The sequence below is a fragment of the Triturus cristatus genome, chromosome 8 (assembly GCF_964204655.1).
Source record: "Triturus cristatus chromosome 8, aTriCri1.1, whole genome shotgun sequence".
Classification (NCBI taxonomy): domain Eukaryota; kingdom Metazoa; phylum Chordata; class Amphibia; order Caudata; family Salamandridae; genus Triturus; species Triturus cristatus.
In genome coordinates this window covers 1,158,120,444-1,158,264,622 of record NC_140591.1, presented here as the reverse complement: position 1 = coordinate 1,158,264,622, position 144,179 = coordinate 1,158,120,444, and positions in this window count along the sequence as shown.

Genomic DNA, 144,179 nt, shown 5'->3' with positions numbered 1-144,179 from the left:
TACCCCTCCGCTATCCAACACTTTCTCTACTGTTGCACTCACTGGAGTGGTGAATAGTAATTTTTACCACTCTGCTACCAACACTTTACCTACTGTTGCACTCACTGGAGTAGGATTAGTTATTTTTCACCCCTCTGCAATCCAACACTTTCCCTACTGTTGTACTCACTGGAGTGGGAATAGTAATTTTTACCCTTCCTCTATCCAACACTTTCCTTACTGTTACAATCACTGCAGTGGGAATAGTCATTTTTAACCCTCCACTATTCTACACTTTCCCTACTGCTGCACTCACTGGAGTGGGAATAGTCAGTTTTTAACCCTCCGCTATCCAATACTTCACCTGCTGTTGTACTCACTGGAGTGGGAATAATAATCTTAACCCCCAGCAATCCAACACTTTCCCTACTGTTGCACTCACTGGAGTGGGAATACTAATTTTTACCCCTCCGCTATCCAAAACTTTTCTTACTGTTACAATCAATGCAGTGGGAATAGTCATTTTTACCCCTCCTCTATCCAACACTGTCCCTACTGTTGAACTCACTGGAGTGGGATTAGTACTTTTTACCCCTCTGCTATCCAACACTTTCCCAAGTGTTGCACTCACTGGAGAGTGAATAGTAATTTTTACCCCTCCGCTATCCAACACTTTCTCTACTGTTGCACTCACTTGTGTGGGAATAGTCATTTTTACCCCTCCTCTACCCAACACTTTCCCTACTGTTGCAGTCACTGGAGTGGGCATTGTAATTTTTACCCCTCCGTTTTCCAAAAATGTCCCTACTCGTGCACTCATTGGAGTGGGATTAGTAATTTTTACCCCTCAGCTCTCCAACACTTTCGCTACTGTTGCACTCACTGGAGTGGGATTAGTAATTTGTACCCCTCCGCTATCCAACACTTTCTCTACTGTTGCACTCACTGGAGTGGTGAATAGTAATTTTTACCACTCTGCTACCAACACTTTACCTACTGTTGCACTCACTGAAGTAGGATTAGTTAATTTTCACCCCTCTGCAATACAACACTTTCCCTACTGTTGTACTCACTGGAGTGGGAATAGTAATTTTTACCCTTCCTCTATCCAACACTTTCCTTACTGTTACAATCACTGCAGTGGGAATAGTCATTTTTAACCCTCCACTATTCAACACTTTCCCTACTGCTGCACTCACTGGAGTGGGAATAGTCAGTTTTTAACCCTCCGCTATCCAATACTTCACCTGCTGTTGTACTCACTGGAGTGGGAATAATAATCTTAACCCCCAGCAATCCAACACTTTCCCTACTGTTGCACTCACTGGAGTGGGAATACTAATTTTTACCCCTCCGCTATCCAAAACTTTTCTTACTGTTACAATCAATGCAGTGGGAATAGTCATTGTTACCCCTCCTCTATCCAACACAGTCCCTACTGTTGAACTCACTGGAGTGGGATTAGTAATTTTTACCCCTCTGCTATCCAACACTTTCCCAAGTGTTGCACTCACGGGAGAGTGAATAGTAATTTTTACCCCTCCGCTATCCAACACTTTCTCTACTGTTGCACTCACTTGTGTGGGAATAATAATTTTTACCCCTCCGCTGTCCAACACTTTCCCTACTGTTGCACTCACTGGAGTGTGAATAGTAATTTTTACCCCTCCACCATCCAACACTTTCTCTACTGTTGCACTCACTTGTGTGGGAATAGTCATTTTTACCCCTCCTCTACCCAACACTTTCCCTACTGTTGCAGTCACTGGAGTGGGCATTGTAATTTTTACCCCTCCGTTTTCCAACAATGTCCCTACTCTTGCACTCATTGGAGTGGGATTAGTAATTTTTACCCCTCAGCTATCCAACACTTTCCCTACTGTTGCACTCACTGGACTGGGATTAGTTATTTTTACCCCTCCGCTATCCATCACATTCCCTACTGTTGGACGCACTGGAGTGGGACTATTAATTTTTAACCCTCCGCTATCCATCACATTCCCTACTGTTGCACTCACTGGAGTGGGAATAGTATTTGTTACCCCTCCGCTATCCAACACTTTCCTTACTGTTACAATCACTGCAGTGGAAATAGTCATTTTTACCCCTCCGCTATCAAACACTTTCCCTACTGTTGCACGGACTGGTGTAGGAATAGACATTTTTAACCCTTCACTATCCAACACTTTCCCTACTGTTGGACTCACTGGAGTGGGAATCGTCATTTTTACCCCTCCACTATTCAACACTGTCCTTACTGTTACAATCAATGCAGTGGGAATAGTCATTTTTACCCCTCCGCTATATAACACTTTCCCTACAGTTGCACGCACTGGCGTGGGAATAGTCACTTTTACCCCTCCACTATCCAACACTTTCCCTACTATTGCACTTACTAGAGTGGGAATAATAATCTTAACCCCCCAGCGATCCAACTCTTTCCCTAGTGTTGCACTCACTGGAGTGGGATTAGTATTTTTACCCCTCCGCTATCCAACACCTTCCCTACTGTTCCACTCACTGGAGTGTGAATACTAATTTGTACCCCTCCGCTATCCAACACTTTCTCTACTGTTCCACTCTCTGGAGTTGGATTAGTAATGTTTACCCCTCCACTACCCAATACTTTTCCTACTGTTGCACTCACTGGAGTGCAAATAGTAATTTTTATCCCTCCGCCATCCAACACCTTCTCTACTCTTGCACTCATTGGAGTGGGATTGGTCATTTTTATCACTCGGCTATCCATCACTTTCCCTATTGTTGCAGTCACTGGAGTGAGAATATTAATTTTTTGCCCTCAGCTATCCAACACTTTCCCTACTGTTGCACTCACTGGAGTGGGATTAGTAATTTGTACCCCTCCGCTATCCAACACTGTCTCTACTGTTGCCCTCACTGGAGTGGTGAATAGTAATTTTTACCACTCCGCTACCAACACTTTACCTTCTGTTGCACTCACTAGAGTAGGATTAGTTAATTTTCACCCCTCTGCAATCCAACACTTTCCCTACTGTTGTACTCACTGGAGTGGGAATAGTAATTTTTACCCTTCCTCTATTCAACACTTTCCTTACTGTTAAAATCACTGCAGTGGGAATAGTCATTTTTAACCCTCCACTATTCAACACTTTCCCTACTGCTGCACTCACTGGAGTGGGAATAGTCAGTTTTTCACCCTCCGCTATCCAATACTTCACCTGCTGTTGTACTCACTGGAGTGGGAATAATAATCTTAACCCCCAGCGATCCAACACTTTCCCTACTGTTGCTCTCACTGGAGTGGGATTAGTATTTTTACCCCTCCGCTATCCAACACCTTCCCTACTGTTCCACTCACTGGAGTGTGAATACTAATTTGTACCCCTCCGCTATCCAACACTTTCTCTACTGTTCCGCTCTCTGGAGTTGGATTAGTAATGTTTACCCCTCCACTACCCAACACTTTCCCTACTGTTGCACTCACTGGAGTGCAAATAGTAATTTTTATCCCTCCGCCATCCAACACCTTCTCTACTCTTGCGCTCATTGGAGTGGGATTGGTCATTTTTATCACTCGGCTATCCATCACTTTCCCTATTGTTGCAGTCACTGGAGTGAGAATATTAATTTTTTGCCCTCAGCTCTCCAACACTTTCCCTACTGTTGCACTCACTGGAGTGGGATTAGTAATTTGTACCCCTCCGCTATCCAACACTTTCTCTACTGTTGCACTCACTGGAGTGGTGAATAGTAATTTTTACCACTCTGCTACCAACACTTTACCTACTGTTGCACTCACTGGAGTAGGATTAGTTAATTTTCACCCCTCTGCAATCCAACACTTTCCCTACTGTTGTACTCACTGGAGTGGGAATAGTAATTTTCACCCCTCCGCTATCCAAAACTTTTCTTACTGTTACAATCAATGCAGTGGGAATAGTCATTTTTACCCCTCCTCTATCCAACACTGTCCCTACTGTTGAACTCACTGGAGTGGGATTAGTAATTTTTACCCCTCTGCTATCCAACACTTTCCCAAGTGTTGCACTCACTGGAGAGTGAATAGTAATTTTTACCCCTCCGCTATCCAACACTTTCTCTACTGTTGCACTCACTTGTGTGGGAATAGTCATTTTTACCCCTCCTCTACCCAACACTTTCCCTACTGTTGCAGTCACTGGAGTGGGCATTGTAATTTTTACCCCTCCGTTTTCCAAAAATGTCCCTACTCGTGCACTCATTGGAGTGGGATTAGTAATTTTTACCCCTCAGCTCTCCAACACTTTCCCTACTGTTGCACTCACTGGAGTGGGATTAGTAATTTGTACCCCTCCGCTATCCAACACTTTCTCTACTGTTGCACTCACTGGAGTGGTGAATAGTAATTTTTACCACTCTGCTACCAACACTTTACCTACTGTTGCACTCACTGGAGTAGGATTAGTTAATTTTCACCCCTCTGCAATACAACACTTTCCCTACTGTTGTACTCACTGGAGTGGGAATAGTAATTTTTACCCTTCCTCTATCCAACACTTTCCTTACTGTTACAATCACTGCAGTGGGAATAGTCATTTTTAACCCTCCACTATTCAACACTTTCCCTACTGCTGCACTCACTGGAGTGGGAATAGTCAGTTTTTAACCCTCCGCTATCCAATACTTCACCTGCTGTTGTACTCACTGGAGTGGGAATAATAATCTTAACCCCCAGCAAACCAACACTTTCCCTACTGTTGCACTCACTGGAGTGGGAATACTAATTTTTACCCCTCCGCTATCCAAAACTTTTCTTACTGTTACAATCAATGCAGTGGGAATAGTCATTGTTACCCCTCCTCTGTCCAACACAGTCCCTACTGTTGAACTCACTGGAGTGGGATTAGTAATTTTTACCCCTCTGCTATCCAACACTTTCCCAAGTGTTGCACTCACGGGAGAGTGAATAGTAATTTTTACCCCTCCGCTATCCAACACTTTCTCTACTGTTGCACTCACTTGTGTGGGAATAATAATTTTTACCCCTCCGCTGTCCAACACTTTCCCTACTGTTGCACTCACTGGAGTGTGAATAGTAATTTTTACCCCTCCACCATCCAACACTTTCTCTACTGTTGCACTCACTTGTGTGGGAATAGTCATTTTTACCCCTCCTCTACCCAACACTTTCCCTACTGTTGCAGTCACTGGAGTGGGCATTGTAATTTTTACCCCTCCGTTTTCCAACAATGTCCCTACTCTTGCACTCATTGGAGTGGGATTAGTAATTTTTACCCCTCAGCTATCCAACACTTTCCCTACTGTTACACTCACTGGACTGGGATTAGTTATTTTTACCCCTCCGCTATCCATCACATTCCCTACTGTTGGACGCACTGGAGTGGGACTATTAATTTTTAACCCTCCGCTATCCATCACATTCCCTACTGTTGCACTCACTGGAGTGGGAATAGTATTTGTTACCCCTCCGCTATCCAACACTTTCCTTACTGTTACAATCACTGCAGTGGAAATAGTCATTTTTACCCCTCCGCTATCAAACACTTTCCCTACTGTTGCACGGACTGGTGTAGGAATAGACATTTTTAACCCTTCACTATCCAACACTTTCCCTACTGTTGGACTCACTGGAGTGGGAATTGTCATTTTTATCCCTCCACTATTCAACACTGTCCTTACTGTTACAATCAATGCAGTGGGAATAGTCATTTTTACCCCTCCGCTATATAACACTTTCCCTACAGTTGCACGCACTGGCGTGGGAATAGTCACTTTTACCCCTCCACTATCCAACACTTTCCCTACTATTGCACTTACTAGAGTGGGAATAATAATCTTAACCCCCCAGCGATCCAACTCTTCCCCTAGTGTTGCACTCACTGGAGTGGGATTAGTATTTTTACCCCTCCGCTATCCAACACCTTCCCTACTGTTCCACTCACTGGAGTGTGAATACTAATTTGTACCCCTCCGCTATCCAACACTTTCTCTACTGTTCCACTCTCTGGAGTTGGATTAGTAATGTTTACCCCTCCACTACCCAACACTTTTCCTACTGTTGCACTCACTGGAGTGCAAATAGTAATTTTTATCCCTCCGCCATCCAACACCTTCTCTACTCTTGCACTCATTGGAGTGGGATTGGTCATTTTTATCACTCGGATATCCATCACTTTCCCTATTGTTGCAGTCACTGGAGTGAGAATATTAATTTTTTGCCCTCAGCTATCCAACACTTTCCCTACTGTTGCACTCACTGGAGTGGGATTAGTAATTTGTACCCCTCCGCTATCCAACACTGTCTCTACTGTTGCACTCACTGGAGTGGTGAATAGTAATTTTTACCACTCCGCTACCAACACTTTACCTTCTGTTGCACTCACTAGAGTAGGATTAGTTAATTTTCACCCCTCTGCAATCCAACACTTTCCCTACTGTTGTACTCACTGGAGTGGGAATAGTAATTTTTACCCTTCCTCTATTCAACACTTTCCTTACTGTTACAATCACTGCAGTGGGAATAGTCATTTTTAACCCTCCACTATTCAACACTTTCCCTACTGCTGCACTCACTGGAGTGGGAATAGTCAGTTTTTCACCCTCCGCTATCCAATACTTCACCTGCTGTTGTACTCACTGGAGTGGGAATAATAATCTTAACCCCCAGCGATCCAACTCTTTCCCTACTGTTGCTCTCACTGGAGTGGGATTAGTATTTTTACCCCTCCGCTATCCAACACCTTCCCTACTGTTCCACTCACTGGAGTGTGAATACTAATTTGTACCCCTCCTCTATCCAACACTTTCTCTACTGTTCCACTCTCTGGAGTTGGATTAGTAATGTTTACCCCTCCACTACCCAACACTTTCCCTACTGTTGCACTCACTGGAGTGCAAACAGTAATTTTTATCCCTCCGCCATCCAACACCTTCTCTACTCTTGCACTCATTGGAGTGGGATTGGTCATTTTTATCACTCGGCTATCCATCACTTTCCCTATTGTTGCAGTCACTGGAGTGAGAATGTTAATTTTTTGCCCTCAGCTATTCAACACTTTCCCTACTGTTGCACTCACTGGAGTGGGATTAGTAATTTGTACCCCTCCGCTATCCAACACTTTCTCTACTGTTGCACTCACTGGAGTGGTGAATAGTAATTTTTACCACTCCGCTACCAACACTTTACCTACTGTTGCACTCACTGGAGTGGGAATAGTAATTTTTACCCTTCCTCTATCCAACACTTTCCTTACTGTTACAATCACTGCAGTGGGAATAGTCATTTTTAACCCTCCACTATTCAACACTTTCCCTACTGCTGCACTCACTGGAGTGGGAATAGTCAGTTTTTAACCCTCCGCTATCCAATACTTCACCTGCTATTGTACTCACTGGAGTTGGAATAATAATCTTAACCCCCAGCAATCCAACACTTTCCCTACTGTTACACTCACTGGAGTGGGAATAATAATTTTTACCCCTCCGCTATCCAAAACTTTTCTTACTGTTACAATCAATGCAGTGGGAATAGTCATTTTTACCCCTCCTCTATCCAACACTGTCCCTACTGTTGAACTCACTGGAGTGGGATTAGTAATTTTTACCCCTCTGCTATCCAACACTTTCCCAAGTGTTGCACTCACTGGAGAGTGAATAGTAATTTTTACCCCTCCGCTATCCAACACTTTCTCTGCTGTTGCACTCACTTGCGTTGGAATAGTCATTTTTACCCCTCCTCTACCCAACACTTTCCCTACTCTTGCAGTCACTGGAGTGGGCATTGTAATTTTTACCCCTCCGTTTTCCAACAATGTCCCTACTCTTGCACTCATTGGAGTGGGATTAACGATTTTTACCCCTCAGCTATCCAACACTTTTCCTACTGTTGCACTCACTGGACTGGGATTAGTTATTTTTACCCCTCCGCTATCCATCACATTCCCTACTGTTGGACGCACTGGAGTGGGACTATTAATTTTTAACCCTTCACTATCCAACACTTTCCCTACTGTTGGACTCACTGGAGTGGGAATCGTCATTTTTACCCCTCCACTATTCAACACTGTCCTTACTGTTACAATCAATGCAGTGGGAATAGTCATTTTTACCCCTCCGCTATATAACACTTTCCCTACAGTTCCACGCACTGGCGTGGGAATAGTCACTTTTAACCCTTCACTATCCAACACTTTCCCTACTGTTGCACTCACTGGAGTGGGAATCGTAATTTTTACCCCTCCACTATCCAACACTTTCCCTACTATTGCACTTACTAGAGTGGGAATAATAATCTTAACCCCCCAGCGATCCAACTCTTTCCCTAGTGTTGCACTCACTGGAGTGGGATTAGTATTTTTACCCCTCCGCTATATAACACCTTCCCTACTGTTCCACTCACTTGAGTGTGAATACTAATTTGTACCCCTCCGCTATCCAACACTTTCTCTACTGTTCCACGCTCTGGAGTTGGATTAGTAATGTTTACCCCTCCACTACCCAACACTTTCCCTACTGTTGCACTCACTGGAGTGCAAATAGTAATTTTTATCCCTCCGCCATCCAACACCTTCTCTACTCTTGCACTCATTGGAGTGGGATTGGTCATTTTTATCACTCAGCTATCCATCACTTTCCCTATTGTTGCAGTCACTGGAGTGAGAATATTAATTTTTTGCCCTCAGATATCCAACACTTTCCCTACTGTTGCACTCACTGGAGTGGGATTAGTAATTTGTACCCCTCCGCTATCCAACACTTTCTCTACTGTTGCACTCACTGGAGTGGTGAATAGTAATTTTTACCACTCGGCTACCAACACTTTACCTACTGTTGCACTCACTGCAGTAGGATTAGTTAATTTTCACCCCTCTGCAATCCAACACTTTCCCTACTGTTGTACTCACTGGAGTGGGAATAGTAATTTTTACCCTTCCTCTATCCAACACTTTCCTTACTGTTACAATCACTGCAGTGGGAATAGTCATTTTTAACCCTCCACTATTCAACACTTTCCCTACTGCTGCACTCACTGGAGTGGGAATAGTCAGTTTTTAACCCTCCGCTATCCAATACTTCACCTGCTGTTGTACCCACTGGAGTGGGAATAATAATCTTAACCCCCAGCGATCCAACACTTTCCCTACTGTTGCACTCACTGGAGTGGGATTAGTATTTTTACCCCTCCGCTATCCAACACCTTCCCTACTGTTCCACTCACTGGAGTGTGAATACTAATTTGTACCCCTCCGCTATCCAACACTTTCTCTACTGTTCCACTCTCTGGAGTTGGATTAGTAATGTTTACCCCTCCACTACCCAACACTTCCCCTACTGTTGCACTCACTGGAGTGCAAATAGTAATTTTTATCCCTCCGCCATCCAACACCTTCTCCACTCTTGCACTCATTGGAGTGGGATTGGTCATTTTTATCACTCGGCTATCCAATACTTCACCTGCTGTTGTACTCACTGGAGTGGGAATAATAATCTTAACCCCCAGCAATCCAACACTTTCCCTACTGTTGCACTCACTGGAGTGGGAATACTAATTTTTACCCCTCCGCTATCCAAAACTTTTCTTACTGTTACAATCAATGCAGTGGGAATAGTCATTTTTACCCCTCCTCTATCCAACACTGTCCCTACTGTTGAACTCACTGGAGTGGGATTAGTAATTTTTACCCCTCTGCTATCCAACACTTTCCCAAGTGTTGCACTCACTGGAGAGTGAATAGTAATTTTTACCCCTCCGCTATCCAACACTTTCTCTACTGTTGCACTCACTTGTGTGGGAATAGTCATTTTTACCCCTCCTCTACCCAACACTTTCCCTACTGTTGCAGTCACTGGAGTGGGCATTGTAATTTTTACCCCTCCGTTTTCCAAAAATGTCCCTACTCGTGCACTCATTGGAGTGGGATTAGTAATTTTTACCCCTCAGCTCTCCAACACTTTCCCTACTGTTGCACTCACTGGAGTGGGATTAGTAATTTGTACCCCTCCGCTATCCAACACTTTCTCTACTGTTGCACTCACTGGAGTGGTGAATAGTAATTTTTACCACTCTGCTACCAACACTTTACCTACTGTTGCACTCACTGGAGTAGGATTAGTTAATTTTCACCCCTCTGCAATCCAACACTTTCCCTACTGTTGTACTCACTGGAGTGGGAATAGTAATTTTTACCCTTCCTCTATCCAACACTTTCCTTACTGTTACAATCACTGCAGTGGGAATAGTCATTTTTAACCCTCCACTATTCAACACTTTCCCTACTGCTGCACTCACTGGAGTGGGAATAGTCCGTTTTTAACCCTCCGCTATCCAATACTTCACCTGCTGTTGTACTCACTGGAGTGGGAATAATAATCTTAACCCCCAGCAATCCAACACTTTCTCTACTGTTGCACTCACTGGAGTGGGAATACTAATTTTTACCCCTCCGCTATCCAAAACTTTTCTTACTGTTACAATCAATGCAGTGGGAATAGTCATTTTTACCCCTCCTCTATCCAACACAGTCCCTACTGTTGAACTCACTGGAGTGGGAATAGTAATTTTTACCCCTCTGCTATCCAACACTTTCCCAAGTGTTGCACTCACTGGAGAGTGAATAGTAATTTTTACCCCTCCGCTATCCAACACTTTCTCTACTGTTGCACTCACTTTTGTGGGAATAATAATTTTTACCCCTCCGCTGTCCAACACTTTCTCTACTGTTGCACTCACTTGTGTGGGAATAGTCATTTTTACCCCTCCTCTACCCAACACTTTCCCTACTGTTGCAGTCACTGGAGTGGGCATTGTAATTTTTACCCCTCCGTTTTCCAACAATGTCCCTTCTCTTGCACTCATTGGAGTGGGATTAGTAATTTTTACCCCTCAGCTATCCAACACTTTCCCTACTGTTGCACTCACTGGACTGGGATTAGTTATTTTTACCCCTCCGCTATCCATCACATTCCCTACTGTTGGACGCACTGGAGTGGGACTATTAATTTTTAACCCTCCGCTATCCATCACATTCCCTACTGTTGCACTCACTGGAGTGGGAATAGTATTTGTTACCCCTCCGCTATCCAACACTTTCCTTACTGTTACAATCACTGCAATGGAAATAGTCATTTTTACCCCTCCGCTATCAAACACTTTCCCTACTGTTGCACGGACTGGTGTAGGAATAGACATTTTTAACCCTTCACTATCCAACACTTTCCCTACTGTTGGACTCACTGGAGTGGGAATCATCATTTTTACCCCTCCACTATTCAACACTGTCCTTACTGTTACAATCAATGCAGTGGGAATAGTCATTTTTACCCCTCCGCTATATAACACTTTCCCTACAGTTGCACGCACTGGCGTGGGAATAGTCACTTTTACCCCTCCACTATCCAACACTTTCCCTACTATTGCACTTACTAGAGTGGGAATAATAATCTTAACCCCCCAGCGATCCAACTCTTTCCCTAGTGTTGCACTCACTGGAGTGGGATTAGTATTTTTACCCCTCCGCTATCCAACACCTTCCCTACTGTTCCACTCACTGGAGTGTGAATACTAATTTGTACCCCTCCGCTATCCAACACTTTCCCTACTGTTCCACTCTCTGGAGTTGGATTAGTAATGTTTACCCCTCCACTACCCAACACTTTCCCTACTGTTGCACTCACTGGAGTGCAAATAGTAATTTTTATCCCTCCGCCATCCAACACCTTCTCCACTCTTGCACTCATTGGAGTGGGATTGGCCATTTTTATCACTCGGCTATCCATCACTTTCCCTATTGTTGCAGTCATTGGAGTGAGAATATTAATTTTTTGCCCTCAGCTATCCAACACTTTCCCTACTGTTGCACTCACTGGAGTGGGATTAGTAATTTGTACCCCTCCGCTATCCAACACTTTTTCTACTGTTGCACTCACTGGAGTGGTGAATAGCAATTTTTACCACTAGGCTACCAACACTTTACCTACTGTTGCACTCACTGGAGTAGGATTAGTTAATTTTCACCCCTCTGCAATCCAACACTTTCCCTACTGTTGTACTCACTGGAGTGGGAATAGTAATTTTTACCCTTCCTCTATCCAACACTTTCCTTACTGTTACAATCACTGCAGTGGGAATAGTCATTTTTAACCCTCCACTATTCAACACTTTCCCTACTGCTGCACTCACTGGAGTGGGAATAGTCAGTTTTTACCCCTCCGCTATCCAATACTTCACCTGCTGTTGTACTCACTGGAGTGGGAATAATAATCTTAACCCCCAGCAAACCAACACTTTCCCTACTGTTGCACTCACTGGAGTGGGATTAATATTTTTACCCCTCCGCTATCCAACACCTTCCCTACTGTTCCACTCACTGGAGTGTGAATACTAATTTGTACCCCTCCGCTATCCAACACTTTCTCTACTGTTCCACTCTCTGTAGTTGGATTAGTAATGTTTACCCCTCCACTACCCAACACTTTCCCTACTGTTGCACTCACTGGAGTGCAAATAGTAATTTTTATCCCTCCGCCATCCAACACCTTCTCTACTCTTGCACTCATTGGAGTGGGATTGGTCATTTTTATCACTCGGCTATCCATAACTTTCCCTATTGTTGCAGTCACTGGAGTGAGAATATTAATTTTTTGCCCTCAGCTCTCCAACACTTTCCCTACTGTTGCACTCACTGGAGTGGGATTAGTAATGTGTACCCCTCCGCTATCCAACACTTTCTCTACTGTTGCACTCACTGGAGTGGTGAATAGTAATTTTTACCACTCTGCTACCAACACTTTACCTACTGTTGCACTCACTGGAGTAGGATTAGTTAATTTTCACCCCTCTGCAATCCAACACTTTCCCTACTGTTGTACTCACTGGAGTGGGAATAGTAATTTTTACCCTTCCTCTATCCAACACTTTCCTTACTGTTACAATCACTGCAGTGGGAATAGTCATTTTTAACCCTCCACTATTCAACACCTTCCCTACTGCTGCACTCACTGGAGTGGGAATAGTCAGTTTTTAACCCTCCGCTATCCAATACTTCACCTGCTGTTGTACTCACTGGAGTGGGAATAATAATCTTAACCCCCAGCGATCCAACCTTTTCCCTACTGTTGCACTCACTGGAGTGGGATTAGTATTTTTACCCCTCCGCTATCCAACACCTTCCCTACTGTTCCACTCACTGGAGTGTGAATACTAATTTGTACCCCTCCGCTATCCAACACTTTCTCTACTGTTCCACTCTCTGGAGTTGGATTAGTAATGTTTACCCCTCCACTACCCAACACTTTCCCTACTGTTGCACTCACTGGAGTGCAAATAGTAATTTTTATCCCTCCGCCATCCAACACCTTCTCTACTCTTGCACTCATTGGAGTGGGATTGGTCATTTTTATCACTCGGCTATCCATCACTTTCCCTATTGTTGCAGTCACTGGAGTGAGAATATTAATTTTTTGCCCTCAGCTATCCAACACTTTCCCTACTGTTGCAATCACTGGAGTGGGATTAGTAATTTGTACCCCTCCGCTATCCAACACTTTCTCTACTGTTGCACTCACTGGAGTGGTGAATAGTAATTTTTACCACTCCGCTACCAACACTTTACCTACTGTTGCACTCACTGGAGTAGGATTAGTTAATTTTCACCCCTCTGCAATCCAACACTTTCCCTACTGTTGTACTCACTGGAGTGGGAATAGTAATTTTTACCCTTCCTCTATCCAACACTTTCCTTACTGTTACAATCACTGCAGTGGGAATAGTAATTTTTAACCCTCCACTATTCAACACTTTCCCTACTGCTGCACTCACTGGAGTGGGAATAGTCAGTTTTTAACCCTCCGCTATCCAATACTTCACCTGCTGTTGTACTCACTGGAGTGGGAATAATAATCTTAACCCCCAGCGATCCAACACTTTCCCTACTGTTGCACTCACTGGAGTGGGAATACTAATTTTTACCCCTCCGCTATCCAAAACTGTTCTTACTGTTACAATCAATGCAGTGGGAATAGTCATTTTTACCCCTCCTCTATCCAACACTGTCCCTACTGTTGAACTCACTGGAGTGGGATTAGTAATTTTTACCCCTCTGCTATCCAACACTTTCCCAAGTGTTGCACTCACTGGAGAGTGAATAGTAATTTTTACCCCTCCGCTATCCAACACTTTCTCTACTGTTGCACTCACTTGTGTGGGAATAATAATTTTTACCCCTCCGCTGTCCAACACTTTCCCTACTGTTGCACTCACTGGAGTGCGATTAGTAATTTTTACCCCTCCACCATCCAACACTTTCTCTACTGTTGCACTCACTTGTGTGGGAATAGTCATTTTTACCCCTCCTCTACCCAACACTTTCCCTACTGTTGCAGTCACTGGAGTGGGCATTGTAATTTTTACCCCTCCGTTTTCCAACAATGTCCCTACTCTTGCACTCATTGGAGTGGGATTAGTAATTTTTACCCCTCAGCTATCCAACACTTTCCCTACTGTTGCACTCATTGGACTGGGATTAGTTATTTTTACCCCTCAGCTATCCATCACATTCCCTACTGTTCCACTCACTGGAGTGTGAATACTAATTTGTACCCCTCCGCTATCCAACACTTTCTCTACTGTTCCACTCTCTGGAGTTGGATTAGTAATGTTTACCCCTCCACTACCCAACACTTTCCCTACTGTTGCACTCACTGGAGTGCAAATAGTAATTTTTATCCCTCCGCCATCCAACACCTTCTCTACTCTTGCACTCATTGGAGTGGGATTGGTCATTTTTATCACTCGGCTATCCATCACTTTCTCTACTGTTGCACTCACTGGAGTGGTGAATAGTAATTTTTACCACTCCGCTACCAACACTTTACCTACTGTTGCACTCACTGGAGTAGGATTAGTTAATTTTCACCCCTCTGCAATCCAACACTTTCCCTACTGTTGTACTCACTGGAGTGGGAATAGTAATTTTTACCCTTCCTCTATCCAACACTTTCCTTACTGTTACAATCACTGCAGTGGGAATAGTCATTTTTAACCCTCCACTATTCAACACTTTCCCTACTGCTGCACTCACTGGAGTGGGAATAGTCAGTTTTTAACCCTCCGCTATCCAATACTTCACCTGCTGTTGTACTCACTGGAGTGGGGATAATAATCTTAACCCCCAGCGATCCAACACTTTCCCTACTGTTGCACTCACTGGAGTGGGATTAGTATTTTTACCCCTCCGCTATCCAACACCTTCCCTACTGTTCCACTCACTGGAGTGTGAATACTAATTTGTACCCCTCCGCTATCCAACACTTTCTCTACTGTTCCACTCTCTGGAGTTGGATTAGTAATGTTTACCCCTCCACTACCCAACACTTTCCCTACTGTTGCACTCACTGGAGTGCAAATAGTAATTTTTATCCCTCCGCCATCCAACACCTTCTCTACTCTTGCACTCATTGGAGTGGGATTGGTCATTTTTATCACTCGGCTATCCATCACTTTCTCTACTGTTGCACTCACTGGAGTGGTGAATAGTAATTTTTACCACTCCGCTACCAACACTTTACCTACTGTTGCACTCACTGGAGTAGGATTAGTTAATTTTCACCCCTCTGCAATCCAACACTTTCCCTACTGTTGTACTCACTGGAGTGGGAATAGTAATTTTTACCCTTCCTCTATCCAACACTTTCCTTACTGTTACAATCACTGCAGTGGGAATAGTCATTTTTAACCCTCCACTATTCAACACTTTCCCTACTTCTGCACTCACTGGAGTGGGAATAGTCAGTTTTTAACCCTCCGCTATCCAATACTTCACCTGCTGTTGTACTCACTGGAGTGGGAATAATAATCTTAACCCCCAGCGATCCAACACTGTCCCTACTGTTGAACTCACTGGAGTGGGATTAGTAATTTTTACCCCTCTGCTATCCAACACTTTCCCAAGTGTTGCACTCACTGGAGAGTGAATAGTAATTTTTACCCCTCCGCTATCCAACACTTTCTCTACTGTTGCACTCACTTGTGTGGGAATAATAATTTTTTCCCCTCCGCTGTCCAACACTTTCCCTACTGTTGCACTCACTGGAGTGTGAATAGTAATTTTTACCCCTCCACCATCCAACACTTTCTCTACTGTTGCACTCACTTGTGTGGGAATAGTCATTTTTACCCCTCCTCTACCCAACACTTTCCCTACTGTTGCAGTCACTGGAGTGGGCATTGTAATTTTTACCCCTCCGTTTTCCAACAATGTCCCTACTCTTGCACTCATTGGAGTGGGATTAGTAATTTTTACCCCTCAGCTATCCAACACTTTCCCTACTGTTGCACTCACTGGACTGAGATTCGTTATTTTTACCCCTCTGCTATACATCACATTCCCTACTGTTCCACTCACTGGAGTGTGAATACTAATTTGTACCCCTCCGCTATCCAACACTTTCTCTACTGTTCCACTCTCTGGAGTTGGATTAGTAATGTTTACCCCTCCACTACCCAACACTTTCCCTACTGTTGCACTCACTGGAGTGCAAATAGTAATTTTTATCCCTCCGCCATCCAACACCTTCTCTACTCTTGCACTCATTGGAGTGGGATTGGTCATTTTTATCACTCAGCTATCTATCACTTTCCCTATTGTTGCAGTCACTGGAGTGAGAATATTAATTTTTTGCCCTCAGCTATCCAACACTTTCCCTACTGTTGCACTCACTGGAGTGGGATTAGTAATTTGTACCCCTCCGCTATCCAACACTTTCTCTACTGTTGCACTCACTGGAGTGGTGAATAGTAATTTTTACCACTCGGCTACCAACACTTTACCTACTGTTGCACTCACTGGAGTAGGATTAGTTAATTTTCACCCCTCTGCAATCCAGCACTTTCCCTACTGTTGTACTCACTGGAGTGGGAATAGTAATTGTTACCCTTCCTCTATCCAACACTTTCCTTACTGTTACAATCACTGCAGTGGGAATAGTCATTTTTAACCCTCCACTATTCAACACTTTCCCTACTGCTGCACTCACTGGAGTGGGAATAGTCAGTTTTTAACCCTCCGCTATCCAATACTTCACCTGTTGTTGTACTCACTGGAGTGGGAATAATAATCTTAACCCCCAGCGATCCAACACTTTCCCTACTGTTGCACTCACTGGAGTGGGATTAGTATTTTTACCCCTCCGCTATCCAACACCTTTCCTACTGTTCCACTCACTGGAGTGTGAATACTAATTTGTACCCCTCCGCTATCCAACACTTTCTCTACTGTTCCACTCTCTGGAGTTGGATTAGTAATGTTTACCCCTCCACTACCCAACACTTTCCCTACTGTTGCACTCACTGGAGTGCAAATAGTAATTTTTATCCCTCCGCCATCCAACACCTTCTCTACTCTTGCACTCATTGGAGTGGGATTGGTCATTTTTATCACTCGGCTATCCATCACTTTCCCTATTGTTGCAGTCACTGGAGTGAGAATATTAATTTTTTGCCCTCAGCTCTCCAACACTTTCCCTACTGTTGCACTCACTGGAGTGGGATTAGTAATTTGTACCCCTCCGCTATCCAACACTTTCTCTACTGTTGCACTCACTGGAGTGGTGAATAGTAATTTTTACCACTCTGCTACCAACACTTTACCTACTGTTGCACTCACTGGAGTAGGATTAGTTAATTTTCACCCCTCTGCAATCCAACACTTTCCCTACTGTTGTACTCACTGGAGTGGGAATAGTAATTTTTACCCTTCCTCTATCCAACACTTTCCTTACTGTTACAATCACTGCAGTGGGAATAGTCATTTTTAACCCTCCACTATTCAACACTTTCCCTACTGCTGTACTCACTGGAGTGGGAATAGTCAGTTTTTAACCCTCTGCTATCCAATACTTCACCTGCTGTTGTACTCACTGGAGTGGGAATAATAATCTTAACCCCCAGCGATCCAACTTTTTCCCTACTATTGCACTCACTGGAGTGGGATTAGTATTTTTACCCCTCCGCTATCCAACACCTTCCCTACTGTTCCACTCACTGGAGTGTGAATACTAATTTGTACCCCTCCGCTATCCAACACTTTCTCTACTGTTCCACTCTCTGGAGTTGGATTAGTAATGTTTACCCCTCCACTACCCAACACTTTCCCTACTGTTGCACTCACTGGAGTGCAAATAGTAATTTTTATCCCTCCGCCATCCAACACCTTCTCTACTCTTGCACTCATTGGAGTGGGATTGGTCATTTTTATCACTCGGCTATCCATCACTTTCCCTATTGTTGCAGTCACTGGAGTGAGAATATTAATTTTTTGCATTCAGCTATCCAACACTTTCCCTACTGTTGCAATCACTGGAGTGGGATTAGTAATTTGTACCCCTCCGCTATCCAACACTTTCTCTACTGTTGCACTCACTGGAGTGGTGAATAGTAATTTTTACCACTCCGCTACCAACACTTTACCTACTGTTGCACTCACTGGAGTAGGATTAGTTAATTTTCACCCCTCTGCAATCCAACACTTTCCCTACTGTTGTACTCACTGGAGTGGGAATAGTAATTTTTACCCTTCCTCTATCCAACACTTTCCTTACTGTTACAATCACTGCAGTGGGAATAGTCATTTTTAACCCTCCACTATTCAACTCTTTCCCTACTGCTGCACTCACTGGAGTGGGAACAGTCAGTTTTTAACCCTCCGCTATCCAATACTTCACCTGCTTTTGTACTCACTGGAGTGGGAGTAATAATCTTAACCCCCAGCGATCCAACACTTTCCCTACTGTTGCACTCACTGGAGTGGGAATACTAATTTTTACCCCTCCGCTATCCAAAACTGTTCTTACTGTTACAATCAATGCAGTGGGAATAGTCATTTTTACCCCTCCTCTATCCAACACTGTCCCTACTGTTGAACTCACTGGAGTGGGATTAATAATTTTTACCCCTCTGCTATCCAACACTTTTCCAAGTGTTGCACTCACTGGAGAGTGAATAGTAATTTTTACCCCTCCGCTATCCAACACTTTCTCTACTGTTGCACTCACTTGTTTGGGAATAATAATTTTTACCCCTCCGCTGTCCAACACTTTCCCTACTGTTGCACTCACTGGAGTGTGAATAGTAATTTTTACCCCTCCACCATCGAACACTTTCTCTACTGTTGCACTCACTTGTGTGGGAATAGTCATTTTTACCCCTCCTCTACCCAACACTTTCCCTACTGTTGCAGTCACTGGAGTGGGCATTGTAATTTTTACCCCTCCGTTTTCCAACAATGTCCCTACTCTTGCACTCATTGGAGTGGGATTAGTAATTTTTACCCCTCAGCTATCCAACACTTTCCCTACTGTTGCACTCACTGGACTGGGATTAGTTATTTTTACCCCTCCGCTATCCATCACATTCCCTACTGTTCCACTCACTGGAGTGTGTATACTAATTTGTACCCCTCCGCTATCCAACACTTTCTCTACTGTTCCACTCTCTGGAGTTGGATTAGTAATGTTTACCCCTCCACTACCCAACACTTTCCCTACTGTTGCACTCACTGGAGTGCAAATAGTAATTTTTATCCCTCCGCCATCCAACACCTTCTCGACTCTTGCACTCATTGGAGTGGGATTGGTCATTTTTATCACTCGGCTATCCATCACTTTCCCTATTGTTGCAGTCACTGGAGTGAGAATATTAATTTTTTGCCCTCAGCTATCCAACACTTTCCCTACTGTTGCACTCACTGGAGTGGGATTAGTAATTTGTACCCCTCCGCTATCCAACACTTTCTCTACTGTTGCACTCACTGGAGTGGTGAATAGTAATTTTTACCACTCCGATACCAACACTTTACCTACTGTTGCACTCACTGGAGTAGGATTAGTTAATTTTCACCCCTCTGCAATCCAACACTTTCCCTACTGTTGTACTCACTGGAGTGGGAATAGTAATTTTTACCCTTCCTCTATCCAACACTTTCCTTACTGTTACAATCACTGCAGTGGGAATAGTCATTTTTAACCCTCCACTATTCAACACTTTCCCTACTGCTGCACTCACTGGAGTGGGAATAGTCAGTTTTTAACCCTCCGCTATCCAATACTTCACCTGCTGTTGTACTCACTGGAGTGGGAATAATAATCTTAACCCCCAGCGATCCAACACTTTTCCTACTGTTGCACTCACTGGAGTGGGATTAGTATTTTACCCCTCCGCTATCCAACACCTTCCCTACTGTTCCACTCACTGGAGTGTGAATACTAATTTGTACCCCTCCGCTATCCAACACTTTCTCTACTGTTCCACTCTCTGGAGTTGGATTAGTAATGTTTACCCCTCCACTACCCAACACTATCCAAAACTTTTCTTACTGTTACAATCAATGCAGTGGGAATAGTCATTTTTACCCCTCCTCTATCCAACACTGTCCCTACTGTTGAACTCACTGGAGTGGGATGAGTAATTTTTACCCCTCTGCTATTCAACACTTTCCCAAGTGTTGCACTCACTGGAGAGTGAATAGTAATTTTTACCCCTCCGCTATCCAACACTTTCTCTACTGTTGCACTCACTTGTGTGGGAATAATAGTTGTTACCCCTCCGCTGTCCAACACTTTCCCTACTGTTGCACTCACTGGAGTGTGAATAGTAATTTTTACCCCTCCACCATCCAACACTTTCTCTACTGTTGCACTCACTTGTGTGGGAATAGTTATTTTTACCCCTCCTCTACCCAACACTTTCCCTACTGTTGCAGTCACTGGAGTGGGCATTGTAATTTTTACCCCTCCGTTTTCCAACAATGTCCCTACTCTTGCACTCATTGGAGTGGGATTAGTAATTTTTACCCCTCAGCTATCCAACACTTTCCCTACTGTTGCACTCACTGGACTGGGATTAGTTATTTTTACCCCTCCGCTATCAAACACTTTCCCTACTGTTGCACGGACTGGTGTAGGAATAGACATTTTTAACCCTTCACTATCCAACACTTTCCCTACTGTTGGACTCACTGGAGTGGGAATCGTCATTTTTACCCCTCCACTATTCAACACTGTCCTTACTGTTACAATCAATGCAGTGGGAATAGTCATGTTTACCCTTCTGCTATCCAACAATTTCATTACTGTTGCACTGACTGAAGTGGGAAAAGTAATTTTTACCCCTACGCTATCCAACACTTCCCCTTCTGTTGCACTCACTGGAGTGGGAATAGTAATTATTACCCCTCCACTATCCAACACTTTCCCTACTGTTACACTCACTGGAGTGGGAATATTAATTCTTACCCATCTGCTATCCAACACTTTCCTTACTTTTACAATCAATGCAGTTGGAATAGTGATTTTTACCCCTCTGCTATATAACACTTTCCCTACTGTTGCACAGACTGGTGTGGGAATAGTCACTTTTAACCCTTCACTATCCAACACTTTCACTACTGTTGCACTCACTGGAGTGGGAATAGTCATTTTTACCCCTCCACCATCCAACACTTTCTCTACTGTTGCACTCACTTGTGTGGGAATAGTCATTTTTACCCCTCCTCTACCCAACACTTTCCCTACTGTTGCAGTCACTGGAGTGGGCATTGTAATTTTTACACCTCCGTTTTCCAACAATGTCCCTACTCTTGCACTCATTGGAGTGGGATTAGTAATTTTTACCCCTCCGCTATCCATCACATTCCCTACTGTTGGACACACTGAAGTGGGACTATTAATTTTTAACCCTCCGTTATCCATCACATTCCCTACTGTTGCACTCACTGGAGTGGGAATAGTATTTGTTACCCCTCCGCTATTCAACACTTTCCTTACTGTTACAATCACTGCAGTGGGAATAGTCATTTTTACCCCTCTGCTATCAAACACTTTCCCTACTGTTGCACGGACTGGTGTAGGAATTGGCATTTTTAACCCTTCACTATCCAACACTTTCCCTACTGTTGCACTCACTGGACTGGGATTAGTTATTTTTACCCCTCCGCTATCCATCACATTCCCTACTGTTGGACACACTGAAGTGGGACTATTAATTTTTAACCCTCCGCTATCCATCACATTCCCTACTGTTGCACTCACTGGAGTGGGAATAGTATTTGTTACCCCTCCGCTATCCAACACTTTCCTTACTGTTACAATCACTGCAGTGGGAATAGTCATTTTTACCCCTCTGCTATCAAACACTTTCCCTACTGTTGCACGGACTGGTGTAGGAATAGGCATTTTTAACCCTTCACTATCCAACACTTTCCCTACTGTTGGACTCACTGGAGTGGGAATCGTCATTTTCACCCCTCCACTATTCAACACTGTCCTTACTGTTACAATCAATGCAGTGGGAATAGTCATGTTTACCCTTCTGCTATCCAACAATGTCATTACTGTTGCACTGACTGAAGTGGGAAAAGTAATTTTTACCCGTACGCTATCCAACACTTCCCCTTCTGTTGCACTCACTGGAGGGGGAATAGTAATTTTGACCCCTCCACTATCCAACACTTTCCCTACTGTTACACACACTGGAGTGTGAATATTAATTCTTACCCATCTGCTATCCAACACTTTCCTTACTTTTACAATAAATGCAGTTGGAATAGTGATTTTTACCCCTCTGCTATATAACACTTTCCCTACTGTTGCACGGACTGGTGTGGGAATAGTCACTTTTAACCCTTCACTATCCAACACTTTCCCTACTGTTGCACTCACTGGAGTGGGAATCGTCATTTTTACCCCTCCACTATCCAACACTTTCCCTACTATTGCACTTACTAGAGTGGGAATAATAATCTTAACCCCCCAGCGATCCAACTCTCTCCCTAGTGTTGCACTCACTGGAGTGGGATTAGTATTTTTACCCCTCCGCTATCCATCACATTCCCTACTGTTGGACACACTGAAGTGGGACTATTAATTTTTAACCCTCCGCTATCCATCACATTCCCTACTGTTGCACTCACTGGAGTGGGAAGAGTATTTGTTACCCCCCCGCTATCCAACACTTTCCTTACTGTTACAATCACTGCAGTGGGAATAGTCATTTTTACCCCTCTGCTATCAAACACTTTCCCTACTGTTGCACGGACTGGTGTAGGAATAGGCATTTTTAACCCTTCACTATCCAACACTTTCCCTACTGTTGGACTCACTGGAGCGGGAATCGTCATTTTCACCCCTCCACTATTCAACACTGTCCTTACTGTTACAATCAATGCAGTGGGAATAGTCATGTTTACCCTTCTGCTATCCAACAATGTCATTACTGTTGCACTGACTGAAGTGGGAAAAGTAATTTTTACCCGTACGCTATCCAACACTTCCCCTTCTGTTGCACTCACTGGAGGGGGAATAGTAATTTTGACCCTTCCACTATCCAACACTTTCCCTACTGTTACACACACTGGAGTGTGAATATTAATTCTTACCCATCTGCTATCCAACACTTTCCTTACTTTTACAATCAATGCAGTTGGAATAGTGATTTTTACCCCTCCACTATCCAACACTTTCCCTACTATTGCACTTACTAGAGTGGGAATAATAATCTTAACCCCCCAGCGATCCAACTCTCTCCCTAGTGTTGCACTCACTGGAGTGGGATTAGTATTTTTACCCCTCCGCTATCCAACACCTTCCCTACTGTAACACTCACTGGAGTGTGAATACTAATTTGTACCCCTCCGCTATCCAACACTTTCTCTACTGTTCCACTCTCTGGAGTTGGATTAGTAATGTTTACCCCTCCACTACCCAACACTTTCCCTACTGTTGCACTCACTGGAGTGCAAACAGTAATTTTTATCCCTCCGCCACCCAACACCTTCTCTACTCTTGCACTCATTGGAGTGGGATTGGTCATTTTTATCACTCGGCTATCCATCACTTTCCCTATTGTTGCAGTCACTGGAGTGAGAATATTAATTTTTTGCCCTCAGCTATCCAACACTTTCCCTACTGTTGCACTCACTGGAGTGGGGTTAGTAATTTGTACCCCTCCTATATCCTACACTTTCTCTACTGTTGCACTCACTGGAGTGGTGAATAGTAATTTTTACCACTCGGCTACCAACACTTTACCTACTGTTGCACTCACTGGAGTAGGATTAGTTAATTTTCACCCCTCTGCAATCCAACACTTTCCCTACTGTTGTACTCACTGGAGTGGGAATAGTAATTTTTACCCTTCCTCTATCCAACACTTTCCTTACTGTTACAATCACTGCAGTGGGAATAGTCATTTTTAACCCTCCACTATTCAACATTTTCCCTACTGCTGCACTCACTGGAGTGGGAATAGTCAGTTTTTAACCCTCCGCTATCCAATACTTCACCTGCTGTTGTACTCACTAGAGTGGGAATAATAATCTTAACCCCCAGCGATCCAACACTTTCACTACTGTTGCACTCACTGGAGTGGGAATACTAATTTTTACCCCTCCGCTATCCAAAACTTTTCTTACTGTTACAATCAATGCAGTGGGAATAGTCATTTTTACCCCTCCTCTATCCAACACTGTCCCTACTGTTGAACTCACTGGAGTCGGATTAGTAATTTTTACCCCTCTGCTATCCAACACTTTCCCAAGTGTTGCACTCACTGGAGAGTGAATAGTAATTTTTACCCCTCCGCTATCCAACACTTTCTCTACTGTTGCACTCACTTGTGTGGGAATAATAATTTTTACCCCTCCGCTGTCCAACACTTTCCCTACTGTTGCACTCACTTGTGTGGGAATAGTCATTTTTACCCCTCCTCTACCCAACACTTTCCCTACTGTTGCAGTCACTGGAGTAGGCATTGTAATTTTTACCCCTCCGTTTTCCAACAATGTCCCTTCTATTGCACTCATTGGAGTGGGATTAGTAATTTTTACCCCTCAGCTATCCAACACTTTCACTACTGTTGCACTCACTGGACTGGGATTACTTATTTTTACCCCTCCGCTATCCATCACATTCCCTACTGTTGGACGCACTGGAGTGGGACTATTAATTTTTAACCCTCCGCTATCCATCACATTCCCTACTGTTGCACTCACTGGAGTGGGAATAGTATTTGTTATCCCTCCGCTATCCAACACTTTCCTTACTGTTACAATCACTGCAGTGGAAATAGTCATTTTTACCCCTCCGCTATCAAACACTTTCCCTACTGTTGCACGGACTGGTGTAGTAATAGACATTTTTAACCCTTCACTATCCAACACTTTCCCTACTGTTGGACTCACTGGAGTGGGAATCGTCATTTTTACCCCTCCACTATTCAACACTGTCCTTACTGTTACAATCAATGCAGTGGGAATAGTCATGTTTACCCCTCCGCTATATAACACTTTCCCTACAGTTGCACGCACTGGCGTGGAAATAGTCACTTTTAACCCTTCACTATCCAACACTTTCCCTACTGTTGCACTCACTGGAGTGGGAATCGTCATTTTTACCCCTCCACTATCCAACACTTTCCCTACTATTGCACTTACTAGAGTGGGAATAATAATCTTAACCCCCCAGCGATCCAACTCTTTCCCTAGTGTTGCACTCACTGGAGTGGGATTAGTATTTTTACCCCTCCGCTATCCAACACCTTTCCTACTGTTCCACTCACTGGAGTGTGAATACTAATTTGTACCCCTCCGCTATACAACACTTTCTCTACTGTTCCACTCTCTGGAGTTGGATTAGTAATGTTTACCCCTCCACTACCCAACACTTTCCCTACTGTTGCACTCACTGGAGTGCAAATAGTAATTTTTATCCCTCCGCCATCCAACAACTTCTCTACTCTTGCACTCATTGGAGTGGGATTGGTCATTTTTATCACTCGGCTATCCATCACTTTCCCTATTGTTGCAGTCACTGGAGTGAGAATATTAATTTTTTGCCCTCAGCTATCCAACACTTTCCCTACTGTTGCACTCACTGGAGTGGGATTAGTAATTTGTACCCCTCCACTATCCAACACTTTCTCTACTGCTGCACTCACTGGAGTGGTGAATAGTAATTTTTACCACTCTGCTACCACCACTTTACCTACTGTTGCACTCACTGGAGTAGGATTAGTTAATTTTCACCCCTCTGCAATCCAACACTTTCCCTACTGTTGTACTCACTGGAGTGGGAATAGTAATTTTTACCCTTCCTCTATCCAACACTTTCCTTACTGTTACAATCACTGCAGTGGGAATAGTCATTTTTAACCCTCCACTATTCAACACTTTCCCTACTGCTGCTCTCACTGGAGTGGGAATAGTCAGTTTTTAACCCTCCGCTATCCAATACTTCACCTGCTGTTGTACTCACTGGAGTGGGAATAATAATCTTAACCCCCAGCGATCCAACACTTTCTCTACTGTTGCACTCACTGGAGTGGGATTAGTATCATTACCCCTCCGCTATCCAACACCTTCCCTACTGTTCCACTCACTGGAGTGTGAATACTAATTTGTACCCCTCCGCTATCCAACACTTTCTCTACTGTTCCACTCTCTGGAGTTGGATTAGTAATGTTTACCCCTCCACTACCCAACACTTTCCCTACTGTTGCACTCACTGGAGTGCAAATAGTAATTTTTATCCCTCCGCCATCCAACACCTTCTCTACTCTTGCACTCATTGGAGTGGGATTGGTCATTTTTATCACTCGGCTATCCATCACTTTCCCTATTGTTGCAGTCACTGGAGTGAGAATATTAATTTTTTGCCCTCAGCTCTCCAACACTTTCCCTACTGTTGCACTCACTGGAGTGGGATTAGTAATTTGTACCCCTCCGCTATCCAACACTTTCTCTACTGTTGCACTCACTGGAGTGGTGAATAGTAATTTTTACCACTCTGCTACCAACACTTTACCTACTGTTGCACTCACTGGAGTAGGATTAGTTAATTTTCACCCCTCTGCAATCCAACACTTTCCCTACTGTTGTACTCACTGGAGTGGGAATAGTAATTTTTACCCTTCCTCTATCCAACACTTTCCTTACTGTTACAATCACTGCAGTGGGAATAGTCATTTTTAACCCTCCACTATTCAACACTTTCCCTACTGCTGCACTCACTGGAGTGGGAATAGTCAGTTTTTAACCCTCCGCTATCCAATACTTCACCTGCTGTTGTACTCACTGGAGTGGGAATAATAATCTTAACCCCCGCGATCCAACTTTTTCCCTACTGTTGCACTCACTGGAGTGGGATTAGTATTTTTACCCCTCCGCTATCCAACACCTTCCCTACTGTTCCACTCACTGGAGTGTGAATACTAATTTGTACCCCTCCGCTATCCAACACTTTCTCTACTGTTCCACTCTCTGGAGTTGGATTAGTAATGTTTACCCCTCCACTACCCAACACTTTTCCTACTGTTGCACTCACTGGAGTGCAAATAGTAATTTTTATCCCTCCGCCATCCAACACCTTCTCTACTCTTGCACTCATTGGAGTGGGATTGGTCATTTTTATCACTCGGCTATCCATCACTTTCCCTATTGTTGCAGTCACTGGAGTGAGAATATTAATTTTTTGCCCTCAGCTATCCAACACTTTCCCTACTGTTGCAATCACTGGAGTGGGATTAGTAATTTGTACCCCTCCGCTATCCAACACTTTCTCTACTGTTGCACTCACTGGAGTGGTGAATAGTAATTTTTACCACTCCGCTACCAACACTTTACCTACTGTTGCACTCACTGGAGTAGGATTAGTTAATTTTCACCCCTCTGCAATCCAACACTTTCCCTACTGTTGTACTCACTGGAGTGGGAATAGTAATTTTTACCCTTCCTCTATCCAACACTTTCCTTACTGTTACAATCACTGCAGTGGGAATAGTAATTTTTAACCCTCCACTATTCAACACTTTCCCTACTGCTGCACTCACTGGAGTGGGAATAGTCAGTTTTTAACCCTCCGCTATCCAATACTTCACCTGCTGTTGTACTCACTGGAGTGGGAATAATAATCTTAACCCCCAGCGATCCAACACTTTCCCTACTGTTGCACTTACTGGAGTGGGAATACTAATTTTTACCCCTCCGCTATCCAAAACTGTTCTTACTGTTACAATCAATGCAGTGGGAATAGTCATTTTTACCCCTCCTCTATCCAACACTGTCCCTACTGTTGAACTCACTGGAGTGGGATTAGTAATTTTTACCCCTCTGCTATCCAATACTTTCCCAAGTGTTGCACTCACTGGAGAGTGAATAGTAATTTTTACCCCTCCGCTATCCAACACTTTCTCTACTGTTGCACTCACTTGTGTGAGAATAATAATTTTTACCCCTCCGCTGTCCAACACTTTCCCTACTGTTGCAGTTACTGGAGTGGGCATTGTAATTTTTACCCCTCCGTTTTCCAACAATGTCCCTACTCTTGCACTCATTGGAGTGGGATTAGTAATTTTTACCCCTCAGCTATCCAACACTTTCCCTACTGTTGCACTCACTGGACTGGGATTAGTTATTTTTACCCCTCCGCTATCCATCACATTCCCTACTGTTGGACGCACTGGAGTGGGACTATTAATTTTTAACCCTCCGCTATCCATCACATTCCCTACTGTTGCACTCACTGGAGTGGGAATAGTATTTGTTACCCCTCCGCTATCCAACACTTTCCTTACTGTTACAATCACTGCAGTGGAAATAGTCATTTTTACCCCTCCGCTATCAAACACTTTCCCTACTGTTGCACGGACTGGTGTAGGAATAGACATTTTTAACCCTTCACTATCCAACACTTTCCCTACTGTTGGACTCACTGGAGTGGGAATCGTCATTTTTACCCCTCCACTATTCAACACTGTCCTTACTGTTACAATCAATGCAGTGGGAATAGTCATTTTTACCCCTCCGCTATATAACACTTTCCCTACAGTTGCACGCACTGGCGTGGGAATAGTCACTTTTAACCCTTCACTATCCAACACTTTCCCTACTGTTGCACTCACTGGAGTGGGAATCGTCATTTTTACCCCTCCACTATCCAACACTTTCCCTACTATTGCACTTACTAGAGTGGGAATAATAATCTTAACCCCCCAGCGATCCAACTCTTTCCCTAGTGTTGCACTCACTGGAGTGGGATTAGTATTTTTACCCCTCCGCTATCCAACACCTTCCCTACTGTTCCACTCACTGGAGTGTGAATACTAATTTGTACCCCTCCGCTATCCAACACTTTCTCTACTGTTCCACTCTCTGGAGTTGGATTAGTAATGTTTACCCCTCCACTACCCAACACTTTCCCTACTGTTGCACTCACTGGAGTGCAAATAGTAATTTTTATCCCTCCGCCATCCAACACCTTCTCTACTCTTGCACTCATTGGAGTGGGATTGGTCATTTTTATCACTCGGCTATCCATCACTTTCCCTATTGTTGCAGTCACTGGAGTGAGAATATTAATTTTTTGCCCTCAGCTATCCAACACTTTCCCTACTGTTGCACTCACAGGAGTGGGATTAGTAATTTGTACCCCTCCGCTATCCAACACTTTCTCTACTGTTGCACTCACTGGAGTGGTGAATAGTAATTTTTACCACTCGGCTACCAACACTTTACCTACTGTTGCACTCACTGGAGTAGGATTAGTTAATTTTCACCCCTCTGCAATCCAACACTTTCCCTACTGTTGTACTCACTGGAGTGGGAATAGTAATTGTTACCCTTCCTCTATCCAACACTTTCCTTACTGTTACAATCACTGCAGTGGGAATAGTCATTTTTAACCCTCCACTATTCAACACTTTCCCTACTGCTGCACTCACTGGAGTGGGAATAGTCAGTTTTTAACCCTCCGCTATCCAATACTTCACCTGCTGTTGTACTCACTGGAGTGGGAATAATAATCTTAAGCCCCAGCGATCCAACACTTTCCCTACTGTTGCACTCACTGGAGTGGGATTAGTATTTTTACCCCTCCGCTATCCAACACCTTTCCTACTGTTCCACTCACTGGAGTGTGAATACTAATTTGTACCCCTCCGCTATCCAACACTTTCTCTACTGTTCCACTCTCTGGAGTTGGATTAGTAATGTTTACCCCTCCACTACCCAACACTTTCCCTACTGTTGCACTCACTGGAGTGCAAATAGTAATTTTTATCCCTCCGCCATCCAACACCTTCTCTACTCTTGCACTCATTGGAGTGGGATTGGTCATTTTTATCACTCGGCTATCCATCACTTTCCCTATTGTTGCAGTCCCTGGAGTGAGAATATTAATTTTTTGCCCTCAGCTCTCCAACACTTTCCCTACTGTTGCACTCACTGGAGTGGGATTAGTAGTTTGTACCCCTCCACTATCCAACACTTTCTCTACTGTTGCACTCACTGGAGTGGTGAATAGTAATTTTTACCACCCTGCTACCAACACTTTACCTACTGTTGCACTCACTGGAGTAGGATTAGTTAATTTTCACCCCTCTGCAATCCAACACTTTCCCTACTGTTGTACTCACTGGAGTGGGAATAGTAATTTTTACCCTTCCTCTATCCAACACTTTCCTTACTGTTACAATCACTGCAGTGGGAATAGTCATTTTTAACCCTCCACTATTCAACACTTTCCCTACTGCTGCACTCACTGGAGTGGGAATAGTCAGTTTTTAACCCTCCGCTATCCAATACTTCACCTGCTGTTGTACTCACTGGAGTGGGAATAATAATCTTAACCCCCAGCGATCCAACTTTTTCCCTACTATTGCACTCACTGGAGTGGGATTAGTATTTTTACCCCTCCGCTATCCAACACCTTCCCTACTGTTCCACTCACTGGAGTGTGAATACTAATTTGTACCCCTCCGCTATCCAACACTTTCTCTACTGTTCCACTCTCTGGAGTTGGATTAGTAATGTTTACCCCTCCACTACCCAACACTTTCCCTACTGTTGCACTCACTGGAGTGCAAATAGTAATTTTTATCCCTCCGCCATCCAACACCTTCTCTACTCTTGCACTCATTGGAGTGGGATTGGTCATTTTTATCACTCGGCTATCCATCACTTTCCCTATTGTTGCAGTCACTGGAGTGAGAATATTAATTTTTTGCATTCAGCTATCCAACACTTTCCCTACTGTTGCAATCACTGGAGTGGGATTAGTAATTTGTACCCCTCCGCTATCCAACACTTTCTCTACTGTTGCACTCACTGGAGTGGTGAATAGTAATTTTTACCACTCCGCTACCAACACTTTACCTACTGTTGCACTCACTGGAGTAGGATTAGTTAATTTTCACCCCTCTGCAATCCAACACTTTCCCTACTGTTGTACTCACTGGAGTGGGAATAGTAATTTTTACCCTTCCTCTATCCAACACTTTCCTTACTGTTACAATCACTGCAGTGGGAATAGTCATTTTTAACCCTCCACTATTCAACTCTTTCCCTACTGCTGCACTCACTGGAGTGGGAACAGTCAGTTTTTAACCCTCTGCTATCCAATACTTCACCTGCTTTTGTACTCACTGGAGTGGGAGTAATAATCTTAACCCCCAGCGATCCAACACTTTCCCTACTGTTGCACTCACTGGAGTGGGAATACTAATTTTTACCCCTCCGCTATCCAAAACTGTTCTTACTGTTACAATCAATGCAGTGGGAATAGTCATTTTTACCCCTCCTCTATCCAACACTGTCCCTACTGTTGAACTCACTGGAGTGGGATTAGTAATTCTTACCCCTCTGCTATCCAACACTTTCCCAAGTGTTGCACTCACTGGAGAGTGAATAGTAATTTTTACCCCTCCGCTATCCAACACTTTCTCTACTGTTGCACTCACTTGTGTGGGAATAATAATTTTTACCCCTCCGCTGTCCAACACTTTCCCTACTGTTGCACTCACTGGAGTGTGAATAGTAATTTTTACCCCTCCACCATCCAACACTTTCTCTACTGTTGCACTCACTTGTGTGGGAATAGTCATTTTTACCCCTCCTCTACCCAACACTTTCCCTACTGTTGCAGTCACTGGAGTGGGCATTGTAATTTTTACCCCTCCATTTTCCAACAATGTCCCTACTCTTGCACTCATTGGAGTGGGATTAGTAATTTTTACCCCTCAGCTATCCAACACTTTCCCTACTGTTGCACTCACTGGACTGGGATTAGTTATTTTTACCCCTCCGCTATCCATCACATTCCCTACTGTTCCACTCACTGGAGTGTGTATACTAATTTGTACCCCTCCGCCATCCAACACCTTCTCTACTCTTGCACTCATTGGAGTGGGATTGGTCATTTTTATCACTCGGCTATCCATCACTTTCCCTATTGTTGCAGTCACTGGAGTGAGAATATTAATTTTTTGCCCTCAGCTATCCAACACTTTCCCTACTGTTGCACTCACTGGAGTGGGATTAGTAATTTGTACCCCTCCGCTATCCAACACTTTCTCTACTGTTGCACTCACTGGAGTGGTGAATAGTAATTTTTACCACTCCGCTACCAACACTTTACCTACTGTTGCACTCACTGGAGTAGGATTAGTTAATTTTCACCCCTCTGCAATCCAACACTTTCCCTACTGTTGTACTCACTGGAGTGGGAATAGTAATTTTTACCCTTCCTCTATCCAACACTTTCCTTACTGTTACAATCACTGCAGTGGGAATAGTCATTTTTAACCCTCCACTATTCAACACTTTCCCTACTGCTGCACTCACTGGAGTGGGAATAGTCAGTTTTTAACCCTCCGCTATCCAATACTTCACCTGCTGTTGTACTCACTGGAGTGGGAATAATAATCTTAACCCCCAGCGATCCAACACTTTCCCTACTGTTGCACTCACTGGAGTGGGATTAGTATTTTTACCCCTCCGCTATCCAACACCTTCCCTACTGTTCCACTCACTGGAGTGTGAATACTAATTTGTACCCCTCCGCTATCCAACACTTTCTCTACTGTTCCACTCTCTGGAGTTGGATTAGTAATGTTTACCCCTCCACTACCCAACACTTTCCCTACTGTTGCACTCACTGGAGTGCAAATAGTAATTTGTATCCCTCCGCCATCCAACACCTTCTCTACTCTTGCACTCATTGGAGTGGGATTGGTCATTTTTATCACTCGGCTATCCATCACTTTCCCTATTGTTGCAGTCACTGGAGTGAGAATATTAATTTTTTGCCCTCAGCTATCCAACACTTTCACTACTGTTGCACTCACTGGAGTGGGATTAGTAATTTGTACCCCTCCGCTATCCAACACTTTCTCTACTGTTGCACTCACTTGAGTGGTGAATAGTAATTTTTACCCCTCCGCTATCCAAAACTTTTCTTACTGTTACAATCAATGCAGTGGGAATAGTCATTTTTACCCCTCCTCTATCCAACACTGTCCCTACTGTTGAACTCACTGGAGTGGGATGAGTAATTTTTACCCCTCTGCTATCCAACACTTTCCCAAGTGTTGCACTCACTGGAGAGTGAATAGTAATTTTTACCCCTCCGCTATCCAACACTTTCTCTACTGTTGCACTCACTTGTGTGGTAATAATAGTTTTTACCCCTCCGCTGTCCAACACTTTCCCTACTGTTGCACTCACTGGAGTGTGAATAGTAATTTTTACCCCTCCACCATCCAACACTTTCTCTACTGTTGCACTCACTTGTGTGGGAATAGTTATTTTTACCCCTCCTCTACCCAACACTTTCCCTACTGTTGCAGTCACTGGAGTGGGCATTGTAATTTTTACCCCTCCGTTTTCCAACAATGTCCCTACTCTTGCACTCATTGGAGTGGGATTAGTAATTTTTACCCCTCAGCTATCCAACACTTTCCCTACTGTTGCACTCACTGGACTGGGATTAGTTATTTTTACCCCTCCGCTATCCATCACATTCCCTACTGTTGGACGCTCTGGAGTGGGACCATTAATTTTTAACCCTCCGCTATGCATCACATTCCCTACTGTTGCACTCACTGGAGTGGGAATAGTATTTGTTACCCCTCCGCTATCCAACACTTTCCTTACTGTTACAATCACTGCAGTGGGAATAGTCATTTTTAACCCTCCGCTATCAAACACTTTCCCTACTGTTGCACGGACTGGTGTAGGAATAGACATTTTTAACCCTTCACTATCCAACACTTTCCCTACTGTTGGACTCACTGGAGTGGGAATCGTCATTTTTACCCCTCCACTATTCAACACTTTCCTTACTGTTACAATCAATGCAGTGGGAATAGTCATGTTTACCCTTCTGCTATCCAACAATTTCATTACTGTTGCACTGACTGAAGTGGGAAAAGTAATTTTTACCCCTACGCTATCCAACACTTCCCCTTCTGTTGCACTCACTGGAGTGGGAATAGTAATTATTACCCCTCCACTATCCAACACTTTCCCTACTGTTACACTCACTGGAGTGGGAATATTAATTCTTACCCATCTGCTATCCAACACTTTTCTTACTTTTACAATCAATGCAGTTGGAATAGTGATTTTTACCCCTCTGCTATATAACACTTTCCCTACTGTTGCACAGACTGGTGTGGGAATAGTCACTTTTAACCCTTCACTATCCAACACTTTCACTACTGTTGCACTCACTGGAGTGGGAATAGTCATTTTTACCCCTCCACCATCCAACACTTTCTCTACTGTTGCACTCACTTGTGTGGGAATAGTCATTTTTACCCCTCCTCTACCCAACACTTTCCCTACTGTTGCAGTCACTGGAGTGGGCATTGTAATTTTTACACCTCCGTTTTCCAACAATGTCCCTACTCTTGCACTCATTGGAGTGGGATTAGTAATTTTTACCCCTCCGCTATCCATCACAATCCCTACTGTTGGACACACTGAAGTGGGACTATTAATTTTTAACCCTCCGCTATCCATCACATTCCCTACTGTTGCACTCACTGGAGTGGGAATAGTATTTGTTACCCCTCTGCTATCCAACACTTTCCTTACTGTTACAATCACTGCAGTGGGAATAGTCATTTTTACCCCTCTGCTATCAAACACTTTCCCTACTGTTGCACGGACTGGTGTAGGAATTGGCATTTTTAACCCTTCACTATCCAACACTTTCCCTACTGTTGCACTCACTGGACTGGGATTAGTTATTTTTACCCCTCCGCTATCCATCACATTCCCTACTGTTGGACACACTGAAGTGGGACTATTAATTTTTAACCCTCCGCTATCCATCACATTCCCTACTGTTGCACTCACTGGAGTGGGAATAGTATTTGTTACCCCTCCGCTATCCAACACTTTCCTTACTGTTACAATCACTGCAGTGGGAATAGTCATTTTTACCCCTCTGCTATCAAACACTTTCCCTACTGTTGCACGGACTGGTGTAGGAATAGGCATTTTTAACCCTTCACTATCCAACACTTTCCCTACTGTTGGACTCACTGGAGTGGGAATCGTCATTTTCACCCCTCCACTATTCAACACTGTCCTTACTGTTACAATCAATGCAGTGGGAATAGTCATGTTTACCCTTCTGCTATCCAACAATGTCATTACTGTTGCACTGACTGAAGTGGGAAAAGTAATTTTTACCCGTACGCTATCCAACACTTCCCCTTATGTTGCACTCACTGGAGGGGGAATAGTAATTTTGACCCCTCCACTATCCAACACTTTCCCTACTGTTACACACACTGGAGTGTGAATATTAATTCTTACCCATCTGCTATCCAACACTTTCCTTACTTTTACAATCAATGCAGTTGGAATAGTGATTTTTACCCCTCTGCTATATAACACTTTCCCTACTGTTGCACGGACTGGTGTGGGAATAGTCACTTTTAACCCTTCACTATCCAACACTTTCCCTACTGTTGCACTTACTAGAGTGGGAATAATAATCTTAACCCCCCAGCGATCCAACTCTCTCCCTAGTGTTGCACTCACTGGAGTGGGATTAGTATTTTTACCCCTCCGCTATCCATCACATTCCCTACTGTTGGACACACTGAAGTGGGACTATTAATTTTTAACCCTCCGCTATCCATCACATTCCCTACTGTTGCACTCACTGGAGTGGGAAGAGTATTTGTTACCCCTCCGCTATCCAACACTTTGCTTACTGTTACAATCACTGCAGTGGGAATAGTCATTTTTACCCCTCTGCTATCAAACACTTTCCCTACTGTTGCACGGACTGGTGTAGGAATAGGCATTTTTAACCCTTCACTATCCAACACTTTCCCTACTGTTGGACTCACTGGAGTGGGAATCGTCATTTTCACCCCTCCACTATTCAACACTGTCCTTACTGTTACAATCAATGCAGTGGGAATAGTCATGTTTACCCTTCTGCTATCCAACAATGTCATTACTGTTGCACTGACTGAAGTGGGAAAAGTAATTTTTACCCGTACGCTATCCAACACTTCCCCTTCTGTTGCACTCACTGGAGGGGGAATAGTAATTTTGACCCTTCCACTATCCAACACTTTCCCTACTGTTACACACACTGGAGTGTGAATATTAATTCTTACCCATCTGCTATCCAACACTTTCCTTACTTTTACAATCAATGCAGTTGGAATAGTGATTTTTACCCCTCTGCTATATAACACTTTCCCTACTGTTGCACGGACTGGTGTGGGAATAGTCACTTTTAACCCTTCACTATCCAACACTTTCCCTACTGTTGCACTCACTGGAGTGGGAATCGTCATTTTTACCCCTCCACTATCCAACACTTTCCCTACTATTGCACTTACTAGAGTGGGAATAATAATCTTAACCCCCCAGCGATCCAACTCTCTCCCTAGTGTTGCACTCACTGGAGTGGGATTAGTATTTTTACCCCTCCGCTATCCAACACCTTCCCTACTGTAACACTCACTGGAGTGTGAATACTAATTTGTACCCCTCCGCTATCCAACACTTTCTCTACTGTTCCACTCTCTGGAGTTGGATTAGTAATGTTTACCCCTCCACTACCCAACACTTTCCCTACTGTTGCACTCACTGGAGTGCAAATAGTAATTTTTATCCCTCCGCCATCCAACACCTTCTCTACTCTTGCACTCATTGGAGTGGGATTGGTCATTTTTATCACTCGGCTATCCATCACTTTCCCTATTGTTGCAGTCACTGGAGTGAGAATATTAATTTTTTGCCCTCAGCTATCCAACACTTTCCCTACTGTTGCACTCACTGGAGTGGGGTTAGTAATTTGTACCCCTCCGCTATCCAACACTTTCTCTGCTGTTGCACTCACTGGAGTGGTGAATAGTAATTTGTACCACTCGGCTACCAACACTTTACCTACTGTTGCACTCACTGGAGTAGGATTAGTTAATTTTCACCCCTCTGCAATCCAACACTTTCCCTACTGTTGTACTCACTGGAGTGGGAATAGTAATTTTTACCCTTCCTCTATCCAACACTTTCCTTACTGTTACAATCACTGCAGTGGGAATAGTCATTTTTAACCCTCCACTATTCAACACTTTCCCTACTGCTGCACTCACTGGAGTGGGAATAGTCAGTTTTTAACCCTCCGCTATCCAATACTTCACCTGCTGTTGTACTCACTAGAGTGGGAATAATAATCTTAACCCCCAGCGATCCAACACTTTCACTACTGTTGCACTCACTGGAGTGGGAATACTAATTTTTACCCCTCCGCTATCCAAAACTTTTCTTACTGTTACAATCAATGCAGTGGGAATAGTCATTTTTACCCCTCCTCTATCCAACACTGTCCCTACTGTTGAACTCACTGGAGTGGGATTAGTAATTTTTACCCCTCTGCTATCCAACACTTTCCCAAGTGTTGCACTCACTGGAGAGTGAATAGTAATTTTTACCCCTCCACCATCCAACACTTTCTCTACTGTTGCACTCACTTGTGTGGGAATAATAATTTTTACCCCTCCGCTGTCCAACACTTTCCCTACTGTTGCACTCACTGGAGTGTGAATAGTAATTTTTACCCCTCCACCATCCAACACTTTCTCTACTGTTGCACTCACTTGTGTGGGAATAGTCATTTTTACCCCTCCTCTACCCAACACTTTCCCTACTGTTGCAGTCACTGGAGTAGGCATTGTAATTTTTACCCCTCCGTTTTCCAACAATGTCCCTTCTCTTGCACTCATTGGAGTGGGATTAGTAATTTTTACCCCTCAGCTATCCAACACTTTCCCTACTGTTGCACTCACTGGACTGGGATTAGTTATTTTTACCCCTCCGCTATCCATCACATTCCCTACTGTTGGACGCACTGGAGTGGGACTATTAATTTTTAACCCTCCGCTATCCATCACATTCCCTACTGTTGCACTCACTGGAGTGGGAATAGTATTTGTTATCCCTCCGCTATCCAACACTTTCCTTACTGTTACAATCACTGCAGTGGAAATAGTCATTTTTACCCCTCCGCTATCAAACACTTTCCCTACTGTTGCACGGACTGGTGTAGGAATAGACATTTTTAACCCTTCACTATCCAACACTTTCCCTACTGTTGGACTCACTGGAGTGGGAATCGTCATTTTTACCCCTCCACTATTCAACACTGTCCTTACTGTTACAATCAATGCAGTGGGAATAGTCATGTTTACCCCTCCGCTATATAACACTTTCCCTACAGTTGCACGCACTGGCGTGGGAATAGTCACTTTTAACCCTTCACTATCCAACACTTTCCCTACTGTTGCACTCACTGGAGTGGGAATCGTCATTTTTACCCCTCCACTATCCAACACTTTCCCTACTATTGCACTTACTAGAGTGGGAATAATAATCTTAACCCCCCAGCGATCCAACTCTTTCCCTAGTGTTGCACTCACTGGAGTGGGATTAGTATTTTTACCCCTCCGCTATCCAACACCTTTCCTACTGTTCCACTCACTGGAGTGTGAATACTAATTTGTACCCCTCTGCTATACAACACTTTCTCTACTGTTCCACTCTCTGGAGTTGGATTAGTAATGTTTACCCCTCCACTACCCAACACTTTCCCTACTGTTGCACTCACTGGAGTGCAAATAGTAATTTTTATCCCTCCGCCATCCAACACCTTCTCTACTCTTGCACTCATTGGAGTGGGATTGGTCATTTTTATCACTCGGCTATCCATCACTTTCCCTATTGTTGCAGTCACTGGAGTGAGAATATTAGTTTTTTGCCCTCAGCTATCCAACACTTTCCCTACTGTTGCACTCACTGGAGTGGGATTAGTAATTTGTACCCCTCCGCTATCCAACACTTTCTCTACTGCTGCACTCACTGGAGTGGTGAATAGTAATTTTTACCACTCTGCTACCACCACTTTACCTACTGTTGCACTCACTGGAGTAGGATTAGTTAATTTTCACCCCTCTGCAATCCAACACTTTCCCTACTGTTGTACTCACTGGAGTGGGAATAGTAATTTTTACCCTTCCTCTATCCAACACTTTCCTTACTGTTACAATCACTGCAGTGGGAATAGTCATTTTTAACCCTCCACTATTCAACACTTTCCCTACTGCTGCACTCACTGGAGTGGGAATAGTCAGTTTTTAACCCTCCGCTATCCAATACTTCACCTGCTGTTGTACTCACTGGAGTGGGAATAATAATCTTAACCCCCAGCGATCCAACACTTTCCCTACTGTTACACTCACTGGAGTGGGATTAGTATTTTTACCCCTCCGCTATCCAACACCTTCCCTACTGTTCCACTCACTGGAGTGTGAATACTAATTTGTACCCCTCCGCTATCCAACACTTTCTCTACTGTTCCACTCTCTGGAGTTGGATTAGTAATGTTTACCCCTCCACTACCCAACACTTTCCCTACTGTTGCACTCACTTTAGTGCAAATAGTAATTTTTATCCCTCTGCCATCCAACACCTTCTCTACTCTTGCACTCATTGGAGTGGGATTGGTCATTTTTATCACTCGGCTATCCATCACTTTCCCTATTGTTGCAGTCATTGGAGTGAGAATATTAATTTTTTGCCCTCAGCTATCCAACACTTTCCCTACTGTTGCACTCACTGGAGTGGGATTAGTAATTTGTACCCCTCCGCTATCCAACACTTTCTCTACTGTTGCACTCACTGGAGTGGTGAATAGTAATTTTTACCACTCTGCTACCAACACTTTACCTACTGTTGCACTCACTGGAGTAGGATTAGTTAATTTTCACCCCTCTGCAATCCAACACTTTCCCTACTGTTGTACTCACTGGAGTGGGAATAGTAATTTTTACCCTTCCTCTATCCAACACTTTCCTTACTGTTACAATCACTGCAGTGGGAATAGTCATTTTTAACCCTCCACTATTCAACACTTTCCCTACTGCTGCACTCACTGGAGTGGGAATAGTCAGTTTTTAACCCTCCGCTATCCAATACTTCACCTGCTGTTTTACTCACTGGAGTGGGAATAATAATCTTAACCCCCAGTGATCCAACACTTTCCCTACTGTTGCACTCACTGGATTGGGAATACTAATTTTTACCCCTCCGCTATCCAAAACTTTTCTTACTGTTACAATCAATGCAGTGGGAATAGTCATTTTTACCCCTCCTCTATCCAACACTGTCCCTACTGTTGAACTCACTGGAGTGGGATTAGTAATTTTTACCCCTCTGCTATCCAACACTTTCCCAAGTGTTGCACTCACTGGAGAGTGAATAGTAATTTTTACCCCTCCGCTATCCAACACTTTCTCTACTGTTGCACTCACTTGTGTGGGAATAATAGTTTTTACCCCTCCGCTGTCCAACACTTTCCCTACTGTTGCACTCACTGGAGTGTGAATAGTAATTGTTACCCCTCCGCTATCCAACACTTTCCTTACTGTTACAATCACTGCAGTGGGAATAGTCATTTTTACCCCTCCGCTATCAAACACTTTCCCTACTGTTGCACGGACTGGTGTAGGAATAGACATTTTTACCCGTCCTCTACCCAACACTTTCCCTACTGTTGCAGTCACTGGAGTGGGCATTGTAATTTTTACCCCTCCGTTTTCCAACAATGTCCCTACTCTTGCACTCATTGGAGTGGGATTAGTAATTTTTACCCCTCAGCTATCCAACACTTTCCCTACTGTTGCACTCACTGGACTGGGATTAGTTATTTTTACCCCTCCGCTATCCATCACATTCCCTACTGTTGGACGCACTGGAGTGGGACCATTAATTTTTAACCCTCTGCTATGGATCACATTCCCTACTGTTGCTCTCACTGGAGTGGGAATAGTATTTGTTACCCCTCCGCTATCCAACACTTTCCTTACTGTTACAATCACTGCAGTGGGAATAGTCATTTTTACCCCTCCGCTATCAAACACTTTCCCTACTGTTGCACGGACTGGTGTAGGAATAGACATTTTTAACCCTTCACTATCCAACACTTTCCCTACTGTTGGACTCACTGGAGTGGGAATCGTCATTTTTACCCCTCCACTATTCAACACTGTCCTTACTGTTACAATCAATGCAGTGGGAATAGTCATGTTTACCCTTCTGCTATCCAACAATTTCATTACTGTTGCACTGACTGAAGTGGGAAAAGTAATTTTTACCCATACGCTAATCAACACTTCCCCTTCTGTTGCACTCACTGGGGTGGGAATAGTAATTATTACCCCTCAACAATCCAACACTTTGCCTACTGTTGCACTAACTGGAGGGGGAATAGTAATTTTGACCCCTCCACTATCCAACACTTTCCCTACTGTTACACTCACTGGAGTGGGAATATTAATTCTTACCCATCTGCTATCCAACACTTTCCTTACTTTTACAATCAATGCAGTTGGAATAGTGATTTTTACCCCTCTGCTATATAACACTTTCCCTACTGTTGCACGGACTGGTGTGGGAATAGTCACTTTTAACCCTTCACTATCCAACACTTTCCCTACTGTTGCACTCACTGGAGTGGGAATCGTCATTTTTACCCCTCCACTATCCAACACTTTCCCTACTATTGCACTTACTAGAGTGGGAATAATAATCTTAACCCCCCAACGATCCAACTCTCTCCCTAGTGTTGCACTCACTGGAGTGGGATTAGTATTTTTACACCTCCGCTATCCATCACATTCCCTACTGTTGGACACACTGAAGTGGGACTATTAATTTTTAACCCTCCGCTATCCATCACATTCCCTACTGTTGCACTCACTGGAGTGGGAAGAGTATTTGTTACCCCTCCGCTATCCAACACTTTCCTTACTGTTACAATCACTGCAGTGGGAATAGTCATTTTTACCCCTCTGCTATCAAACACTTTCCCTACTGTTGCACGGACTGGTGTAGGAATAGGCATTTTTAACCCTTCACTATCCAACACTTTCCCTACTGTTGGACTCACTGGAGTGGGAATCGTCATTTTCACCCCTCCACTATTCAACACTGTCCTTACTGTTACAATCAATGCAGTGGGAATAGTCATGTTTACCCTTCTGCTATCCAACAATGTCATTACTGTTGCACTGACTGAAGTGGGAAAAGTAATTTTTACCCGTACGCTATCCAACACTTCCTCTTCTGTTGCACTCACTGGAGGGGGAATAGTAATTTTGACCCCTCCACTATCCAACACTTTCCCTACTGTTACACACACTGGAGTGTGAATATTAATTCTTACCCATCTGCTATCCAACACTTTCCTTACTTTTACAATCAATGCAGTTGGAATAGTGATTTTTACCCCTCTGCTATATAACACTTTCCCTACTGTTGCACGGACTGGTGTGGGAATAGTCACTTTTAACCCTTCACTATCCAACACTTTCCCTACTGTTGCACTCACTGGAGTGGGAATCGTCATTTTTACCCCTCCACTATCCAACACTTTCCCTACTATTGCACTTACTAGAGTGGGAATAATAATCTTAACCCCCCAGCGATCCAACTCTCTCCCTAGTGTTGCACTCACTGGAGTGGGATTAGTATTTTTACCCCTCCGCTATCCAACACCTTCCCTACTGTAACACTCACTGGAGTGTGAATACTAATTTGTACCCCTCCGCTATCCAACACTTTCTCTACTGTCCCACTCTCTGGAGTTGGATTAGTAATGTTTACCCCTCCACTACCCAACACTTTCCCTACTGTTGCACTCACTGGAGTGCAAATAGTAATTTTTATCCCTCCGCCATCCAACACCTTCTCTACTCTTGCACTCATTGGAGTGGGATTGGTCATTTTTATCACTCGGCTATCCATCACTTTCCCTATTGTTGCAGTCACTGGAGTGAGAATATTAATTTTTTGCCCTCAGCTATCCAACACTTTCCCTACTGTTGCACTCACTGGAGTGGGGTTAGTAATTTGTACCCCTCCGCTATCCAACACTTTCTCTACTGTTGCACTCACTGGAGTGGGAATAGTAATTTTTACCCTTCCTCTATCCAACACTTTCCTTACTGTTACAATCACTGCAGTGGGAATAGTCATTTTTAACCCTCCACTATTCAACACTTTCCCTACTGCTGCACTCACTGGAGTGGGAATAGTCAGTTTTAACCCTCCGCTATCCAATACTTCACCTGCTGTTGTACTCACTGGAGTGGGAATAATAATCTTAACCCCCAGCGATCCAACACTTTCCATACTGTTGCACTCACTGAAGTGGGAATACTCATTTTTACCCCTCCGCTATCCAAAACTTTTCTTACTGTTACAATCAATGCAGTGGGAATAGTCATTTTTACCCCTCCTCTATCCAACACTGTCCCTACTGTCTAACTCACTGGAGTGGGATTAGTAATTTTTACCCCTCTGCTATCCAACACTTTCCCAAGTGTTGCACTCACTGGAGAGTGAATAGTAATTTTTACCCCTCCGCTATCCAACACTTTCTCTACTGTTGCACTCACTTGTGTGGGAATAATAATGTTTACCCCTCCGCTGTCCAACTCTTTTCCTACTGTTGCACTCACTGGATTGTGAATAGTAATTTTTACCACTCCACCATCCAACACTTTCTCTACTGTTGCACTCACTTGTGTGGGAATAGTCATTTTTACCCCTCCTCTACCCAACACTTTCCCTACTGTTGCAGTCACTGGAGTGGGCATTGTAATTTTTACCCCTCCGTTTTCCAACAATGTCCCTACTCTTGCACTCATTGGAGTGGGATTAGTAATTTTTACCCCTCAGCTAGTCAACACTTTCCCTACTGTTGCACTCACTGGACTGGGATTAGTTATTTTTACCCCTCCGCTATCCATCACATTCCCTACTGTTGGACGCACTGGATTGGGACTATTAATTTTTAACCCTCCGCTATCCATCACATTCCCTACTGTTGCACTCACTGGAGTGGGAATAGTATTTGTTACCCCTCCGCTATCCAACACTTTCCTTACTGTTACAATCACTGCAGTGGTAATAGTCATTTTTACCCCTCCGCTATCAAACACTTTCCCTACTGTTGCACGGACTGGTGTAGGAATAGACATTTTTAACCCTTCACTATCCAACACTTTCCCTACTGTTGGACTCACTGGAGTGGGAATCGTCATTTTTACCCCTCCACTATTCAACACTGTCCTTACTGTTACAATCAATGCAGTGGGAATAGTCATTTTTACCCCTCCGCTATATAACACTTTCCCTACAGTTGCACGCACTGGCGTGGGAATAGTCACTTTTAACCCTTCACTATCCAACACTTTCCCTACTGTTGCACTCACTGGAGTGGGAATCGTCATTTTTACCCCTCCACTATCCAACACTTTCCCTACTATTGCACTTACTAGAGTGGGAATAATAATCTTAACCACCCAGCGATCCAACTCTTTCCCTAGTGTTGCACTCACTGGAGTGGGATTAGTATTTTTACCCCTCCGCTATCCAACACCTTCCCTACTGTTCCACTCACTGGAGTGTGAATACTAATTTGTACCCCTCCGCTATCCAACACTTTCTCTACTGTTCCAATCTCTGGAGTTGGATTAGTAATGTTTACCCCTCCACTACCCAACACTTTCCCTACTGTTGCACTCACTGGAGTGCAAATAGTAATTTTTATCCCTCCGCCATCCAACACCTTCTCTACTCTTGCACTCATTGGAGTGGGATTGGTCATTTTTATCACTCGGCTATCCATCACTTTCCCTATTGTTGCAGTCACTGGAGTGAGAATAATAATTTTTTGCCCTCAGCTATCCAACACTTTCCCTACTGTTGCACTCACTGGAGTGGGATTAGTAATATGTACCCCTCCGCTATCCAACACTTTTTCTACTGTTGCACTCACTGGAGTGGTGAATAGTAATTTTTACCACTCCGCTACCAACACTTTACCTACTGTTGCACTCACTGGAGTAGAATTAGTTAATTTTCACCCCTCTGCAATCCAACACTTTCCCTACTGTTGTACTCACTGGAGTGGGAATAGTAATTTTTACCCTTCCTCTATCCAACACTTTCCTTACTGTTACAATCACTGCAGTGGGAATAGTCATTTTTAACCCTCCACTATTCAACACTTTCCCTACTGCTGCACTCACTGGAGTGGGAATAGTCAGTTTTTAACCCTCCGCTATCCAATACTTCACCTGCTGTTGTACTCACTGGAGTGGGTATAATAATCTTAACCCCCAGCGATCCAACACTTTCCCTACTGTTGCACTCACTGGAGTGGGATTAGTATTTTTACCCCTCCGCTATCCAACACCTTCCCTACTGTTCCCTCACTGGAGTGTGAATACTAATTTGTACCCCTGCGCTATCCAACACTTTCTCTACTGTTCCACTCTCTGGAGTTGGATTAGTAATGTTTACCCCTCCACTACCCAACACTTTCCCTACTGTTGCACTCACTGGAGTGCAAATAGTAATTTTTATCCCTCCGCCATCCATCACCTTCTCTACTCTTGCACTCATTGGAGTGGGATTGGTCATTTTAATCACTCGGCTATCCATCACTTTCCCTATTGTTGCAGTCACTGGAGTGATAATATTCAATTTTTTGCCCTCAGCTATCCAACACTTTCCCTACTGTTGCACTCACTGGAGTGGGATTAGTAATTTGTACCCCTCCGCTATCAAACACTTTCCCTACTATTGCACGGACTGGTGTAGGAATAGACATTTTTACCCCTCCTCTACCCAACACTTTCCCTACTGTTGCAGTCACTGGAGTGGGCATTGTAATTTTTACCCCTCCGTTTTCCAACAATGTCCCTACTCTTGCACTCATTGGAGTGGGATTAGTAATTTTTACCCCTCAGCTATCCAACACTTTCCCTACTGTTGCACTCACTGGACTGGGATTAGTTATTTTTACCCCTCCGCTATCCATCACATTCCCTACTGTTGGACGCACTGGAGTGGGACCATTAATTTTTAACCCTCCGCTATGCATCACATTCCCTACTGTTGCACTCACTGGAGTGGGAATAGTATTTGTTACCCCTCCGCTATCCAACACTTTCCTTACTGTTACAATCACTGCAGTGGGAATAGTCATTTTTACCCCTCCGCTATCAAACACTTTCCCTACTGTTGCACGGACTGGTGTAGGAATAGACATTTTTAACCCTTCACTATCCAACACTTTCCCTACTGTTGGACTCACTGGAGTGGGAATCGTCATTTTTACCCCTCCACTATTCAACACTGTCCTTACTGTTACAATCAATGCAGTGGGAATAGTCATGTTTACCCTTCTGCTATCCAACAATTTCATTACTGTTGCACTGACTGAAGTGGGAAAAGTAATTTTTACCCCTACGCTAATCAACACTTCCCCTTCTGTTGCACTCACTGGGGTGGGAATAGTAATTATTACCCCTCAACAATCCAACACTTTCCCTACTGTTGCACTAACTGGAGGGGGAATAGTAATTTTGACCCCTCCACTATCCAACACTTTCCCTACTGTTACACTCACTGGAGTGGGAATATTAATTCTTACCCATCTGCTATCCAACACTTTCCTTACTTTTACAATCAATGCAGTTGGAATAGTGATTTTTACCCCTCTGCTATATAACACTTTCCCTACTGTTGCACAGACTGGTGTGGGAATAGTCACTTTTAACCCTTCACTATCCAACACGTTCCCTACTGTTGCACTCACTGGAGTGGGAATAGTCATTTTTACCCCTCCACCATCCAACACTTTCTCTACTGTTGCACTCACTTGTGTGGGAATAGTCATTTTTACCCCTCCTCTACCCAACACTTTCCCTACTGTTGCAGTCACTGGAGTGGGCATTGTAATTTTTACACCTCCGTTTTCCAACAATGTCCCTACTCTTGCACTCATTGGAGTGGGATTAGTAATTTTTACCCCTCAGCTATCCAACACTTTCCCTACTGTTGCACTCACTGGACTGGGATTAGTTATTTTTACCCCTCCGCTATCCATCACATTCCCTACTGTTGCACTCACTGGAGTGGGAATAGAATTTGTTACCCCTCCGCTATCCAACACTTTCCTTACTGTTACAATCACTGCAGTGAGAATAGTCATTTTTACCCCTCTGCTATCAAACACTTTCCCTACTGTTGCACGGACTGGTGTAGGAATAGGCATTTTTAACCCTTCACTATCCAACACTTTCCCTACTGTTGGACTCACTGGAGTGGGAATCGTCATTTTCACCCCTCCACTATTCAACACTGTCCTTACTGTTACAATCAATGCAGTGGGAATAGTTATGTTTACCCTTCTGCTATCCAACAATGTCATTACTGTTGCACTGACTGAAGTGGGAAAAGTTATTTTTACCCGTACGCTATCCAACACTTCCCCTTCTGTTGCACTCACTGGAGGGGGAATAGTAATTTTGACCCCTCCACTATCCAACACTTTCCCTACTGTTACACACACTGGAGTGTGAATATTAATTCTTACCCATCTGCTATCCAACACTTTCCTTATTTTTACAATCAATGCAGTTGGAATAGTGATTTTTACCCCTCTGCTATATAACACTTTCCCTACTGTTGCACGGACTGGTGTGGGAATAGTCACTTTTAACCCTTCACTATCCAACACTTTCCCTACTGTTGCACTCACTGGAGTTGGAATCGTCATTTTTACCCCTCCACTATCCAACACTTTCCCTACTATTGCACTTACTAGAGTGGGAATAATAATCTTAACCCCCCAGCGATCCAACTCTCTCCCTAGTGTTGCACTCACTGGAGTGGGATTAGTATTTTTACCCCTCCGATATCCATCACATTCCCTACTGTTGGACACACTGAAGTGGGACTATTAATTTTTAACCCTCCGCTATCCATCACATTCCCTACTGTTGCACTCACTGGAGTGGGAAGAGTATTTGTTACCCCTCCGCTATCCAACACTTTCCTTACTGTTACAATCACTGCAGTGGGAATAGTCATTTTTACCCCTCTGCTATCAAACACTTTCCCTACTGTTGCACGGACTGGTGTAGGAATAGGCATTTTTAACCCTTCACTATCCAACACTTTCCCTACTGTTGGACTCACTGGAGTGGGAATCGTCATTTTCACCCCTCCACTATTCAACACTGTCCTTACTGTTACAATCAATGCAGTGGGAATAGTCATGTTTACCCTTCTGCTATCCAACAATGTCATTACTGTTGCACTGACTGAAGTGGGAAAAGTAATTTTTACCCGTACGCTATCCAACACTTCTCCTTCTGTTGCACTCACTGGAGGGGGAATAGTAATTTTGACCCCTCCACTATCCAACACTTTCCCTACTGTTACACACACTGGAGTGTGAATATTAATTCTTACCCATCTGCTATCCAACACTTTCCTTACTTTTATAATCAATGCAGTTGGAATAGTGATTTTTACCACTCTGCTATATAACACTTTCCCTATTGTTGCACGGACTGGTGTGGGAATAGTCACTTTTAATCCTTCACTATCCAACACTTTCCCTACTGTTGCACTCACTGGAGTGGGAATCGTCATTTTTACCACTCCACTATCCAACACTTTCCCTACTATTGCAATTACTAGAGTGGGAATAATAATCTTAACCCCCCAGCGATCCTACACTCTCCCTAGTGTTGCACTCACTGGAGTGGGATTAGTATTTGTACCCCTCCGCTATCCAACACCTTTCCTACTGTAACACTCACTGGAGTGTGAATACTAATTTGTACCCCTCCGCTATCCAACACTTTCTCTACTGTTCCACTCTCTGGAGTTGGATTAGTAATGTTTACCCCTCCACTACCCAACACTTTCCCTACTGTTGCACTCACTGGAGTGCAAATAGTAATTTTTATCCCTCCGACATCCAACACCTTCTCTACTCTTGCACTCATTGGAGTGGGATTGGTCATTTTTATCACTCGGCTATCCATCACTTTCCCTATTGTTGCAGTCAGTGGAGTGAGAATATTAATTTTTTGCCCTCAGCTATCCAACACTTTCCCTACTGTTGCACTCACTGAAGTGGGATTAGTAATGTGTACCCCTCCACCATCCAACACTTTCTCTACTGTTGCACTCACTGGAGTGGTGAATAGTAATTTTTACCACTCCGCTACCAACACTCTACCTACTGTTGCACTCACTGGAGTAGGATTAGTGAATTTTCACCCCTCTGCAATCCAACACTTTCCCTACTGTTGTACTCACTGGAGTGGGAATAGTAATTTTTACCCTTCCTCTATCCAACACTTTCCTTACTGTTACAATCACTGCAGTGGGAATAGTCATTTTTAACCCTCCACTATTCAACACTTTCCCTATTGCTGCACTCACTGCAGTGGGAATAGTCAGTTTTTAACCCTTAGCTATCCAATACTTCACCTGCTGTAGTACTTACTGGAGTGGGAATAATAATCTTAACCCCCAGCGATCCCTCACTTTCCCTACTGTTGCACTCACTGGAGTGGGAATACTAATTTTTACCCCTCCACTATCCAACACTTTTCTTACTGTTACAATCAATGCAGGGGAAAAAGTCATTTTTACCCCTCCTCTATCCAACACTGTCCCTACTGTTGAAGTCACTGGAGTGGGATTAGTAATTTTTACCCCTCTGCTATCCAACACTTTCCCAAGTGTTGCACTCACTGGAGAGTGAATAGTAATTTTTACCCCTCCGCTATCCAACACTTTCTCTACTGTTGCACTCACTTGTGTGGGAATAATAATTTTTACCCCTCTGCAATCCAACACTTTCCCTACTGTTGTACTCACTGGAGTGGGAATAGTAATTTGTACCCTTCCTCTATCCAACACTTTTCTTACTGTTACAATCACTGCAGTGGGAATAGTCATTTTTAACCCTCCACTATTCAACACTTTCCCTATTGCTGCACTCACTGGAGTGGGAATAGTCAGTTTTTAACCCTCTGCTATCCAATACTTCACCTGCTGTAGTACTTACTGGAGTGGGAATAATAATCTTAACCCCCAGCGATCCAACACTTTCCCTACTGTTGCACTCACTGGAGTGGGAATACTAATTTATACCCCTCCACTATCCAACACTTTTCTTACTGTTACAATCAATGCAGTGGGAATAGTCATTTTTACCCCTCCTCTATCCAACACTGTCCCTACTGTTGAACTCACTGGAGTGGGATTAGTAATTTTGACCCCTCTGCTATCCAACACTTTCCCAAGTGTTGCACTCACTGGAGAGTGAATAGTAATTTTTACCCCTCCGCTATCCAACACTTTCTCTACTGTTGCACTCACTTGTGTGGGAATAATAATTTTTACCCCTCCGCTGTCCAACACTTTCCCTACTGTTGCACTCACTGGAGTGTGAATCGTAATTTTTACCCCTCCACCATCCAACACTTTCTCTACTGTTGCACTCACTTGTGTGGGAATAGTAATTTTTACCCCACCTCTATCCAACACTTTCCCTACTGTTGCAGTCACTGGAGTGGGCATTGCAATTTTTACCCCTCCGTTTTCCAACAATGTCCCTACTCTTGCACTCATTGGAGTGGGATTAGTAATTTTTACCCCTCAGCTATCCAACACTTTCCCTACTGTTAAACTCACTGGACTGGGATTAGTTATTTTTACCCCTCCGCTATCCATCACATTCCCTACTGTTGGACGCACTGGAATGGGACTATTAATTTTTAACCCTCGGCTATCCATCACATTCCCTACTGTTGCACTCACTGGAGTGGGAATAGTATTTGTTACCCCTCCGCTATGCAACACTTTCCTTACTGTTACAATCACTGCAGTGGGAATAGTCATTTTTACCCCTCCGCTATCAAACACTTTCCCTACTGTTGCACGGACTGGTGTAGGAATAGGCATTTTTAACCCTTCACTATCCAACACTTTCTCTACTGTTGGACTCACTGGAGTGGGAATCATCATTTTTACCCCTCCACTATTCAACACTGTCCTTACTGTTACAATCAATGCAGTGGGAATAGTCATGTTTACCCTTCTGCTATCGAACAATTTTATTACTGTTGCACTGACTGAAGTGGGAAAAGTAATTTTTACCCCTACGCTATCCAACATTTCCCCTTCTGTTGCACTCACTGGAGTGGGAATAGTAATTATTACCCCTCCACAATCCAACACTTTCCCTACTGTTGCACTCACTGGAGGGGGAATAGTATTTTTGACCCCTCCACTATCCAACACTTTCCCTACTGTTACACTCACTGGAGTGGGAATATTAATTTTTACCCATCTGCTATCCAACACTTTCCTTACTTTTACAATCAATGCAGTTGGAATAGTGATTTTTACCCCTCCGCTATATAACACTTTCCCTACTGTTGCACGGACTGGTGTGGGAATAGTCACTTTTAACCCTTCACTATCCAACACTTTCCCTACTGTTGCACTCACTGGAGTGGGAATCGTCATTTTTACCCCTCCACTATCCAACACTTTCCCTACTATTGCACTTACTGAAGTGGGAATAATAATCTTAACCCCCCAGCGATCCAACTCTTTCCCTACTGTTGCACTCACTGGAGTGGGATTAGTAATTTTTACCCCTCCGCTATCCAACACTTTCCCTACTGTTCTTCTCACTGGAGTGTGAAAAGTAATTTGTACCCCTCCGCTATCCAACACTTTCCCTACTGTTGCACTTACTGAAGTGGGAATAATAATCTTAACCCCCCAGCGATCCAACTCTTTTCCTTCTGTTGCACTCACTGGAGTGGAATTAGTAATTTTTACCCCTCTGCTATCCAACACTTTCCCTACTGTTCCACTCACTGGAGTGGGATTAGTAATTTTTACCCATACGCTATCCAACTCTTTCCCTACTATTGCACTTACTGAAGTGGGAATAATAATCTTAACCCCCAGCGATCCAACTCTTTCCCTACTGTTTCACTCACTTGTGTGGGAATAGTCATTTTTACCCCTCCTCTATCCAACACTTTCCCTACAGTTGCAGTCACTGGAGTGGGCATTGTAATTTTTACTCCTCCTTTATCCAACAATTTCCCTACTCTTGCACTCATTGGAGTGGGATTAGTAATTTTTACCCCTCGGCTATCCAACACTTTCCCTACTGTTGCACTCACTGGACTGGGATTAGTTATTTTTACCCCTCCGCTATCCATCACATTCCCTACTGTTGCAATCACTAGAGTGGGAATAGTTTTTGTTACCCCTTCGCTATCCAACACTTTCCTTACTGTTACAATCATGTTGGAGCCGGCCTCGTGGCGTGGTCCTGTTCCCCCTCGCTAAGCCACACGAGGTCCCATGCACCTCGGGGCTCCTCCATTTTGGATTGTACGTGACTGTACGTAACCACCTACGTGACCCCGCTCCACCCGGCCTCAGTCCCAGCGAGGCCCGACATCGGGGCGCCAACCCCTGGCCAGGGGGATACCACGTGAACACCTCCCCACTCCCGGCGGAGGGCAGTATCGATGGGACCCCCAACCGTCCTTCCACACCTAGGTGCGATCGCCCCACAGCTCTCTTGGGCCTGGCGCCTCTCCTGCTGGGCGTCTGGCCGCTCCCGACCCGGCCTCTCAGCCCCCCCTGGGCGCAAGGGTCCGGACATCAAAGGGCTCCAGACCTATATCTGGGGCGACCCGGCAACAAGACGGCAGTTGTATCCTGGAGTCAAGAGCCCTGCTGATCGGATCGCGGCTGACCCTACGGAGAAAGACTCATCCTGAAACCACACTCTGAGCCCTGCTGACGACGTCGCGGCTCCATCGTGCTTAAAAGACCTTCACGAACCTTTGGGGCCCTGCTGACGCTGTCGCGGCCCGACCTTGTTGAACTTACCATCAGAGCCCAGCTGACCTTGTCGCGGCTCGACCGAAGCGGACCTACCACCGGAGCCCTGCTGACTGTGTCAGGGCTTGACCCAAGCGGAACTACCACCCGAGCCCTGCAGACACCGTCGCGGCTCCCCACGTCCGAGCTGCTTGGAGACCAGCACGCAAGGTCTGGCGCAGAGCCTCCCCGTACCAGGCTGGTGCTAAGACTGTCCCGCTACCCTACCCCCACAAAGACATTGAGACTCTTCTGGATCACTCGATCCCCCTGTAAATATATTGAATGTGCTACTATTGATAAAGTACCAAGATAAGCAACTGATACGGAGTCCTGAGTAGTGGTGTTACTGGGCCTAGTACGATCACAGGAGAAGGACCTCTCCTCGGAGGCTTCTCGGCGGCGCTCGGCTATAGCTTTGCGGTAGGAAGGTGCCCCGGAGTAGTCCCCCCGACTCCCCGGTGGTCCTCCCTCCAACAAATCACTACAGTGGGAATAGTAATTTTTACCCCTCCGCTATCAATCACTTTGCCTACTGTTGCACGGACTGGTGTAGGAATAGGCATTTTTAAACCTTCACTATCCAACACTTTCCCTACTGTTGGACTCACTGGAGTGGGAATCGTCATTTCTACCACTCCACTATTCAACACTATTCTTACTGTTACAATCAATGCAGTGGGAATAGTCATTTTTAAGCTTCTGCTATCCAACAGTTTCATTACTGTTGCACTGACTGAAGTGGGAAAAGTAATTTTTACCCCTACGCTATCCAACAATTCCCCTTCTGTTGCACTCACTGGAGTGAGAATAGTAATTATTACCCCTCCGCAATCCAACACTTTCCCTTTTGTTGCACTCACTGGAGGGGAAATAGTAATTTTGACCCCTCCACTATCTAACACTTTCCCTACTGTTACACTCACTGGAGTAAGAATATTAATTCTTACCCATCTGCTATCCAACACTTTCCCTACTGTTGCACTCACTGGACTGGGATTAGTAATTTTTACCTCTCCGCTATCCATCACATTCCCTACTGTTGCACTCACAGGAGTGGGAATAGGAACTTTTAGACCTCTGCTATCCAACACTTTTCCTACTGTTGCACTCACTGGACTGGGATTCATAATTTTTACCCCTCTGCTATTCCTCACATTCCGTACTGTTGCACTCACTGGAGTCGGAATATTAATTTTTAACCCTCCGCTATCCATCACATTCCCTACTGTTGCACTCACTGGAGTGGGAATAGTATTTTTTACCTCTCGGCTATACAATACTTTCCCTACTGTTGCTCTCACTGGAGTGGGAATTATAATTCTTACCCCTCCGCTACCCAACACTTCACCTACTGTTGTACTCACTGGAGTGGGAATAATAATCTTAAACCCCCAGCTATCCAACACTTTCCCTACTGTTGCCCTCACTGGACTGGGATTAGTCATTTTTACCTCTCCGCTATCCATCACATTCCCTACTGTTGCACTCACTTGTAGTGGGAATAGGAACTATTAGACCTCTGCTATCCAACACTTTCCCTACTGGTGCACTCACTGGAGAGGGAATACTAATTTTTACCCCTCCGCTAATCAACACTTTCCCTACTGTTGCACTGAATCGTGTGGGAATAGTTATTTTTACCCCTTCGTTATCAAACACTTTCCCTACTGTTGCACTCATTGGTTTGGGAATCGTCATTTGTACCCCTCTGTTATCCAAAACTTTCCCTACTCTTGCACTCATTAGAGTGGGATTAGTCAATTTTACCCCTCGGCTATCCAACACTTTCCCTATTGTTGCAGTCACTGGAGTGAGAATATTCATTTTTAGTCCTCAGCTATCCAACACTTTCCCTACTGTTGCACTCCCTGGAGTGGGATTAGTAATTTTTACCCCTCCGCTATCCAACACTTTCCCTACTGTTGCACTCACTGGAGTGGTGAATAGTAATTTTTACCACTCTGCTACCAACACTTTACCTACTGTTGCACTCACTGGAGTGGGATTAGTAATGTTACCCCTCTGCAATCCAACACTTTCCCTACTGTTGTACTCACTGGAGTGGGAATAGTAATTTTTATCCCTCCGCTATTCAACACTTTCCATACTGTTACAATCAATGCAGTGGGAATAGTAATTTTTACCCTTCGTCTATCCAACACTTTCCTTACTTTTACAATCACTGCGGTGGGAATAGTCATTTTTAACCCTCCGCTATTCAACACTTTCCCTACTGCTGCACTCACTGGAGTGGGAATACTAATTTTTACCCCTCCGCTATCCAACACTTTCCTTACTGTTACAATCAATGCAGTGGGAATAGTCATTTTTACCCCTCGGCTATCCAACACTTTCCCTACTGTTGCACTCACTGGACTGGGATTAGTTATTTTTACCCCTCCGCTATCCATCACATTCCCTACTGTTGCAATCACTAGAGTGGGAATAGTTTTTGTTACCCCTTCGCTATCCAACACTTTCCTTACTGTTACAATCATGTTGGAGCCGGCCTCGTGGCGTGGTCCTGTTCCCCCTCGCTAAGCCACACGAGGTCCCATGCACCTCGGGGCTCCTCCATTTTGGATTGTACGTGACTGTACGTAACCACCTACGTGACCCCGCTCCACCCGGCCTCAGTCCCAGCGAGGCCCGACATCGGGGCGCCAACCCCTGGCCAGGGGGATACCACGTGAACACCTCCCCACTCCCGGCGGAGGGCAGTATCGATGGGACCCCCAACCGTCCTTCCACACCTAGGTGCGATCGCCCCACAGCTCTCTTGGGCCTGGCGCCTCTCCTGCTGGGCGTCTGGCCGCTCCCGACCCGGCCTCTCAGCCCCCCCTGGGCGCAAGGGTCCGGACATCAAAGGGCTCCAGACCTATATCTGGGGCGACCCGGCAACAAGACGGCAGTTGTATCCTGGAGTCAAGAGCCCTGCTGATCGGATCGCGGCTGACCCTACGGAGAAAGACTCATCCTGAAACCACACTCTGAGCCCTGCTGACGACGTCGCGGCTCCATCGTGCTTAAAAGACCTTCACGAACCTTTGGGGCCCTGCTGACGCTGTCGCGGCCCGACCTTGTTGAACTTACCATCAGAGCCCAGCTGACCTTGTCGCGGCTCGACCGAAGCGGACCTACCACCGGAGCCCTGCTGACTGTGTCAGGGCTTGACCCAAGCGGAACTACCACCCGAGCCCTGCAGACACCGTCGTGGCTCCCCACGTCCGAGCTGCTTGGAGACCAGCACGCAAGGTCTGGCGCAGAGCCTCCCCGTACCAGGCTGGTGCTAAGACTGTCCCGCTACCCTACCCCCACAAAGACATTGAGACTCTTCTGGATCACTCGATCCCCCTGTAAATATATTGAATGTGCTACTATTGATAAAGTACCAAGATAAGCAACTGATACGGAGTCCTGAGTAGTGGTGTTACTGGGCCTAGTACGATCACAGGAGAAGGACCTCTCCTCGGAGGCTTCTCGGCGGCGCTCGGCTATAGCTTTGCGGTAGGAAGGTGCCCCGGAGTAGTCCCCCCGACTCCCCGGTGGTCCTCCCTCCAACAAATCACTACAGTGGGAATAGTAATTTTTACCCCTCCGCTATCAATCACTTTGCCTACTGTTGCACGGACTGGTGTAGGAATAGGCATTTTTAAACCTTCACTATCCAACACTTTCCCTACTGTTGGACTCACTGGAGTGGGAATCGTCATTTCTACCACTCCACTATTCAACACTATTCTTACTGTTACAATCAATGCAGTGGGAATAGTCATTTTTAAGCTTCTGCTATCCAACAGTTTCATTACTGTTGCACTGACTGAAGTGGGAAAAGTAATTTTTACCCCTACGCTATCCAACAATTCCCCTTCTGTTGCACTCACTGGAGTGAGAATAGTAATTATTACCCCTCCGCAATCCAACACTTTCCCTTTTGTTGCACTCACTGGAGGGGAAATAGTAATTTTGACCCCTCCACTATCTAACACTTTCCCTACTGTTACACTCACTGGAGTAAGAATATTAATTCTTACCCATCTGCTATCCAACACTTTCCCTACTGTTGCACTCACTGGACTGGGATTAGTAATTTTTACCTCTCCGCTATCCATCACATTCCCTACTGTTGCACTCACAGGAGTGGGAATAGGAACTTTTAGACCTCTGCTATCCAACACTTTTCCTACTGTTGCACTCACTGGACTGGGATTCATAATTTTTACCCCTCTGCTATTCCTCACATTCCGTACTGTTGCACTCACTGGAGTCGGAATATTAATTTTTAACCCTCCGCTATCCATCACATTCCCTACTGTTGCACTCACTGGAGTGGGAATAGTATTTTTTACCTCTCGGCTATACAATACTTTCCCTACTGTTGCTCTCACTGGAGTGGGAATTATAATTCTTACCCCTCCGCTACCCAACACTTCACCTACTGTTGTACTCACTGGAGTGGGAATAATAATCTTAAACCCCCAGCTATCCAACACTTTCCCTACTGTTGCACTCACTGGACTGGGATTAGTCATTTTTACCTCTCCGCTATCCATCACATTCCCTACTGTTGCACTCACTTGTAGTGGGAATAGGAACTATTAGACCTCTGCTATCCAACACTTTCCCTACTGGTGCACTCACTGGAGAGGGAATACTAATTTTTACCCCTCCGCTAATCAACACTTTCCCTACTGTTGCACTGAATCGTGTGGGAATAGTTATTTTTACCCCTTCGTTATCAAACACTTTCCCTACTGTTGCACTCATTGGTTTGGGAATCGTCATTTGTACCCCTCTGTTATCCAAAACTTTCCCTACTCTTGCACTCATTAGAGTGGGATTAGTCAATTTTACCCCTCGGCTATCCAACACTTTCCCTATTGTTGCAGTCACTGGAGTGAGAATATTCATTTTTAGTCCTCAGCTATCCAACACTTTCCCTACTGTTGCACTCCCTGGAGTGGGATTAGTAATTTTTACCCCTCCGCTATCCAACACTTTCCCTACTGTTGCACTCACTGGAGTGGTGAATAGTAATTTTTACCACTCTGCTACCAACACTTTACCTACTGTTGCACTCACTGGAGTGGGATTAGTAATGTTACCCCTCTGCAATCCAACACTTTCCCTACTGTTGTACTCACTGGAGTGGGAATAGTAATTTTTATCCCTCCGCTATTCAACACTTTCCATACTGTTACAATCAATGCAGTGGGAATAGTAATTTTTACCCTTCGTCTATCCAACACTTTCCTTACTTTTACAATCACTGCGGTGGGAATAGTCATTTTTAACCCTCCGCTATTCAACACTTTCCCTACTGCTGCACTCACTGGAGTGGGAATACTAATTTTTACCCCTCCGCTATCCAACACTTTCCTTACTGTTACAATCAGTGCAGTGGGAATAGTCATTTTTACTCCTCCTCTATCCAACACTGTCCCTACTGTTGAACTCACTGGAGTGGGACTAGTAATTGTTACCCCTCCGCTAGCCAACACTTTCCCTACTGTTGCACTCACTGGAGTGTGAATAGTAATTTTTACCCCTCTGCTATCCAACACTTTCCCTACTGTTGCACTCAGTTGTGTGGGAATAATAATTTTTACCCCTCCGCCATCCAACACTTTACCTACTGTTGCACTGATTAAAGTGGAAATAGTCAATTTTATCCTGCCACTATCCAACACTTTCCCTACTGTTGCACTCACTGGAGTGGGCATTGTAATTTTTACCCCGCCGTTATCCAACACTTTCCCTATTCTTCCACTCATTGGAGTGCGATTATTAATTTTTACCCCTCGGCTATCCAACACTTTCCCTACTGTTGCACTCACTGGAGTGTGAATAGTAATTTTTACCCATCCGCTATCCAACACTTTCCTTACTTTTACAATCAATGCAGCGGGAATAGTCATTTTTACCCCTCCGCAATATAACACTTTCCCTACTGTTGCACGGACTGGTGTGGGAATAGTCACTTTTAACCCTTCATTATCCAACACTTTCCCTTCTGTTGCACTCACTGGAGTGGGAATCGTCATTTTTACCCCTCCACTATCCAACACTTTCCCCACTATTGCACTTACTAGAGTGGGAATAATAATCTTAACCCCCCAGCGATCCAACTCTTTCCCTAGTGTTGCACTCACTGGAGTGGGATTAGTATTTTTACCCCTCCGCTATCCAACACCTTTCCCTACTGTTCCACTCACTGGAGTGTGAATACTAATTTGTACCCCTCCGCTATCCAACACTTTCTCTACTGTTCCACTCTCTGGAGTTGGATTAGTAATGTTTACCCCTCCACTACCCAACACTTTCCCTGCTGTTGCACTCACTGGAGTGCAAATAGTAATTTTTATCCCTCCGCCATCCAACACCTTCTTGTTGGAGGGAGGACCACCAGGGAGTCGGGGGGACTACTCCGGGGCACCTTCCTACCGCAAAGTTATAGCCGAGCGGTCCTTCTCCTGTGATCGTACTAGGCCCAGTAACACCACTACACATGACTCCGTATCAGTTGCTTATCTTGGTACTTTATCAATGGTAGCACATTCAATATATTTACAGGGGGATCGAGTGATCCAGAAGAGTCTCAATGTCTTTGTGGGGGTAGGGTAGCGGGACAGTCTTAGCACCAGCCTGGTACGGGGAGGCTCTGCGCCAGACCTTGCGTGCTGGTCTCAAAGCAGCTCGGACGTGGGGAGCCGCGACGGTGTCTGCAGTGCTCGGGTGGTAGTTCCGCTTGGGTCGAGCCGCGGCACAGTCAGCAGGGCTCCGTGGTAGGTCCGCTTCGGTCGAGCCGCGACGAGGTCAGCTGGGCACTGATGGTAAGTTCAACAAGGTCGGGCCGCGACAGCGTCAGCAGGGCCCCAAAGGTTCGTGAAGGTCTTTTAAGCACGATGGAGCCGCGACGTCGTCAGCAGGGCTCAGAGGGTAGTTTCAGGATGAGTCTTTCTCCGTAGGGTCAGCCGCGATCCGATCAGCAGGGCTCTTGACTCCGGGATACAACTGCCGTCTTGTTGCCGGGTCGCCCCAGATATAGGTCTGGAGCCCTTTGATGTCCGGACCCTTGCGCCCAGGGGGGGCGGAGAGGCCAGGTCGGGAGCGGCCAGACGCCCAGCAGGAGAGGCGCCAGGCCCAAGAGAGCTGTGGGGCGATCGCACCTAGGTGTGGAAGGACGGTTGGGGGTCCCATCGATACTGCCCTCCACCGGGAGTGGGGAGGTGTTCACGTGGTATCCCCCTGGCCAGGGGTTGGCGCCCTGATGTCGGGCCTCACTGGGACCGAGGCCGGGTGGAGCGGGGTCACGTAGGTGGTTACATAGAGTCATGTACAATCCAAAATGAAGGAGCCCCGAGGTGCATGGGACCTAGTGCGGCTTAGCGAGGGGGAACAGGACTACGCCACGAGGCCGGCTCCAACACGCGTCCCCCCATCTGAAGGCAGGGAGAGTCATCCATCTCCTTGGGGGTTCTCCTCGCCGAGGCGGAAGAATCTGGACAGGCCGTCGGCATTGGCGTGGTCGTTGCCGGGCCGGTGCTCCACGGTGAAGTCCATCCCTTGCAGCGAGATGGACCATCGCAACAACTTGGGGTTCTCGCCCCGCATTTGCATTAGCCACCGCAAGGGCCGGTGGTCAGTTTGGACTCTGAAGTTGGGGCTGAAAAGGTAGGGCCAGAGCTTCTTGAGAGCCCATACCACGGCGAAGGCTTCCCGCTCGATGGTGCTCCACCTCTGTTCTCGTGGCAGCAGTCGGCGGCTGATGAAGGCCACAGGTCGGTCGTGGCCCTCGGTGTCCATCTGGGAGAGGACCGCCCCGACCCCGTACTCCGAGGCATCGGTCTGAACCACAAATTCCTTACTGTAGTCAGGGGCCTGTAGCACAGGGGCAGCACACATGGCCGCCTTGAGGGCTTCAAAAGCCATCTGACAGCGGGGCGTCCAGTGCACCGCCTTGGGCTGTTTCTTGGAAGTGAGCTCCGTGAGGGGCCCCACAATACTGCCATAATCCTTAATAAATCGCCGGTAGTAGCCTGTGAGGCCTAAGAAGGCCCGGACAGCGGTTTGGGTTGCGGGGGGCTCCCACGCCTGGATGGCATCGACCTTTAACTGGAGGGGTGCCACCTGCCGACTCCCCACCTGGTGGCCCAGATAGGTCACAGATCCTTGACCGATCTGGCACTTGCTGGCCTTAATCGTGAGCCGGCTCTTTGGAGAGCGGCCAGGACTTCTCCGAGGTGTCCTAGGTGCGCGGCCCAGTGGTTGCTGAAGACGGCAATGTCGTCGAGGTAGGCCGCGCTGAAAGATTCTAGCCCGGCCAGGACCTTGTTCACCAGCCTCTGGAAGGTCGCTGGGGCGTTCTTCATACTGAAGGGCATCACCCGAAAGTGGTAGTGCCCATCGGGGGTGGAAAAAGCAGATCGTTCCTGGGCACCGGGGGTGAGCTTGATCTGCCAGTACCCAGCGGTGAGATCAAAGGTGCTTAGGTAGCGGGCGGCCCCTAAGCGATCGATCAGCTCGTCTGCCCGTGGCAGGGGGTGGGCATCGGTCTTGGTGACTGCGTTCAGGCCCCGGTAGTCTACACAAAATCTGAGTTCCGGGGGGGTGCCGGGGGCGGCGGCCTTCGGCACCAAGACCACAGGGCTGGCCCACGGGCTGTCGGATGGCTCGATGACTCCGAGGGCGAGCATCTTGGAGACCTCGGTCTGTATGCAGGCTCGGACTCGGTCGGGTACTCTGTTGGCGTGGTGTCGCACAGGGGGGCTGTCCCCGGTGTCCACGTCGTGGATGCACCAGGGGGTCACCCCGGGCATGAGAGAGAAGAGGGCAGCAAAGGGTTGCAGCAGCTTCCGGCAGTCATGGCGCTGTTCTGGGGTCAGGGTGGCGGAGAGGTGGATGCCCTCCAAGGAGCCGTCTTGGCCCGAGGACCCCAGGAGGTCTGGTAGGGGCTCGGAGTCGCTTTCGCCCCCATCGTCGGTAGCCAGCAGCAGGCTTAGTTCAGTTCGGGCAAAGTGGGGCTTGAGCCGGTTGGCGTGTAGGACCCAGAGGGGGTTCCTCGGGGACTCCATGTCGACCAGGTAGGTGACGGGGCTCTTCCTCTCAACCACCTTGAAGGGCCCGGTCCACTTGTCCTGCAGGGCGCAGGGGTCCATGGGCGACATGACCCAGACTTGCTGGCCCGGCTCGAACTCGATGGTCGAGGCATTTTCGTCATACCAGCATTTCATGTCTTCTTGGCTGGCTTCGAGGTTGGCTTCTGCCAGGGCCCGGAACTTCCGAGTCTGGTTCCGCAGGGTCAGGAGGTACCGGTAGACGTCGGGGGGGGGGCATCTTGGACGTTCGCCTCCCAGCCCTCCTTGACCAGGCTGAGGGGCCCTCGGACGGGGTGCCCATACAACAGTTCGAAGGGGCTGAAGCCCAGGGATTTCTGTGGTACCTCTTGATTGGCAAACAGGAGGCAGGGCAGCAGGACGTCCCATCTCCTCCTCAGGGGCTCCTCCAGGCCCTTGATCATCCCCTTCAGGGTTCTGTTGAACCGCTCGACCAGTCCGTTCCCCTGGGGGTGGTAAGGGGTGGTGAATTTGTAGGTGACCCCACATTGTTGCCAGAGGGATCTCATGTACTTTGAAATAAAGTTCGTACCCCTGTCGCTCACCACTTCTCGGGGGAACCCCACCCTGGAGAAGATGCCCATCAGGGCCCGGCCCACCACTGGAGCTGTCACAGTGCGGAGTGGGATGGCCTCGGGGTATCGGGTGGCATGGTCGACCAGTACCAGGATGAAGCGGTGTCCCAGGGCGGTTCGGGGGTCGAGGGGCCCCACGATGTCGATCCCTACTAGTTTGAACGGGGTGTGGACGGCTGGAAACGGTTGGAGGGTGGCCTTGACTCGACCCCCAGTCTTTCCGCTAGCTTGGCAGGTCTGGCAGGTCCGGCAGTGGTGGTCCACGTCTCTCCGCATTCGGGGCCAATAGAAATGGGTCACTAGGCGGCTGTAAGTTTTGTCTCGCCCGAGGTGTCCGGCGAGGGGCACGTCATGCGCCAGGTTCAGGAGGAACTCTCGGAATCGGAGGGGAACCACCAACACCCGGCCGGCTCCCAGTTCGGCGACTTTCTGCTCGCTATACAATAAGTCATTGTCCCAATAGATCCAGTGGGTTCCTGTGGGGTCCCCCGAGGCCTGGGCGGCCGCTTGCTGTCGGGCCCCCTCGAGGGACGGGCAGGCCTTCTGCTCTTGCTGGAATTGTTCGCGGGTGGGGCCCCCGTCGTGGCGCCACTGGGCCAGCTCGGGGATCTCGCTGAGGGTGGCGGCCTCGTCGGGGGAAAGTTCGGAGGGCCCGGCCTCATCGTCAGGTTCCTCCGTGCCGGAGGAGGGTGGCAGTTCTTGACCCGTGGGCTCGTTGGGGGCCGCGGCAGCGGCTGGTTGGGTGGTCATGGACCGGGTGGTGGCGCAGGCCAACTCGGGCAGCCCTAGCATCCCCAGATGCTCTCAGCGCTCCACCTGGGCCCAGGGGGAGCTCTCTAGGTCGTTCCCCAGGAGGCAGTCCACTGGGGCGTCGTCGCGGACAGTTACTTTTAGAGTGCCTGACACTCCTCCCCACTCGAAGGGGATCCTGGCCATCCGGCACATGCTTTCGGTGTTGTCCCCGGTCCGGACAGGGCATAGGACATGCGGCAGGATTTGTTCGGGGGTCACCAGGTGGCAGCAGACAGCGGTCACACTGGCCCCAGTGTCCCGGAGGGCTTCGGCCCGTTGTCCATTGATGGTGACCCACTGCTGGTACTTCTGGGTGTTGCTTGGGATGGCAGCTCGGGGCACCATTTCTCGGGAGCCCAGGCATACGAGGGACATGGCAGCTGGTTCCCACTCGGGGGACCCGTCCAAGCGGTTTTCCTCCTCTTCCTCTCCTTCCCCCAGGGCTGCGGCGGCTATTTGTCGGGGAGGGGGCCCAGCGGTCCCGTTCCGTCGGTTCACGGGGCAGGCCGGGTCGCTCGCATAGTGGCCTGTCTGTTGGCAGCCGAAGCAGGTCACTGTTGGTCGGGGTCCAGGCCTGGCAATGGGGGTCCCTCTTCGGACCAGGGTCGGGGACGTGTGGTTGGCGGCTTGGCCTCGTGGCGGGCTTCTGGGCGGCCCGGCCGGGAATTCTCGACTGCGGTGGGACCCCCCTCCTCCGCCCCGCTGGCAAGGAGGTCCCGTGGTACTCCGTTGGTAGTCCCCCACGGGGTTCCGGGGGACCCGGGTGTTGACCCATCGGTCGGCTTCGGCGGCGAGCTTCCGGGGCTCGGTCAGCTTACTGTCCAGGAGGTGTTACCTTAGTTCCACAAAGCAGTTGTTGGCGAGGTGCTCCCAGACAATGAGGTCGAACAGTTCGTTGTACGAGGTGACCTTGCTCCCTTTTATCCACCCTTCAAAGGCCCGGCTGAAGAAGTCCACGTATTCGACCCATGTGGTGCCGGGGAGCTTCTTGCAGTCCCGGAAGCGCTGCCGGTACATCTCGGCTGATAGTCCGTAGCGTGTGAGTAGGGCTTCTTTCATGTGGTCGTATGATGTCATCACCGTGTCGGGGCGTTGCAGCAGGGTATCCCGGCCCTCACTGAGGAACCTCCCCCATAGGCCGGCACCCCAATCCTTCCGGGGTACCCGATGGGAGGTCATGGCTACCTCGTAGGCTCGGAACCACTGCTGGATGTCGTCGTTTTTGTAGTATTCCTTGACGACATCCTTGGGGATATGAACCTTTGGTTCGGTCAGTGGCAGAGCGTCCCGTGCCCCGGGGATGCTGGTCTCCCCCGTTTTGGATTTCAGTTTGAGTTCCTTGAGGCCCCTCTCGTGCTCGAGGGTTAGCCGTTTCTCTTCTAGTTCTCGATGCCGTTTCTTTTCTTCGATTTCCTCCTGCAGCCGTAGTTGCTCCAAGGCTAGTTTCTTCTCCGCTAGCAGGAGTTCACCGTCCAGCCGGAGTTGTGCGAGGTCCATTTCGTGTGTCCGGACCCTCTCCCGTTCTTGCATTTCTTCGTGGGATAGGCCGGCTTCCGGGATGCTTCACCCCCCATCTGTCGGGGTCATGGTCGGTGGCAGGTTTCCGTCCCGGGCCGAGGTCCCTTCGGCTCGGGGTGGAGTGGTCTCAGATTCTGCCCAGGCTTTCAGGGCTTTCTGCATTTCTTCCTTGGTGCCCAATCCTGTGGTTGGGATCCCTTTGTCCTTGCAGAATTGTTTCAGTTCTTTGTGGGTGTATTCTTCCAGCCTTTCCGGCTGGAAGGTTGCGGCCACGGTTGCTTCTTGGCCGTTCATGGTTCCCTTCTTTCCGTCTGGTTAGGTAGTGGGTGCGTTACTTGTCTGTACGATTGCGTCTGGTTCGGATCCCGTCGCTGGCCACCAAATGTTGGAGGGAGGACCACCGGGGAGTCGGGGGGACTACTCCGGGGCACCTTCCTACCGCAAAGTTATAGCCGAGCGCCGCCGAGAAGCCTCCTAGGAGAGGTCCTTCTCCTGTGATCGTACTAGGCCCAGTAACACCACTACACAGGACTCCGTATCAGTTGCTTATCTTGGTACTTTATCAATGGTAGCACATTAAATATATTTACAGGGGGATCGAGTGATCCAGAAGAGTCTCAATGTCTTTCTGGGGGTAGGGTAGCGGGACAGTCTTAGCACCAGCCTGGTATGGGGAGGCTCTGCGCCAGACCTTGCGTGCTGGTCTCAAAGCAGCTCGGACGTGGGGAGCCGCGACGGTGTCTGCAGGGCTCGGGTGGCAGTTCCGCTTGGGTCGAGCCGCGACACAGTCAGCAGGGCTCCGGTGGTAGGTCCGCTTCGGTCGAGCCGCGACGAGGTCAGCTGGGCTCTGATGGTAAGTTCAACAAGGTCGGGCCGCGACAGCGTCAGCAGGGCCCCAAAGGTTCGTGAAGGTCTTTTAAGCACGATGGAGCCGCGACGTCGTCAGCAGGGCTCAGAGGGTAGTTTCAGGATGAGTCTTTCTCCGTAGGGTCAGCTGCGATCCGATCAGCAGGGCTCTTGACTCCGGGATACAACTGCCGTCTTGTTGCCGGGTCGCCCCAGATATAGGTCTGGAGCCCTTTGATGTCCGGACCCTTGCGTCCGGGGAGACGGAGAGGCCGGGTCGGGAGCGGCCAGACGCCCAGCAGGAGAGGTGCCAGGCCCAAGAGAGCTGTGGGGCGATCGCACCTAGGTGTGGAAGGACGGTTGGGGGTCCCATCGATACTGTCCTCCGCCGGGAGTGGGGAGGTGTTCACGTGGTATCCCCCTGGCCAGGGGTTGGCGCCCTGATGTCGGGCCTCACTGGGACCGAGGCCGGGTGGAGCGGGGTCACGTAGGTGGTTACGTAGAGTCACGTACAATCCAAAATGGAGGAGCCCGAGGTGCATGGGACCTCGTGCGGCTTAGCGAGGGGGAACAGGACCACGCCACGAGGCCGGCTCCAACACTTCTCTACTCTTGCACTCATTGGAGTGGGATTGGTCATTTTTACCACTCGGCTATCCATCACTTTCCCTATTGTTGCAGTCACTGGAGTGAGAATATTAATTTTTTGCCCTCAGCTATCCAACACTTTCCCTACTGTTGCACTCACTGGAGTGGGATTAGTAATTTGTACCCCTCCGCCATCCAACACTTTCTCTACTGTTGCACTCACTGGAGCGGTGAATAGTAATTTTTACCACTCCGCTACCAACACTTTACCTACTGTTGCACTCACTGGAGTGGGCATTGTAATTTTTACCCCTCCGTTGTCCAACACTTTCCCTACTGTTGCACTCACTGGAGTGGGAATAGTAATTGTTACCCCTCCGCTATCCAACACTTTCCTTACTTTTACAATCAATGCAGTGGGAATAGTCATTTTTACCCCTCCGCTATATAACACTTTCCCTACTGTTGCACGGACTGGTGTCGGAATAGTCACTTTTAACCCTTCACTATCCAACACTTTCCCTACTGTTGCACTCACTGGAGTGGGAATCGTCATTTTTACCCCTCCACTATCCAACACTTTCACCACTATTGCACTTACTAGAGTGGGAATAATAATCTTAACCCCCCAGCGATCCAACTCTTTCCCTAGTGTTGCACTCACTGGAGTGGGATTAGTATTTTTACCCCTCCACTACCCAACACTTTCCCTACTGTTGCATTTACTGGAGTGCAAATAGTAATTTTTATCCCTCCGCCATCCAACACCTTCTCTACTCTTGCACTCATTGGAGTGGGATTGGTCATTTTTACCACTCGGCTATCCATCACTTTCCCTATTGTTGCAGTCACTGGAGTGAGAATATTAATTTTTTGCCCTCAGCTATCCAACACTTTCCCTACTGTTGCACTCACTGGAGTGGGATTAGTAATTTGTACCCCTCCGCTATCCAACACTTTCTCTACTGTTCCACTCTCTGGGGTTGGATTAGTAATGTTTACCCCTCCACTACCCAACACTTTCCCTACTGTTGCATTTACTGGAGTGCAAATAGTAATTTTTATCCCTCCGCCATCCAACACCTTCTCTACTCTTGCACTCATTGGAGTGGGATTGGTCATTTTTACCACTCGGCTATCCATCACTTTCCCTATTGTTGCAGTCACTGGAGTGAGAATATTAATTTTTTGCCCTCAGCTATCCAACACTTTCCCTACTGTTGCACTCACTGGAGTGGGATTAGTAATTTGTACCCCTCCGCCATCCAACACTTTCTCTACTGTTGCACTCACTGGAGTGGTGAATAGTAATTTTTACCACTCCGCTACCAACACTTTACCTACTGTTGCACTCACTGGAGTGGGATTAGTTAATATTCACCCCTCTGCAATCCAACACTTTCCCTACTGTTGTACTCACTGGAGTGGGAATAGTAATTTTTACCCTCCCTCTATCCAACACTTTCCTTACTGTTACAATCACTGCAGTGGGAATAGTCATTTTTAACCCTCCACTATTCAACACTTTCCCTACTGCTGCACTCACTGGAGTGGGAATAGTCAGTTTTTAACCCTCCGGTATCCAATACTTCACCTGCTGTACTCACTGGAGTGGGAATAATACTCTTAACCCCCAGCGATCCAACACTTTCCCTACTGTTGCACTCACTGGAGTGGGAATACTAATTTTTACCCCTCCGCTATCCAACACTTTTCTTACTGTTACAATCAATGCAGTGGGAATAGTCATTTTTACCCCTCCTCTATCCAACACTGTCCCTACTGTTGAACTCACTGGAGTGGGATTAGTAATTTTTACCCCTCTGCTATCCAACACTTTCCCAAGTGTTGCACTCACTGGAGAGTGAATAGTAATTTTTACCCCTCCGCTATCCAACACTTTCTCTACTGTTGCACTCACTTGTGTGGGAATAATAATTTTTACCCCTCCGCTGTCCAATACTTTCCCTACTGTTGCACTCACTGGAGTGTGAATAGTAATTTTTACCCCTCCACCATTCAACACTTTCTCTACTGTTGCACTCACTTGTGTGGGAATAGTCATTTTTACGCCTCCTCTATCCAACACTTTCCCTACTGTTGCAGTCACTGGAGTGGGCATTGTAATTTGTACCCCTCCGTTTTCCAACAATGTCCCTACTCTTGCACTCATTGGAGTGGGATTAGTAATTTTTACCCCTCAGCTATCCAACACTTTCCCTACTGTTGCACTCACTGGACTGGGATTAGTTATTTTTACCCCTCCGCTATCCATCACATTCCCTACTGTTGGATGCACTGGAGTGGGACTATTAATTTTTAACCCTCCGCTATCCATCACATTCCCTACTGTTGCACTCACTGGAGTGGGAATAGTATTTGTTACCCCTCCGCTATCCAACACTTTCCTTACTGTTACAATCACTGCAGTGGGAATAGTCATTTTTACCCCTCCGCTATCAAACACTTTCCCCACTGTTGCACCGACTGGTGTAGGAATAGGCATTTTTAACCCTTCACTATCCAACACTTTCCCTACTGTTGGACTTACTGGAGTGGGAATCGTCATTTTTACCCCTCCACTATTCAACACTGTCCTTACTGTTACAATCAATGCAGTGGGAATAGTCATGTTTACCCTTCTGCTATCCAAAAATTTCATTACTGTTGCACTGACTGAAGTGGGAAAAGTAATTTTTACCCCTACGCTATCCAACACTTCCCCTTCTGTTGCACTCACTGGAGTGGGAATAGTAATTATTACCCCTCCGCAATCCAACACTTTCCCTACTGTTGCACTCACTGGAGGGGGTATAGTAATTTTGACCCCTCCACTATCCAACACTTTCCCTACTGTTACACTCACTGGAGTGGAAATATTAATTCTTACCCATCTGCTATCCAACACTTTCACAGTTGGAATAGTCATTTTTACCCCTCCGCTATATAACACTTTCAATACTGTTGCACGGACTGGTGTGGGAATAGTCACTTTTAACCCTTCACTATCCAACACTTTCTCTACTGTTGCACTCACTGGAGAGGGAATCGTCATTTTTACCCCTCCGCTATCCAACACTTTCCCTACTATTGCACTTACTGAAGTAGGAATAATAATCTTAACCCCCGGCGATCCAACTCTTTCCCTACTGTTGCACTCACTGGAGTGGGATTAGTAATTTTTACCCCTCCGCTCTCCAACACTTTCCTTACTGTTCCACTCACTGGAGTGTGAATAGTTATTTGTACCCCTCCGCTATCCAACACTTTCCCTACTGTTGCACTCACTGGAGTGTGAATAGTAATTTTTACCCATCTGCTATCCAACACTTTCCCTACTGTTCCACTCACTGGAGTGGGATTAGTAATTTTTACCCATACGCTATCCAACTCTTTCCCTACTATTGCACTTACTGAAGTGGGAATAATAATCTTAAACACCCAGCGATCCAACTCTTTCCCTACTGTTACACTCACTTGTGTGGGAATAGTCATTTTTACCCCTCCTCTATCCAACACTTTCCCTACAGTTGCAGTCACTGGAGTGGGTATTGTAATTTTTACCCCTCCATTATCCAACAATTTCCCTACTCTTGCACTCATTGGAGTGGGATTAGTTATTTTTACCCCGCCGCTATCCATCACATTCCCAACTGTTGGACGCACTGGAGTGGGAATATTAATTTTTAACCCTCCACTATCCATCACATTCCCTACTGTTGCACTCACTGGAGTGGGAATAGTATTTGTTACCCCTCCGCTATCCAACACTTTCCTTACTGTTACAATCACTACAGTGGGAATAGTCATTTTTACCCCTCCGCTATCAATCACTTTGCCTACTGTTGCACGGACTGGTGTAGGAATAGGCATTTTTAAACCTTCACTATGCAACACTTTCCCTACTGTTGGACTCACTGGAGTGCGAATCGTCATTTCTACCCCTCCACTATTCAACACTATTCTTACTGTTACAATCAATGCAGTGGGAATAGTCATTTTTACCCTTCTGCTATCCATCAGTTTCATTACTGTTGCACTGACTGAAGTGGGAAAAGTAATTTTTACCCCTACGCTATCCAACAATTTCCCTTCTGTTGCACTCACTGGAGTGGGAATAGTAATTATTACCCCTCTGCAATCCAACACTTTCCCTACTGTTGCACTCACTGGAGGGGAAATAGTAATTTTGACCCCTCCACTATCTAACACTTTCCCTACTGTTACACTCACTGGAGTGAGAATATTAATTCTTACCCATCTGCTATCCAACACTTTCCCTACTGTTGCACTCACTGGACTGGGATTAGTAATTTTTACCTCTCCGCTATCCATCACATTCCCTACTGTTGCACTCACTGGAGTGGGAATAGGTACTTTTAGACCTCTGCTATCCAACACTTTTCCTACTGTTGCACTCACTGGACTGGGATTCATAATTTTTACCCCTCTGCTATCCCTCACATTCTGTACTTTTGTACTCACTGGAGTCGGAATATTAATTTTTAACCCTCCGCTATCCATCACATTCCCTACTGTTGCACTCACTGGAGTGGGAATAGTATTTTTTACCTCTCGGCTATCCAATACTTTCCCTACTGTTGCTCTCACTGGAGAGGGAATTGTAATTCTTACCCCTCCACTACCCAACACTTCACCTACTGTTGTACTCACTGGAGTGGGAATAATAATCTTAAACCCCCAGCTATCCAACACTTTCCCTACTGTTGCACTCACTGGACTGGGATTAGTAATTTTTACCTCTCCGCTAGCCACCACATTCCCTACTGTTGCACTCACTTGGAGTGGGAATAGGAACTTTTAGATCTCTGCTATCCAACACTTTCCCTACTGTTGCACTCACTGGAGAGGGAATACTAATTTTTACCCCTCCGCTATCCAACACTTTCCCTACTGTTGCACTGAATCGTGTGGGAATAGTTATTTTTACCCCTTAGTTATCCAACACTTTCCCTACTGTTGCACTCATTGGTTTGGGAATCGTCATTTGTACCCCTCTGTTATCCAACACTTTCCCTACTCTTGCACTCATTAGAGAGGGATTAGTAATTTTTATCCAACACTTTCCCTATTGTTGCAGTCACTGGAGTGAGAATATTCATTTTTAGTCCTCAGCTATCCAACACTTTCACTACTGTTGCACTCACTGGAGTGGTGAATAGTAATTTTTACCACTCTGCTACCAACAATTTACCTACTGTTGCACTCACTGGAGTGGGATTAGTAATTTTACCCCTCTGAAATCCAACACTTTCCCTACTGTTGTACTCACTGGAGTGGGAATAGTTATTTTTATCCCTCCGCTATTCAACACTTTCCATACTGTTACAATCAATGCAGTGGGAATAGTAATTTTTACCCTTCGTCTATCCAACACTTTCCTTACTGTTACAATCACTGCAGTGGGAATAGTCATTTTTAACCCTCCGCTATTCAACACTTTCCCTACTGCTGCACTCACTGGAGTGGGAATACTAATTTTTACCCCTCCGCTATCCAACACTTTCCTTACTGTTACAATCAATGCAGGTGGAATAGTCCTTATTACCCCTTCTCTATCCAACAGTGTCCCTACTGTTGAACTCACTGGAGTGGGATTAGTAATTTTTACCCCTCCGCTATCCAACACTTTGCCTACTGTTGCACTCACTGGATTGTGAATAGTAATTTTTACCCCTCCGCTATCCAACACTTTCCCTACTGTTGCAGTCACTTGTGTGGGAATAATAATTTTTACCCCATCGCTATCCAACACTTTTCCAACTGTTGCACTGATTAAAGTGGAAATTGTCAATTTTATCCTGCCACTATCCTACACTTTCCCTACTTTTGCACTCATTGGAGTGGGATTAATAATTTCTACCCCTCGGCTGTCCAACACTTTCCCTACTGTTGCTCTCACTGGACTGGGATTAGTTATTTTTACCCTCCGCTATCCATCACATTCCCTACTGTTGCACTCACTGCAGTGGCAATAGTAATTTTTACCCCTCCGCTATCAAACACTTTCCCTACAGTTGCACGGACTGGTGTAGAAATAGGTATTTTTAACTCTTCACTATCCAACACTTTCCCTACTGTTGGACTCACTGGAGTGGGAATCGTCATTTTTACCCCTCCGCGATTCAACACTTTCCTTACTGTTACAATCAATGCAGTGGGAATAGTCATGTTTACGCTTCTGCTATCCAACAATTTCATTACTGTTGCACTGACTGAAGTGGGAAAAGTAATTTCTACCCTTACGCTATCCAACACTTCCCCTTCTGTTGCACTCACTGGAGGGGGAATAGTAATTTTTACCCCTCCAGTATCCAACACATTCCCTACTGTTACACTCACTGGAGTGGGAATATTAATTCTTACCCATTTGCTATCCAACACTTTCCCTACTGTTGCACTCACTGGCCTGTGATTATTAATTTTTAACTCTCCGCTATCCATCACATTCCCTACTGATGCACTTACTGGAGTGGGAATAGGAACTTTTAGACCTCTGCTATCTAACACTTTACCTACTGTTGCATTGACTGGTTTGGGAATCATATTTTTTATCACTCAGCTATCCAACACTTTCCCTACTGTTACACTCACTGGAGTTGGAGTAGGATTTTTTACCCCTTCACTGTCCAACACTTTCCCTACTGTTGCACTCACTGGAGAGGGAATCATCATTTTTACCCCTCCGCTATCCAACACTTTCTCTACTGTTACACTCACTGGAGTGGGACTAATCATTTTTACCCCTCCACTAACCTACACTTTCCCTACTGTTGCATTCAGTGGAGTGAAATAGTAATTTTCAGCCCTCTGCTATCCAACTCTTTCCCTACTGTTGCACTCACTGGAGCGGGATTAGCAATCTTTGCCCTCCACTATCCAACACTTTCCCTACTGTTGCACCTACTGGAGTGGGAATAGGAATCTTTGCCCTCCTCTATCCAACACTTTCCCTACTGTTGTACTCACTGGAGTGGAATTAGTAATTTTTACCCCTCCGGTATCCAACACTTTCCCTACTGTTGTACTCACTGGAGTGGGAATAGTAATTTGCACCACACCGCTATTCAACACTTTCGTTACTGTTACAATCAATGCAGGTGGAAGAGTTATTTTTAACCCTCATCTATCCAGCACTTTCCCTTCGTTTGCACTGACTGGTGTGGCAATAGTCATTTTTAACCCCTCGCTATCTGACACTTTTCCTACTGTTGCACTCACTGGAGTGGGAATCGTCATGTGTAACCCTCCGCTATCCAAGATTTTCTCTACTGTTACACTCACGTGAATGGGAGTAATCATTTTTGCCCCTCCACTATCCTACACTTTCCCTACTGTTGCATTCACTGGAGTGGGAATAGTAATTTTCAGACCTCCGCTATCCAACACTTTCCCTACTGTTGCAGTCACTGGAGTGGGATTAGTAATTTTTACTCCTCCACTATCCAACACTTTCCCTACTGTTGCACCCACTGGAGTGGGAAGAGTAATCTTTGCCTCTCCGCCATCCAACACTTTCACTACTGTTGCACTGACTGGTGTGGCAATAGTCATTTTTAACCCTTCGCTATCCGACACTTTCCCTACTGTTGCACTCACTGGAGTGGGAATAGTCATTTTTACCCCTCCGCTATCCAACACTTTCCCTACTGTTGCACCCACTGGAGTTGGAATAGTAATCTCTACCCCTCCGCTACCCAACACTTTCCATACTATTGCACTCACTGGAGTGTGAATAGTAATTTTTACCCCTCTGCTATCCAACACTTTCCCTACTGTTCCACTCACTGGATTGGGATTAGTAATTTTTACCCCTACGCTATCCAACACTTTCCCTACTGTTGCACTCACTGGAGTGCAAATAGTAATTTTTATAACTCCGCTATCCAACACTTTCCCTACTGTTGCACTGACTTGTGTGGGAATAATATTTTTTACCCCTCCGCTATCCAACACTTTACCTACTGTTGCACTGATTAAAGTGGAAATAGTCAATTTTATCCTGCCACTATCCAACACTTTCCCTACTGTTGCACTCACTGGAGTGGGAATAGTAATATTTACCCCTCCGCTGTTCAACACTTTCCCTACTGTTGTACTCACTGGAATGGAATTAGTAATTTTTACCCCTCCACTATCGAACACTTTCCCTACTGTTGCACCTGTTGGATTGGGAATAGTAATCTTTGCCCCTCCGCTATCCAACACTTTCCCTACTGTTGTACTCACTGGAGTGGGAATAGTAATTTGCACCACTCCGCTATTCAACACTTTCGTTACTGTTACAATCATTGCAGGTGGAGGAGTCATTTTTAACCCTCCTCTATCCAACACTTTCCCTTCTGTTGCACTGTCTCGTGTGGCAATAGTCATTTTTAACCCTCCGCTATCTGACACTTTCCCTACTGTTGCACTCACTGGAGTGGGAATAGTCATTTTCACCCCTCCGCTATCCAACACTTTCCCTACTGTTGCACCCACTTGAGTTGGAATAGTAATCCTTACCCCTCCGCTATCCAACACTTTCCCTAGTGTTGCACTGGCCGGTGTGTGAATAGTTATTTTTACTCCTTTGCTATCCTTCACTTTCCCTACTGTTGCACTCACTGGAGTGGGAATCGTCATGTGTATCCCTCTGCTATCCAACACTTTCTCTACTGTTACACTCACTGGAGTGGGACTAATCAAAGAGTCAAAGAATTTTTATTGTATAATTTGTTAAAATTATCACAATACCCACATGTATAAATAAATATATATAATTTTTTTTTTTTTTTAACAACCATAAAAACATCTAATCATTGTCGCCAAGTCCCGTAAAACTTGTTAAATACAATTATAAAAATTTGATTTGAGCTCGGGACGTTCTAGCTCTTCTTGAGGGTTCCGATGTTACAATCTTCCTGCTCTAGTTGCTTCAGGCCAAACCTTACCGCCCCCAAAAATGTGATTCCCCTGCATGCCAGGATAATGGAAGATCCTCCCAGCCAACTAATTACTGCTTGTCTTCAAGTACGAAATTTTAGGACATTAAAAATTTGCTTTAAGTACCGTCGTCTCTGAGCTATTAGTGCTGGACATACACACAAAATATGGGCTAGAGATTCTATTTTGTATCCGCAAAGGCGGCATTTTTCTGATTGGTAATTCTGTGTCCAGAAGGGGAGTAGATCTTTTGACCCGTGCTGGCCCATCTGATAGTCCATGTAGGATTTCTTTAGAAACCCGCTAAAATGAGAGGATAGGAATGCTTGTGGTTTTAATGATTTATAGGACGCAATAACTGTCCACCCATGCCGGCGTTTGGCCATTAAATTTTTGTCTTCCAGGAAGGATTTCATTTTGGCTGCCTTGTTAATTAAACTACTTAAACCAGCTTTGTCCATCCTAGTTTCCCATGATGATTCTAGGTCGAGTTCTATCAAGCAAGTTTTCAGATGCTTTCCCCAGGTGCTCAAGAATTTATTGTCCACCTGATACATAATTTCTTCCCAGCAAAGATGGTCCAAGGTTTCCTGATTAGCACAACGAAATTTATTACAAAGCTTCACGAAGCCGCTCATGCTCTGGAAGCTTTGATTTTGTAGGCCAAATTCTAGCCGTATCTGCGAAGGAGAAGCAGATTTTGGCAGATTGAAGACGGCTTTATAAATCTTTGTCTGCATTGCATTTAATAGGTCAGCCTCCTTGCCACGCCAAGTAACCAGCCCATAAGACAAGGAGGGCAGGATTTGCGCGGCCATAACCTTCAGTAGATGATTGTGATTGGGACAGTCCAATTTGGATTTCAGAAGCCGATATGCAAAGATTAATGACGGCTTTTGCTTTTATTACTATTTTTTGCTCCTTGTGTTTCAGTCCTTGCTCAATTGCAATTCGCAGATATTTATATGATGGTTGTTCTTCTACCGTGTCTCTGTTTGCCGTCCATTTATAGTTGAGCTTATTTGACTCCACTAATCGGACAACCTTGGTTTTACCTTTATTTAATTACAGCTTTTCCTATTTTAAATATTCCGCTAAATTATTGATTGCTCTTTGTAGGCCGATTGGTGATTTGCTCAATACAACTATGTCATCCGCATATTGTAAAAAGTTGATTGGATTGTTTGCCAGTCTCGGAGGATGAAATTCTGCTGCAACCAAAACTTTGCTGATGTCCGAGAGAAAAAGGTTAAAGAGGCTTGGGGCCAGCACGCAGCCTTGCTTTAAACCTTGGTGCGTCAAAATCCTCTGAGTTATACTGCCGCCGTTACCTAACTTGACTCTTACCCATGTGTTATTATACAGGGTGGCTATGGCATTTAACATGGGTTTTGGGAATCCCCAGGAGATCAACTTTGTCCATAGGCGCTCTCTGCATACCCGGTCAAAAGCTGAACTTATATCAATAAAGCAAGCATATAGTCTGGAGCCCTCTGTTAATGCTTTTTCCATTAAGAGCGACAGACTGGCCAAGTTTGTAATGGTACACATACCTTGCCTAAACCCTGTTTGGAACTTCGGGATAATAGTGGTCTCTTCTATCCAATCTCGTAGCTGTGTTAGGATGCAGGAGGCGTAGAGCTTAGCTTCAACATCTATTAGGGATATCAGCCTATAATTAGCGGGGTTGCGCCGGTCCCCCTGTTTAAAAATGGGGTGAATGATATTCCCTTGCCAAGACTCTGGAACTTTGTTTTGTGTGTATATCTGGTTGAATAGGGGAGTTAGAGACTCAGACCAGAAGACCGGATCAGTTTTGAAGAGCAATGGGACTAATCATTTTTGCCCCTCCACTATCCTACTCTTTCCCTACTTTTGTACTCACTGGAGTGGGATTAGTAATTTTTAACCCTCCGCTATCCAACACTATCCCTACTGTTGTACTCACTGGAGTGGGAAGAGTAATTTGCACCCCTCCGCTATTCAATACTTTCCTTACTGTTACAATCAATGCAGGTGGAAGAGTCATTTTTTAGCCCTCCTCTATCCAACACTTTCCCTTCTGTTGCACTCACTGGAGTGGTGAATAGTAATTTTTACCACTCCGCTACCAACACTTTACCTACTGTTGCACTGACTGGAGTGGGATTAGTAATGTTACCCCTCTGCAATCCAACACTTTCCCTACTGTTGTACTCACTGGAGTGGGAATAGTAATTTTTATCCCTCCGCTATTCAACACTTTCCATACTGTTACAATCAATGCAGTGGGAATAGTGATTTTTACCCTTCGTCTATCCAACACTTTCCTTACTGTTACAATCACTGCAGTGGGAATAGTCATTTTTAACCATCCGCTATTCAACACTTTCCCTACTGCTGCACTCACTGGAGTGGGAATACTAATTTTTACCCCTCCGCTATCCAACACTTTCCTTACTGTTACAATCAATGCAGTTGGAATAGTCACTTTTACCCCTCCTCTATCCAACACTGTCCCTACTGGTGAACTCACTGGAGTGGGATTAGTAATTGTTACCCCTCCGCTATCCAACACTTTCCCTACTGTTGCACTCACTGGAGTGTGAATAGTAATTTTTACCCCTCTGCTATCCAACACTTTCCCTACTGTTGCACTCACTTGTGTGGGAATAATAATTTTTACCCCTCCGCTATCCAATACTTTCCCTATTGATGTACTGATTAAAGTGGAAATTGTCAATTTTATCCTGCCACTATCCTACATTTTCCCTACTGTTGCAGTCACTGGAGTGGGCATTGTAATTTTTACCCCTCCGTTATCCAACACTTTCCCTACTCTTACACTCACTGGACTGGGATTAGTTATTTTTACCCCTCCGCTATCCATCACATTCCCTACTGTTGGACGCACTGGAGTGGGAATATTAATTTTTAACCCTCTGCTATCCATCACATTCCCTACTGTTGCACTCACTGGAGTGGGAATAGTATTTTTTACCCCTCCGCTATCCAATACTATCCTTACTGTTACAATCACTGCAGTGGGAATAGTCATTTTTACCCCTCCGCTATCAAACACTTTCCCTACTGTTGCACGGACTGGTGTAGGAATAGGTATTTTTAACCCTTCACTATCCAACATTTTCCCTACTGTTGGACTCACTGGAGTGGGAATCGTGATTTTTACCCCTCCGCTATTCAACACTTTCCTTACTGTTCCAATAAATGCAGTGGGAATAGCCATTTTTACCCTTCTGCTATCCAACAATTTCATTACTGTTGCACTGACTGAAGTGGGAAAAGTAATTTTAACCCCTACGCTATCCAACACTTCCCCTTCTGTTGCACTCACTGGAGTGGGAATAGTAATTATTACCCCTCTGCAATCCAACACTTTCCCTACTGTTGTACTCAATGGAGTGGGAATAATAATTTTTATCCCTCCGCTATTCAACACTTTCCTTACTGTTACAATCAATGCAGTGGGAATAGTAATTTTTACCCTTCCTCTATCCAACACTTTCCTTACTGTTACAATCAGTGCAGTGGGAATAGTCATTTTTACCCCTCCACTATCCAACACTTTCCCTACTGCTGCACTCACTGGAGTGGGAACAGTCAGTTTTTACCCTCTGCTATCCAATACTTCACCTACTGTTGTTCTCACAGGAGTGGGAATAATAATCTTAACCCCCCAGCGATCCAACAATTTCCCTACTGTTGCACTCACTGGAGTTTGAATACTAATTTTTACCCCTCCGCTATCCAACAATTTCCTTACTGTTACAATCAATGCAGTGGGAATATTCCTTATTACCCCTTCTCTATCCAACAGTGTCCCTACTGTTGAACTCACTGGAGTGGGATTAGTAATTTTTACCCCTCCGCTATCCAACACTTTGCCTACTGTTGCACTCATTGGAGTATGAATAGTAATTTTTACCCCTCCGCTATCCAACACTTTCCTTACTGTTACAATCAATGCAGTGGGAATAGTCCTTATTACCCCTTCTCTATCCAACACTTTCCCTACTGTTGCAGTCACTTGTGTGGGAATAATATTTTTTACCCCATCGCTATCCAACACTTTCCCTACTGTTGCACTGATTAAAGTGGACATTGTCAATTTTATCCTGCCACTATCCTACACTTTCCCTACTTTTGCACTCATTGGAGTGGGATTAATAATTTTTACCCCATCGCTATCCATCACATTCCCTACTGTTGGACGCACTGGAGTGGGAATATTAATTTTTAACCCTCCGCTATCCATCACATTCCCTACTGTTGCACTCACTGCAGTGGGAATAGTAATTTTTACCCCTCCGCTATCAAACACTTTCACTACGGTTGCACGGACTGGTGTAGGAATAGGTATTTTTAACCATTCACTATCCAACATTTTCCCTACTGTTGGACTCACTGGAGAGGGAATCGTCATTTTTACCCCTCCGCTATTCAACACTTTCCTTACTGTTACAATAAATGCAGTGGGAATAGCCATTTTTACCCTTCTGCTATCCAACAATATCATTACTGTTGCACTGACTGAAGTGGGAAAAGTAATTTTTACCCCTACGCTATCCAACATTTCCCCTTCTGTTGCACTCACTGGAGTGGGAATAGTAATTATTACCCCTCTGCAATCCAACACTTTCCCTACTGTTGTACTCAATGGAGTGGGAATAATAATTTTTATCCCTCCGCTATTCAACACTTTCCTTACTGTTACAATCAATGCAGTGGGAATAGTAATTTTTACCCTTCCTCTATCCGACACTTTCCTTACTGTTACAATCAGTGCAGTGGGAATAGTCATTTTTACCCCTCCACTATCCAACACTTTCCCTACTGCTGCACTCACTGGAGTGGGAACAGTCAGTTTTTACCCCTCTGCTATTCAATACTTCACCTACTGTTGTTCTCACAGGAGTGGGAATAATAATCTTAACCCCCCAGCGATCCAACAATTTCCCTACTGTTGTACTCACTGGAGTTTGAATACTAATTTTTACCCCTCCGCTGTCCAACACTTTCCTTACTGTTACAATCAATGCAGTGGGAATAGTCCTTATTACCCCTTCTCTATCCAACAGTGTCCCTACTGTTGAACTCACTGGAGTGGGATTAGTAATTTTTACCCCTCCGCTACCCAACACTTTGCCTACTGTTGGACTCACTGGAGTATGAATAGTAATTTTTACCCCTCCGCTATCCAACACTTTCCCTACTGTTGCAGTTAGTTGTGTGGGAATAATAATTTTTACCCCATCGCTATCCAACACTTTCCCTACTGTTGCACTGATTAAAGTGGAAATTGTCAATTTTATCCTGCCACTATCCTACACTTTCCCTACTTTTGCACTCATTGGAGTGGGATTAACCTCTTCAGTGCCCATGACGAGCTGGACTCGTCATGGGCCGCGGTTGCGCTGTGCCCATGACGAGTCCAGCTCGTCATAAACCCCGCCCGCTAATGTAACGGGCGGCACAGGGCGGGGAAAGCGCGTGGCACTGAAGGGGTTAATAATTTTTACCCCATCGCTATCAATCACATTCCCTACTGTTGGACGCACTGGAGTGGGAATAATAATTTTTAACCCTCCGCTATCCATCACATTCCCTACTGTTGCACTCACTGCAGTGGGAATAGTCATTTTTACCCCTCCGCTATCAAACACTTTCCCTACGGTTGCACGGACTGGTGTAGGAATAGGCATTTTTAACTCTTCACTATCCAAAGCTTTCCCTACTGTTGGACTCACTGGAGTGGGAATCGTCATTTTTACCCCTCCGCTATTCAACACTTTCCTTACTGTTACAATCAATGCAGTGGGAATAGTCATTTTTACGCTTCTGCTATCCAACAATTTCATTACTGTTGCACTGACTGAAGTGGGAAAAGTAATTTCTACCCTTACGCTATCGAACACTTCCCCTTCTGTTGCACTCACTGGAGGGGGAATAGTAATTTTTACCCCTCCACTATCCAACACATTCCCTACTGTTACACTCACTGGGGTGGGAATATTAATTCTTACCCATCTGCTATCCAACACTTTCCCTACTATTGCAGTCACTGGAGTGGGCATTGTATTTTTTACCCCTCCGTTATCCAACACTTTCCCTACTCTTACACTCACTGGACTGGGATTAGTTATTTTTACCCCTCCGCTATCCATCACATTCCCTACTGTTGGACGCACTGGAGTGGGAATATACATTTTTAACCCTCTGCTATCCATCACATTCCCTACTGATGCACTCACTGGAGTGGGAATAGTATTTTTTACCCCTCCGCTATCCAATACTTTCCTTACTGTTACAAACACTGCAGTGGGAATAGTCATTTTTACCCCTCCGCTATCAAACACTTTCCCTACTGTTGCACGGACTGGTGTAGGAATAGGCATTTTTAACCCTTCACTATCCAACATTTTCCCTACTGTTGGACTCACTGGAGAGGGAATCGTCATTTTTACCCCTCCGCTATTCAACACTTTCCTTACTGTTACAATAAATGCAGTGGGAATAGCCATTTTTACCCTTCTGCTATCCAACAATTTCATTACTGTTGCACTGCCTGAAGTGGGAAAAGTAATTTTTACCCCTACGCTATCCAACACTTCCCCTTCTGTTGCACTCACTGGAGTGGGAATAGTAATTATTACCTCTCTGCAATCCAACACATTCCCTACTGTTACACTCACTGGAGTGGGAATATTAATTCTTACCCATCTGCTATCCAACACTTTCCCTACTGTTGCACTCACTGGACTGTGATTATTAATTTTTAACTCTCCGCTATCCATCACATTCCCTACTACTGCACTCACTGGAGTGGGAATAGCAACTTTTAGACCTCTGCTATCTAACACTTTACCTACTGTTGCACTCACTGGACTGGGATTAATAATTTTTACCCCTCCGCTATCCATCACATTCCGTACTGTGGGGCTCACTGGAGTCGGAAAATCAAGTTTTAACCCTCCGCTATACATCACATTCCCTACTGTTGCACTCACTGGAGTGGGAATAGTATTTTTTACCTTTCAGCTATCCAATACTTTCCTTACTGTTGCACTCACTGGAGTGGGAATAGTATTTTTTACCCCTCCGCTATCCAATACTTTCCTTACTGTTACAAACACTGCAGTGGGAATAGTCATTTTTACCCCTCCGCTATCAAACACTTTCCCTACTGTTGCACGGACTGGTGTAGGAATAGGCATTTTTAACCCTTCACTATCCAACATTTTCCCTACTGTTGGACTCACTGGAGAGGGAATCGTCATTTTTACCCCTCCGCTATTCAACACTTTCCTTACTGTTACAATAAATGCAGTGGGAATAGCCATTTTTACCCTTCTGCTATCCAACAATTTCATTACTGTTGCACTGCCTGAAGTGGGAAAAGTAATTTTTACCCCTACGCTATCCAACACTTCCCCTTCTGTTGCACTCACTGGAGTGGGAATAGTAATTATTACCTCTCTGCAATCCAACACATTCCCTACTGTTACACTCACTGGAGTGGGAATATTAATTCTTACCCATCTGCTATCCAACACTTTCCCTACTGTTGCACTCACTGGACTGTGATTATTAATTTTTAACTCTCCGCTATCCATCACATTCCCTACTACTGCACTCACTGGAGTGGGAATAGCAACTTTTAGACCTCTGCTATCTAACACTTTACCTACTGTTGCACTCACTGGACTGGGATTAATAATTTTTACCCCTCCGCTATCCATCACATTCCGTACTGTGGGGCTCACTGGAGTCGGAAAATCAAGTTTTAACCCTCCGCTATACATCACATTCCCTACTGTTGCACTCACTGGAGTGGGAATAGTATTTTTTACCTTTCAGCTATCCAATACTTTCCTTACTGTTGCACTCACTGGAGTGGGAATAGTAATTTTTACCCCTCTGCTATCCAACACTTCACCTTCTGTTGTACTCACTGGAGTGGGAATAATAATCTTAATCCCCCAGCGATCCTACACTTTCCCTACTTTTGCACTCACTGGAGTGGGATTAGTAATTATTACCCCTCTGCTATCCAACACTTTCCCTACTGTTGCATTGACTGGTTTGGGAATCATATTTTTTATCACTCAGCTATCCAACACTTTCCCTACTGTTACACTCACTGGAGTTGGAGTAGGAATTTTTACCCCTTCACTGTCCAACACTTTCCCTACTGTTGCACTCACTGGAGAGGGAATCATCATTTTTACCCCTCCGCTATCCAACACTTTCTCTACTGTTACACTCACTGGAGTGGGACTAATCATTTTTACCCCTCCACTAACCTACACTTTCCCTACTGTTGCATTCAGTGGAGTGCAATAGTAATTTTCAGCCCTCCGCTATCCAACACTTTCCCTACTGTTGCACTCACTGGAGTGGGATTAGCAATCTTTGCCCTCCACTATCCAACACTTTCCCTACTGTTGCACCTACTGGAGTGGAAATAGCAATCTTTGCACTCCGCTATCCAACACTTTCCCTACTGTTGTACTCACTGGACTGGAATTAGCAATTTTTACCCCTCCGGTATCCAACACTTTCCCTACGGTTGTACTCACTGGAGTGGGAATAGTAATTTGCAACACTCCGCTATTCAACACTTTCGTTACTGTTACAATCAATGCAGGTGGAAGAGTCATTTTTAACCCTCCTCTATCCAGCACTTTCCCTTCTGTTGCACTGACTGGTGTGGCAATAGTCATTTTTAATCCTTCGCTATCCAAGATTTTCTCTACGTTTACACTCACGTGAGTGGGAGTAATCATTTTTGCCCCTCCACTATCCTACACTTTCCCTACTGTTGCACTTACTGGAGTGGGATTAGTAATTTTTACTCCTCCACTATCCAACACTTTCCCTACTGTTTCACCCACTGGAGTGGGAATAGTAATCTTTGCCTCTCCGCTATCCAACACTTTCACTACTGTTGTACTCACTGGAGTGGTATTAGTAATTTTTACCCCTCCGCTATCCAACACTTTCCCTACTGTTGTACTCACTGGAGTGGGAAGAGTAATTTGCACCCCTCCGCTATTCAATACTTTCCTTACTGTTACAATCAATGCAGGTGGAAGGGTCATTTTTAACCCTCCTCTATCCAACACTTTCCCTTCTGTTGCACTGACTGGTGTGGCAATAGTCATTTTTAACCCTTCGCTATCCGACACTTTCCCTACTGTTGCACTCACTGGAGTCGGAATAGTCATTTTTACCCCTCCGCTATCCAACACTTTCCCTACTGTTGCACCCACTGGAGTTGGAATAGTAATCTTTACCCCTCCGCTACCCAACACTTTCCATACTGTTGCACTCACTGGAGTATGAATGGTAATTTTTACCCCTCTGCTATCCAACACTTTCCCTACTGTTCCACTCACTGGATTGGGATTAGTAATTTTTACCCCTACGCTATCCAACACTTTCCCTACTGTTGCACTCACTGGAGTGCAAATAGTAATTTTTATAACTCCGCTATCCAACACTTTCCCTACTGTTGCACTGACTTGTGTGGGAATAATATTTTTTACCCCTCCGCTATCCAACACTTTACCTACTGTTGCACTGATTAAAGTGGAAATAGTCAATTTTATCCTGCCACTATCCAACACTTTCCCTACTGTTGCACTCGCTGGAGTGGGAATAGTAATATTTACCCCTCCGCTGCCCAACACTTTCCCTACTGTTGTACTCACTGGAATGGAATTAGTAATTTTTACCCCTCCACTATCGAACACTTTCCCTACTGTTGCACCTATTGGATTGGAAATAGTAATCTTTGCCCCTCCGCTATCCAACACTTTCCCTACTGTTGTACTCACTGGAGTGGGATTAGTAATTTTTACCCCTCTGCAATCCAACACTTTCCCTACTGTTGTACTCACTGGAGTGGGAATAGTAATTTTTATCCCTCCACTATTCAACACTTTCCTTACTGTTACAATCAATGCAGGCGGAGGAGTCATTTTTAACTCTCCTCTATCCAACACTTTTCCTACTGTTGCACTCACTGGAGTGGGAATAGTCATTTTCACCCCTCCGCTATCCAACACTTTCCCTACTGTTGCATCCACTTGAGTTGGAATAGTAATCCTTACCCCTCCGCTATCGAACACTTTCCCTAGTGTTGCACTGGCCGGTGTGGGAATAGTTATTTTTACTCCTTCGCTATCCTACACTTTCCCTACTGTTGCACTCACTGGTGTGGGAATCGTCTTGTGTATCCCTCTGCTATCCAACACTTTCCCTTCTGTTGCACTTACTGGAGTGGGCTTTGTAATTTTTACCCCTCCATTATCCAACACTTTCCCTACTGTAGCACTCATTGGAGTGTGATTAGTAATTTTTGCCCCTCGGCTATCCAAAACTTTCCCTACTGTTGCACTCACTGAAGTGGGAATAGTAATTTTTACCCCTCCGCTATCCAACACTTTCCTTACTTTTACGATCAATTCAGTGGGACTAATCATTTTTGCCCCTCCACTATCCTACACTTTCCCTACTTTTGTACTCACTGGAGTGGGATTAGTAATTTTTAACCCTCCGCTATCCAACACTATCCCTACTGTTGTACTCACTGGAGTGCGAAGAGTAATTTGCACCCCTCCGCTATTCAATACTTTCCTTACTGTTACAATCAATGCAGGTGGAAGAGTCATTTTTAACCCTCCTCTATCCAACACTTTCCCTTCTGTTGCACTGACTGGTGTGGCAATAGTTATGTTTCATTTTACCTTCTTCACAAGTCGTTCTATAGCCCTCCTCTGGTCGTATTCAGCAACATTGCCTTATTATACATTATCACACCTCTGTTTTTGAATAAAAACTTCTTTTTCTCTGTCTTAGAATTTTTTCTTCACTCAGCTTCCTCCTTGCCTGAGATCACCCTCTCTTTTAGCAGTGTCTCCTCACCATGTACCAGTTTCTTCTCCATTCATTACACTATCACGTTCTGGCAGGTACATTATTTGTCAGACACATGGATCTTTCTTTTATTTTCACCACAGCGTTCCTTCGTTTTTCCATCAATTACTCACTTCAGCCACACACACCCACACGTGTATATCCCTTCATCTTTTTTTCATTTCTTCCCTGTTAACTTTATTCCACATTTCACCACCAACAGCCCCATTCACGGCACAGTCTTATCGTTCAGTCCTCTTTTGATTTTCATTACGTCCGTCAGGACGTGCTCACGCAGCTCGCCTTATTCAAATATTCGGCTTGTCAGTTTCCTGACTACCGTTCCTCCCGGAGGTTCATACATTCAGCAGCCCGTTGGCAGATCTACTCCCGTCCGTATCCAGTACCTGAGGACTCAACATTCCGCATGCAGGGGTAAGTCCCCGCTTTCATCCTCCCGTCTCCTTTTCGGTTCCCATTTTGTGCATCAGTCGTTTTCGTTTCGTTGTCACATTCCGGTTTTTCTTTCGCTCTCATCCCACAGCCAGTCCGAGCTCCTACACACAGCAGAACAGCCATTGACTCACAATATCGACACAGCATTTCACCACCACCGTATGAAAGTAAGTCGTGTGCAGCTTCGCCCACACCCCATTCAGTCATGAGTTGGCCCTGAGATTTTTTTCCATTGTTTATCCCAGTGTCCTGCAGCCTTCGGCGCTACTGGTCAGTTTCGCATTGAATCGTCACTTCGCACACCAGTAAGAACCCAAGCTTTCTCACCGTTTTCTCAGTCTCATTTTCACGGGTGTTTCCATTTTATAAGTTCTCAACAACGGTTACTTTGGGTACTTTTGTATATACTCTTCAATCACAATTAAGAGTAATTCACTTCTTCCTGTATTTCAGCAACATTCTATTTTTTCCACTGAATTGCTAATGTTTCAAATCAGGCCAGTTGATCCCTTGTGCCTTGATACGCTGCAACAATGTATATGTTTGATCACAAAAAAATTTCATATATGTACATAGCTATGGTTTTCAATGTTGTTTTTGTTTTCATTTCTTCCAGCTGCCCCTGAAGAAGGGATGAGAATCATCCCGAAATGCATTGGGCTTGTTCTTGATTTTCTTTTGAATTGACGATACAATCCACTGCTCTAGGGCAGTTTATTATTGACTGTATTATTATTTTTCAATCGTTTCATTGTTTGCAGTTTGTACAGCAATTGTGTTTTGCGCTTTCAATATAATGAGTCAGCAACAAATTAAGTGCTGTCTGTTCAATTGATTGTTCATCAGACTACTGGTCATTCGATCACAGTTTAAACACATTAAGACTTCACGGTTACTCAGTTCAGTTGTATAAAACTACTCTAACTGTTTCTTTCCATCGCAGTGCACTCAGTATACTGGTGACTGTTCACCAGCAATATTTCAATAGTTATTTTTAACCCTTCGCTATCCAACACTTTCCCTACTGTTGCACTCACTGGAGTGAGAATTGTCATTTTTACCCCTCCGCTATCCAACACTTTCCCTACTGTTGCACCCACTGGAGTTGGAATAGTAATCTTTACCCCTCTGCTATCCAACACTTTCCCTACTGTTGCACTCACTGGAGTGTGAATAGTAATTGTTACCCCTCTGCTATCCAAGACTTTCCATACTGTTCCACTCACTGGAGTGGGATTAGTATTTTTTCCCATACGCTATCCAACTCTTTCCCTAATGGTGCAGTCACTGGAGTGCAAATAGTAATTTGTATCCCTCCGCTATCCAACACTTTACCTACTGTTGCACTGATTAAAGTGGAAATAGTCAATTTTATCCAGCCACTATCCAACACTTTCCCTACTGTTGCACTTACTGGAGTGGGCATTGTAATTTTTACCCCTCCATTATCCAACACTTTCCCTACTGTTGCACTCATTGGAGTGTGAATAGTAATTTTTGCCCCTCGGCTATCCAAAACTTTCCCTACTGTTGCACTCACTGAAGTGGGAATAGTAATTTTTACCCCTCCGCTATCCAACACTTTCCTTACTTTTACGATCAATTCAGTGGGAATAGTCATTTTTACCCCTCCGCTATATAACACTTTCCCTACTGTTGCTAGGACTGGTGTGGGAATAGTCACTTTTAACCCTTCACTATCCAACACTTTCCGACTGTTGCACTCACTGGAGTGGGATTAGTAATGTTTACCCATCCGCTATCCAACACTTTCCCTACTCTTGCACTCATTGGAGTGGGATTAGTCATTGTTACCCCTCGGCTATCCATCACTTTCCCTATTGTTGCAGTCACTGGAGTGAGAATATTAATTTTTAGCCCTCCGCTATCCAACACTTTCCCTACCGTTGCACTCACTGGAGTGGTGAATAGTAATTTTTACCACTCCGCTACCAACACTTTACCTACTGTTGCACTCACTGGAGTGGGATTAGTAATTTTTACCCCTCTGCAATCCAACACTTTCCCTACTGTTGTACTCACTGGAGTGGGAATAGTAATTTTTATCCCTCCACTATTCAACACTTTCCTTACTGTTACAATCAATGCAGTGGGAATACTAATTTTTACCCCTCCGCTATCCAACACTTTCCTTACTGTTACAATCAATGCAGTGGGAATAGTCATTTTTACCCCTCCTCTATCCAACACCGTCCCTAGTGTTGAACTCACTGGAGTGGGAATAGTCATTTTTACTCTTCTGCTATCCAACAATTTTATTACTGTTGCACTGACTGAAGTGGGAAAAGTAATTTTTACCCCTACGCTATCCAACACTTCCCCTTCTGTTACACTCACTGGAGTGGGAATAGTAATTATTACCCCTCCGCAATCCAACACTTTCCCTACTGTTGCACTCACTGGAGGGGGAGTAGTGATTTTTACCTCTCCACTATCCAACACTTTCCCTACTGTTGCACCCACTGGAGTTGGAATAGTAATCTTTACCCCTCCGCTATCCAACACTATCCCTACTGTTGCACTCACTGGAGTGTGAATAGTAATTTTTACCCCTCTGCTATCCAACACTTTCCCTACTGCTCCACTCACTGGAGTGGGATCAGTAATTTTTACCCCTACGCTATCCAACACTTTCCCTACTGTTGCACTCACTGGAGTGCAAACAGTAATTTTTATCCCTCCGCTATCTAAAACATTCCCTACTGTTGCACTGACTTGTGTGGGAATAGTCATTTTTACCCCTCCGCTATCAATCAATCAATCAAAGACATTTATAGAGCGCACTACTCACCCGGAGGGTCTCAAGGCGCTTGGGGGGGGGGTGCCGCTACTGCTCGAACAGCCAGGTCTTGAGCTTCTTCCTGAAGGAGAGGTGGTCTTGGGTCAGGCGCAGGTCGGTCGGGAGGGAGTTCCAGGTCTTGGCGGCCGGGTAGGAGAAGGACCTTCCTCCTGTTGTCGCTCTTTGGATGCGGGGGACGACGGCGAGGGCGTGACTGGTTGATCGGAGATGGCGTTTGGGAGCGTAGAAGTTGAGGCGGTTGTTGAGGTAGCTCGGGCCTTGATCGTGTAGGGCTTTGTGTGCGTGGGTGAGGAGACGGAAGGTGATTCTCTTGTTGACGGGGAGCCAGTGCAGGTCTCTCAGGTGTCCGGAGATGTGGCTGCGTCGGGGGATGTCGAGGATTAATCTGGCTGAGGCGTTCTGGATCCGCTGGAGTCTCTTCTGGAGCTTGGCGGTGGTACCAGCGTAGAGGGCGTTGCCGTAGTCCAGTCGGCTGGTGACGAGGGCCTGGGTGACCGTCTTCCTGGTCTCAGTGGGGATCCACCGGAAGATCTTACGTAGCATGCGCAGGATGTTGAACAGGCTATCTAACACTTTCCCTACTGTTGCTCCCACTGGAGTTGGAATAGTAATCTTTACCCCTCCGCTATCCAACACTTTCCTTACTGTTGCACACACTGGAGTGTGAATAGTAATTTTTACCTCTCTGCTATCCAACACTTTCCCTACTGTTCCACTCACTGGAGTGGGATCAGTAATTTTTAACCCTACGCTATCCAACACTTTCCTTATTGTTACAATCCATGCAGTGGGAGTAATAATTTTTACCCCTCCACTATCCTCCGCTTTCCCTACTGTTGCATTCACTGGAGTGGGAATAGTAATTTTCACCCCTCCGCTATCCAACACTTTCCCTACTGTTGCACTCACTGGAGTGGGATTAATAATTGTTACCCCTCCGCTATCCAACACTTTCCCTACTGTTGCACCCAGTGGAGTGGGAATAGTAATCTTTACCCCTCCGCTATCCAACACTTTCCGTACTGTTGTACTCACTGGAGTGGGATCAGTAATTTTTACCCCTCCGCTATCCCACACTTTCCCTACTGTTCCACTCACTGGAGTTTGATTTGTAATTTTTACCCCTCCACTATCCAACACTTTCCCAACTCTTGCACTCATTGGAGTGGGATTAGTAATTTTTACCCCTCGGATATCCAACATTTTCCCTAATGATGCACTCTTTGGAGTGGGAATGATAATTTTTAGCCCTCCGCTATCCAACACTTTCCTTACTGTTGCACTCACTGGAGTGGGATTAGTAATTTTTACCCCTCCGCTATCCAACACTTTTCCTACTGTTGCACTCACTGGAGTGGTGAATAGTAATTTTTACCACTCCACTATCCAACACTTTTCCTACTGTTACACTCACTGGAGTGGGAATAGTAATTATTTCCCCTCTGCAATCTAATACTTTCCCTACTGTTGCACTCACTGGAGGGGGAATAGTAGTTTTTACCCCTCCACTATCCAACACATTCCCTACTGTTACACTCACTGGAGTGGGAATATTAGTTCTTACCCATCTGCTATCCAACACTTTCCCTACTGTTGCACTCACTGGAGTGGAAATAGTCATTTTTACCCCTCTGCTATCCAACACTTCCCCTACTGTTCCACTCACTGGAGTGGGATTAGTAATTTTTACTCCTACACTATCCAACACTTTCCCTACTATTGCACTCACTGGAGTGCAAATAGTAATTTGTATCCCTCCGCTATCCAACACTTTCCCTACTGTTGCACTGATTTGTGTGGGAATAATATTTTTTACCCCTCCGCTATCCAACGCTTTACCTACTGTTGCACTGATTAAAGTTGAAATAGTCATCTTTATCCTGCCACTACCCAACACTTTCCCTACTGTTGCACTCACTGGAGTGGGAAGATTATTATTTACCCCTCCGCTGTCCAACACTTTCCCTACTGTCGTACTCACTGGAGTGCGATTAGTAAGTTTTACCCCTCCGCTATCCCACACTTTCCCTACTGTTGCACTGACTTGTGTGGGAATAATATTTTTTACCCCTCCGCTATCCAACACTTTACCTACTGTTGCACTGATTAAAGTGGAAATAGTCAACTTTATCCTGCCACTATCCAACACTTTCCTTACTGTGTCACACACTGGAGTGGGAATAGTAATTTTTACCCCTCCGCTATCCAACATGTTCCTTACTTTTACAATCAATGCAGTGGGAATAGTAATTTTTATCCCTCCGCTATATAACACTTTCCCTACTGTTGCACGGACTGGTGTGGGAATAGTCATTTTTAACCCTTCACTATCCAACACTTTCCCTACTCTTGCACTCACTGGAGTGGGAATCGTAATTTTTACTCGTCCGCTATCCAACACTTTCCCTACCATTGTACTCAGTGTTGTGAGAATAATAATCTTACGCCAGCGATCCAACACTTTCCCTACTGTTGCACTCTCTGGACTGGGATTAGTAATTTTTACCCACCCTCTTTCCGTCACAATCCCTACTGTTGCGCGCACTGGAGTGGAAATATAAATTTTTAACCCTCCGCTATCCATCACATTCTCAACTGTTGCACTCACTGCAGTGGGAATAGTATTTTTTACCCCTCCGCTATCCAACAATTTCCTTACTGTTACAATACCTGCAGTGGGAATAGTCATTTTTACCCCTCCTCTATCAAACACTTTCCCTACTGTTGCACGGACTGGTGTAGGAATAGTCATTTTTAACCCTTCACTATCCAACAATATCCCTACTGTTGCACTCACTGGAGTGGGAATCGTCATTTTTACCCCTCCGCTATTCAACACTTTCCTTACTGTTACAATCAATGCAGTGGGAATAGTCATTTTTACGCTTCTGCTATTCAACAATTTCATTACTGTTGCACTGACTGGAGTGGGAATAATAATCTTAACCCCCCCAGCAATCCAACTCTTTCCCTACTGTTGCACTCACTGGAGTGGGATTAGTAATTTTTACCCCTCCGCTATCCAACACTTTCCCTACTGTTCCAATCACTGGAGTGTGAATAGTAATTTGTACCCTCCGCTATCCAACACTTTCCCTACTGTTCCACTCACTGGAGTTGGATTAGTAATTTTTACCCCTCCACTATCCAACACTTTCCCTACTGTTGCACTCACTGGAGTGCAAACAGTAATTTTTATCCCTCCGCTATCCAACACTTTCCCTTCTGTTGCACTCACTGGAGTGGGATTAGTAATTTTAACTCCTCAGCTATCCAACACTTTCCCTACTGTTGCACTCACTGGAGTGGGATTAGTAATTTTTAGCCCTCTGCAATCCAACACTTTCCCTACTGTTGTACTCACTGGAGTGGAATAGTAATTGTTATCCCTCCGCTATTCAACACTTTCCTTACTATTACAATCAATGAAGTGGGAATAGTAATTTTCACTCTTCCTCTATCCAACACTGTCCTTACTGTTACAATCACTGCAGAGGGAATAGTCATTTTTACCCCTCCGCCATTCAACACTTTCCTTACTGCTGCACTGACTGGAGTGGGAATAGTCAGTTTTTACCCCTCTGCTATCCAATACTTCGCCTACTGTTGTACTCACTGAAGTGGGAATATTAATCTTAACCCCCAATGATCCAACCCTTTCCCTACTGTTGCACTCACTGGAATGGGAATACTAATTTTTACCCCTCCGCTATCCAACACTTTCCTTACTGTTAAAATCAATGCCGTGGGAATAGTCATTTTTACCCCACCTCTATCCAACACTGTCCCTACTGTTGAACTCACTTGAGTGGGATTAGTAATTTTTACCCCTCCGCTATCCAACACTTTCCCTACTTTTGCACTCACTGGAGTGTGAATAATAATTTTTAGCCCTCCGCTACCCAACCCTTTCCCTACTGTTGCACTCACTTGTGTGGGAATAATAATTTTTACCCCTCCGCTAACCAACACTTTCCCTACTGTTACACTGATTAAAGTGGAAATTGTCAATTTTATCCTGCCATTATCCTACACTTTCCCTACTGTTGCAGTCCCTGGAGTGGGCACTGTAATTTTTACCCCTCTGTTATCCAACACTTTCCCTACTCTTGCACTCATCGGAGTTGGATTAATAATTTTTACCCGTCGGCTATCCAACACTTTCCCTACTGTTGCACTTCCTGGACTGGGATTAGTTATCTTTACCCCTCCGCTATCCATCACATTCCCTACTGTTGGACGCACTGGAGTGGAAATATTCATTTTTAACCCTCCGCCATCCATCACATTCCCTACTGTTGCACTCACTGGAGTGGAAATAGTATTTTTTACCCCTCTGCTATCCAACACTTTCCTTACTGTTACAATCACTGTAGTGGGAATAGTCATTTTTACCCCTCCGCTATCAAACACTTTTCCTACTGTTGCACGGACTAGTGTAGGAATAGGCATTTTTAACCCTTCACTATCCAACATTTTCCCTACTGTTGGACTCACTGGAGTGGGAATCGTTATTTTTACTCCTCCGCTATTCAACACTTTCCTTACGGTTACAATCAATGTAGTGGGAATAGTCATTTTTACTCTTCTGCTATCGAACAATTTCATTACTGTTGCACTGACTGAAGTGGGAAAAGTAATTTTTACCCCTACGCTATCCAACACTTCCCCTTCTGTTGCACTCACTGGAAGGGGAATAGTAATTTTTACCCCTTCACTATCCAACACTTTCCCTACTGTTACACTCACTGGAGTGGGAATATTAATTCTTACCCATCTGCTATCCAACACTTTCCCTACTGTTGCACTCACTGGACTGGGATGAGTAATTTTTACCTCTCCGCTATCCATCACATTCCCTACTGTCGCACTCACTGGAGTGGGAATAGGAACTTTTAAACCTCTGCTATCCAACACATTCCCTACTGTTGCACTCACTGGACTGGTTTTAATAATTTTTACCCCTCCTCTATCCATCACAATCCGTACTGTTGCGCTCACTGGAGTCGGAATATTAATTTTTAACCCTCCGCTATCCATCACATTCCTTACTGTTGCACTCACTAGAGTGGGAATAGTATTTTTTACCTCTCGGCTATCCAATACTTTCCCTACTGTTGCACTCACTGGAGTGGGAATAATAATTTTTACCCCTCCACTATCCAACACTTCACCTTCTGTTGTACTCACTGGAGTGGGAATAATAATCTTAAAACCCCAGCTATCCAACACTTTCCCTACTGTTGCACTCACTGGACTGGGATTAGTAATTTTTACCTCTCCGCTATCCATCACATTCCCTACTGTTGCACTCACTGAAGTGGGAATAGGAACTTTTAGACCTCTGCTATCCAGCACTTTCCCTACTGTTGCACTCACTGGACTGGGATTAATAAGTTTTTACCCCTCCGCTATCCATCACATTCCGTACTATTACAGTCACCGGAGTCAGAATATTAATTTTTAACCGTCCGCTATCCATCACATTCCCTACTGTTGTACTCACTGGAGTGGGAATAGTATTTTTTACCTCTCGGCTATCCAATACTTTCCCTACTGTTGCACTAACTGGAGTGGGATTATTAATTTTTACCCCTCCGCTATCCAACACTTTCCTCACTGTTGCAATCAATGCAGCGGAAATAGTCATTTTTCCCCTCCTCTATCCACCACTTTCCCTACTGTTGCAGTCACTGGAGAGGGATTAGTAATTTTTACCCCTCCGCTATCTAACACTTTCCCTACTGTTGCACTCACTGGAGTGGGATTAGTAATGATTACCCCTCTGCTATCCAACACTTTCCCTACTGTTGCATTGACTGGTTTGGGAATAATATGTTTTACCCCTCAGCTATCCAACACTTTCCCTACTGTTACACTCAATGGAGTTGGAGTAGTAATTTTTACCCCTTCGCTGTCCAACACTTTTCCTACTGTTGCACTCACTGGAGAGATTATCTTCATTTTTACCTCTCCGCTATCCAACACTTTCTCTACTGTTACACTCACTGGAGTGGGAGTAATCATTTTTACCCCTACACTAACCTACACTTTCCCTACTGTTGCATTCACTGGAGTGGGAATAGTAATTTTCAGACCTCCACTGTCCAACACTTTCCCTACTGTTGTACTCAGTGGAGTGGGATCAGTAATTTTTACCCCTCCACTATCCAACACTTTCCCTACTGTTGCACTCACTAGACTGGGATGAGTAATTTTTACCTCTCCGCTATCCATCACATTCCCTACTGTCGCACTCACTGGAGTGGGAATAGGAACTTTTAAACCTCTGCTATCCAACACATTCCCTACTGTTGCACTCACTCGACTGGTTTTAATAATTTTTACCCCTCCTCTATCCATCACAATCCGTACTGTTGCGCTCACTGGAGTCGGAATATTAATTTTTAACCCTCCGCTATCCATCACATTCCTTACTGTTGCTCTCACTGGAGTGGGAATAGTATTTTTTACCTCTCGGCTATCCAATACTTTCCCTACTGTTGCACTCACTGGAGTGGGAATACTAATTTTTACCCCTCCACTATCCAACACTTCACCTTCTGTTGTACTCACTGGAGTGGGAATAATAATCTTAAAACCCCAGCTATCCAACACTTTCCCTACTGTTGCACTCACTGGACTGGGATTAGTAATTTTTACCTCTCCGCTATCCATCACATTCCCTACTGTTGCACTCACTGAAGTGGGAATAGGAACTTTTAGACCTCTGCTATCCAGCACTTTCCCTACTGTTGCACTCACTGGACTGGGATTAATAATTTTTACCTCTCCGCTAGCCACCACATTCCCTACTGTTGCACTCACTTGGAGTGGGAATAGGAACTTTTAGATCTCTGCTATCCAACACTTTCCCTACTGTTGCACTCACTGGAGAGGGAATACTAATTTTTACCCCTCCGCTATCCAACACTTTCCCTACTGTTGCACTGAATCGTGTGGGAATAGTTATTTTTACCCCTTAGTTATCCAACACTTTCCCTACTGTTGCACTCATTGGTTTGGGAATCGTCATTTGTACCCCTCTGTTATCCAACACTTTCCCTACTCTTGCACTCATTAGAGAGGGATTAGTAATTTTTATCCAACACTTTCCCTATTGTTGCAGTCACTGGAGTGAGAATATTCATTTTTAGTCCTCAGCTATCCAACACTTTCACTACTGTTGCACTCACTGGAGTGGTGAATAGTAATTTTTACCACTCTGCTACCAACAATTTACCTACTGTTGCACTCACTGGAGTGGGATTAGTAATTTTACCCCTCTGAAATCCAACACTTTCCCTACTGTTGTACTCACTGGAGTGGGAATAGTTATTTTTATCCCTCCGCTATTCAACACTTTCCATACTGTTACAATCAATGCAGTGGGAATAGTAATTTTTACCCTTCGTCTATCCAACACTTTCCTTACTGTTACAATCACTGCAGTGGGAATAGTCATTTTTAACCCTCCGCTATTCAACACTTTCCCTACTGCTGCACTCACTGGAGTGGGAATACTAATTTTTACCCCTCCGCTATCCAACACTTTCCTTACTGTTACAATCAATGCAGGTGGAATAGTCCTTATTACCCCTTCTCTATCCAACAGTGTCCCTACTGTTGAACTCACTGGAGTGGGATTAGTAATTTTTACCCCTCCGCTATCCAACACTTTGCCTACTGTTGCACTCACTGGATTGTGAATAGTAATTTTTACCCCTCCGCTATCCAACACTTTCCCTACTGTTGCAGTCACTTGTGTGGGAATAATAATTTTTACCCCATCGCTATCCAACACTTTTCCAACTGTTGCACTGATTAAAGTGGAAATTGTCAATTTTATCCTGCCACTATCCTACACTTTCCCTACTTTTGCACTCATTGGAGTGGGATTAATAATTTCTACCCCTCGGCTGTCCAACACTTTCCCTACTGTTGCTCTCACTGGACTGGGATTAGTTATTTTTACCCTCCGCTATCCATCACATTCCCTACTGTTGCACTCACTGCAGTGGCAATAGTAATTTTTACCCCTCCGCTATCAAACACTTTCCCTACAGTTGCACGGACTGGTGTAGAAATAGGTATTTTTAACTCTTCACTATCCAACACTTTCCCTACTGTTGGACTCACTGGAGTGGGAATCGTCATTTTTACCCCTCCGCGATTCAACACTTTCCTTACTGTTACAATCAATGCAGTGGGAATAGTCATGTTTACGCTTCTGCTATCCAACAATTTCATTACTGTTGCACTGACTGAAGTGGGAAAAGTAATTTCTACCCTTACGCTATCCAACACTTCCCCTTCTGTTGCACTCACTGGAGGGGGAATAGTAATTTTTACCCCTCCAGTATCCAACACATTCCCTACTGTTACACTCACTGGAGTGGGAATATTAATTCTTACCCATTTGCTATCCAACACTTTCCCTACTGTTGCACTCACTGGCCTGTGATTATTAATTTTTAACTCTCCGCTATCCATCACATTCCCTACTGATGCACTTACTGGAGTGGGAATAGGAACTTTTAGACCTCTGCTATCTAACACTTTACCTACTGTTGCATTGACTGGTTTGGGAATCATATTTTTTATCACTCAGCTATCCAACACTTTCCCTACTGTTACACTCACTGGAGTTGGAGTAGGATTTTTTACCCCTTCACTGTCCAACACTTTCCCTACTGTTGCACTCACTGGAGAGGGAATCATCATTTTTACCCCTCCGCTATCCAACACTTTCTCTACTGTTACACTCACTGGAGTGGGACTAATCATTTTTACCCCTCCACTAACCTACACTTTCCCTACTGTTGCATTCAGTGGAGTGAAATAGTAATTTTCAGCCCTCTGCTATCCAACTCTTTCCCTACTGTTGCACTCACTGGAGTGGGATTAGCAATCTTTGCCCTCCACTATCCAATACTTTCCCTACTGTTGCACCTACTGGAGTGGGAATAGGAATCTTTGCCCTCCTCTATCCAACACTTTCCCTACTGTTGTACTCACTGGAGTGGAATTAGTAATTTTTACCCCTCCGGTATCCAACACTTTCCCTACTGTTGTACTCACTGGAGTGGGAATAGTAATTTGCACCACACCGCTATTCAACACTTTCGTTACTGTTACAATCAATGCAGGTGGAAGAGTTATTTTTAACCCTCATCTATCCAGCACTTTCCCTTCGTTTGCACTGACTGGTGTGGCAATAGTCATTTTTAACCCCTCGCTATCTGACACTTTTCCTACTGTTGCACTCACTGGAGTGGGAATCGTCATGTGTAACCCTCCGCTATCCAAGATTTTCTCTACTGTTACACTCACGTGAATGGGAGTAATCATTTTTGCCCCTCCACTATCCTACACTTTCCCTACTGTTGCATTCACTGGAGTGGGAATAGTAATTTTCAGACCTCCGCTATCCAACACTTTCCCTACTGTTGCAGTCACTGGAGTGGGATTAGTAATTTTTACTCCTCCACTATCCAACACTTTCCCTACTGTTGCACCCACTGGAGTGGGAAGAGTAATCTTTGCCTCTCCGCCATCCAACACTTTCACTACTGTTGCACTGACTGGTGTGGCAATAGTCATTTTTAACCCTTCGCTATCCGACACTTTCCCTACTGTTGCACTCACTGGAGTGGGAATAGTCATTTTTACTCCTCCGCTATCCAACACTTTCCCTACTGTTGCACCCACTGGAGTTGGAATAGTAATCTCTACCCCTCCGCTACCCAACACTTTCCATACTATTGCACTCACTGGAGTGTGAATAGTAATTTTTACCCCTCTGCTATCCAACACTTTCCCTACTGTTCCACTCACTGGATTGGGATTAGTAATTTTTACCCCTACGCTATCCAACACTTTCCCTACTGTTGCACTCACTGGAGTGCAAATAGTAATTTTTATAACTCCGCTATCCAACACTTTCCCTACTGTTGCACTGACTTGTGTGGGAATAATATTTTTTACCCCTCCGCTATCCAACACTTTACCTACTGTTGCACTGATTAAAGTGGAAATAGTCAATTTTATCCTGCCACTATCCAACACTTTCCCTACTGTTGCACTCACTGGAGTGGGAATAGTAATATTTACCCCTCCACTGTTCAACACTTTCCCTACTGTTGTACTCACTGGAATGGAATTAGTAATTTTTACCCCTCCACTATCGAACACTTTCCCTACTGTTGCACCTGTTGGATTGGGAATAGTAATCTTTGCCCCTCCGCTATCCAACACGTTCCCTACTGTTGTACTCACTGGAGTGGGAATAGTAATTTGCACCACTCCGCTATTCAACACTTTCGTTACTGTTACAATCATTGCAGGTGGAGGAGTCATTTTTAACCCTCCTCTATCCAACACTTTCCCTTCTGTTGCACTGTCTCGTGTGGCAATAGTCATTTTTAACCCTCCGCTATCTGACACTTTCCCTACTGTTGCACTCACTGGAGTGGGAATAGTCATTTTCACCCCTCCGCTATCCAACACTTTCCCTACTGTTGCACCCACTTGAGTTGGAATAGTAATCCTTACCCCTCCGCTATCCAACACTTTCCCTAGTGTTGCACTGGCCGGTGTGGGAATAGTTATTTTTACTCCTTTGCTATCCTTCACTTTCCCTACTGTTGCACTCACTGGAGTGGGAATCGTCATGTGTATCCCTCTGCTATCCAACACTTTCTCTACTGTTACACTCACTGGAGTGGGACTAATCAAAGAGTCAAAGAATTTTTATTGTATAATTTGTTAAAATTATCACAATACCCACATGTATAAATAAATATATATAATTTTTTTTTTTTTTAACAACCATAAAAACATCTAATCATTGTCGCCAAGTCCCGTAAAACTTGTTAAATACAATTATAAAAATTTGATTTGAGCTCGGGACGTTCTAGCTCTTCTTGAGGGTTCCGATGTTACAATCTTCCTGCTCTAGTTGCTTCAGGCCAAACCTTACCGCCCCCAAAAATGTGATTCCCCTGCATGCCAGGATAATGGAAGATCCTCCCAGCCAACTAATTACTGCTTGTCTTCAAGTACGAAATTTTAGGACATTAAAAATTTGCTTTAAGTACCGTCGTCTCTGAGCTATTAGTGCTGGACATACACACAAAATATGGGCTAGAGATTCTATTTTGTATCCGCAAAGGCGGCATTTTTCTGATTGGTAATTCTGTGTCCAGGAGGGGAGTAGATCTTTTGACACGTGCTGGCCCATCTGATAGTCCATGTAGGATTTCTTTAGAAACCCGCTAAAATGAGAGGATAGGAATGCTTGTGGTTTTAATGATTTATAGGACGCAATAACTGTCCACCCATGCCGGCGTTTGGCCATTAAATTTTTGTCTTCCAGGAAGGATTTCATTTTGGCTGCCTTGTTAATTAAACTACTTAAACCAGCTTTGTCCATCCTAGTTTCCCATGATGATTCTAGGTCGAGTTCTATCAAGCAAGTTTTCAGATGCTTTCCCCAGGTGCTCAAGAATTTATTGTCCACCTGATACATAATTTCTTCCCAGCAAAGATGGTCCAAGGTTTCCTGATTAGCACAACGAAATTTATTACAAAGCTTCACGAAGCCGCTCATGCTCTGGAAGCTTTGATTTTGTAGGCCAAATTCTAGCCGTATCTGCGAAGGAGAAGCAGATTTTGGCAGATTGAAGACGGCTTTATAAATCTTTGTCTGCATTGCATTTAATAGGTCAGCCTCCTTGCCACGCCAAGTAACCAGCCCATAAGACAAGGAGGGCAGGATTTGCGCGGCCATAACCTTCAGTAGATGATTGTGATTGGGACAGTCCAATTTGGATTTCAGAAGCCGATATGCAAAGATTAATGACGGCTTTTGCTTTTATTACTATTTTTTGCTCCTTGTGTTTCAGTCCTTGCTCAATTGCAATTCGCAGATATTTATATGATGGTTGTTCTTCTACCGTGTCTCTGTTTGCCGTCCATTTATAGTTGAGCTTATTTGACTCCACTAATCGGACAACCTTGGTTTTACCTTTATTTAATTACAGCTTTTCCTATTTTAAATATTCCGCTAAATTATTGATTGCTCTTTGTAGGCCGATTGGTGATTTGCTCAATACAACTATGTCATCCGCATATTGTAAAAAGTTGATTGGATTGTTTGCCAGTCTCGGAGGATGAAATTCTGCTGCAACCAAAACTTTGCTGATGTCCGAGAGAAAAAGGTTAAAGAGGCTTGGGGCCAGCACGCAGCCTTGCTTTAAACCTTGGTGCGTCAAAATCCTCTGAGTTATACTGCCGCCGTTACCTAACTTGACTCTTACCCATGTGTTATTATACAGGGTGGCTATGGCATTTAACATGGGTTTTGGGAATCCCCAGGAGATCAATTTTGTCCATAGGCGCTCTCTGCATACCCGGTCAAAAGCTGAACTTATATCAATAAAGCAAGCATATAGTCTGGAGCCCTCTGTTAATGCTTTTTCCATTAAGAGCGACAGACTGGCCAAGTTTGTAATGGTACACATACCTTGCCTAAACCCTGTTTGGAACTTCGGGATAATAGTGGTCTCTTCTATCCAATCTCGTAGCTGTGTTAGGATGCAGGAGGCGTAGAGCTTAGCTTCAACATCTATTAGGGATATCAGCCTATAATTAGCGGGGTTGCGCCGGTCCCCCTGTTTAAAAATGGGGTGAATGATATTCCCTTGCCAAGACTCTGGAACTTTGTTTTGTGTGTATATCTGGTTGAATAGGGGAGTTAGAGACTCAGACCAGAAGACCGGATCAGTTTTGAAGAGCAATGGGACTAATCATTTTTGCCCCTCCACTATCCTACTCTTTCCCTACTTTTGTACTCACTGGAGTGGGATTAGTAATTTTTAACCCTCCGCTATCCAACACTATCCCTACTGTTGTACTCACTGGAGTGGGAAGAGTAATTTGCACCCCTCCGCTATTCAATACTTTCCTTACTGTTACAATCAATGCAGGTGGAAGAGTCATTTTTTAGCCCTCCTCTATCCAACACTTTCCCTTCTGTTGCACTCACTGGAGTGGTGAATAGTAATTTTTACCACTCCGCTACCAACACTTTACCTACTGTTGCACTGACTGGAGTGGGATTAGTAATGTTACCCCTCTGCAATCCAACACTTTCCCTACTGTTGTACTCACTGGAGTGGGAATAGTAATTTTTATCCCTCCGCTATTCAACACTTTCCATACTGTTACAATCAATGCAGTGGGAATAGTGACTTTTACCCTTCGTCTATCCAACACTTTCCTTACTGTTACAATCACTGCAGTGGGAATAGTCATTTTTAACCATCCGCTATTCAACACTTTCCCTACTGCTGCACTCACTGGAGTGGGAATACTAATTTTTACCCCTCCGCTATCCAACACTTTCCTTACTGTTACAATCAATGCAGTGGGAATAGTCACTTTTACCCCTCCTCTATCCAACACTGTCCCTACTGGTGAACTCACTGGAGTGGGATTAGTAATTGTTACCCCTCCGCTAGCCAACACTTTCCCTACTGTTGCACTCACTGGAGTGTGAATAGTAATTTTTACCCCTCTGCTATCCAACACTTTCCCTACTGTTGCACTCACTTGTGTGGGAATAATAATTTTTACCCCTCCGCTATCCAATACTTTCCCTATTGATGTACTGATTAAAGTGGAAATTGTCAATTTTATCCTGCCACTATCCTACATTTTCCCTACTGTTGCAGTCACTGGAGTGGGCATTGTAATTTTTACCCCTCCGTTATCCAACACTTTCCCTACTCTTACACTCACTGGACTGGGATTAGTTATTTTTACCCCTCCGCTATCCATCACATTCCCTACTGTTGGACGCACTGGAGTGGGAATATTAATTTTTAACCCTCTGCTATCCATCACATTCCCTACTGTTGCACTCACTGGAGTGGGAATAGTATTTTTTACCCCTCCGCTATCCAATACTATCCTTACTGTTACAATCACTGCAGTGGGAATAGTCATTTTTACCCCTCCGCTATCAAACACTTTCCCTACTGTTGCACGGACTGGTGTAGGAATAGGTATTTTTAACCCTTCACTATCCAACATTTTCCCTACTGTTGGACTCACTGGAGTGGGAATCGTGATTTTTACCCCTCCGCTATTCAACACTTTCCTTACTGTTCCAATAAATGCAGTGGGAATAGCCATTTTTACCCTTCTGCTATCCAACAATTTCATTACTGTTGCACTGACTGAAGTGGGAAAAGTAATTTTAACCCCTACGCTATCCAACACTTCCCCTTCTGTTGCACTCACTGGAGTGGGAATAGTAATTATTACCCCTCTGCAATCCAACACTTTCCCTACTGTTGTACTCAATGGAGTGGGAATAATAATTTTTATCCCTCCGCTATTCAACACTTTCCTTACTGTTACAATCAATGCAGTGGGAATAGTAATTTTTACCCTTCCTCTATCCAACACTTTCCTTACTGTTACAATCAGTGCAGTGGGAATAGTCATTTTTACCCCTCCACTATCCAACACTTTCCCTACTGCTGCACTCACTGGAGTGGGAACAGTCAGTTTTTACCCTCTGCTATCCAATACTTCACCTACTGTTGTTCTCACAGGAGTGGGAATAATAATCTTAACCCCCCAGCGATCCAACAATTTCCCTACTGTTGCACTCACTGGAGTTTGAATACTAATTTTTACCCCTCCGCTATCCAACAATTTCCTTACTGTTACAATCAATGCAGTGGGAATATTCCTTATTACCCCTTCTCTATCCAACAGTGTCCCTACTGTTGAACTCACTGGAGTGGGATTAGTAATTTTTACCCCTCCGCTATCCAACACTTTGCCTACTGTTGCACTCATTGGAGTATGAATAGTAATTTTTACCCCTCCGCTATCCAACACTTTCCTTACTGTTACAATCAATGCAGTGGGAATAGTCCTTATTACCCCTTCTCTATCCAACACTTTCCCTACTGTTGCAGTCACTTGTGTGGGAATAATATTTTTTACCCCATCGCTATCCAACACTTTCCCTACTGTTGCACTGATTAAAGTGGAAATTGTCAATTTTATCCTGCCACTATCCTACACTTTCCCTACTTTTGCACTCATTGGAGTGGGATTAAGACCTCGAATCCTTCCTGGAATGGATTAATTTAGGTGATCCTAACCTTAAATTCACGGCACATTTTAGTAATTCCCATGTTGATTTTTTAGATATTAGAATTAAGAATGTGGCCAATGTCCTGCAGATTGAGCTTTTTACCAAACCAACTGACAAAAACACACTTTTAGCGTACGATAGCAACCGCCCGAAATCCCAAAAAGACAATATTCCCTTCGGGGAATTCCTGAGATTGCGACGAAACTGCACTACACTAGATGATTTTTATCATCATGCAGAGGTTCTAACGAATAAGCTGAAAGCTAGAGGATACCCAAAAAAATTAATAAAACACTCATTTAAAAGAGCGAGATTTTACAACAGAGACAGTCTATTAGAAATTAACAAAAAGAGAAATGATAAGGCAACTAATAGAATAGTGTTCGTTTCTCAATTTTCCAATATGAGTAATAAAATAAAAAACATAGTTAACAGAAATTGGAAAATTTTAAATCATGAGACAAAAAAGACACTGGAGAAACCTCTATTTTCATTTAGACGCAACAAGACTATCCGCAATTCATTAGTAAAGACCTACAAACAAACTAATAACACCCAAAGGAGCCTGACAGGTGAGGTAGTTAAGGGCAACTACAAATGCGGTACCTGCTCGATTTGCCCTCAATGCCTGGAAACGAAAAATATAATGCACAATAACAAACAGATATGGGCCAAATCTCTTAATAATTGTCGCAGTAAAAATGTCATCTATCTCCTCATATGCCCTTGTGGCCTAGGTTACGTAGGGGAGACAGGTAGAGAAATCCGCACCCGCCTGTTAGAGCATAAATCAGCAATCAGAAATAAGAAACCCAATGCTCCGTTAACTGAACATTTTGAACGAATGAAACATGAGTGCAATGAGTTTAAATGGTACATCTTAGAGAAGATCACAATAGACAGGCGTGGTGGTGACTTAGACACTAGAAGGAAACAACGAGAACAGTGGTTCATGTGTCACCTCAACACTGTGGACAGAGGCCTGAACTCAAAAGAAGACTGGATGAGCATCATTTCTAGATAATGGATGCTCCCCCAATCATAGTCAGGTAAATAGTGTCAGTTATCCCAATATAGAAGGGAGTTGAAATAGTGGTTTAATTCAACGCTAACATTCATTAACAGAAAGTGGTCAAACTGCAAGTAAAACTGTAAATAAAGCTAGAGTACTAGTATTAATTATTTATATAGTAGATCTCTCAAAATTAACTTGAAACCTGGGACGTGTGTACCACTACATTAATTGACGGTGGCATTATGCGTGCACCATATGTAAAGGATTTTAGAGAAATAGGAAATACACACATAATGTCTGTCATTACAGCGACATAAATTGACGGTAGCATTATGCGTGCACCATATGTAAAGGATTTTAGAGAGACAGGAAATACACACATAATGTCTGTCATCACAGCCAACATAGCGAATAAGGTAATGACAGTTTAAACAGCCTAGAATCCAATTTCAGCACACAATAATAAAAAGTGGTCCTAGTCTTAACAAAATTAGAAATATAGCTATAGTACTAGAATCATTAGCTCAAACGATGAATTGCAAGAATGAGCATTGGGTGTATTATAGTATACAGTATATATCGGAAAGAGGTGTGTAACCTATGCGAGCAGTGAAAACAATAAAGTTACACGCACAAAAAAAACAACAAACTAACGATTAACCAATAGCACTGCACCTAACATACATGGTGAATTAGAGACTAAACACAACGATACGGCATTGGCCAATACGGGTCACATGGCACAACAGTAAGGTAATAAAAAAAAGGCAGTCAGGCTAAGCAATGGAAGCAGAACGAAGACGTTACCCCGCGTTTGAGCAATTATCGGCGTAATTTAGGTAAGACTAAGAGCGGAGAGACATCGGGTGGAATTATATTCCGTTCCGTAGAGAGATTGGGTAATGGATAATAAGAGGGAGAGTAATCCATTTAATCTCTTTGTTTTAGGCAAAAAGACGAGGAAACATTTATGCATAACGGTCCCGCTTAAAAGCCTTACGCAATTTCGGTCGAGCATTTAAAAGATACCACAGACAACGCGGGGGAAGAATAGTGAAACATAATCAAGGTAGGAATGTATTAGTTCTTTTCCAGACGCGATATATAGAAGGCAAAATGTACCGTTGCCGTATTAGTAAAGCTGCAAATAACTGGATACAGCAGCAAGGAGGGTGACACTTTAAGGAAAATTAAGAAGTAGACAAGTCCTTTTTTTTTCTCTCCCATTTTCAGATCACGGGGTGAAAGGTATACGAAAATTTTTTTTTATACAAGCCTGATCCCTTATATCTTCTTACCAGCATGAAAAGATGAAGTTCGCACCACAAAAACAATGTGGGCATAAGAAACAAGACTAATTGTGTAAGTTGACAACTATTTTTCTGGCAAACAACATCGTCATTAAGGAAAAAGTGCACAACCTTAGACAATGCCTAGAATTGGTCAAGAGGCACATAGTACTTATAAATTGGCGCCTCACATAAGTAAATAGCGTCCAACATAATATGGAATTCTGGGTACAGTTTCCCATAAGGTTATCCCCAGAAGAGTCAATAAAGCGACAGTCTCTAGGGTAAACGGTCTTGTTCAGACAAATATATATAACAATATCTCTTTCTGTAAACAGGAAAAAAGCACAGAATACAAATCACAGAGAAAACATCTATCTAAGGTCTTGAGGAAGATAGTGGCATACAACATAGCCTATCGAAACGCGTCGACGCTTATGGAAAACATACAATCCATAGAAACGGACAGATGCTTATAGGGATAAAGGACTCCAAACATCCCAGAAGCGGTCAATGTCCAGTATTGATTTGGATGTGTGATTATATGACAAAGTGTATTGTCTTGTTTTGTTGTGTTTTCTCAGTTATGCTGGCTCATAACGAGGGGTGTGTAATGTAACAAATTGTTCTGATTATATCTTTGGATTAATTTGTATTATCAAATGAATATTTTTAACCTTTTTTATTTCTGTTTTTGTCCAAATTGAATATATTATTGGAATTATTATTTCTGCGTCGATTAATGTTAAGTAGGGATTAGAATAGATTGAGTTTTTAATGGTATTGTATAGTATGCTTTGACAATCAATAAATGTTAAAAACATTTTAAATTGTGAGAGTGTGAGAAATTATGTTTCTGAATTTCAGTGGTTTGAACATATGGTCAAGGGACTGCTAGTTGACACTTGTAAAAGTATCCTATTCCCTTGATTTCTTAAGGGATCTCTCTCTTCTTTTCTAAAATTGTGTAGCACAACCAGTTGGTTGGAGAGGGCCTAGTTATCTAGGTTTAATTATAATTAAATAATTGGAATCCAGTATGGACAAATTAAAAACCTTCGGATTCTCTGAGGACCAATTTAATAGGCTAATCAGCCTGAATCCTCGTACTGGCAATACGAATGCCTTGAAAAATTTGAGTCATGACCAACTCATAAAAATTCTGAATTTAAAAAAGAAACTGATCCGCACGGAATTACACGCGGAATTCCTAATAGAATACCTTAAGGCGGGGGTCATTCCGATTGGTCTACAAGTAAGAAACGAGCCCGGACTCTTTACTGAGAATCCCAAATTTTTAGAGACGTGGACACACATAGCGAATCGGTGCAGTCGTGACTGGCTTATTTTGATTATTGAGACAGCCCAAGAACTATTAGAAATAGAGAAAAAATTAATTGATGACTCAGAGACCCAACTTAGACAAAACAATAGTTTGGAAGAGGCAAAGAAAAAATTAGAAGAACTGGAAAGTGAAGCCAATAGTTACAGAGAGTATCTCACTAACAAGAAAACGAAAAAATTAAGAAAAGATGTAGAGAGATACAATGAGGAAACAGTGTATCCTTACTTAGGGAAAGAATATTATAAACAGAGACAAGATCAAAGATGGGAACGACCCCAACAAATGAGACCGGTATACTCCAGAGGGGGTAACAAACGAGTCACATTCTCCGAAACATCAGGTTCCAGCAGTGAGGAAGAAAGAGAGGTTGAGCACAACAATAGAACTACACCTACATCAGAGAGGGAACCTTTTTTAGGCAGGCGCCAAAATCGGGGACAGAGAGGGTTCAGAAATTTCAACCGACAAGACCCCCAGAGATACCATCAACCTCAAAATGCGGGACAGGAATACTTGACAACCAGAAACAGACAGTACTGGAGGTAGAGGAATTGCCCATTATAAATCTGTCCAAAAAAACACTAACGAAAGGTGAAATAGAGATCTTACAAAAAGGGTTCAGTTTTGCACCTATGGCCCCACACAACGCATACGAACTTGAGAGTGATTTAAAGCAGTTCTTCAGAAAAATAAGGCTTAATCGTTTCTTTGAAGATAAACAATATGTACAACCACCCAATATCTCAGGTCTTAAACCCAAATCCACTTTTACCCCGCATTTGGCACAGGTAGACAAGAATGTGGAAATTTTTGAACGGGTTGTGGAATTGGAGATTAAAACCATGAGAAATAATATGCTGAGATACAACAACAACAACTTGACAAAAATCCAGAAAATGTCCTTAAAATCATTACACGAATGTGATGATATTATAATTAAACCCGCCGACAAAGGCGGAGGGGTTGTCATTTTTGATTCTTCCGATTACGACAACAGAATGAGGGAACTTTTAGATGTGAAGGAACATTATCGACCTATCCACTCAACGGCAATAGACAAACTCAAGAAGGAAGTGTCTGCTCTCTTAAAACAGGGGCGTGATGAAGGGTGGATCTGTGAAAATGAATATAAATATCTATTAAACATGCACCCAACAACACCAGCAATATACGGTCTACCGAAAATCCACAAAAATATTAACAACCCCCCGATGAGGCCTATTGTGAGTAGTATAGGCTCAATATTAGAACCATTGAGCAGATACGCAGATCATTTCCTTAAACCCATAGTACAAAAACAAAGATCCTATATTAAGGATACAGCTCACGCAATCTCTATATTCGAAGGACAGAGCTTCAATGGGGTGACCCAAATCCTGGTCACCCTTGACATCGAAGCATTATACACTAATATTCCCCAGAACGATACTATCAGGGTAATCTCTGATATTTTGGATGAAGAAGATCTGGAAGGGGCAAATAAACATTTCATCATATCATGTATTGAAATGGTGCTCAAAAATAACATTTTTCTGTTTAAGGAGGACACTTATATCCAGGTCAAAGGGACCAGCATGGGGGCTACCTGTGCTCCCAGCCTGGCATGCCTTTATGTGGGGAACTTTGAAGAGAAACATATATTCAATGAGATGGCCCCCTATTACGAAAATATACAAGGGTGGCACCGTTTCATAGATGATATTATTTTCATCTGGAACGGTGCCACCCAAGACCTCGAATCCTTCCTGGAATGGATTAATTTAGGTGATCCTAACCTTAAATTCACGGCACATTTTAGTAATTCCCATGTTGATTTTTTAGATATTAGAATTAAGAATGTGGCCAATGTCCTGCAGATTGAGCTTTTTACCAAACCAACTGACAAAAACACACTTTTAGCGTACGATAGCAACCACCCGAAATCCCAAAAAGACAATATTCCCTTCGGGGAATTCCTGAGATTGCGACGAAACTGCACTACACTAGATGATTTTTATCATCATGCAGAGGTTCTAACGAATAAGCTGAAAGCTAGAGGATACCCAAAAAAATTAATAAAACACTCATTTAAAAGAGCGAGATTTTACAACAGAGACAGTCTATTAGAAATTAACAAAAAGAGAAATGATAAGGCAACTAATAGAATAGTGTTCGTTTCTCAATTTTCCAATATGAGTAATAAAATAAAAAACATAGTTAACAGAAATTGGAAAATTTTAAATCATGAGACAAAAAAGACACTGGAGAAACCTCTATTTTCATTTAGACGCAACAAGACTATCCGCAATTCATTAGTAAAGACCTACAAACAAACTAATAACACCCAAAGGAGCCTGACAGGTGAGGTAGTTAAGGGCAACTACAAATGCGGTACCTGCTCGATTTGCCCTCAATGCCTGGAAACGAAAAATATAATGCACAATAACAAACAGATATGGGCCAAATCTCTTAATAATTGTCGCAGTAAAAATGTCATCTATCTCCTCATATGCCCTTGTGGCCTAGGTTACGTAGGGGAGACAGGTAGAGAAATCCGCACCCGCCTGTTAGAGCATAAATCAGCAATCAGAAATAAGAAACCCAATGCTCCGTTAACTGAACATTTTGAACGAATGAAACATGAGTGCAATGAGTTTAAATGGTACATCTTAGAGAAGATCACAATAGACAGGCGTGGTGGTGACTTAGACACTAGAAGGAAACAACGAGAACAGTGGTTCATGTGTCACCTCAACACTGTGGACAGAGGCCTGAACTCAAAAGAAGACTGGATGAGCATCATTTCTAGATAATGGATGCTCCCCCAATCATAGTCAGGTAAATAGTGTCAGTTATCCCAATATAGAAGGGAGTTGAAATAGTGGTTTAATTCAACGCTAACATTCATTAACAGAAAGTGGTCAAACTGCAAGTAAAACTGTAAATAAAGCTAGAGTACTAGTATTAATTATTTATATAGTAGATCTCTCAAAATTAACTTGAAACCTGGGACGTGTGTACCACTACATTAATTGACGGTGGCATTATGCGTGCACCATATGTAAAGGATTTTAGAGAAATAGGAAATACACACATAATGTCTGTCATTACAGCGACATAAATTGACGGTAGCATTATGCGTGCACCATATGTAAAGGATTTTAGAGAGACAGGAAATACACACATAATGTCTGTCATCACAGCCAACATAGCGAATAAGGTAATGACAGTTTAAACAGCCTAGAATCCAATTTCAGCACACAATAATAAAAAGTGGTCCTAGTCTTAACAAAATTAGAAATATAGCTATAGTACTAGAATCATTAGCTCAAACGATGAATTGCAAGAATGAGCATTGGGTGTATTATAGTATACAGTATATATCGGAAAGAGGTGTGTAACCTATGCGAGCAGTGAAAACAATAAAGTTACACGCACAAAAAAAACAACAAACTAACGATTAACCAATAGCACTGCACCTAACATACATGGTGAATTAGAGACTAAACACAACGATACGGCATTGGCCAATACGGGTCACATGGCACAACAGTAAGGTAATAAAAAAAAGGCAGTCAGGCTAAGCAATGGAAGCAGAACGAAGACGTTACCCCGCGTTTGAGCAATTATCGGCGTAATTTAGGTAAGACTAAGAGCGGAGAGACATCGGGTGGAATTATATTCCGTTCCGTAGAGAGATTGGGTAATGGATAATAAGAGGGAGAGTAATCCATTTAATCTCTTTGTTTTAGGCAAAAAGACGAGGAAACATTTATGCATAACGGTCCCGCTTAAAAGCCTTACGCAATTTCGGTCGAGCATTTAAAAGATACCACAGACAACGCGGGGGAAGAATAGTGAAACATAATCAAGGTAGGAATGTATTAGTTCTTTTCCAGACGCGATATATAGAAGGCAAAATGTACCGTTGCCGTATTAGTAAAGCTGCAAATAACTGGATACAGCAGCAAGGAGGGTGACACTTTAAGGAAAATTAAGAAGTAGACAAGTCCTTTTTTTTTCTCTCCCATTTTCAGATCACGGGGTGAAAGGTATACGAAAAATTTTTTTTATACAAGCCTGATCCCTTATATCTTCTTACCAGCATGAAAAGATGAAGTTCGCACCACAAAAACAATGTGGGCATAAGAAACAAGACTAATTGTGTAAGTTGACAACTATTTTTCTGGCAAACAACATCGTCATTAAGGAAAAAGTGCACAACCTTAGACAATGCCTAGAATTGGTCAAGAGGCACATAGTACTTATAAATTGGCGCCTCACATAAGTAAATAGCGTCCAACATAATATGGAATTCTGGGTACAGTTTCCCATAAGGTTATCCCCAGAAGAGTCAATAAAGCGACAGTCTCTAGGGTAAACGGTCTTGTTCAGACAAATATATATAACAATATCTCTTTCTGTAAACAGGAAAAAAGCACAGAATACAAATCACAGAGAAAACATCTATCTAAGGTCTTGAGGAAGATAGTGGCATACAACATAGCCTATCGAAACGCGTCGACGCTTATGGAAAACATACAATCCATAGAAACGGACAGATGCTTATAGGGATAAAGGACTCCAAACATCCCAGAAGCGGTCAATGTCCAGTATTGATTTGGATGTGTGATTATATGACAAAGTGTATTGTCTTGTTTTGTTGTGTTTTCTCAGTTATGCTGGCTCATAACGAGGGGTGTGTAATGTAACAAATTGTTCTGATTATATCTTTGGATTAATTTGTATTATCAAATGAATATTTTTAACCTTTTTTATTTCTGTTTTTGTCCAAATTGAATATATTATTGGAATTATTATTTCTGCGTCGATTAATGTTAAGTAGGGATTAGAATAGATTGAGTTTTTAATGGTATTGTATAGTATGCTTTGACAATCAATAAATGTTAAAAACATTTTAAATTGTGAGAGTGTGAGAAATTATGTTTCTGAATTTCAGTGGTTTGAACATATGGTCAAGGGACTGCTAGTTGACACTTAATAATTTTTACCCCATCGCTATCCATCACATTCCCTACTGTTGGACGCACTGGAGTGGGAATATTAATTTTTAACCCTCCGCTATCCATCACATTCCCTACTGTTGCACTCACTGCAGTGGGAATAGTAATTTTTACCCCTCCGCTATCAAACACTTTCACTACGGTTGCACGGACTGGTGTAGGAATAGGTATTTTTAACCATTCACTATCCAACATTTTCCCTACTGTTGGACTCACTGGAGAGGGAATCGTCATTTTTACCCCTCCGCTATTCAACACTTTCCTTACTGTTACAATAAATGCAGTGGGAATAGCCATTTTTACCCTTCTGCTATCCAACAATATCATTACTGTTGCACTGACTGAAGTGGGAAAAGTAATTTTTACCCCTACGCTATCCAACATTTCCCCTTCTGTTGCACTCACTGGAGTGGGAATAGTAATTATTACCCCTCTGCAATCCAACACTTTCCCTACTGTTGCACTCAATGGAGTGGGAATAATAATTTTTATCCCTCCGCTATTCAACACTTTCCTTACTGTTACAATCAATGCAGTGGGAATAGTAATTTTTACCCTTCCTCTATCCGACACTTTCCTTACTGTTACAATCAGTGCAGTGGGAATAGTCATTTTTACCCCTCCACTATCCAACACTTTCCCTACTGCTGCACTCACTGGAGTGGGAACAGTCAGTTTTTACCCCTCTGCTATTCAATACTTCACCTACTGTTGTTCTCACAGGAGTGGGAATAATAATCTTAACCCCCCAGCGATCCAACAATTTCCCTACTGTTGTACTCACTGGAGTTTGAATACTAATTTTTACCCCTCCGCTGTCCAACACTTTCCTTACTGTTACAATCAATGCAGTGGGAATAGTCCTTATTACCCCTTCTCTATCCAACAGTGTCCCTACTGTTGAACTCACTGGAGTGGGATTAGTAATTTTTACCCCTCCGCTACCCAACACTTTGCCTACTGTTGGACTCACTGGAGTATGAATAGTAATTTTTACCCCTCCGCTATCCAACACTTTCCCTACTGTTGCAGTTAGTTGTGTGGGAATAATAATTTTTACCCCATCGCTATCCAACACTTTCCCTACTGTTGCACTGATTAAAGTGGAAATTGTCAATTTTATCCTGCCACTATCCTACACTTTCCCTACTTTTGCACTCATTGGAGTGGGATTAACCTCTTCAGTGCCCATGACGAGCTGGACTCGTCATGGGCCGCGGTTGCGCTGTGCCCATGACGAGTCCAGCTCGTCATAAACCCCGCCCGCTAATGTAACGGGCGGCAGAGGGCGGGGAAAGCGCGTGGCACTGAAGGGGTTAATAATTTTTACCCCATCGCTATCAATCACATTCCCTACTGTTGGACGCACTGGAGTGGGAATAATAATTTTTAACCCTCCGCTATCCATCACATTCCCTACTGTTGCACTCACTGCAGTGGGAATAGTCATTTTTACCCCTCCGCTATCAAACACTTTCCCTACGGTTGCACGGACTGGTGTAGGAATAGGCATTTTTAACTCTTCACTATCCAAAGCTTTCCCTACTGTTGGACTCACTGGAGTGGGAATCGTCATTTTTACCCCTCCGCTATTCAACACTTTCCTTACTGTTACAATCAATGCAGTGGGAATAGTCATTTTTACGCTTCTGCTATCCAACAATTTCATTACTGTTGCACTGACTGAAGTGGGAAAAGTAATTTCTACCCTTACGCTATCGAACACTTCCCCTTCTGTTGCACTCACTGGAGGGGGAATAGTAATTTTTACCCCTCCACTATCCAACACATTCCCTACTGTTACACTCACTGGGGTGGGAATATTAATTCTTACCCATCTGCTATCCAACACTTTCCCTACTATTGCAGTCACTGGAGTGGGCATTGTATTTTTTACCCCTCCGTTATCCAACACTTTCCCTACTCTTACACTCACTGGACTGGGATTAGTTATTTTTACCCCTCCGCTATCCATCACATTCCCTACTGTTGGACGCACTGGAGTGGGAATATACATTTTTAACCCTCTGCTATCCATCACATTCCCTACTGATGCACTCACTGGAGTGGGAATAGTATTTTTTACCCCTCCGCTATCCAATACTTTCCTTACTGTTACAAACACTGCAGTGGGAATAGTCATTTTTACCCCTCCGCTATCAAACACTTTCCCTACTGTTGCACGGACTGGTGTAGGAATAGGCATTTTTAACCCTTCACTATCCAACATTTTCCCTACTGTTGGACTCACTGGAGAGGGAATCGTCATTTTTACCCCTCCGCTATTCAACACTTTCCTTACTGTTACAATAAATGCAGTGGGAATAGCCATTTTTACCCTTCTGCTATCCAACAATTTCATTACTGTTGCACTGCCTGAAGTGGGAAAAGTAATTTTTACCCCTACGCTATCCAACACTTCCCCTTCTGTTGCACTCACTGGAGTGGGAATAGTAATTATTACCTCTCTGCAATCCAACACATTCCCTACTGTTACACTCACTGGAGTGGGAATATTAATTCTTACCCATCTGCTATCCAACACTTTCCCTACTGTTGCACTCACTGGACTGTGATTATTAATTTTTAACTCTCCGCTATCCATCACATTCCCTACTACTGCACTCACTGGAGTGGGAATAGCAACTTTTAGACCTCTGCTATCTAACACTTTACCTACTGTTGCACTCACTGGACTGGGATTAATAATTTTTACCCCTCCGCTATCCATCACATTCCGTACTGTGGGGCTCACTGGAGTCGGAAAATCAAGTTTTAACCCTCCGCTATACATCACATTCCCTACTGTTGCACTCACTGGAGTGGGAATAGTATTTTTTACCTTTCAGCTATCCAATACTTTCCTTACTGTTGCACTCACTGGAGTGGGAATAGTAATTTTTACCCCTCTGCTATCCAACACTTCACCTTCTGTTGTACTCACTGGAGTGGGAATAATAATCTTAATCCCCCAGCGATCCTACACTTTCCCTACTTTTGCACTCACTGGAGTGGGATTAGTAATTATTACCCCTCTGCTATCCAACACTTTCCCTACTGTTGCATTGACTGGTTTGGGAATCATATTTTTTATCACTCAGCTATCCAACACTTTCCCTACTGTTACACTCACTGGAGTTGGAGTAGGAATTTTTACCCCTTCACTGTCCAACACTTTCCCTACTGTTGCACTCACTGGAGAGGGAATCATCATTTTTACCCCTCCGCTATCCAACACTTTCTCTACTGTTACACTCACTGGAGTGGGACTAATCATTTTTACCCCTCCACTAACCTACACTTTCCCTACTGTTGCATTCAGTGGAGTGCAATAGTAATTTTCAGCCCTCCGCTATCCAACACTTTCCCTACTGTTGCACTCACTGGAGTGGGATTAGCAATCTTTGCCCTCCACTATCCAACACTTTCCCTACTGTTGCACCTACTGGAGTGGAAATAGCAATCTTTGCACTCCGCTATCCAACACTTTCCCTACTGTTGTACTCACTGGACTGGAATTAGCAATTTTTACCCCTCCGGTATCCAACACTTTCCCTACGGTTGTACTCACTGGAGTGGGAATAGTAATTTGCAACACTCCGCTATTCAACACTTTCATTACTGTTACAATCAATGCAGGTGGAAGAGTCATTTTTAACCCTCCTCTATCCAGCACTTTCCCTTCTGTTGCACTGACTGGTGTGGCAATAGTCATTTTTAATCCTTCGCTATCCAAGATTTTCTCTACGTTTACACTCACGTGAGTGGGAGTAATCATTTTTGCCCCTCCACTATCCTACACTTTCCCTACTGTTGCACTTACTGGAGTGGGATTAGTAATTTTTACTCCTCCACTATCCAACACTTTCCCTACTGTTTCACCCACTGGAGTGGGAATAGTAATCTTTGCCTCTCCGCTATCCAACACTTTCACTACTGTTGTACTCACTGGAGTGGTATTAGTAATTTTTACCCCTCCGCTATCCAACACTTTCCCTACTGTTGTACTCACTGGAGTGGGAAGAGTAATTTGCACCCCTCCGCTATTCAATACTTTCCTTACTGTTACAATCAATGCAGGTGGAAGGGTCATTTTTAACCCTCCTCTATCCAACACTTTCCCTTCTGTTGCACTGACTGGTGTGGCAATAGTCATTTTTAACCCTTCGCTATCCGACACTTTCCCTACTGTTGCACTCACTGGAGTCGGAATAGTCATTTTTACCCCTCCGCTATCCAACACTTTCCCTACTGTTGCACCCACTGGAGTTGGAATAGTAATCTTTACCCCTCCGCTACCCAACACTTTCCATACTGTTGCACTCACTGGAGTATGAATGGTAATTTTTACCCCTCTGCTATCCAACACTTTCCCTACTGTTCCACTCACTGGATTGGGATTAGTAATTTTTACCCCTACGCTATCCAACACTTTCCCTACTGTTGCACTCACTGGAGTGCAAATAGTAATTTTTATAACTCCGCTATCCAACACTTTCCCTACTGTTGCACTGACTTGTGTGGGAATAATATTTTTTACCCCTCCGCTATCCAACACTTTACCTACTGTTGCACTGATTAAAGTGGAAATAGTCAATTTTATCCTGCCACTATCCAACACTTTCCCTACTGTTGCACTCGCTGGAGTGGGAATAGTAATATTTACCCCTCCGCTGCCCAACACTTTCCCTACTGTTGTACTCACTGGAATGGAATTAGTAATTTTTACCCCTCCACTATCGAACACTTTCCCTACTGTTGCACCTATTGGATTGGAAATAGTAATCTTTGCCCCTCCGCTATCCAACACTTTCCCTACTGTTGTACTCACTGGAGTGGGATTAGTAATTTTTACCCCTCTGCAATCCAACACTTTCCCTACTGTTGTACTCACTGGAGTGGGAATAGTAATTTTTATCCCTCCACTATTCAACACTTTCCTTACTGTTACAATCAATGCAGGCGGAGGAGTCATTTTTAACTCTCCTCTATCCAACACTTTTCCTACTGTTGCACTCACTGGAGTGGGAATAGTCATTTTCACCCCTCCGCTATCCAACACTTTCCCTACTGTTGCATCCACTTGAGTTGGAATAGTAATCCTTACCCCTCCGCTATCGAACACTTTCCCTAGTGTTGCACTGGCCGGTGTGGGAATAGTTATTTTTACTCCTTCGCTATCCTACACTTTCCCTACTGTTGCACTCACTGGTGTGGGAATCGTCTTGTGTATCCCTCTGCTATCCAACACTTTCCCTTCTGTTGCACTTACTGGAGTGGGCATTGTAATTTTTACCCCTCCATTATCCAACACTTTCCCTACTGTAGCACTCATTGGAGTGTGATTAGTAATTTTTGCCCCTCGGCTATCCAAAACTTTCCCTACTGTTGCACTCACTGAAGTGGGAATAGTAATTTTTACCCCTCCGCTATCCAACACTTTCCTTACTTTTACGATCAATTCAGTGGGACTAATCATTTTTGCCCCTCCACTATCCTACACTTTCCCTACTTTTGTACTCACTGGAGTGGGATTAGTAATTTTTAACCCTCCGCTATCCAACACTATCCCTACTGTTGTACTCACTGGAGTGCGAAGAGTAATTTGCACCCCTCCGCTATTCAATACTTTCCTTACTGTTACAATCAATGCAGGTGGAAGAGTCATTTTTAACCCTCCTCTATCCAACACTTTCCCTTTTGTTGCACTGACTGGTGTGGCAATAGTTATTTTTAACCCTTCGCTATCCAACACTTTCCCTACTGTTGCACTCACTGGAGTGAGAATTGTCATTTTTACCCCTCCGCTATCCAACACTTTCCCTACTGTTGCACCCACTGGAGTTGGAATAGTAATCTTTACCCCTCTGCTATCCAACACTTTCCCTACTGTTGCACTCACTGGAGTGTGAATAGTAATTGTTACCCCTCTGCTATCCAAGACTTTCCATACTGTTCCACTCACTGGAGTGGGATTAGTATTTTTTCCCATACGCTATCCAACTCTTTCCCTAATGGTGCAGTCACTGGAGTGCAAATAGTAATTTGTATCCCTCCGCTATCCAACACTTTACCTACTGTTGCACTGATTAAAGTGGAAATAGTCAATTTTATCCAGCCACTATCCAACACTTTCCCTACTGTTGCACTTACTGGAGTGGGCATTGTAATTTTTACCCCTCCATTATCCAACACTTTCCCTACTGTTGCACTCATTGGAGTGTGAATAGTAATTTTTGCCCCTCGGCTATCCAAAACTTTCCCTACTGTTGCACTCACTGAAGTGGGAATAGTAATTTTTACCCCTCCGCTATCCAACACTTTCCTTACTTTTACGATCAATTCAGTGGGAATAGTCATTTTTACCCCTCCGCTATATAACACTTTCCCTACTGTTGCTAGGACTGGTGTGGGAATAGTCACTTTTAACCCTTCACTATCCAACACTTTCCGACTGTTGCACTCACTGGAGTGGGATTAGTAATGTTTACCCATCCGCTATCCAACACTTTCCCTACTCTTGCACTCATTGGAGTGGGATTAGTCATTGTTACCCCTCGGCTATCCATCACTTTCCCTATTGTTGCAGTCACTGGAGTGAGAATATTAATTTTTAGCCCTCCGCTATCCAACACTTTCCCTACCGTTGCACTCACTGGAGTGGTGAATAGTAATTTTTACCACTCCGCTACCAACACTTTACCTACTGTTGCACTCACTGGAGTGGGATTAGTAATTTTTACCCCTCTGCAATCCAACACTTTCCCTACTGTTGTACTCACTGGAGTGGGAATAGTAATTTTTATCCCTCCACTATTCAACACTTTCCTTACTGTTACAATCAATGCAGTGGGAATACTAATTTTTACCCCTCCGCTATCCAACACTTTCCTTACTGTTACAATCAATGCAGTGGGAATAGTCATTTTTACCCCTCCTCTATCCAACACCGTCCCTAGTGTTGAACTCACTGGAGTGGGAATAGTCATTTTTACTCTTCTGCTATCCAACAATTTTATTACTGTTGCACTGACTGAAGTGGGAAAAGTAATTTTTACCCCTACGCTATCCAACACTTCCCCTTCTGTTACACTCACTGGAGTGGGAATAGTAATTATTACCCCTCCGCAATCCAACACTTTCCCTACTGTTGCACTCACTGGAGGGGGAGTAGTAATTTTTACCTCTCCACTATCCAACACTTTCCCTACTGTTGCACCCACTGGAGTTGGAATAGTAATCTTTACCCCTCCGCTATCCAACACTATCCCTACTGTTGCACTCACTGGAGTGTGAATAGTAATTTTTACCCCTCTGCTATCCAACACTTTCCCTACTGCTCCACTCACTGGAGTGGGATCAGTAATTTTTACCCCTACGCTATCCAACACTTTCCCTACTGTTGCACTCACTGGAGTGCAAACAGTAATTTTTATCCCTCTGCTATCTAAAACATTCCCTACTGTTGCACTGACTTGTGTGGGAATAGTCATTTTTACCCCTCCGCTATCAATCAATCAATCAAAGACATTTATAGAGCGCACTACTCACCCGGAGGGTCTCAAGGCGCTTGGGGGGGGGTGCCGCTACTGCTCGAACAGCCAGGTCTTGAGCTTCTTCCTGAAGGAGAGGTGGTCTTGGGTCAGGCGCAGGTCGGTCGGGAGGGAGTTCCAGGTCTTGGCGGCCGGGTAGGAGAAGGACCTTCCTCCTGTTGTCGCTCTTTGGATGCGGGGGACGACGGCGAGGGCGTGACTGGTTGATCGGAGATGGCGTTTGGGAGCGTAGAAGTTGAGGCGGTTGTTGAGGTAGCTCGGGCCTTGATCGTGTAGGGCTTTGTGTGCGTGGGTGAGGAGACGGAAGGTGATTCTCTTGTTGACGGGGAGCCAGTGCAGGTCTCTCAGGTGTCCGGAGATGTGGCTGCGTCGGGGGATGTCGAGGATTAATCTGGCTGAGGCGTTCTGGATCCGCTGGAGTCTCTTCTGGAGCTTGGCGGTGGTACCAGCGTAGAGGGCGTTGCCGTAGTCCAGTCGGCTGGTGACGAGGGCCTGGGTGACCGTCTTCCTGGTCTCAGTGGGGATCCACCGGAAGATCTTACGTAGCATGCGCAGGATGTTGAACAGGCTATCTAACACTTTCCCTACTGTTGCTCCCACTGGAGTTGGAATAGTAATCTTTACCCCTCCGCTATCCAACACTTTCCTTACTGTTGCACTCACTGGAGTGTGAATAGTAATTTTTACCTCTCTGCTATCCAACACTTTCCCTACTGTTCCACTCACTGGAGTGGGATCAGTAATTTTTAACCCTACGCTATCCAACACTTTCCTTATTGTTACAATCCATGCAGTGGGAGTAATAATTTTTACCCCTCCACTATCCTCCGCTTTCCCTACTGTTGCATTCACTGGAGTGGGAATAGTAATTTTCACCCCTCCGCTATCCAACACTTTCCCTACTGTTGCACTCACTGGAGTGGGATTAATAATTGTTACCCCTCCGCTATCCAACACTTTCCCTACTGTTGCACCCAGTGGAGTGGGAATAGTAATCTTTACCCCTCCGCTATCCAACACTTTCCGTACTGTTGTACTCACTGGAGTGGGATCAGTAATTTTTACCCCTCCGCTATCCCACACTTTCCCTACTGTTCCACTCACTGGAGTTTGATTTGTAATTTTTACCCCTCCACTATCCAACACTTTCCCAACTCTTGCACTCATTGGAGTGGGATTAGTAATTTTTACCCCTCGGATATCCAACATTTTCCCTAATGATGCACTCTTTGGAGTGGGAATGATAATTTTTAGCCCTCCGCTATCCAACACTTTCCTTACTGTTGCACTCACTGGAGTGGGATTAGTAATTTTTACCCCTCCGCTATCCAACACTTTTCCTACTGTTGCACTCACTGGAGTGGTGAATAGTAATTTTTACCACTCCACTATCCAACACTTTTCCTACTGTTACACTCACTGGAGTGGGAATAGTAATTATTTCCCCTCTGCAATCTAATACTTTCCCTACTGTTGCACTCACTGGAGGGGGAATAGTAATTTTTACCCCTCCACTATCCAACACATTCCCTACTGTTACACTCACTGGAGTGGGAATATTAGTTCTTACCCATCTGCTATCCAACACTTTCCCTACTGTTGCACTCACTGGAGTGGAAATAGTCATTTTTACCCCTCTGCTATCCAACACTTCCCCTACTGTTCCACTCACTGGAGTGGGATTAGTAATTTTTACTCCTACACTATCCAACACTTTCCCTACTATTGCACTCACTGGAGTGCAAATAGTAATTTGTATCCCTCCGCTATCCAACACTTTCCCTACTGTTGCACTGATTTGTGTGGGAATAATATTTTTTACCCCTCCGCTATCCAACGCTTTACCTACTGTTGCACTGATTAAAGTTGAAATAGTCATCTTTATCCTGCCACTACCCAACACTTTCCCTACTGTTGCACTCACTGGAGTGGGAAGATTAATATTTACCCCTCCGCTGTCCAACACTTTCCCTACTGTCGTACTCACTGGAGTGCGATTAGTAAGTTTTACCCCTCCGCTATCCCACACTTTCCCTACTGTTGCACTGACTTGTGTGGGAATAATATTTTTTACCCCTCCGCTATCCAACACTTTACCTACTGTTGCACTGATTAAAGTGGAAATAGTCAACTTTATCCTGCCACTATCCAACACTTTCCTTACTGTGTCACACACTGGAGTGGGAATAGTAATTTTTACCCCTCCGCTATCCAACATGTTCCTTACTTTTACAATCAATGCAGTGGGAATAGTAATTTTTATCCCTCCGCTATATAACACTTTCCCTACTGTTGCACGGACTGGTGTGGGAATAGTCATTTTTAACCCTTCACTATCCAACACTTTCCCTACTCTTGCACTCACTGGAGTGGGAATCGTAATTTTTACTCGTCCGCTATCCAACACTTTCCCTACCATTGTACTCAGTGTTGTGAGAATAATAATCTTACGCCAGCGATCCAACACTTTCCCTACTGTTGCACTCTCTGGACTGGGATTAGTAATTTTTACCCACCCTCTTTCCGTCACAATCCCTACTGTTGCGCGCACTGGAGTGGAAATATAAATTTTTAACCCTCCGCTATCCATCACATTCTCAACTGTTGCACTCACTGCAGTGGGAATAGTATTTTTTACCCCTCCGCTATCCAACAATTTCCTTACTGTTACAATACCTGCAGTGGGAATAGTCATTTTTACCCCTCCTCTATCAAACACTTTCCCTACTGTTGCACGGACTGGTGTAGGAATAGTCATTTTTAACCCTTCACTATCCAACAATATCCCTACTGTTGCACTCACTGGAGTGGGAATCGTCATTTTTACCCCTCCGCTATTCAACACTTTCCTTACTGTTACAATCAATGCAGTGGGAATAGTCATTTTTACGCTTCTGCTATTCAACAATTTCATTACTGTTGCACTGACTGGAGTGGGAATAATAATCTTAACCCCCCCAGCAATCCAACTCTTTCCCTACTGTTGCACTCACTGGAGTGGGATTAGTAATTTTTACCCCTCCGCTATCCAACACTTTCCCTACTGTTCCAATCACTGGAGTGTGAATAGTAATTTGTACCCTCCGCTATCCAACACTTTGCCTACTGTTCCACTCACTGGAGTTGGATTAGTAATTTTTACCCCTCCACTATCCAACACTTTCCCTACTGTTGCACTCACTGGAGTGCAAACAGTAATTTTTATCCCTCCGCTATCCAACACTTTCCCTTCTGTTGCACTCACTGGAGTGGGATTAGTAATTTTAACTCCTCAGCTATCCAACACTTTCCCTACTGTTGCACTCACTGGAGTGGGATTAGTAATTTTTAGCCCTCTGCAATCCAACACTTTCCCTACTGTTGTACTCACTGGAGTGGAATAGTAATTGTTATCCCTCCGCTATTCAACACTTTCCTTACTATTACAATCAATGAAGTGGGAATAGTAATTTTCACTCTTCCTCTATCCAACACTGTCCTTACTGTTACAATCACTGCAGAGGGAATAGTCATTTTTACCCCTCCGCCATTCAACACTTTCCTTACTGCTGCACTGACTGGAGTGGGAATAGTCAGTTTTTACCCCTCTGCTATCCAATACTTCGCCTACTGTTGTACTCACTGAAGTGGGAATATTAATCTTAACCCCCAATGATCCAACCCTTTCCCTACTGTTGCACTCACTGGAATGGGAATACTAATTTTTACCCCTCCGCTATCCAACACTTTCCTTACTGTTAAAATCAATGCCGTGGGAATAGTCATTTTTACCCCACCTCTATCCAACACTGTCCCTACTGTTGAACTCACTGGAGTGGGATTAGTAATTTTTACCCCTCCGCTATCCAACACTTTCCCTACTTTTGCACTCACTGGAGTGTGAATAATAATTTTTAGCCCTCCGCTACCCAACCCTTTCCCTACTGTTGCACTCACTTGTGTGGGAATAATAATTTTTACCCCTCCGCTAACCAACACTTTCCCTACTGTTACACTGATTAAAGTGGAAATTGTCAATTTTATCCTGCCATTATCCTACACTTTCCCTACTGTTGCAGTCCCTGGAGTGGGCACTGTAATTTTTACCCCTCTGTTATCCAACACTTTCCCTACTCTTGCACTCATCGGAGTTGGATTAATAATTTTTACCCGTCGGCTATCCAACACTTTCCCTACTGTTGCACTTCCTGGACTGGGATTAGTTATCTTTACCCCTCCGCTATCCATCACATTCCCTACTGTTGGACGCACTGGAGTGGAAATATTCATTTTTAACCCTCCGCCATCCATCACATTCCCTACTGTTGCACTCACTGGAGTGGAAATAGTATTTTTTACCCCTCTGCTATCCAACACTTTCCTTACTGTTACAATCACTGTAGTGGGAATAGTCATTTTTACCCCTCCGCTATCAAACACTTTTCCTACTGTTGCACGGACTAGTGTAGGAATAGGCATTTTTAACCGTTCACTATCCAACATTTTCCCTACTGTTGGACTCACTGGAGTGGGAATCGTTATTTTTACTCCTCCGCTATTCAACACTTTCCTTACGGTTACAATCAATGTAGTGGGAATAGTCATTTTTACTCTTCTGCTATCGAACAATTTCATTACTGTTGCACTGACTGAAGTGGGAAAAGTAATTTTTACCCCTACGCTATCCAACACTTCCCCTTCTGTTGCACTCACTGGAAGGGGAATAGTAATTTTTACCCCTTCACTATCCAACACTTTCCCTACTGTTACACTCACTGGAGTGGGAATATTAATTCTTACCCATCTGCTATCCAACACTTTCCCTACTGTTGCACTCACTGGACTGGGATGAGTAATTTTTACCTCTCCGCTATCCATCACATTCCCTACTGTCGCACTCACTGGAGTGGGAATAGGAACTTTTAAACCTCTGCTATCCAACACATTCCCTACTGTTGCACTCACTGGACTGGTTTTAATAATTTTTACCCCTCCTCTATCCATCACAATCCGTACTGTTGCGCTCACTGGAGTCGGAATATTAATTTTTAACCCTCCGCTATCCATCACATTCCTTACTGTTGCACTCACTAGAGTGGGAATAGTATTTTTTACCTCTCGGCTATCCAATACTTTCCCTACTGTTGCACTCACTGGAGTGGGAATAATAATTTTTACCCCTCCACTATCCAACACTTCACCTTCTGTTGTACTCACTGGAGTGGGAATAATAATCTTAAAACCCCAGCTATCCAACACTTTCCCTACTGTTGCACTCACTGGACTGGGATTAGTAATTTTTACCTCTCCGCTATCCATCACATTCCCTACTGTTGCACTCACTGAAGTGGGAATAGGAACTTTTAGACCTCTGCTATCCAGCACTTTCCCTACTGTTGCACTCACTGGACTGGGATTAATACGTTTTTACCCCTCCGCTATCCATCACATTCCGTACTATTACAGTCACCGGAGTCAGAATATTAATTTTTAACCGTCCGCTATCCATCACATTCCCTACTGTTGTACTCACTGGAGTGGGAATAGTATTTTTTACCTCTCGGCTATCCAATACTTTCCCTACTGTTGCACTAACTGGAGTGGGATTATTAATTTTTACCCCTCCGCTATCCAACACTTTCCTCACTGTTGCAATCAATGCAGCGGAAATAGTCATTTTTCCCCTCCTCTATCCACCACTTTCCCTACTGTTGCAGTCACTGGAGAGGGATTAGTAATTTTTACCCCTCCGCTATCTAACACTTTCCCTACTGTTGCACTCACTGGAGTGGGATTAGTAATGATTACCCCTCTGCTATCCAACACTTTCCCTACTGTTGCATTGACTGGTTTGGGAATAATATGTTTTACCCCTCAGCTATCCAACACTTTCCCTACTGTTACACTCAATGGAGTTGGAGTAGTAATTTTTACCCCTTCGCTGTCCAACACTTTTCCTACTGTTGCACTCACTGGAGAGATTATCTTCATTTTTACCTCTCCGCTATCCAACACTTTCTCTACTGTTACACTCACTGGAGTGGGAGTAATCATTTTTACCCCTACACTAACCTCCACTTTCCCTACTGTTGCATTCACTGGAGTGGGAATAGTAATTTTCAGACCTCCACTGTCCAACACTTTCCCTACTGTTGTACTCAGTGGAGTGGGATCAGTAATTGTTACCCCTCCACTATCCAACACTTTCCCTACTGTTGCACTCACTAGACTGGGATGAGTAATTTTTACCTTTCCGCTATCCATCACATTCCCTACTGTCGCACTCACTGGAGTGGGAATAGGAACTTTTAAACCTCTGCTATCCAACACATTCCCTACTGTTGCACTCACTCGACTGGTTTTAATAATTTTTACCCCTCCTCTATCCATCACAATCCGTACTGTTGCGCTCACTGGAGTCGGAATATTAATTTTTAACCCTCCGCTATCCATCACATTCCTTACTGTTGCTCTCACTGGAGTGGGAATAGTATTTTTTACCTCTCGGCTATCCAATACTTTCCCTACTGTTGCACTCACTGGAGTGGGAATACTAATTTTTACCCCTCCACTATCCAACACTTCACCTTCTGTTGTACTCACTGGAGTGGGAATAATAATCTTAAAACCCCAGCTATCCAACACTTACCCTACTGTTGCACTCACTGGACTGGGATTAGTAATTTTTACCTCTTCGCTATCCATCACATTCCCTACTGTTGCACTCACTGAAGTGGGAATAGGAACTTTTAGACCTCTGCTATCCAGCACTTTCCCTACTGTTGCACTCACTGGACTGGGATTAATAAGTTTTTACCCCTCCGCTTTCCATCACATTCCGTACTATTACACTCACCGGAGTCAGAATATTAATTTTTAACCGTCCGCTATCCATCACATTCCCTACTGTTGTACTCACTGGAGTGGGAATAGTATTTTTTACCTCTCGGCTATCCAATACTTTCCCTACTGTTGCACTAACTGGAGTGGGATTATTAATTTTTACCCCTCCGCTATCCAACACTTCCCTTACTGTTGCAATCAATGCAGCGGAAATAGTCATTTTTCCCCTCCTCTATCCACCACTTTCCCTACTGTTGCAGTCACTGGAGAGGGATTAGTAATTTTTACCCCTCCGCTATCTAACACTTTCCCTACTGTTGCACTCACTGGAGTGGGATTAGTAATGATTACCCCTCTGCTATCCAACACTTTCCCTACTGTTGCATTGACTGGTTTGGGAATAATATGTTTTACCCCTCAGCTATCCAACACTTTCCCTACTGTTACACTCACTGGAGTTGGAGTAGTAATTTTTACCCCTTCGCTGTCCAACACTTTTCCTACTGTTGCACTCACTGGAGAGATTATCTTCATTTTTACCCCTCCGCTATCCAACACTTTCTCTACTGTTACACTCACTGGAGTGGGAGTAATCATTTTTACCCCTACACTAACCTACACTTTCCCTACTGTTGCATTCACTGGAGTGGGAATAGTAATTTTCAGACCTCCACTGTCCAACACTTTCCCTACTGTTGTACTCAGTGGAGTGGGATCAGTAATTTTTACCCCTCCACTATCCAACACTTTCCCTACTGTTGCACCTACTGGAGTGGGAATAGTAATCTTTGCCCCTCCGCTAACCAACACTTTCCCTACTGTTGTACTCACTGGTATGGGATTAGTAATTTTTACCCCTCCGGTATCCAACACTTTCCCTACTGTTGTACTCACTGGAGTGGGAATAGTAATTTCAACACTTTTTTTACTGTTACAATCAATGCAGGTGGAAGAGTCGTTTTCAACCCTCCTCTATCCAACACTTCCCCTTCTGTTGCACTGACTGGTGTGGCAATAGTCATTTTTAACCCTTCGCTATCCGACACTTTCCCTACTGTTGCACTCACTGGAGTGGGAATAGTCATTTTCAACCCTCCGCTATCCAACACTTTCCCTACTGTTGCACCCACTTGAGTTGGAGTAGTAATCCTTACCCCTCCGCTATCCAACACTTTCCCTACTGTTGCACTGGCTGGTGTTGGAATAGTTATTTTACCCCTCCGCTATCCTACACTTTCCCTACTGTTGCACTCACAGGAGTGGGAATCGTCATTTGTATCCCTCTGCTTTCCAAACTTTTCTCTACTGTTACACTCACTGGAGTGGGAGTAATCATTTTTGCCCCTCCACTATCCTACAACTTCCCGACTGTTGCATTCACTAGAGTTGGGAATAGTAATTTTCACCCCTCCGCTATCCAACACTTTCCCTACTCTTGCACTCACTGGAGTGGGATTAGTAATTTTTACCTCTCCACTATCCAACACTTTCCCTACTGTTGCACCCACTGGAGTGGGAATAGTAATCTTTGCCTCTCCACTATCCAAGACTTTCCCTACTGTTGTACTCACTGGAGTGGGAAGAGTAATTTGCACCCCTCCGCTATTCAATACTTTCCTTACTGTTACAATGAATGCAGGTGGAAGAGTCATTTTTAACCCTCCTCTATCTAACACTTTCCCTTCTGTTGCACTGACTGGTGTGGTAACAGTCATTTTTAACCCTTCGCTATCCGACACTTTCCCTACTGTTGCACTCACTGGAGTGGGAATAGTCATTTTTACCCCTCCGCTATACAACACCTTCCCAACTTTTGCACCCACTGGAGTTGGAATAGTAATATTTACCCCTCTGCTATCCAACACTTTCCCTACTGTTGCACTCACTGGAGTGAGCATAGTAATTTTTACCCCTCTGCTATCCAACACTTTCCCTACTGTTCCACTCACTGGAGTGGGATTAGTAATTTTTACCCCTCCGCTATCCAACTTTTTCACTACTGTTGCACTCACTGGATTGCAAGTAGATATTTTTATCCCTTCCCTATCCAACACTTTCCCTACTGCTGCACTGACTAGTGTGGGAATAATATTTTTTACCCCTCTGCTATCCTACACTTTACCTACTGTTGCAGTAACTAAAGTGGAAATAGTCAATTTTATCCTGCCACTATCCAACTATTTACCTACTGTTGCACTCACTGGAGTGGGATTAGTAATTTATACCTCTCCACTATCCAACACTTTCCCTACTGTTGCACCCACTGGAGTGGGAATAGTAATCTTTGCCTCTCAGTTATCCAACACTTTCCCTACTGTTGCACTCACTGGAGTGAGAATACTAATTTTTACCCCTCAGCTATCCAACACTTTCCTTATTGTTACAATCCATGCAGCGGGAGTAATACGTTTTACCCCTCCACTATCCTCCGCTTTCCCTACTATTGCATTCACTGGAGTGGGAATAGTAATTTTTACCCCTCCGCTATCTAACACTTTCCCTACTGTTGCACTCACTGGAGTGAGATTAGTAATTTTTACCCCTCCGCGATCCAACACTTTCCCTATTGTTGCACCCAGTGGAGTGGGAATAGTAATCTTTACCCCTCCGCTATCCAACACTTTCCCTACTGTTGTACTCACTGGAGTGGGATTAGTTATTTTTACCCCTCTGCTATCCAACACTTTCCCTCCTGTTACACTCACTGTAGTTGGAGTAGTAATTTGTAATCCTTCGCTGTCCAACACTTTCCCTACTGTTGCACTTACTGGCGTGGGAATCATCATTTTTACCTCTCCACTATCCAACACTTTCCCTACTTTTACACTCACTAGAGTGGGAATAGTAATTTTTACCCCTCAGCTATCCAACACTTTCTCTACTGTTGCACTTACTGGAGTGGGAATATTAATCTTAACCCCCCAGTGATCCAACTCTTTCCCTACTGTTGCACTCACTGGAGTGGGATTAATAATGTTTACCCCTCCGCTATCCAACACTTTCCCTACTGTTCCACTCACTGGAGTTTGATTTGTAATTTTTACCCCTCCACTATCCAACACTTTCCCTACTGTTGCACTAACTGGAGTGCAAATAGTAATTTGTATCCCTCCACTATCCAACAATTTCCCTACTCTTGCACTCATTGGAGTGAGATTGGTAATTTTTACCCCTCGGACATCCAACACTTTCCCTATTGTTGCACTCATTGGAGTGGGAATAATAATTTTTAGCCCTCCGCTATCCAACACTTTCCCTACTGTTGCAATCACTGGAGTGGGATAAGTAATTTTTACCTCTCCCCAATCCAACACTTTCCCTACTGTTGCACTCACTGGAGTGGTGAATAGTAATTTTTACCACTCCGCTATCCAACACTTGACCTACTGTTGCACACACTGGAGTGGGATTAGTAATTTTTCCTCCTCTGCAATCCAACACTTTCCCGACTGTTGTACTCACTGCAGTGGGAATAGTAATTGTTATCCCTCCGCTATTCAACACTTTCCTTACTGTTACAATCAATGCAGTGGGAATAGTAATTTTTACCCTTCCTCTATCCTACACTTTCCCTACTGTTGCACTCACTGGAGTGGGAATAGTCAGTTTTTACCCCTCCGCTATCCAATACTTCACCTCCTGTTGTACTCACTGGAGTGGGAATAGTCAGTTTTTACCCCTCCGCTATCCAATACTTCACCTCCTGTTGTACTCACTGGAGTGGGAATAATAATATTAACCCCCCAGCGATGCAACACTTTCCTTACTGTTACAATCAATGCAGCGGGAATAGTAATTTTTAACCCTCCTCTATCCAACACTGTCCCTACTGTTGAACTCATTGGAGTGGTTTTACCCCTCCGCTATCCAACACTTTTCCTACTGTTGCACTCACTGGAGTGTGAATAGTAATTTTTACCCGTCTGGTATCCAACACTTTCCCTACTGTTGCACTCAAGTGTGTGGGAATAATAATTGTCACCCCTCCGCTATCCAACACTTTCCCAACTGTTGCACTGATTAAAGTGGAAATTGTCAATTTTATCCTTCCACTATCCTACACTTTCCCTACTGTTGCAGTCACTGGAGTGGGCATTGTAATTTATACCCCTCCTTTATCCAACACTTTCCCTACTCTTGCACTCATTGGAGTTGGATTAGTAATTTTTACCCCTCCACTATCCAACACTTTCCTTACTGTTGCACACACTGGAGTGGGAATAGTAATTTTTACCCCTCCGCTATCCAACACTTTCCTTACTTTTACAATCAATGCAGTGGGAATAGTCATTTTTATCCCTCCGCTATATAACACTTTCCCTACTGTTGCACGGACTGGTGTGGGAATAGTCATTTTTAACCCTTCACTATCCAACACTTTCCCTACTGTTGCACTCACTGGAGTGGGAATCATCATTTTTACCCATCCGCTATCCAACACTTTCCCTACCGTTGTACTGAGTGGAGTGGGAATAATAATCTTACCCCAGCGATTCAACACTTTCCCTACTGTTGCAGTCTCTGGACTGGGATTAGTAATTTGTACCCATCCGCTATTCATCACAATCCCTACTGTTGTGCGCACTGGAGTGGAAATATATATTTTTAATCCTCCGCTATCCATCACATTCCCAACTGTTGCACTCACTGGAGTGGGAATAGTATTTTTTACCCCTCCACTATCCAACACTTTCCTTACTGTTACAATCACTGCAGTGGGAATAGTGATTTTTACCCCTCCGCTATCAAACACTTTCCTTACTGTTGCACGGACTGGTGTAGGAATAGTCATTTTTAACCCTTCACTATCCAACACTATCCCTACTGTTGCACTCACTGGAGTGGGAATCGTCATTTTTACCCCTCCGCTATTCAACACTTTCCTTACTGTTACAATCAATGCAGTGTGAATAGTCATTTTTACCCTTCTGCTATTCAACAATTTCATTACTGTTGCACTCACTGGAGTGGGAATAGTAATTATTACCCCTCCCGAATCCAACACTTTCTCTACTGTTGTACTCACTGGAGGGGGAATAGTAATTTTTACCCCTCCACTATCCAACAATTTCCCTACTGTTATACTCACTGGAGTGGGAATATTAATTTTTACCCATCTGCTATCCAACACTTTCCCTACTGTTGCACTCACTGGACTGAGATTAGTAATTCTTATCTCTCCGCTATCCTTCACATTCCCCACTGTTGCACTCACTGGAGTGGGAATAGGAACTTTTAGACCTCTGTTTTCCCTACTGTTGCACTCACTGGACTGGGATTAATAATTATTACCCCTCCGCTATCCATCACATTCCGTACTGTTGCACACACTGGAGTCGGAATATTAATTTTTAACCCTCCGCTATCCATCACATTCCCTACTGTTGCACTCACTGGAGTGGGAATAGTATTTTTTACCTCTCGGCTATCCAATACTTTCCCTACTGTTGCACTCACTGGAGTGGGAATAGTAAGTTTTACCCCTCCGCTATCCAACACTTCACATACTGTTGTACTCACTGGAATGGGAATAATAATCTTAAACCCCCAGCGATCCAACACTTTCCCTACTGTTGCACTCACTGGAGTGGAAATACTAATTGTTATCCCTCCGCTATCCAACATTTCTTTACTTTTACAATCAATGCAGTGGGAATAGTCATTTTTACCCCTCCTCTATCCAACACTTTCCCTACTTTTGCACTCACTGGAGTGGGATTAGTAATTTTTCCTCCTCTGCAATCCAACACTTTCCCGACTGTTGTACTCACTGCAGTGGGAATAGTAATTGTTATCCCTCCGCTATTCAACACTTTCCTTACTGTTACAATCAATGCAGTGGGAATAGTAATTTTTACCCTTCCTCTATCCTACACTTTCCCTACTGTTGCACTCACTGGAGTGGGAATAGTCAGTTTTTACCCCTCCGCTATCCAATACTTCACCTCCTGTTGTACTCACTGGAGTGGGAATAGTCAGTTTTTACCCCTCCGCTATCCAATACTTCACCTCCTGTTGTACTCACTGGAGTGGGAATAATAATATTAACCCCCCAGCGATGCAACACTTTCCTTACTGTTACAATCAATGCAGCGGGAATAGTAATTTTTAACCCTCCTCTATCCAACACTGTCCCTACTGTTGAACTCATTGGAGTGGTTTTACCCCTCCGCTATCCAACACTTTTCCTACTGTTGCACTCACTGGAGTGTGAATAGTAATTTTTACCCGTCTGGTATTCAACACTTTCCCTACTGTTGCACTCAAGTGTGTGGGAATAATAATTGTCACCCCTCCGCTATCCAACACTTTCCCAACTGTTGCACTGATTAAAGTGGAAATTGTCAATTTTATCCTTCCACTATCCTACACTTTCCCTACTGTTGCAGTCACTAGAGTGGGCATTGTAATTTATACCCCTCCTTTATCCAACACTTTCCCTACTCTTGCACTCATTGGAGTTGGATTAGTAATTTTTACCCCTCCACTATCCAACACTTTCCTTACTGTTGCACACACTGGAGTGGGAATAGTAATTTTTACCCCTCCGCTATCCAACACTTTCCTTACTTTTACAATCAATGCAGTGGGAATAGTCATTTTTATCCCTCCGCTATATAACACTTTCCCTACTGTTGCACGGACTGGTGTGGGAATAGTAATTTTTAACCCTTCACTATCCAACACTTTCCCTACTGTTGCACTCACTGGAGTGGGAATCGTCATTTTTACCCATCCGCTATCCAACACTTTCCCTACCGTTGTACTGAGTGGAGTGGGAATAATAATCTTACCCCAGCGATTCAACACTTTCCCTACTGTTGCAGTCTCTGGACTGGGATTAGTAATTTTACATCAGATTGGTCGCACACTGCTACACCTACCAGTCGTGTTCCCCCAATGAAAATGGTCCCTGAAGGTCAGCGTCGGCGGATACACCTATGCTCAAGAGTGCGTGCAAGTATGCGTGGCGTGTGCCATCCCTGGACACGTGTTTCGAGGTAGTTGCCTCTCGTCAGCAGGGAGTAGGAAAATGAGAGTGGGGTTGCTGTGTAAGCTGCTAAAAACATAATCAGGTCTAGTACCTCTCTTAGCGCGCAGGTGCGTAACCATGAGTCCGTCGACTCCACCGGCTCAAGGGAGCCTGAATATAAAGTTACATCAGATTGGTCGCACACTGCTACACCTACCAGTCGTGTTCCCCCAATGAAAATGGTCCCTGAAGGTCAGCGTCGGCGGATACACCTATGCTCAAGAGTGCGTGCAAGTATGCGTGGCGTGTGCCATCCCTGGACACGTGTTTCGAGGTAGTTGCCTCTCGTCAGCAGGGATTAGTAATTTGTACCCATCCGCTATTCATCACAATCCCTACTGTTGTGCGCACTGGAGTGGAAATATATATTTTTAATCCTCCGCTATCCATCACATTCCCAACTGTTGCACTCACTGGAGTGGGAATAGTATTTTTTACCTCTCCACTATCCAACACTTTCCTTACTGTTACAATCACTGCAGTGGGAATAGTAATTTTTACCCCTCCGCTATCAAACACTTTCCTTACTGTTGCACGGACTGGTGTAGGAATAGTCATTTTTAACCCTTCACTATCCAACACTATCCCTACTGTTGCACTCACTGGAGTGGGAATCGTCATTTTTACCCCTCCGCTATTCAACACTTTCCTTACTGTTACAATCAATGCAGTGTGAATAGTCATTTTTACCCTTCTGCTATTCAACAATTTCATTACTGTTGCACTCACTGGAGTGGGAATAGTAATTATTACCCCTCCCGAATCCAACACTTTCTCTACTGTTGTACTCACTGGAGGGGGAATAGTAATTTTTACCCCTCCACTATCCAACAATTTCCCTACTGTTATACTCACTGGAGTGGGAATATTAATTTTTACCCATCTGCTATCCAACACTTTCCCTACTGTTGCACTCACTGGACTGAGATTAGTAATTCTTATCTCTCCGCTATCCTTCACATTCCCCACTGTTGCACTCACTGGAGTGGGAATAGGAACTTTTAGACCTCTGTTTTCCCTACTGTTGCACTCACTGGACTGGGATTAATAATTATTACCCCTCCGCTATCCATCACATTCCGTACTGTTGCACACACTGGAGTCGGAATATTAATTTTTAACCCTCCGCTATCCATCACATTCCCTACTGTTGCACTCACTGGAGTGGGAATAGTATTTTTTACCTCTCGGCTATCCAATACTTTCCCTACTGTTGCACTCACTGGAGTGGGAATAGTAAGTTTTACCCCTCCGCTATCCAACACTTCACATACTGTTGTACTCACTGGAATGGGAATAATAATCTTAAACCCCCAGCGATCCAACACTTTCCCTACTGTTGCACTCACTGGAGTGGGAATAGTAATCTTTGCCTCTCAGTTATCCAACAGTTTCCCTACTGTTGCACTCACTGGAGTGAGAATACTAATTTTTACCCCTCAGCTATCCAACACTTTCCTTATTGTTACAATCCATGCAGCGGGAGTAATACGTTTTACCCCTCCACTATCCTCCGCTTTCCCTACTATTGCATTCACTGGAGTGGGAATAGTAATTTTTACCCCTCCGCTATCTAACACTTTTCCTACTGTTGCACTCACTGGAGTGAGATTAGTAATTTTTACCCCTCCGCGATCCAACACTTTCCCTATTGTTGCACCCAGTGGAGTGGGAATAGTAATCTTTACCCCTCCGCTATCCAACACTTTCCCTACTGTTGTACTCACTGGAGTGGGATTAGTTATTTTTACCCCTCTGCTATCCAACACTTTCTCTCCTGTTACACTCACTGTAGTTGGAGTAGTAATTTGTAATCCTTCGCTGTCCAACACTTTCCCTACTGTTGCACTTACTGGCGTGGGAATCATCATTTTTACCTCTCCACTATCCAACACTTTCCCTACTTTTACACTCACTAGAGTGGGAATAGTAATTTTTACCCCTCAGCTATCCAACACTTTCTCTACTGTTGCACTTACTGGAGTGGGAATATTAATCTTAACCCCCCAGTGATCCAACTCTTTCCCTACTGTTGCACTCACTGGAGTGGGATTAATAATGTTTACCCCTCCGCTATCCAACACTTTCCCTACTGTTCCACTCACTGGAGTTTGATTTGTAATTTTTACCCCTCCACTATCCAACACTTTCCCTACTGTTGCACTAACTGGAGTGCAAATAGTAATTTGTATCCCTCCACTATCCAACAATTTCCCTACTCTTGCACTCATTGGAGTGAGATTGGTAATTTTTACCCCTCGGACATCCAACACTTTCCCTATTGTTGCACTCATTGGAGTGGGAATAATAATTTTTAGCCCTCCGCTATCCAACACTTTCCCTACTGTTGCAATCACTGGAGTGGGATAAGTAATTTTTACCTCTCCCCAATCCAACACTTTCCCTACTGTTGCACTCACTGGAGTGGTGAATAGTAATTTTTACCACTCCGCTATCCAACACTTGACCTACTGTTGCACACACTGGAGTGGGATTAGTAATTTTTCCTCCTCTGCAATCCAACACTTTCCCGACTGTTGTACTCACTGCAGTGGGAATAGTAATTGTTATCCCTCCGCTATTCAACACTTTCCTTACTGTTACAATCAATGCAGTGGGAATAGTAATTTTTACCCTTCCTCTATCCTACACTTTCCCTACTGTTGCACTCACTGGAGTGGGAATAGTCAGTTTTTACCCCTCCGCTATCCAATACTTCACCTCCTGTTGTACTCACTGGAGTGGGAATAGTCAGTTTTTACCCCTCCGCTATCCAATACTTCACCTCCTGTTGTACTCACTGGAGTGGGAATAATAATATTAACCCCCCAGCGATGCAACACTTTCCTTACTGTTACAATCAATGCAGCGGGAATAGTAATTTTTAACCCTCCTCTATCCAACACTGTCCCTACTGTTGAACTCATTGGAGTGGTTTTACCCCTCCGCTATCCAACACTTTTCCTACTGTTGCACTCACTGGAGTGTGAATAGTAATTTTTACCCGTCTGGTATCCAACACTTTCCCTACTGTTGCACTCAAGTGTGTGGGAATAATAATTGTCACCCCTCCGCTATCCAACACTTTCCCAACTGTTGCACTGATTAAAGTGGAAATTGTCAATTTTATCCTTCCACTATCCTACACTTTCCCTACTGTTGCAGTCACTGGAGTGGGCATTGTAATTTATACCCCTCCTTTATCCAACACTTTCCCTACTCTTGCACTCATTGGAGTTGGATTAGTAATTTTTACCCCTCCACTATCCAACACTTTCCTTACTGTTGCACACACTGGAGTGGGAATAGTAATTTTTACCCCTCCGCTATCCAACACTTTCCTTACTTTTACAATCAATGCAGTGGGAATAGTCATTTTTATCCCTCCGCTATATAACACTTTCCCTACTGTTGCACGGACTGGTGTGGGAATAGTCATTTTTAACCCTTCACTATCCAACACTTTCCCTACTGTTGCACTCACTGGAGTGGGAATCGTCATTTTTACCCGTCCGCTATCCAACACTTTCCCTACCGTTGTACTGAGTGGAGTGGGAATAATAATCTTACCCCAGCGATTCAACACTTTCCCTACTGTTGCAGTCTCTGGACTGGGATTAGTAATTTGTACCCATCCGCTATTCATCACAATCCCTACTGTTGTGCGCACTGGAGTGGAAATATATATTTTTAATCCTCCGCTATCCATCACATTCCCAACTGTTGCACTCACTGGAGTGGGAATAGTATTTTTTACCTCTCCACTATCCAACACTTTCCTTACTGTTACAATCACTGCAGTGGGAATAGTAATTTTTACCCCTCCGCTATCAAACACTTTCCTTACTGTTGCACGGACTGGTGTAGGAATAGTCATTTTTAACCCTTCACTATCCAACACTATCCCTACTGTTGCACTCACTGGAGTGGGAATCGTCATTTTTACCCCTCCGCTATTCAACACTTTCCTTACTGTTACAATCAATGCAGTGTGAATAGTCATTTTTACCCTTCTGCTATTCAACAATTTCATTACTGTTGCACTCACTGGAGTGGGAATAGTAATTATTACCCCTCCCGAATCCAACACTTTCTCTACTGTTGTACTCACTGGAGGGGGAATAGTAATTTTTACCCCTCCACTATCCAACAATTTCCCTACTGTTATACTCACTGGAGTGGGAATATTAATTTTTACCCATCTGCTATCCAACACTTTCCCTACTGTTGCACTCACTGGACTGAGATTAGTAATTCTTATCTCTCCGCTATCCTTCACATTCCCCACTGTTGCACTCACTGGAGTGGGAATAGGAACTTTTAGACCTCTGTTTTCCCTACTGTTGCACTCACTGGACTGGGATTAATAATTATTACCCCTCCGCTATCCATCACATTCCGTACTGTTGCACACACTGGAGTCGGAATATTAATTTTTAACCCTCCGCTATCCATCACATTCCCTACTGTTGCACTCACTGGAGTGGGAATAGTATTTTTTACCTCTCGGCTATCCAATACTTTCCCTACTGTTGCACTCACTGGAGTGGGAATAGTAAGTTTTACCCCTCCGCTATCCAACACTTCACATACTGTTGTACTCACTGGAATGGGAATAATAATCTTAAACCCCCAGCGATCCAACACTTTCCCTACTGTTGCACTCACTGGAGTGGAAATACTAATTGTTATCCCTCCGCTATCCAACATTTCTTTACTTTTACAATCAATGCAGTGGGAATAGTCATTTTTACCCCTCCTCTATCCAACACTTTCCCTACTTTTGCACTCACTGGAGTGGGATTAGTAATTTTTCCTCCTCTGCAATCCAACACTTTCCCGACTGTTGTACTCACTGCAGTGGGAATAGTAATTGTTATCCCTCCGCTATTCAACACTTTCCTTACTGTTACAATCAATGCAGTGGGAATAGTAATTTTTACCCTTCCTCTATCCTACACTTTCCCTACTGTTGCACTCACTGGAGTGGGAATAGTCAGTTTTTACCCCTCCGCTATCCAATACTTCACCTCCTGTTGTACTCACTGGAGTGGGAATAGTCAGTTTTTACCCCTCCGCTATCCAATACTTCACCTCCTGTTGTACTCACTGGAGTGGGAATAATAATATTAACCCCCCAGCGATGCAACACTTTCCTTACTGTTACAATCAATGCAGCGGGAATAGTAATTTTTAACCCTCCTCTATCCAACACTGTCCCTACTGTTGAACTCATTGGAGTGGTTTTACCCCTCCGCTATCCAACACTTTTCCTACTGTTGCACTCACTGGAGTGTGAATAGTAATTTTTACCCGTCTGGTATCCAACACTTTCCCTACTGTTGCACTCAAGTGTGTGGGAATAATAATTGTCACCCCTCCGCTATCCAACACTTTCCCAACTGTTGCACTGATTAAAGTGGAAATTGTCAATTTTATCCTTCCACTATCCTACACTTTCCCTACTGTTGCAGTCACTGGAGTGGGCATTGTAATTTATACCCCTCCTTTATCCAACACTTTCCCTACTCTTGCACTCATTGGAGTTGGATTAGTAATTTTTACCCCTCCACTATCCAACACTTTCCTTACTGTTGCACACACTGGAGTGGGAATAGTAATTTTTACCCCTCCGCTATCCAACACTTTCCTTACTTTTACAATCAATGCAGTGGGAATAGTCATTTTTATCCCTCCGCTATATAACACTTTCCCTACTGTTGCACGGACTGGTGTGGGAATAGTCATTTTTAACCCTTCACTATCCAACACTTTCCCTACTGTTGCACTCACTGGAGTGGGAATCGTCATTTTTACCCGTCCGCTATCCAACACTTTCCCTACCGTTGTACTGAGTGGAGTGGGAATAATAATCTTACCCCAGCGATTCAACACTTTCCCTACTGTTGCAGTCTCTGGACTGGGATTAGTAATTTGTACCCATCCGCTATTCATCACAATCCCTACTGTTGTGCGCACTGGAGTGGAAATATATATTTTTAATCCTCCGCTATCCATCACATTCCCAACTGTTGCACTCACTGGAGTGGGAATAGTATTTTTTACCTCTCCACTATCCAACACTTTCCTTACTGTTACAATCACTGCAGTGGGAATAGTAATTTTTACCCCTCCGCTATCAAACACTTTCCTTACTGTTGCACGGACTGGTGTAGGAATAGTCATTTTTAACCCTTCACTATCCAACACTATCCCTACTGTTGCACTCACTGGAGTGGGAATCGTCATTTTTACCCCTCCGCTATTCAACACTTTCCTTACTGTTACAATCAATGCAGTGTGAATAGTCATTTTTACCCTTCTGCTATTCAACAATTTCATTACTGTTGCACTCACTGGAGTGGGAATAGTAATTATTACCCCTCCCGAATCCAACACTTTCTCTACTGTTGTACTCACTGGAGGGGGAATAGTAATTTTTACCCCTCCACTATCCAACAATTTCCCTACTGTTATACTCACTGGAGTGGGAATATTAATTTTTACCCATCTGCTATCCAACACTTTCCCTACTGTTGCACTCACTGGACTGAGATTAGTAATTCTTATCTCTCCGCTATCCTTCACATTCCCCACTGTTGCACTCACTGGAGTGGGAATAGGAACTTTTAGACCTCTGTTTTCCCTACTGTTGCACTCACTGGACTGGGATTAATAATTATTACCCCTCCGCTATCCATCACATTCCGTACTGTTGCACACACTGGAGTCGGAATATTAATTTTTAACCCTCCGCTATCCATCACATTCCCTACTGTTGCACTCACTGGAGTGGGAATAGTATTTTTTACCTCTCGGCTATCCAATACTTTCCCTACTGTTGCACTCACTGGAGTGGGAATAGTAAGTTTTACCCCTCCGCTATCCAACACTTCACATACTGTTGTACTCACTGGAATGGGAATAATAATCTTAAACCCCCAGCGATCCAACACTTTCCCTACTGTTGCACTCACTGGAGTGGGAATAGTAATCTTTGCCTCTCAGTTATCCAACAGTTTCCCTACTGTTGCACTCACTGGAGTGAGAATACTAATTTTTACCCCTCAGCTATCCAACACTTTCCTTATTGTTACAATCCATGCAGCGGGAGTAATACGTTTTACCCCTCCACTATCCTCCGCTTTCCCTACTATTGCATTCACTGGAGTGGGAATAGTAATTTTTACCCCTCCGCTATCTAACACTTTTCCTACTGTTGCACTCACTGGAGTGAGATTAGTAATTTTTACCCCTCCGCGATCCAACACTTTCCCTATTGTTGCACCCAGTGGAGTGGGAATAGTAATCTTTACCCCTCCGCTATCCAACACTTTCCCTACTGTTGTACTCACTGGAGTGGGATTAGTTATTTTTACCCCTCTGCTATCCAACACTTTCTCTCCTGTTACACTCACTGTAGTTGGAGTAGTAATTTGTAATCCTTCGCTGTCCAACACTTTCCCTACTGTTGCACTTACTGGCGTGGGAATCATCATTTTTACCTCTCCACTATCCAACACTTTCCCTACTTTTACACTCACTAGAGTGGGAATAGTAATTTTTACCCCTCAGCTATCCAACACTTTCTCTACTGTTGCACTTACTGGAGTGGGAATATTAATCTTAACCCCCCAGTGATCCAACTCTTTCCCTACTGTTGCACTCACTGGAGTGGGATTAATAATGTTTACCCCTCCGCTATCCAACACTTTCCCTACTGTTCCACTCACTGGAGTTTGATTTGTAATTTTTACCCCTCCACTATCCAACACTTTCCCTACTGTTGCACTAACTGGAGTGCAAATAGTAATTTGTATCCCTCCACTATCCAACAATTTCCCTACTCTTGCACTCATTGGAGTGAGATTGGTAATTTTTACCCCTCGGACATCCAACACTTTCCCTATTGTTGCACTCATTGGAGTGGGAATAATAATTTTTAGCCCTCCGCTATCCAACACTTTCCCTACTGTTGCAATCACTGGAGTGGGATAAGTAATTTTTACCTCTCCCCAATCCAACACTTTCCCTACTGTTGCACTCACTGGAGTGGTGAATAGTAATTTTTACCACTCCGCTATCCAACACTTGACCTACTGTTGCACACACTGGAGTGGGATTAGTAATTTTTCCTCCTCTGCAATCCAACACTTTCCCGACTGTTGTACTCACTGCAGTGGGAATAGTAATTGTTATCCCTCCGCTATTCAACACTTTCCTTACTGTTACAATCAATGCAGTGGGAATAGTAATTTTTACCCTTCCTCTATCCTACACTTTCCCTACTGTTGCACTCACTGGAGTGGGAATAGTCAGTTTTTACCCCTCCGCTATCCAATACTTCACCTCCTGTTGTACTCACTGGAGTGGGAATAGTCAGTTTTTACCCCTCCGCTATCCAATACTTCACCTCCTGTTGTACTCACTGGAGTGGGAATAATAATATTAACCCCCCAGCGATGCAACACTTTCCTTACTGTTACAATCAATGCAGCGGGAATAGTAATTTTTAACCCTCCTCTATCCAACACTGTCCCTACTGTTGAACTCATTGGAGTGGTTTTACCCCTCCGCTATCCAACACTTTTCCTACTGTTGCACTCACTGGAGTGTGAATAGTAATTTTTACCCGTCTGGTATCCAACACTTTCCCTACTGTTGCACTCAAGTGTGTGGGAATAATAATTGTCACCCCTCCGCTATCCAACACTTTCCCAACTGTTGCACTGATTAAAGTGGAAATTGTCAATTTTATCCTTCCACTATCCTACACTTTCCCTACTGTTGCAGTCACTGGAGTGGGCATTGTAATTTATACCCCTCCTTTATCCAACACTTTCCCTACTCTTGCACTCATTGGAGTTGGATTAGTAATTTTTACCCCTCCACTATCCAACACTTTCCTTACTGTTGCACACACTGGAGTGGGAATAGTAATTTTTACCCCTCCGCTATCCAACACTTTCCTTACTTTTACAATCAATGCAGTGGGAATAGTCATTTTTATCCCTCCGCTATATAACACTTTCCCTACTGTTGCACGGACTGGTGTGGGAATAGTCATTTTTAACCCTTCACTATCCAACACTTTCCCTACTGTTGCACTCACTGGAGTGGGAATCGTCATTTTTACCCGTCCGCTATCCAACACTTTCCCTACCGTTGTACTGAGTGGAGTGGGAATAATAATCTTACCCCAGCGATTCAACACTTTCCCTACTGTTGCAGTCTCTGGACTGGGATTAG